This window comes from Bufo bufo, chromosome 5 (assembly GCF_905171765.1).
Source record: "Bufo bufo chromosome 5, aBufBuf1.1, whole genome shotgun sequence".
Classification (NCBI taxonomy): domain Eukaryota; kingdom Metazoa; phylum Chordata; class Amphibia; order Anura; family Bufonidae; genus Bufo; species Bufo bufo.
Genome location: NC_053393.1, coordinates 561400708 through 561544886, shown reverse-complemented (window position 1 = coordinate 561544886; position 144179 = coordinate 561400708). Strand labels below are relative to the sequence as shown.

Below are 144179 nucleotides of genomic sequence, written 5' to 3'. Positions count from 1 at the left end.
TATAACCTGGGCATCTCCTGTATATAATTATATATGTACAGCTGGTATAAGTTGTACATCTTAATATACCAGAAGATGTATAACTTCTTCCAGGCCAGCTGATATATAATGATATACAGAAGTTTCCATGGCCTGGGCCTAGTGGGCTGGCTGGCTCAGGCTGAATGCTGCTGAATCGACGTGGCAGTGGGCCAGTGGCTCAAGCCTAAACACTGGAGGCTGGCTGGGCTCACTGTGGGCGGCGCGCTCTGGCTGGGTGGTTTGAGGTGGCTGAGACGCTGACTGACTGAGCGTGAGTGCTGCCGCTGTGACTGGCTGGCAGAGAGAGCAAGTCGAGGGCGATGGGGGTGAGTCGCTGTGTAGTATAGAGTCTACTGTGGGCACTGGGCAGTGGCAGACTAGTAGTGTGGCACCCGCGGTGAGGTCCCATCCCGCGCTCCTCTGTTCCCGACTTCCCGTCCGCACAAACCAGAATTGGCCCCGGTGCAGCAGGCCCTGCCTTCTGCCAATTGGTACTTAAAGTGACCATGCCTGAGCAGACCCGCCATCCCGTCACTCAAAAAAAAAAAAAAGGGTTTCTTCTGGCTGTCCGTCCTGGCCTTGAGCCGAACGGAGGACCAGGAGTCTAAAAACCAGACTGTCCTTCCTAAAACTGGACGTCTGGCCACCCGATTCGCATCCCAGGACGGATGCTGCTGTTTGCTCTCCGGTATGAGAACGGAATGCATTCTGGAGCGCTCCGTTCTGTTCAGTTACGTTTGTCCCCATTGACAATGAATGGGGACAAGACGGAAGCATTTCTCTCCGGTATTGAGATCCTATGACAGAACTCAATACCGGAAAATATTAACGCTAGTGTGAAAGTAGCCTTTAACCCAGTCATAAGGGAGGTAACCATTGAAAAATGGGTGTCCTCCTGGTGGCTGCTTCCCATGCCTGACCCCTTGGAGATAGTCATGATCTTAATTTCTTGTAGATAAGTAGTGCCCTGTTTTCTTTGGACTATTAGATGCCCAGAGGCTCAGCCTCTACCTCTTTGCTTTTCAGACATTTAGCTCAGACGTGAACCTGTGTTTGAGGTTATTCGTAGACTTTAGATTTTGGTGCTGCCATTCCTCAAAGCATAGGATCATATTTCACCCAGCACTAATGACCAAACTCTAGTGACCTAACAGCAGACCACCTCCTAAGTTTTACAGCAAGCCACGGAGGCTCCTATTGCTATCTCTTCCTTTACTGTTCCACCAATAGCAGCAAAGAAAATTTACATAATGAACATGGTAACCATAGTAACACAATGTCCCTCCCCAGACAGCCCCTATAATAGGCAGCTCTTCCTCTGGGTCTTCCTCTTTCTTTGCTGCTGCCACCAGATAAGTGCTGCAATTTTTACCTTAGGATCTCTATTATTTCAGATCATTTATTGCCTTTGATTTAGAATATATATATGTTTATCTATCGGTTTTATCCCATATTTGCTTTTTGCTAAAACACCTGCATTCTACTACTGTATATCTCCTGTTTTTGCTGGTTTTCTTCCCCTTGTTATCCCCTGGGGGTGTTATTTTACTGTGTGGTACCCTTTTCGTGGGGGTCCCCCCCCCCCCCCCCCCCCCGCCTTCAGCTCATATTGTTATCCGCTACATATTCCCCCTTTTTACCGGCGTTTGGCGCTTCTTTCCTGGCGTCTTTAGCTCAGGTCTCCTTTCCCTGACGGCCGGATCTTCTTTCTCCACTTTCCCGGGCTTGCGCGTAGTCTCGCGAGATCCCGGCGGCCATCTTGGTTCGCGCCTATCGCGGGATCTCGGCCTGCATTTCAGTTCCGCCTTCCTGCGCTCAGGTACGGTCGCATTGCCCTGCTCCTGCTCCCGCTCCTACCGCATCGCGCCTGGGTGATTAACCCTTGCGACGTCGCTCTAGGTACAGGTAGTTAGCTCCCTAATTTGGCCCTATTATTTTCTTATCCCTGGCTGAATCGATATTCATACCACTATGTCAGCAGCCGATTTACCCTCCTCCCAGGCCTGCCCAAGGCCTGCAGATGAGATGGAGGTAGAGAGGGATAACCCTCATACATTAACCCTACAGCAGTCGGTCTCCAGTGCCATAATGACTGCTATGGACTCCATGTCCACTATGCTGGCTGCAACCATTTCTCAGGCCCTTGCTGCACACCCTCCTAGAGAGGCCTTGCAGACTACCCATGTTATAAATACGCCATCTGATGCCATTATAGCTCCTGTTTCACAGGATAATAGAACTGGTGTGCGTACTGCCACCCATGAGAGCGTGCAACATTCACGCAAGAGAGCCTTACCGCGCCAGGCAGAAAAGGCGCGTACGTGGAAATGTGCCAGAGCACAACCAGGTACCGATTCAGATTCTGATCTGGGCTCAGATTTAGAGGCGTTTGAGGATCATGATTATCCCTCTGATGAGGAGACCCCGGATCCAACTCCCACTACCAGGGGCCCCGTCCCCTCTACTTCCCTAGTAAGCTCAGTCCCTTCAGCGGTTGATCTGACGTCTGCTTTGGTAGACCCTGTGGGCGAACTTATGTTCGATCCGGACACTCTCCACCACCCCCGGTCAGCGGAATGGCTCCCGTCCGATCATGTGGCTAAATATTTGGAATCTCGGGTTCGCCACCCGCTAAGTAAAGAAGCGCGTAACAAACTACGTGCCGAGTGCCCTAGACCCGTGGTCCCTAATAAGGTCTGTGATACCCCTGTGGTCGACCCTAAAATGACCCAATTTTTGGCGAAATCAGGCTGGAACCCCCGTAGAGGGTTAGACTCCGCCTTGAGGAGCTGCCAGGACAAACTCCTGGATGTATTTGGGCCCCTTACTAAACTACTAGAATTGGCTGAAACTGCCAGAGCGGATGGCTCGCGTATAGATCCCGAAGAGCTTCGTGGCTGGGCTCAAAGAGCGATTTGTGTCGCGGGCAACGCCAACACATCCTTATGTATTGAACGGCGTAAGGCCATTCTTTTTAAATTAGACCCCAAACTAGCTAACCTTGCCCTTACGGAGGCGGGTAAGGAGGCACAAGGACTGCTGTTCGGCGACTCCTTTATTAAGGATCTTGGCCGATTTGTAGGCGCATTTACGGCATTAGATAAGGCCCAGTCCTCAATGCGCAGAGTATTTCAGGGACGGGTCTCCAGCAGGGCCGGCAGTACCAGGGGCCGTCTGTCCGGCCGTTCCAATTTCCAAGCCCGAGGCATGGGCAGAGGCTCCTATCACCAGAGACCTCCTTTCCAGGATCATAGAGGCTCCTCATCCTTCTTCCCGGCCAGAGGCGGCAACTGGCGCTCCAGGTCCTTCCGTGGAAACCCCAACTCCAGGAGACCTTTTGGTAAGTCTTCCCCCTGTGGGGGATTTTTCGGATCATTGTATCGGAGGCAGACTCCGTCATTTTTCCCGTGCCTGGTCAGTCATCACTTCCGACCCATGGATTCTATCCACAGTCATGGGCTTTCACATCGAGCTCATAGACTCGCCTTACCGCCTACCTCCTCCCCCCCTGTTTGTTCATTCAAGACCAGATTGCTCCCAGGTAGACCTGGAGCTACTATCACTCTCCCACAAGTGTGCGATAGAAAGGGCGCCTCCTTCTCACAGGAGGGTCCTCAGCAATATCTTTCTGGTCCAGAAGAAAGGGGGTCAGATGCGCCCGGTTATCAACCTACGCTCTCTGAATTCCATAGTGCGCTATCGCCACTTCAAGATGGAGGGGATTCACCTCCTCAGAGACTTGCTTATGCCGGGGGATTGGATGGTGAAACTGGACCTGAAGGATGCTTACCTGACGGTACCGATTGCCCCCCAATCCAGGGACCTTCTATGTTTTCAGTGGGGAGAAGAGATTTGGCGGTTCACCTGCCTCCCTTTCGGCCTGTCGTCGGCTCCTTGGTGCTTCACCAAGCTGATGCGTCCGGCCATGTCGTGGCTTCGCAGTCGGGGTGTACGTCTGATCGTCTATCTGGACGACATTCTTATCATGCACCATTCCAAATCAACCTTGCTGATACATCTAGGCTGGACGTCAGATCTGCTGTCACGCCTCGGTTTTCTCCTCAATTTGGAGAAATCTTGCCTGACCCCTCTGCAGAGGATGGAATTTCTGGGCTTCACGGTGGATTCAGTGTCCGAATCCCGCAGTCTCCCGACATCCAAACTGCGATCAATTCGGAAAGAACTGAGACACGCCCTGTCTACCCCTCAGTTGACCCTACGGCATCTGGCCCGCATCATTGGCCTGCTCGCCTCTTCCATCCAGGCGGTGTTTCCTGCTCCACTGCATTATCGAGCCCTGCAACGGCTGAAGATTGCACACCTCCGCACAGGTGCGGCGTTTGCAGATTTAGTTACCTTGGACTCAGAAGCCAGGGAGGAGCTTCAGTGGTGGATCGACAACTTAGAGGCATGGAATGGCAAGGCGATCTTCGGCCTTCAACCAGAGTTTACGATAGAATCGGATGCGAGTCTGCAGGGCTGGGGTGCCCACTGCAACGGGGTCTCCACGGGCGGCCACTGGACGACGGACGAAACACGCCTTCACATCAACGCGCTGGAACTGCTGGCCGGATCATTTGCCATTCGGAGTTTCACCAATGGGATGGCTCATGCCTGCGTCCTCCTACGTATGGACAACGTGTCTGCGGTTCGTTACGTCAACCGTCTGGGTGGTACCCAGTCGGCAACTCTGGCTCGGCTTGCGAAGGAGTTTTGGTCATATTGCCTTTCCAGGGACATTGTGGTCCAAGCGGAATACCTACCCGGCCTCCACAATACTCGGGCGGACCGGAGCTCCCGTTGCTTTACGGACGGCAGCGATTGGCAGCTGGCCCCGAACATATTTTCCGCGATATCGGACGTCTGGGGTCCCTTCTCGGTGGACCTGTTTGCTTCACGACTCAACGCACAGCTTCCTCGATTCTTCAGCTGGCGCCCGGATCCGGGAGCAGAGGCAGTGGACGCATTCCTGCAGGATTGGTCGAGCTCCCTTCTATATGCTTTTCCTCCTTTTGCGATGATTCTGAGGATGCTGCTTCAGGTGCGTCGCCAGAGGGCCGAACTGATGGTGGTGATTCCCTTCTGGGGGACTCAGAGTTGGTTTCCAGCTCTACTGGAGCTTCTTGTAGACATACCTTTTCTTCTCCCAGACCACGTAGATCTTCTTCGCGATCCCAGAGGATTGAGCCACCCGCTTCTGCTGGAAGGATCCCTACCGTTGCTGGCGTGCCGAGTCTCAGGATACCTGGAGAAGTCGAGGGCGTTTCGGAGGCAACTAGACGCCTCCTGGACAATGCATGGGCTCCCGGCACTAGAAAATCTTACCGGGCAGCTTGGGGATCTTGGTCTAGTTGGTGCCTTGAACGGAACCTTGATCCCATTTCGGCACCTGTGAGTCATTTGTTACAATTTCTTACCTCCTTGTTTGAGGCTGGTAAAGCTTATAGAACGATCAACCTCTTTCGGTCTGCGATCTCCTCTACTCATCAGGGCTTCGACGGTAGACCTGCGGGCCAGCACCCTTTGGTTTCCCGCTTACTTCGCGGCTCGCGTCTTGCTCGTCCTCCTCGTCCTCGATTTGTGACCACTTGGGATGTTTCGTTGGTTTTGTCATTTTTGTCGGCTTGGCCCAGCAATCCGGACCTCTCCTTGAGACAACTATCTGCCAAGTTACTTGTACTTTTCTGCCTTATTTCCTGTAAACGGGTGTCGGATGTTCGAGCTCTGGATCATGACGCTAGATCCTTCACTCCGGAGGGTGTATCCTTCAATATTTCTAGACGTACCAAAACACACATTAGAGAGGTGTCATATCCCAGTTTCCCGTCCTCTCCGGCTCTTTGTCCGGTGGCTTGCTTGTGAGAATACGAATCCCGAACAAGGGCTTACCGCTCTCCCTTGGTCCCGCAGCTTTTCCTTTCTATTCGCCATCCTTTCGGACCGGTCTCCAGTCCGACTTTGGCTCGTTGGATTAAGTGGGTTATGTCCCTTGCGGGTATCGATACTGCTATATTTACGGCGCATTCGACGAGAGGTGCATCTGCCACCGCTTTGGCGATTTCTGGTGCGCGTATGGAAGACATCTTACGTCTGGCAGACTGGTCTAGTGTCACGACGTTCAGGGAGTATTATTTTCGTCCTCCTCCTCATTTGTTTGCTTCTGTGATTTCTCAGCTTTGAACTAGCAATAGGAGCCTCCGTGGCTTGCTGTAAAACTTATTGATTTTCCTAGTCTACGACGTAAAAGTCATAGTTTTATTAAAGACACGGAGGCGAGTATTGCCCACCCTGATCGATGGCCCGCCCAACTGTAAATTATTTATTTATGATTATTTGTATATTTATTGATGTATTGTTCGGAGGAGGTTATTTTTATGATGTTTATTTATTTATATATTTGTTTATATATTTATTGTATTTATGGCATTTGTCTTCTCTATTGAAGTTTATTAGATGGCATTACGGTTCATTTCCGGTTATCGACTGTCTGACTTGATTTGTTCCAGAATGATATTCACTCTGGCCATATTCTTTATTTTATTTCAGGGTGAGAGTTCACTGACTTCCAGGATCTGCGTCCTTCTAATTTCCTGCTAAAGTGTTAGCCACGTTGGCTTCGATTGAATGGTTCGGTGGGAGCTGTGTCGTTTCGCTTCCAGTTTCCGGTTCTAGTTGACGGTTCCAGTTGATGTCCAGTTACGGTGCCAGGTTCAAAGAAAGAGGAAGACCCAGAGGAAGAGCTGCCTATTATAGGGGCTGTCTGGGGAGGGACATTGTGTTACTATGGTTACCATGTTCATTATGTAAATTTTCTTTGCTGCTATTGGTGGAACAGTAAAGGAAGAGATAGCAATACTCGCCTCCGTGTCTTTAATAAAACTATGACTTTTACGTCGTAGACTAGGAAAATCAATAAGTTATCCAAGCCTGATAAAAAAACTTCTCTGAATCTGTCCATCATGGGAGATGGTGTCTCAGTCTTAACTTTGTTCTTGACGAACCCATAAACTTTCATTAACACCACAAGCTCATCCATGCTCTTGGTATCTTAAGATGACTTTGACTTGTCTGCATTGGGGAAGGGTGATAGTCTAGAGAGCATAAATTTGAGGGAGCTAGTCTTCAATTTGTTTTGGTCTGAAATCTCACAATCTGAGTCTTTGGTGGAGGGATGGAGAATAGCCGAGCCTGGGGTGGTCATCCCATGGACTTCTGCTGAAATTATAACCCAGACTCTTAAAATGCTGCCCAAATACATCTTCGACAAAGATCCCTTCAGACAAGGAACCAGTGAAATACTAGTAAACTCAGGTTTTGACTTTCAGTTTTATGATAACTCTCTGGATGATCTCCCCCAAAGTTGTCTTCTTTCAAGTGGGTTCCCCTGGTATATTGTGAAGAGCTGGTCCCCAATCGGCTTTATTCCATGCATACATGCGGCCTGTTAGTGTCTGCTCTTACAAAGGTGTCGGTAATTTTTACTTATAGGATTGTTCTATGGAAGCACACCCTAAGTCAGACATTTACATACTGGGATTACAAAAAAATAAAAACTTGAAAAATAATGTTCCAGTGCTCAAGAACGTCACCTTGTTCCACCTTACAGTAGAGATGATTTGAGATTCACGTCTAAAGGAGGATCAGAATTGTTAGTCTATCTCTGTCGGGCAGTTCCGGCATGAAATTAATTCTGGGATTCCCAACCATCAAATGCAAGAATCCTACTCTACTAGCACGGCCCCGGATTCTTCCACAAACTACTGTGAACTTTTGCCATTGACTTTCCATTTTTTTCAAATTTTTAATAAATAATTGATGGGTCTGAATAACACGATGGCTGCTACCAGATGAAAATCTCCACTTTCTGAGGAATCTTTCAGATTTATCTATAAAATATCACAAACAATTAAAAAAATCCTATTTCAAAATTCTGTAAAAAAAAAAGTTGCAAAATAAAAGCTCTGCCGTCTTTTCGCCCCCAGCCTAACAACTGTTCCACCGGTGCTACGACTTATGAAATAGAGAATGTTCATCCCACGGGGCCCTCTGAGAGTGCCGTGCCTCCACCGTCTTCCCCACGATTATGTCTCCACGTTAGTAACTTGTGTGTGCCGAACAATTAAGAATTGATATGCGGAATAAGAAAAGAAAACCTCCTCCCGTGTGAATAGGCCCCAGCACCGAAACATTGTCTGCGAGCTGCGCTCGTTCTGGGAGGTGAGGTTGTTATATCAATCTAGATCCTATAATAGTGTAGTTTAGTGTCTGGGCCTGGACTCTGGTGGAGATATTGTACTGCGATGAATGAGACGGAGGCGGCAGGCTGAGCCTCTACGCTAGGCCCTCCCGTTGTCTATTCAGGCCAGACCTAATCGGCTTCTGCATATCTCTGCGCCAAAGCCTCTCTCTCAGTAGTGGATTTTTTCTGGGTTTTGTTACTGTTCTTAAAAAGCTCAGCTGGCTGCTGGGCCTGAAAAGAATCAAATTATTAAAGATTTTGTGGAAAATCCACTGAGAAAAGGCCATGTAATAATGATAGCATTGTCCGCCGGCGAGCCTTCCCAGCGGCCGGTGGGTGAAATGATCAACATGTGCTTTGTCCTATTAACCCTTTCTATTGAGACAAAATAATATTTAGCTTTCCACTAAATCGCTTCTTATGTCCCTAATCCTCCGGCTCCTCTCGCTGTCTCCATCCTGCCGTTCTGCCAAAGAGGCTTCTATCTCCTGGAAAGCAGCAACCTCACCACTGCAGTGTACGGACACTGACCACTGCCACTCACTGCAGACTACTGCCCCTCACCACTGCAGTGTACTGACCACTGCCACTCACTGCAGACTACTGCCCCTCACCACTGCAGTGTATAGACACTGACCACTGCCACTCGCTGCAGAATACTGCCCCTCACCACTGCAGTGTATAGACACTGACCACTGCCACTCACTGCAGACTACTGCCCCTCACCACTGCAGTGTACAGACACTGACCACTGCCACTCACTGCAGACTGCTGCCCCTCACCACTGCAGTGTACAGACACTGCCACTCACTGCAGACTACTGCCCCTCACCACTGCAGTGTACAGACACTGACCACTGCCACTCACTGCAGACTACTGCCCCTCACCACTGCAGTGTATAGACACTGACCACTGCCACTGACTGCAGACTACTGCCCCTCACCACTGCAGTGTACAGACACTGCCACTCACTGCAGACTACTGCCCCTCACCACTGCAGTGTACAGACACTGACCACTGCCACTCACTGCAGACTGCTGCCCCTCACCACTGCAGTGTATAGACACTGACCACTGCCACTGACTGCAGACTACTGCCCCTCACCACTGCAGTGTACAGACACTGCCACTCACTGCAGACTACTGCCCCTCACCACTGCAGTGTACAGACACTGACCACTGCCACTCACTGCAGACTACTGCCCCTCACCACTGCAGTGTATAGACACTGACCACTGCCACTCACTGCAGAATACTGCCCCTCACCACTGCAGTGTACAGACACTGACCACTGCCACTCACTGCAGACTACTGCCCCTCACCACTGCAGTGTATAGACACTGACCACTGCCACTCACTGCAGAATACTGCCCCTCACCACTGCAGTGTATAGACACTGACCACTGCCACTCACTGCAGAATACTGCCCCTCACCACTGCAGTGTATAGACACTGACCACTGCCACTCACTGCAGACTACTGCCCCTCACCACTGCAGTGTATAGACACTGACCACTGCCACTCACTGCAGAATACTGCCCCTCACCACTGCAGTGTATAGACACTGACCACTGCCACTCACTGCAGAATACTGCCCCTCACCACTGCAGTGTATAGACACTGACCACTGCCAGTGGAATATGTCAGTGATATATAGTGATGAGAATGTCTGTACAGCGCTGTGGAATATGTCAGTGATATATCAGTGATGAGAATGTCTGTACAGCGCTGTGGAATATGTCAGTGATATATAAGTGATGAGAATGTCTGTACAGCGCTGTGGAATATGTCAGTGATATATAAGTGATGAGAATGTCTGTACAGCGCTGTGGAATATGTCAGTGATATATAAGTGATGAGAATGTCTGTACAGTGCTGTGGAATATGTCAGTGATATATAAGTGATGAGAATGTCTGTACAGCGCTGTGGAATATGTCAGTGATATATAAGGGATGGGAATGTCTGTACAGCGCTGTGGAATATGTCAGTGATATATAAGGGATGAGAATGTCTGTACAGCGCTGTGGAATATGTCTGTGATATATAAGGGATGAGAATGTCTGTACAGCGCTGTGGAATATGTCTGTGATATATAAGGGATGAGAATGTCTGTACAGCGCTGTGGAATATGTCTGTGATATATAAGTGATGAGAATGTCTGTACAGCGCTGTGGAATATGTCAGTGATATATAAGTGATGAGAATGTCTGTACAGCGCTGTGGAATATGTCAGTGATATATAAGGGATGAGAATGTCTGTACAGCGCTGTGGAATATGTCAGTGATATATAAGGGATGAGAATGTCTGTACAGCGCTGTGGAATATGTCAGTGATATATAAGGGATGAGAATGTCTGTACAGCGCTGTGGAATATGTCAGTGATATATAAGTGATGAGAATGTCTGTACAGCGCTGTGGAATATGTCAGTGATATATAAGGGATGAGAATGTCTGTACAGCGCTGTGGAATATGTCAGTGATATATAAGTGATGGGAATGTCTGTACAGCGCTGTGGAATATGTCAGTGATATATAAGTGATGAGAATGTCTGTACAGCGCTGTGGAATATGTCAGTGATATATAAGGGATGAGAATGTCTGTACAGCGCTGTGGAATATGTCAGTGATATATAAGTGATGGGAATGTCTGTACAGCGCTGTGGAATATGTCAGTGATATATAAGTGATGAGAATGTCTGTACAGCGCTGTGGAATATGTCAGTGATATATAAGTGATGATAATGTCTGTACAGCGCTGTGGAATATGTCAGTGATATATCAGTGATGAGAATGTCTGTACAGCGCTGTGGAATATGTCAGTGATATATAAGTGATGAGAATGTCTGTACAGCGCTGTGGAATATGTCAGTGATATATAAGTGATGAGAATGTCTGTACAGCGCTGTGTAATATGTCAGTGATATATAAGTGATGAGAATGTCTGTACAGCGCTGTGGAATATGTCAGTGATATATAAGTGATGAGAATGTCTGTACATCGCTGTGGAATATGTCAGTGATATATAAGTGATGAGAATGTCTGTACAGCGCTGTGGAATATGTCAGTGATATATAAGTGATGAGAATGTCTGTACAGCGCTGTGGAATATGTCAGTGATATATAAGTGATGAGAATGTCTGTACAGCGCTGTGGAATATGTCAGTGATATATAAGTGATGAGAATGTCTGTACAGCGCTGTGGAATATGTCAGTGATATATAAGTGATGAGAATGTCTGTACAGCGCTGTGGAATATGTCAGTGATATATAAGGGATGAGAATGTCTGTACAGCGCTGTGGAATATGTCAGTGATATATAAGTGATGAGAATGTCTGTACAGCGCTGTGGAATATGTCAGTGATATATAAGGGATGAGAATGTCTGTACAGCGCTGTGGAATATGTCAGTGATATATAAGTGATGAGAATGTCTGTACAGCGCTGTGGAATATGTCAGTGATATATAAGTGATGAGAATGTCTGTACAGCGCTGTGGAATATGTCAGTGATATATAAGGGATGAGAATGTCTGTACAGCGCTGTGGAATATGTCAGTGATATATAAGGGATGAGAATGTCTGTACAGCGCTGTGGAATATGTCAGTGATATATAAGTGAAGAAAATAAATAAACTGCCCTTGATTATTGACCACTACCTCTTACCACTCACCACTGCCCTTCACTACTGACCACTACTCCACCATACTTACTACTGTAATTTATATACACTGATCAGCCCCTCAGTACTAACCACTGCAGTGTATGGACACTGACCACTGGCCTCACCACTGACTGCTGCCCCTTAGTACTTCTGCTGACACTGCCCTTCATCACTGATCACTGCAATGTATGGATATTGACTACTGCTCCTCACCACTGCCCCTTACCACAACCAAAGGATATCGCCCCATAAGATTGTCACAATAGAGTGGCCAAATAGGACGTCACCCCAAATATCATCCAAATGGAATTTCTCTCATGAAAGCTGCCACACAGAATTTCCTCCAAGAGAGCTGCTGGAACAATCATTGGGGCGTGGAACGCTGTGTCAACCAGCCGGTTTGACTTTGGGTTAAACGTAAGGGTATTATACTGCCAGTCCCCTGGTATTCACCCTTTAACCCGGGATCTGGACTTCACTGCAAGGGAACTACCAGGCCGCTACCTTCTGATGTAGTCCTAGTGTAGTTGACACTTGACCTATGGGGGTCAGAGACGGTGGTGTGGCATACTAAGGGTTCAGGCAAAACTCGTAGTCAGTAACAGGCCAAGGTCAGGGCAGGCAAAGTTTGTGGGAATCTGTGAAAGAAGTCTGAGGCAGAGGAGGGTCAGAATCAGGATTCAGGTGAGTAGACGGGCAGACAAACGGAATACAACACCTTTGCAGGGACTAGCACACTAGATGCACCTATTGCTCAGGCACCCTCCCACAAGTGAAGGTGCTAGTCATAGGATGGAGAAGAATTAGGCTGTGGGCTAGCTGGTCCTTTTAAAGCCAGGAAGCATGCATGTGCTCAATGGGCAGGTAGAGCAGGCTGTAGCTTGCAGCAGAGGACAGCCGGCCCGCTGCAGGTGAGGCAGAAGAAGGGAAGCAGATCCGGGCTGCTGGACAATATAAGGAGGGTGAATGAAGCGGTGCTCCTTTTGAGGCATTAGGGCTCCTTTTTCAAGTCTCAGAAAAAGTAGCAGAGCTCTAAGTGACAACAGCGACCCACGCTGAAGGATCACGAGTGGCTGTTTTTAACATCTTGATAAAGAGCTTCAAGTTGTGTTCCTGCACTGGAAAGATATCCTATCAGACCACTCTGGTCTAATCATCCCTGCCCTCATCTAGAAGGCTCTGAAGAAGCCATGACACTTGTAAGGTGGAGATAACTCCTGTTACAATCAGTCTTGTGTTTATGAAGTAAGTTCTTCCAAGCCTAGGTATGGAGATAGAAGGGGACAGAGTGACCTCGACTCCAGTGAGAGCCACCTCTTAAGGTCGGTGAGAAGAACCAGTTGTGATACACCAACCGAATGGAAGGGGCTACCTGCACTCAGAGCACCTAGCCCCTGAAGGGCACTGTGGCCAACATGGATGCTGAGTGGACAAACGAAAAGCCACCGTCCGCTGAGTGTGTTGTGCTGAGTAGGGATGAGCGAATCGATTTCAGGGGAAACATCCGAAGTCGATTCGCATAAAACTTTGTTCTAATACTGTACGGAGCAAGAGCCGAAGTTATTACTTCGCGAAGTCTCGCACGACTTCACGTAATAACTTCATAAATTAATTTGTACTGTAAAAAAACATTTCCCGAACTCGGGTTCGGCTCGGCTCCTGCTCCGTACAGTATTAGAACTAGGTTTTATGCGAATCGGCTTCGGATGTTTTATCCGAAGCCGAGTCATCCCTAGTGCTGAGCATTGTGCCCTCACTTCTGCCTGAGATATCTTTAACCGCTGCGCATTGTGAAGTAAGCCGAGCCGTCCCTGTCTGTAGTCCCCTCCAGACATTTAACCATTTCCTGAATTTCTCAGTTTTTTCCCCTTATTTTTGACTTCTTTTTATTTATCCTACTGCTGCATTTTTTTCATTTGGGATTTTATTATTTTTGTCTCCTCTTTATTCTCGCTCCTCGTGCGTTGCAGGATTTGCTGCCTTCATACTTGTTCTCGTTTTATCGACTCATTATATTCATAGATTAATTGGTAAATGAGGAATATTTTGGGGGATTTTTATTCATGTGAATTATTGTATTAAATCATAGTAATTAAAAAATCCTGAACATGTCCAGATGTGTCGTATCCACAGTGGGGTTAAGTAGTATGTTTAGTGAAGCTCACCACCCCTGGAATACATTATCTGTGTGGTCTATTACTATTTCTCATCATCTTTTAACCCCTTCGTGACCAGCCTGTTTTGGGCCTCAGTGACCAAGCAATTTTATTTTTTCATTGTCACTTATGTTTTTATTTTCCCGTCTATGTAGCCGTATGAGAGCTTTTTTTTTTTTTTTCTTTTGCAGGGCAAGTTGTAGTTTTGGGGTTCACATAACTTACTGATTAACTTTTATTTACTCTTTTTGGGGGGAGATGGGAAAAAACAGCAATACCACCAATTAGTTTTTACGTTATAAATTTTTCGGCGTTCCATTTTTTGGCATAAATAACATGATACCTTTGCTCTCTTGGTCACTGCGATTACAGTGATACCAAATTTATGTAGATTTTTATGTTTTGCTACTTTTGCACAATAAAAAAATAATAATAATTTGCATTGCAGCATCCCAAAACCCATGCATTTTTTTTTCTTTCTAAGGAACTGTGTGAGGGCTTGATTTTTGTGGGATGACATAGTTTTCCTTAATATCATTTTGGGGTACATAACACTTTGTAACACTTTTTATAAAAAATTTCTGGTGGCGAATAAGCAAAATAACAGAAATTCTGGCATTGTTTTTATTTTTTTTATGGTGTTCACCGTATGGGATAAATTATATGGTAATTGTGCAGTGTGGGTCCTGATCCGTAGAGTGGATTTTATTTTGCCAATTTTTTCCATTGAAAAGCCTTTTTTTCAATGGAAAAAAGTTGTATTTTTTTTTACTTCTTTTTAAACGATTCACTAGTCCCACAAGGGGACTTTAACAGGCAATTGTTTGATCACTTCTGTAATGCATTGTACTGTCAGTGCTATACTGACTGACAGATACTAACACAACCAAGGTCACTATTGGTTTATATGGTACATAAATTGGGGAACCAGAAATCCAGTATAAATAAACAATAGAGCGGTGGCCCTATCAATAATACTTAACTTTTAATAATATATAAAAAAAATTGTCCAAAAGATAAATGATAAAAAATAAATAAAAATTGTGCAATTTTGCCAGTGCGTAAGGTAGAAACAAGGAACGGTCTTACCGCTTTGCAGGTTAACGGTGTCAGAGGGTCCCCAACCTGAGAGCCTAGTGTCTTGGCCTGAGCTGCTCTTTAACGCCCAGGTAGCAGGGCACGCGCTCCTCTGAGCCCTCCCTCAGATGTGACTAGGGCTCCCTGCTGTACCCTAAAATGGAGTCGTTTCCAGGCTGAGGATAAACGGGATGCGCAGCCAGAGATTCCCAATAAAGTATGATTGTTTCTATAATACATTGTACTGCATATGTAGTACACTGCATTATACTGTCTGTGCTATACTGACAGTCACCAGCAGGCTGCAAGAAATACACTACAGGCAGACATAGACCCTGGTGGCAAGTGAAAGGCAGCTCCAAATGTTTTTTTTTTTTCCACCTGGACCTTGGGGGCCCTTTATGGCATCAGAGCCTGGGCCCACCGGATCATGTGGTATTGTGGTGTGCCAGTGTGATGCTAACTGGATTCTCCACTGGACATGTGAACCTAGTCTTACAGGATTTACAGCTAAGGGGACAGCTATTCGTTGGTTTCTGGAAAGTTATGCTAAAGGTCCGACCAATATGGCGGCTGCTCCGAGGGTCACAACAGAACAGAAACTGAATGGCAATATAAGTAAGAAATGAGGAAATTCTTATCTTCTGATAAAGGTGTGAGATCAGTTCAGATATTGGGGGTCCGCACGTGTCACTGTGGCAGTAAAATATATCCATCAGGCCAGCCAGGTGGCCATTTTTCACACTATATATTATATATATTGCGCTTATTCTATATTTCATTCTGTGTAATGTAATTCCCCACAATCTTTAGATCCGGAACTTCGAAACACGTTTTTTACAATTTTTCTCCTAAATTTTGAGGTATGTTTTTAGCATTTTCATAGATTTTAATAGTTTTTCCTTGTGTTTTTATACGATTTAAGTATTTTGAGCGGCAGGTCCTGGGATGGCGGTGACGCGGCTAGTCACGCTGATTCTTCAGTCTTGTTTGTCTTTCCCATTAATGGAGTCCGGGGTAAGCGTGTTTTGCTATATGTTTTCCCTGAATTGCTGGATCAGTTTTGTTTTGGCCTCATTTATCCGCTCGCCCCCCAGGTCTCCGCTCTACAGGTATCTGGTGAAAGGGAAAATAATCCCTTTATGTTACAACAATCTTGTCTGCTTACCGCACATCCCAACACTGGTTTCCCATACATTTCCTTTTAATATGTGCAAAGCCTTTTTTAATGAATCGTCCAAATACTGAGAGATTGCCGACTTATCTCGGTGGTGTACCTATAGTGCAAACAATGGCCGACTCCTAGGTGCGGAACTGCCATTCATGGCCTTCTCTTCACAAAAAAAATCAAAAACAAACACAAAAACATCAAGTTTGTTTTCAGGAATCTCTGCCAGAAGTTCTACTATAGGACGGAATAATATTCTTTATGGACGGTGAAGGCAAATCCCATCCTACAAGAAAGTCCCGTCTGGTTCATCGCTCGTAGCCTCATACAGAGGAAAATTTGAGAATTTTGGAATCCAGTATATATATTATGATGAATGAATTTGTTTTACTTGATCCTTTTCAATCATTTTGTCTTTTGGTTATTTTGCTGGAGTTAATGGCACAAAGAGAACATAAAGAAGTGAACTGGTGTAAATACCATGGAAATGTCTCGACTGTTCATGGCAGGACTGGAGGACATGTAGATCTGGGCATGGGCTGACCTGCAGTGAATATCTCATATCTAGTGGTCACAGAGTTTTAATAGAATTTTGCATATAATTTATTTTATTTTATTATTTAATGTGAAAAAGGATTTGTTTAAATTTTTTTAGCATTTCAGTCATCGCAGGTTTAAAGATAGAAGGAACAGAGCAAAAGACACAGAAGAAATCTTCCATAAAAGAAGGGCCCCCTTGGATTTAGTCTCAGTGGTGCCCCCTTGGTCAGAAGCAACCTCCACCAGGTTATTTCTCAGGGAGACCTTCTCCTCGCCTGCGCAGTGTTTGGGGTCCTACACCCTCCCGATGGGACTGAGCTCTGGGCTGTGTTATAAAAATTTTGTAGGAAAGTAGCCAGGACCAGACGATGCAGTAAGTACCAGAAAGTAGCCAGACGATGCAGTAACATCATGGTCAGACGATACAATAAAATCATGGTCAGACGATGCAGTAACGTCATGGTCCATAGGGCATGTGCTCCCTCTGGCTCTTAAAGGGCCAGCCCATGAACTCTAATTACACAGGGTCCCAGCTTATGGATTCAGTCTGGACCTTCATGCCTCCCAATGGCTGGCCACCTTCAAGTACTTAAGGCACCTTCCCCTGTGGGAAGGTGCCTGAGCAGTAGGTTCCTAGTCTACTAGTACCCTGCTAAGTTGTGCCTGTCTAACAACTTCTGCCCATTTTCTATGACCCTCAGATGCCTGACCTGTGCCTGATCTCCATATTGAGTTTTTATGCCAGGGAGAACTGCCAGGAAAATGCACATAGGATTAGCCCAAAGTCAAATCTTTTGGTTGACACAGTGGTTCTACATGCATTGCCATAACAAGTAGACAGTGATGCTGCCACATGGAAGGAGAGGGGGAGAGTGCTATTGCCAGTGGGGGAGAGGTGGGAAGAGAGAGAATGATGCTGTCAGTGAGGTAGGGAAGCAATGCTGGTGCCAGAGGGGAAAGTGGGAAGGGGGACAATGCTGCTACCAATGTGAAATGGGCAAAGTGCTGCTGCCAGTGATGAAATGGGCAGAGAAAGAATGCTGCTGTCAGTGGGAGAGGAGTGGGAAGAGAGAGAATGCTGCTGCCACTCAGAAATAAGTGGGAAGAGAGTGAATGCCATTGTCAGTGGGAGAGGAGTGGGAAGGGGATGAATGCTGCTACGAGTAGAGAATTTGATTAATATTTCAGCAGCCTCTACTGTAAATAGACCACAGTCCTGACCATCACCATAGAGGGTATATCGCTGTATTCTGCTGCAGAACTTCTATGACAGATGTTCTGGTACTATCACTCCCAGCATATCCCGGCCAGTAGTAGACAGTATCTCGAGAGCCACAGACAGCAGAATATTATAGTCATCATTTCCAAGCCTAAGAACTATGGGTTAATTTATTAAGACCGGCGTTTTAGGTCCCTTGTGCTTGAGGTGGATCCGATGACCTCTACATTACTTTGCCGTATCCACCGCCGGTCAAAATGTAAGACAGCTTTCTTGCTGGCTTAAACTTAGACCATTTTCTACACCTAAAACAGGCAAAGAACATGATAAATGAGAAGGGCCTTCCGGCCCGTTTCCTTCCCTGCCCCCTTTTTTAAACCTGGCTTGAGGGGGGGGGGGGGGGGGGAGTTGCAGATTGAGCTGCAATCAGTTACAGATACGGTGTATACGCCAGGAAAACTGGCGTATATCACTTACTAAATGACCACCTATATTCCTTGCCAATATATGAAGGAGGGTTAATTTAGGGAATTAAGATAGGGGTCTGATCAGGGATTTAAATTACTTTAGCGTCTGTTCTTGGATCTGGAGATAGGTGTAGTAGCGAGGGGCTGTAAAACACTGCAGGAGAACTCATCATGGTGGTCTGGGGCAGATGGAGAAGAAAAGGAAATGTGAACATCTACAATGAAAAGAGATGTCATTGGAAGTAACTACAGTCGTGGCCAAAAGTTTTGAGAATTACATAAATATTGGAAAAGTTGCTGCTTAAGTTTTTATAATAGCAATTTGCATATACTCCAGAATGTTATGAAGAGTGATCAGATGAATTGCATAGTCCTTCTTTGCCATGAAAATTAACTTAATCTCAAAAAAACCTTTCCACTGCATTTCATTGCTGTCATTAAAGGACCTGCTGAGATCATTTCAGTAATCGTCTTGTTAACTCAGGTGAGAATGTTGACGAGCACAAGGCTGGAGATCATTATGTCAGGCTGATTGGGTTAAAATGGCAGACTTGACATGTTAAAAGGAGGGTGATGCTTGAAATCATTGTTCTTCCATTGTTAACCATGGTGACCTGCAAAGAAACGCGTGCAGCCATCATTGCGTTGCATAAAAATGGCTTCACAGGCAAGGATATTGTGGCTACTAAGATTGCACCTCAATCAACAATTTATAGGATCATCAAGAACTTCAAGGAAAGAGGTTCAATTCTTGTTAAGAAGGCTTCAGGGTGTCCAAGAAAGTCCAGCAAGCGCCAGGATCGTCTCCAAAAGAGGATTCAGCTGCGGGATCGGAGTGCCACCAGTGCAGAGCTTGCTCAGAAATGGCAGCAGGCAGGTGTGAGCGCATCTGCACGCACAGTGAGGTCAAGACTTCTGGAAGATGGCCTGGTGTCAAGAAGGGCAGCAAAGAAGCCACTTCTCTCCAAAAAAACACCAGGGACAGATTGATCTTCTGCAGAAAGTCTGGTGAATGGACTGCTGAGGACTGGGGCAAAGTCATATTCTCCGATGAAGCCTCTTTCCGATTGTTTGGGGCATCTGGAAAAAGGCTTGTCCGGAGAAGAAAAGGTGAGCGCTACCATCAGTCCTGTGTCATGCCAACAGTAAAGCCTCCTGAGACCATTCATGTGTGGGGTTGCTTCTCATCCAAGGGAGTGGGCTCACTCACAATTTTGCCCAAAAACACAGCCATGAATAAAGAATGGCACCAAAACACCCTCCAACAGCAACTTCTTCCAACAATCCAACAACAGTTTGGTGAAGAACAATGCATTTTCCAGCACGATGGAGCACCGTGCCATAAGGCAAAAGTGATAACTAAGTGGCTCGCGGACCAAAACGTTGACATTTTGGGTCCATGGCCTGGAAACTCCCCAGATCTTAATCCCATTGAGAACTTGTGGTCAATCCTCAAGAGGCGGGTGGACAAACAAAAACCCACTAATTCTGACAAACTCCAAGAAGTGATGATGAAAGAATGGGTTGTATCAGTCAGGAATTGGCCCAGAAGGTGATTGAGAGCATGCCCAGTCGAATTGCAGAGGTCCTGAAAAAGAAGGGCCAACACTGCAAATACTGACTCTGCATAAATGTCATGTAATTGTCGATAAAAGCCTTTGAAATGTATGAAGTGCGTGTAATTATATTTCACTACATCACAGAAACAACTGAAACAAAGATCTAAAAGCAGTTTAGCAGAAAACTTTGTGAAAACTAATATTTGTGTCATTCTCAAAACTTATGGCCATGACTGTACATGGGAATCTCTTATATCTAGCAATATCTTTATTGCAATAATTTACCACATTTACATAATCGTGCCCTTCGTTTTCAGGAGTGACATATACAATGCTATTTAGATAGTTCCCCCTAAACTCTTAGCTCTGCCTATTCTGCCTCATTGCTGGCAGTTTTGTCTTCCTGACTACACCCCGATTATGTCACATATAGAGAAGTAGATTAAAGAAAAACTTGTCCACAATCTTAATTGTCATCTTAAATCTATAAATCTTTTAACACCGAAAATTCTGATGTGCTTGTGTTTGTCAGTGATGAGGTGGGCCAGGCCCAAGTCCTTCAAGGTCCAGACTGGATCCAGAAGCCGGGACCCTGTGTAATTGGGGATCCACCCCCTCCATGAACACCTGCTCCATATACAACCCTTCCAGGTACACACCCTTTAGGTACATCCCCTCTGCAGGTACACTGCTCCATGTATATTCCCTCTAAGAACACCCCCTTCATGTACATACCCTCTAAGTGCACCCTCCATGTACACCCCAATATTCTATTTAATTGGTGCATAAATAAATGCTAAATGGCAAATACTCTATGAAAAGTCCTTCCAAATATTTGAACCATTAATATTTATTATAATAGAACAATCACCATTATCTACAAAAATAAGAATATTAAGAAATAAACATTTTAGATGTCTTGCCTCCCCCCCCCGTTGCGACAGATGTTCCCACGGACAGGCTTGCATGGTATGAACGTCAGGTTGAGTAGGTGTCCTGGATTCGGGATGGATCATGAGTGACCTGAGAGGAATGTGTGCAAATAAAGCCGGCCGCAGTCTATTAAGAGCGTCTCAATTTCTCCCACCGGCCCCAGTCTCCCACTTGAATGTGCTCTCCAGCTGATGCGTCTAAATAGGTACTAATCCCTTCATGGAAAGTATGAGGTCGGTGCCACGCTGTACAAAACACACAAGGCGAATCATGGCCCAGCAGAAGACAATGGCTTCTCCATTCTAAGCAGAAACAGTATTAATCAAGCTTCCACAATGTATAGAGAGGATGGGCCGACAGACAATAATACAGGAATCTGCGGGTTAATGTAAGGCCGAGGTTTTCAGGGGATCTCAGCCCCTCCATTGTGCCGAATGAAAGAAAAGAGCATCTCACTTCTGTCCAACAAATAATCCTCCACCAATTTCTAGTGGAATAATTAACTGAGCCGCTTAATTCAGCACAGATTTCCTGATTTGACTCAGAAGGAACCTTACAAGCCGAGTAAGCCTCTTCTGTAAAGAAGCCAATTGGCAGAGCTTTGGTTTGGTCTCCAGCTTTGGGCAAGAGGAGGGAACGTTTTGTTTCAGAGAAAATCATCGGCAATAACTCCCCTTGTTCGGCAGAGGGCTGCTGGCGGGGACATAAAGACGGGGGTCCTGCAGAAGAAAGCCCCGGCAGGAGAGGAGAGCCGCGCTGCTCACCGGGCTGACCCAGATTTCAGTGTGGAGGTGAAAAAACACAAGATAAGGGAAAGATCCCCGACATGTTGGTTGTCAACTCTCCGCTGTCTGAACATACAGAAAAACTCAGCAATGCTTAAAAATACAGATCAGAAAAAGGAATAAAATAATTCTGACAATGTAGACGATGGGGAGAATAAAACACGACCATCTAGTATCTCCGACATCCTTTATCTGGGGGACTGATTGCCAGGAACTCACACAAAAGGGACTCGAGGAGGTTGGTAGGTGAGATCTTCAGACTCCTTTACAAGAGGCGATGACCGACCCAAACATTACCCTCTAGAAACGTAGATCCCGTGCTCCAACAACCAATGAGATGTATAGAACGGTGACTAAACGAGTGCCAATCGACTTACTATGTCATGGCTTGCTAGGGGCAGACACCTGTCCATGTAAATGGACCCATATCAAGGGGGTACTGTTTCCCCTTGTGGAGAGCGCCTGGTAGGCAGAAGGAGTCTTAGAGGCCATGCAATGCTCCCCTGGGAAAGGGGTATGTAAATGAGATCTCCTTACAAATCCAAGAAAGCCGTGCTTCCGAGGGCCACCAGTCGGGAGGTAGCTCTCCTCTAAGTCAATGTATTGCACAGCCGATTTAACAGGCAATTCCTTCCCGGCAATCATTGCTCTCTAGCGGAGGAGACTGCTGAGATACATGCAGCGATCTCCTCCTCAGTGTAGCGAGGAGCAATCGTTATGCCATAGCTCTTCCCGATACTGAATCATTGTTTGCCGGGAGCAGATTGTGATTAGACACCATGATCTGTCGCCTGCCCGTCAAAAGATCTCCATTATGTGAAGAAGGAGCGTTTACTCGTTCGTCGGGCAGTCGGCGGCAGTATTACACTGCAAGATGATCCCTAAAGAGCGTTACTACGAACACTCGTTAGCAATCATCTGCCGAAAAGTCAGCAGGTGTAATACACCCTTCAGTTCTGGAGCTTAGCACCAAATAACCTGACAAGGACCAGAAGATGCCGGATTCTCATCCTCTAGAACAGAAGTGGATAAAAATATATTTTCCAGTCAGTTGGTTAATCAACAAGAGTGTCTTTAGCATCGACCGGATACTTGGAGAAGCCCCTTATATTTGCTGAATCTGAATTTAAAGGGGTATTCTCATCACAGACAATGGGGGCATGTCGCCACCTCTGGGACCCGCACCTACAAGGAGAATGAAGCGGGGAGCTATTTTCGGCGGCCCCATTGAAATGAATGGAGGGCAGTTGCGCCCACCATTCATTTCCCTGCTCCGTTCTTGCTGTAGGTGCTTCCTATTACCATATCGTTACCTTTGCTATTTACTCCATGTCAGCTCTTCCATTACTATCTGCTCACAACACATCCAGTCTAGACCCTCAGATCCTGCATTGACCAGACAGTTCACGGGATAAGGGTCTTCCATTGTTTATGGATGCAGCATTAAATACATCCACAGAAACATGACCGACTACACATTGTAGACACTTCCAGAAGTCCTTAGATGTAACAAATGCATAAGTGGCCTTGTTTCTGTGGTTTTAATACTACAGCGTAAAGGGCATCTGTCAGCAGTTCTGTCCCTATGACACCGGCTGACCTGTTACATGTGCACTCGGCAGCTGAAGACGCCTGTGTTGGTCACGTGTTCACATGTGCCCGCACTGCTGAGAAAACGGATGTTTTAGTATATGGAAACGAGCCTCTAGGAACAATGGGTGCGTTGCTATTACTCTTAGAGGCTCTGCCATCTTTGAAAGCTGCCACCCCCTCTCCACTCTGATTGACAGGACCTGGAGTGGTGACGATGTCACTGCCCGGTCCTGTCAATTAAAGAGCAGAGGGCGAGGCAGAGAGAGCAAAGCCTTTAGGTGTAATGGTAATGCCCCCGTTGCTCCTAGAGGATTTTTAGCATTTATTAAAACATCATTTTTCTCAGCACTGCAGTCACACGTGAACATGGAACCAACACAGATACCGCCAGCTGCCGAGCCACATTCAACAGGTCAGCCGGTGTCATGGGGACAAATCTGCTGACAGATGCCCTATAAACTTTGAATCATTCAGATCCACGTTTCTGACTTTCCACTCTCTCCACTGTTTTTAGTTATTATCTATTATTATATCAAAATTATTCAAAACAGAACCTTGTTTAGTTAATACAAGTAAAAATAACATATTTCCTTCAAAGTTATTTATTTAGAATGAAGAATAATATTTGAGGGGATATTCCCAGAATTTATCATATAACAGCAGTCTGGATGTGTAGTCTGAAGCGCCCCCTATAGATGTATATTCTGGAGCGCCACCTATAACTGCCATATTAATGTGTAGTCTGGAGCGCCCCCTATAACAGCAGTCTGGATGTGTAGTCTGGAGCGCCACCTATAGATGTATATTCTGGAGCGCCACCTATAACTGCCATGTGGATGTGTAGTCTGGAGCGCCACCTATGACAGCAGTCTGGATGTGTAGTCTGGAGCGCCCCCTATAACAGCAGTCTGGATGTGTAGTCTGGAGCGCCCCCTATAGATGTATATTCTGGAGCGCCACCTATAACTGCCATATTAATGTGTAGTCTGGAGCGCCCCCTATAACAGCAGTCTGGATGTGTAGTCTGGAGCGCCACCTATAGATGTATATTCTGGAGCGCCACCTATAACTGCCATGTGGATGTGTAGTCTGGAGCGCCCCCTATAACTGCCATGTGGATGTGTAGTCTGGAGCGCCACCTATGACAGCAGTCTGTATGTGTAGTCTGGAGCGCCACCTATAGATGTATATTCTGGAGCGCCACCTATAACTGCCATGTGGATGTGTAGTCTGGAGCGCCCCCTATAACAGCAGTCTGAATGTGTAGTCTGGAGCGCCCCCTATAACAGTAGTATGGAGCGCCCCCTATAACAGCAGTCTGAATGTGTAGTCTGGAGCGCCCCCTATAACAGCAGTCTGAATGTGTAGTCTGGAGCGCCCCCTATAACAGTAGTATGGAGCGCCCCCTATAACTGCCATATGGATGTGCAGTCTGGAGCGCCCCCTATAACAGCAGTCTGAATGTGTAGTCTGGAGCGCCCCCTATAACAGCAGTCTGGAGCGTTCCCTATAGATGTATATTCTGGAACGCCCCCTATAACTGCCATATGGATGTGTAGTCTGAAGCGCCCTTTTTAACAGCAGTCTGGATGTATAGTCTGGAGCACCCCCTATAACAGCAGTCTGGATGTGTAGTGTGGAGCTCCCCCTATAACAGCAGTCTGGATGTGTAGTCTGGAGCGCCCCTTATAACAGCAGTCTAGATGTGTAGTCTGGAGTGCCCCATATAACCGTAGTCTGCAGTGCCCCATATAACAGCAGTCTGGAACGCCCCCTATAGATGTATATTCTGGAACGCCCCCTATAACTGCCATATGGATGTGTAATCTGGAGCGCCCCCTATAACAGTAATCTGAATGTGTAGCCTGGAGTGCCCCCCCTATACCAGCAGTCTGAATGTACAGTCTGGAGCTCCCCTATAACAGCAATCTGGATGTGTAGTCTGGAGCGCCCCCTATAACTGCCATATGGATGTGTAATCTAGAGCGCCCACTATAACAGCAGTCTGGATGTGTAGTCTTGAGCACCCCCTCTAAAAGCAGTCTAGATATGTAGTCAGGAGCGCCCCCTATGACAGCAGTCTGGATGTGCAGTCTGGAGCGCCCCCTATAAAAGCAGTCTGGATGTGCAGTCTGGAGCACCCCCTATAACAGCAGTCTGGATGTGTAGTCTGGAGTGCCCCCTATAACAGTAGTCTGGATGTATAGTCTGGAGCTCCCTTTATAACAGCAGTCTAGATGTATAGTCTGGAGCGCCCCCTATAACAGCAGTCTGGATGTGTAGTCTGGAGCTCCCTTTAAAACAGCAGTCTGGATGTATAGTCTGGAGCGCCCCCTATAACGGCAGTCTGGATGTATAGTCTGGAGCGCCCCCTATAACAGCAGTCTGGATGTGTAGTCTGTAGCACCCCCTATAACAGCAGTCTGGAGCGTCCCCTATAACAGTAGTCTGGATGTGCAGTCTGGAGCACCCCCTATAACAGCAGTCTGGAGCGTCCCCTATAACAGTAGTCTGGATGTGTAGTCTGGAGCACCCCCTATAACAGCAGTCTGGATGTGTAGTCTGGAGCGCCCCCTATAACAGCAGTCTGGATGTGTAGTCTGGAGCAACCCCTATAACAGCAGTCTAAATGTGTAGTCTGGAGCGCCCCCTATAACAGTAGTCTGGATGTATAGTCTGGAGCGCCCCCTATAACAGCAGTCTAGATGAATAGTCTGGATCACCCCCTATAACAGCAGTCTGGGTGTATTGTTCTGGAGCGCCCCCTATAACTTTAGTCTGGATGTGCAGTCTGGAGTGCCCCTATAACAGTAGTCTGGAACGCCCCCTATAACATGAGTCTGGATGTATAGTCTGGAGCGCCCCCTATAACAGCAGTCTGGATGTGCAGTCTGGAGTGCCCCTATAACAGTAGTCTGGAGCGCCCCCTATAACAGCAGTCTGGATGTATAGTCTGGAGCGCCCCCTATAACTTTAGTCTGGATGTGCAGTCTGGAGCGCCCCCTATAACAGCAGTCTGGATGTGTAGTCTGGAGCGCCCCCTATAACGGCAGTCTGGAGTGCCCCTATAACAGCAGTCTGGGGAGCCCCTTATAACTTCATTCTGGATGTGTAGTTTAGAGCACCCCCTATAACAGCAGTCTGGATGTATAGTCTGGAGCACCCCCTATAACAGCAGTCTGGATGTGCAGTCTGGAGAGCCCCCTATAACAGCAGTCTGGATGTGCAGTCTGGAGCGCCCCCTATAACAGCAGTCTGGATGTGCAGTCTGGAGTGCCCCTTATAACAGCAGTCTGGATGTGCAGTCTGGAGCGCCCCCTATAACAGCAGTCTGGATGTGCAGTCTGGAGCGCCCCTATAACAGCAGTCTGGAGAGCCCCCTATAACTTCAGTCTGGATGTGTAGTTTGGAGCACCCCCTATAACAGCAGTCTGGATGTATAGTCTGGAGCGCCCCCTATAACAGCAGTCTGGATGTGTAGTCTGGAGCGCCCCCTATAACAGCAGTCTGGATGTGCAGTCTGGAGCACCCCCTATAACAGCAGTCTGGATGTGTAGTCTGGAGAGCCCCCTATAACAGTAGTCTGGATGTATAGTCTGGAGCTCCCTTTATAACAGCAGTCTAGATGTATAGTCTGGAGCGCCCCCTATAACAGCAGTCTGGATGTGTAGTCTGGAGCTCCCTTTAAAACAGCAGTCTGGATGTATAGTCTGGAGCGCCCCCTATAACGGCAGTCTGGATGTATAGTCTGGAGCGCCCCCTATAACAGCAGTCTGGATGTGTAGTCTGTAGCACCCCCTATAACAGCAGTCTGGAGCGTCCCCTATAACAGTAGTCTGGATGTGCAGTCTGGAGCACCCCCTATAACAGCAGTCTGGAGCGTCCCCTATAACAGTAGTCTGGATGTGAGGTCTGGAGCACCCCCTATAACAGCAGTCTGGATGTGTAGTCTGGAGTGCCCCCTATAACAGCAGTCTGGATGTGTAGTCTGGAGCAACCCCTATAACAGCAGTCTAAATGTGTAGTCTGGAGCGCCTCCTATAACAGTAGTCTGGATGTATAGTCTGGAGCGCCCCCTATAACAGCAGTCTGGATGAATAGTCTGGATCACCCCCTATAACAGCAGTCTGGGTGTATTGTCTGGAGCGCCCCCTATAACTTTTGTCTGGATGTGCAGTCTGGAGCGCCCCCTATAACAGCAGTCTGGATGTGCAGTCTGGAGCGCCCCCTATAACTTCAGTCTGGATGTGTAGTCTGGAGTGCCCCTATAACAGAAGTCTGGAGCGCCCCCTATAACTTCAGTCTAAATGTGCAGTCTGGAGTGCCCCTATAACAGTAGTCTGGAGCGCCCCCTATAACTTCAGTCTGGATGTGCAGTCTGGAGCGCCCCCTATAACAGCAGTCTGGATGTGTAGTCTGGAGCGCCCCCTATAACTTCAGTCTGGATGTGTAGTCTGGAGTGCCCCTATAACAGCAGTCTGGGGAGCCCCTTATAAATTCATTCTGGATGTGTAGTTTGGAGCACCCCCTATAACAGCAGTCTGGATGTATAGTCTGGAGCACCCCCTATAACAGCAGTCTGGATGTGCAGTCTGGAGAGCCCCCTATAACAGCAGTCTGGATGTGCAGTCTGGAGCGCCCCCTATAACAGCAGTCTGGATGTGCAGTCTGGAGTGCCCCTTATAACAGCAGTCTGGATGTGCAGTCTGGAGCGCCCCCTATAACAGCAGTCTGGATGTGCAGTCTGGAGCGCCCCTATAACAGCAGTCTGGAGAGCCCCCTATAACTTCAGTCTGGATGTGTAGTTTGGAGCGCCCCCTATAACAGCAGTCTGGATGTGCAGTCTGGAGCGCCCCCTATGACAGCAGTCTGGATGTGTAGTCTGGAGCGCCCCTATAAAAGCAGTCTGGATGTGCAGTCTGGAGCGCCCCCTATAACAGCAGTCTGGATGTGCAGTCTGGAGCGCCCCCTATAACAGCAGTCTGGATGTGCAGTCTGGAGCGCCCTCTATAACAGCAGTCTGGATGTGCAGTCTGGAGCGCCCCTTATAACAGCAGTCTGGATGTGTATTCTGGAGCCCCCCCCCCCCCTATAACAGCAGTCTGGATGTGTAGTCTGGAGAGCCCCTATAACAGCAGTCTGGGGAGCCCCTTATAACTTCATTCTGGATGTGTAGTTTGGAGCGCCCCCTATAACAGCAGTCTGGATGTGCAGTCTGGAGCGCCCCCTATAACAGCAGTCTGGATGTGTAGTCTGGAGCGCCCCCTATAACAGCAGTCTGGATGTGCAGTCTGGAGCGCCCCTATAACAGCAGTCTGGATGTGCAGTCTGGAGCGCCCCTATAACAGCAGTCTGGATGTGTAGTCTGGATGTGTAGTCTGGAGCGCCCCCTATAACTTCAGTCTGGATGTGTAGTTTGGAGCACCCCCTATAACAGCAGTCTGGATGTATAGTCTGGAGCGCCCCCTATAACAGCAGTCTGGATGTGTAGTCTGGAGCGCCCCCTAAAACAGCAGTCTGGATGTGCAGTCTGGAGCACCCCCTATAACAGCAGTCTGGATGTGCAGTCTGGAGCGCCCCCTATAACAGCAGTCTGGATGTGTAGTCTGGAGCGCCCCCTAAAACAGCAGTCTGGATGTGCAGTCTGGAGCACCCCCTATAACAGCAGTCTGGATGTGCAGTCTGGAGCGCCCCCTATAACAGCAGTCTGGATGTGTAGTCTGGAGCGCCCCTATTAAAGCAGTCTGGATGTGCAGTCTGGAGCGCCCCCTATAACAGCAGTCTGGATGTGCAGTCTGGAGCGCCCCCTATAACAGCAGTCTGGATGTATAGTCTGGAGCGCCCCTTATAACAGCAGTCTGGATGTGCAGTCTGGAGTGCCCCTTATAACAGCAGTCTGGATGTGTATTCTGGAGCCCCCCTATAACAGCAGTCTGGATGTGTAGTCTGGAGAGCCCCTATAAAAGCAGTCTGGATGTGCAGTCTGGAGAGCCCCCTATAACAGCAGTCTGGATGTGTAGTCTGGAGAGCCCCTATAACAGCAGTCTGGGGAGCCCCTTATAACTTCATTCTGGATGTGTAGTTTGGAGCGCCCCCTATAACAGCAGTCTGGATGTGCAGTCTGGAGCGCCCCCTATAACAGCAGTCTGGATGTGTAGTCTGGAGCGCCCCCTATAACAGCAGTCTGGATGTGCAGTCTGGAGCGCCCCTATAACAGCAGTCTGGATGTGCAGTCTGGAGCGCCCCTATAACAGCAGTCTGGAGAGCCCCCTATAACTTCAGTCTGGATGTGTAGTTTGGAGCACCCCCTATAACAGCAGTCTGGATGTATAGTCTGGAGCGCCCCCTATAACAGCAGTCTGGATGTGTAGTCTGGAGCGCCCCCTAAAACAGCAGTCTGGATGTGCAGTCTGGAGCACCCCCTATAACAGCAGTCTGGATGTGCAGTCTGGAGCGCCCCCTATAACAGCAGTCTGGATGTGCAGTCTGGAGCGCCCCCTATAACAGCAGTCTGGATGTGTAGTCTGGAGCACCCCCTAAAACAGCAGTCTGGATGTGCAGTCTGGAGCACCCCCTATAACAGCAGTCTGGATGTGCAGTCTGGAGCGCCCCCTATAACAGCAGTCTGGATGTGTAGTCTGGAGCGCCCCTATTAAAGCAGTCTGGATGTGCAGTCTGGAGCGCCCCCTATAACAGCAGTCTGGATGTGCAGTCTGGAGCGCCCCCTATAACAGCAGTCTGGATGTATAGTCTGGAGCGCCCCTTATAACAGCAGTCTGGATGTGCAGTCTGGAGCGCCCCTTATAACAGCAGTCTGGATGTGTATTCTGGAGCCCCCCTATAACAGCAGTCTGGATGTGTAGTCTGGAGAGCCCCTATAAAAGCAGTCTGGATGTGCAGTCTGGAGAGCCCCCTATAACAGCAGTCTGGATGTGTAGTCTGGAGAGCCCCTATAACAGCAGTCTGGGGAGCCCCTTATAACTTCATTCTGGATGTGTAGTTTGGAGCGCCCCCTATAACAGCAGTCTGGATGTGCAGTCTGGAGAGCCCCCTATAACAGCAGTCTGGATGTGCAGTCTGGAGCGCCCCCTATAACAGCAGTCTGGATGTGCAGTCTGGAGCGCCCCTATAACAGCAGTCTGGATGTGCAGTCTGGAGCGCCCCTATAACAGCAGTCTGGAGAGCCCCCTATAACTTCAGTCTGGATGTGTAGTTTGGAGCACCCCCTATAACAGCAGTCTGGATGTATAGTCTGGAGCGCCCCCTAAAACAGCAGTCTGGATGTGCAGTCTGGAGCACCCCCTATAACAGCAGTCTGGATGTGCAGTCTGGAGCGCCCCCTATAACAGCAGTCTGGATGTGTAGTCTGGAGCGCCCCCTAAAACAGCAGTCTGGATGTGCAGTCTGGAGCACCCCCTATAACAGCAGTCTGGATGTGCAGTCTGGAGCGCCCCCTATAACAGCAGTCTGGATGTGTAGTCTGGAGCGCCCCTATTAAAGCAGTCTGGATGTGCAGTCTGGAGCGCCCCCTATAACAGCAGTCTGGATGTGCAGTCTGGACCGCCCCCTATAACAGCAGTCTGGATGTATAGTCTGGAGCGCCCCTTATAACAGCAGTCTGGATGTGCAGTCTGGAGAGCCCCCTATAACAGCAGTCTGGATGTGCAGTCTGGAGCGCCCGCTATAACAGCAGTCTGGATGTGCAGTCTGGAGCGCCCCCTATAACAGCAGTCTGGATGTGCAGTCTGGAGCGCCCCCTATAACAGCAGTCTGGATGTATAGTCTGGAGCGCCCATTATAACAGCAGTCTGGATGTGCAGTCTGGAGCGCCCCTTATAACAGCAGTCTGGATGTGTATTCTGGAGCCCCCCTATAACAGCAGTCTGGATGTGTAGTCTGGAGAGCCCCTATAAAAGCAGTCTGGATGTGCAGTCTGGAGAGCCCCCTATAACGGCAGTCTGGATGTGCAGTCTGGAGCGCCCCCTATAGCTTCAGTCTGGATGTGTAGTCTGGAGCACCCCCTATAACAGCAGTCTGGATGTGCAGTCTGGAGCGCCCCCTATAACTTCAGTCTGGATGTGTAGTTTGGAGCACCCCCTATAACAGCAGTCTGGATGTGCAGTCTGGAGCGCCCCCTATAACAGCAGTCTGGAGCGCCCCTATAACAGCAGTCTGGATGTGCAGTCTGGAGCGCCCCCTATAACAGCAGTCTGGATGTGCAGTCTGGAGCGCCCCTATAACAGCAGTCTGGAGAACCCCCTATAACTTCAGTCTGGAGCGCCCTTTATAACAGCAGTCTCGCCGTCCTGTGATATTGACCGTACCAGGTGTCTGGAGACTAATGGCATTGAGAAGCCCTCATGTTCTTGTCATCTTCCTCTGATCTGAAGCTGTGAGGAGTTTTCTTGAAGCTGTTCTTCATCTTCAGAGTCTGGGGGTAGATCTATCAGATGAAGCCTGACTTTAGATCTGGGATGTGCACACCTGGTCTCCAGGATCAGAGGGTGAGCAGGTGTCCCAGCCTCTCCTGTGTGCGGAGCCTTTTATTGACCTATTTCCCGTGACATTTTTAATGTCTGCGATGTTCTTCAGGTTTTTACTGCATTTGTCCAGAACATCTCAGAGGCTCGGGGATTCTCTGGACAGGTTTACCTTTAATATTTATCACCAATATGAAGGCTTCAGATTAAGAAACGTAATGCTATGTTGGTCTCTTTCACAGTATCACCCATGGTTCGCTTAGGCTACTTCCACACCAGCGTTAAAGTTTTCCGGTATTGAGTTCCGTCCTAGGGGCTCAATACCGGAAAAAAACGCATCAGTTTTGTCCCAATGCATTCTGAATGGAGAGCAGTCTGTTCACTATGCATCAGGATGTCCTCAGTTCAGTCCCTTTTATGGTATTTGGCCGGAGAAAATACAGCAGCATGCCAAAATTCTGGAACACTTTCCGGATCCAGCATTAATTTCCTTTGAAATTTATTAATGCCGGATCCGGTACCAAGTGTTCTGGAAAAACAGACCCGGTTTCCCGGTCTGCGCATGCGCAGACATTTAAATCTGTGAAAAAGATAAAAACTGGATGTTTTTTTCCCAGATGACACCGGAGAGACGGGTCCGGTATTTCAATGCATTTGTCAGACGGATCCGCATCCTGATCCGGAAACAAATGATATGCGTTTGCATACAGGTTTCCGGATCCGGCAGGCAGTTTCCGGATTCTTCTAACGCTAGTGTGAAAGTACCCTTAGATACCTTCCATTTAAGACATAAGACACAGATACTTTGAAGCTCAGATATGCCATCAATGAACAGACTGACGTAAGGTAAAGGCATCGACAACGTCTCCAGAGAGTTCTTTAAAATTAATCCATATTTAATTCTCAGTATAGAGTTAACACATCTAGCAATGTACAGGGAACACAATGGCAATAACTGTAACGCCGCCACTAATGTGCTGTCAGCAAGAACCAGGATAAGACTTTCAGGTCACAACAACAGTAGCAAAGCAATAACAACACTGTCCTGACGAGTTATCTCTGAAAATATATACTCTCACTAATATATACATTTGTTCATAAAATAAATAGTCATTAAAAAAAATCATCCAACGTAAAAAATACAAAAAAGTTGTCATCTAATTTGTACATAGCTTTGGAACATGATATTACACAATACACGTGCATCATGGAAGGAGGGCGACAGGTTTACGGTGAAACGCTGTATTCTCAGTCACAGAAGTCGAGAACAAGAAGACATTGGAACGTGGTGGAGTCAGTCTGTTGAGGTCATCATATGTTTGGATGACGAGTTGCGTTCTAATCGGTCATTGACTTGTTTCCATCTATTGACCAAGACCATCTCAATTTCATCATCCATTATCAAGAAGAACTTTTTGTCATTCATCAAGACCAACATGGAGTCTCTGAGGCTCTTCTATCAGTGAGATCTTGCTGGTCCTTGAAGAGCCGACAACTGGAGTCACTGCCTATTGCGCTCTCGGGCTAATAATCTCACTGGTCACCAATGAATTTAAGACTTTTCAATAAACTGCAACAAAAATTCTCAGAAGATGAATTAGTACAAAACTTCACATCTTGTGTTTTATCTTAAAAAAACCTATTGTCTAAGCAATTTCTTTCATAGAAAGAAAAGGATTCTATTTGTATAGTTCTGATCAGGTGAATAGCAGCATTGTAAGGGAAGAAGAACCCATTCTGCCTTCTGACCAGACATTCCCCTTGGCATCCTTCCAGCCCCTTCAGTTCTGGTCATGTTGGCTTGTCTATTCCTCGTCATTTGCTGTGAATACACATGGGTCTAAATCTCTAGCTAGAAGGACGTATTATTTGGATCATTAGTCTCGTCCATTTTCGAGACCATGAAAGAAGGAATGGAACCAGAAGCAGTATAAGAAGCGCAGGCTTGTACTGCCGGAGAGGACAAGGATCAGTCGATTAAATATAAAAAATCTGGTTCAGTAAAGAGGAAACACATGAGACTGATAAAGGTTTTTGTAGTCGTGATACAGCACACTCGATTCAATGGTCTCGTCTAATATTTCTATTCTGTAGAAGAAGAATACAATGAGAAGTAGCTGAGCTTGTTAAGTGCAGATTTCACTTTACTGTAGACACCTTTGTGACAATCAATCATCTTTCAGTTATTGCTCAGGTGACATGAGACAAGTTTTTCAGTGCTGGCGTAAGAAAACTCTAGATGGAACATTTCATTGATTGATGTGCTGTATATCATTTAGATCCAATTAATGCTATTGGTCGGAACACTTTTGGATGTGATTTAACATTTTTCTTGGTCAATGGCCACCACGGGCACTCTCTTCAAGGCTACTAGTTGCATGAAATGATCCAAGAAGTTCAATACAACATATTGAATTTTGCAAGGATGGAGGGTCATTTTCATCATAGAACAATACTGTATGAATGCCCCTTTAGAATGGCCGCCATCATAAATAATGTTGGCATGTGGTATTTCATGATTATGTCAATTGCCAGTTTTAATCAACGATTCTCTCTTGTGTCGGTTTGATGTACGTGACGATGGCATATGTGTCTACATTCAGTAGAACCTTCTGCCGATGGAAATGGAACTATCATGTTTTACTTAGGATATAAATATGGCAGTTTTGGCAGGGCATGGCTATATCATTCGACAATGCTTTATCTACATCTAGAGATTAAAACATGTTCTCTGAAGTCAGCATTATAGAAGACAGGCAGTGTTTTGTGCTACAGTAGAAACATCTGGAATGTTAAATTCATAGGCTCCATCTTTGGGGTTGAACCTTCTCTAACCGTAAAAAGTAGATAGGCGCAATATCACATCATTTTCCGCTTTGTGGTGACATGTTAGAAGGTTTGCTTTTATCAGCATTGTGAATCAACAATGAGTTTACAGATATTTCCACCTAAGTGAAAAGCTACTCTGCATGGACATCTTGGGATTTCAAAGAAGCTGTAGGACACTTGTCAAACAGTAAAAGGTCTCTGTCATATTGAAAGGACTCACTTAGTAAAGCCTGGCCAACAAAGTCTTCAGTTTATGGTTTGCAAGAGTCTTATCAATAAAGCCTTGCTTATTTACATGTGTGGACATCATAGACCCTTATGCATTCCTGACAGCTAACATAGCAACACCAGTGAAAGATGCAATGACATTTTTCTTTTCGTTTTTCAGTCCTTGTGTTGTGTCCTCGTCCACAGCATAAGAGATCACACCCATCGATCCCGTGAGAGGTGATGTTGCATATCCTGTCTCGTGTTCCAAAGGATCCAGTCTCAGGGTTGGGTTCACAAAAGTTGGGAGAGCTCTCATAGTAAATCAGATCCCTTTCAGTTGGTGGCTTGAAGAAAGTATATTTTGGTCGAAGGGTCTCAACCCAACCACGGGATTCACGATGCTTCTCCACAACCATCTCTGAAGCGCTGTCATACTTGTCCTTGAGATAATCTCCGATCATTCTAAAATCTGGCTGTGACCACCAGCATGTCTTCACCTCACAGCTTCCGGACAACCCGTGACACTTACATTTGAGATGTCTGTGGTCTGTGATGGACTATAGAAGAAGAAGGAACCAGTCAGTCATACCACAAACAATAATGCATCTCAAAATCAGAACATTTTGGGACATACAGTCAGGTCCATAAATATTGGGACATCAACACAATTCTAAAATTTTTGCCTCTATACACCACCACGATGGATTTGAAATGAAACGAACAAGATGTGCTTTACCTGCAGACTGTCAGCTTTAATTTGAGGGTATTTACGTCAAAATCAGGTGAACAGTGTAGGAATTACAGCAGTTTGCATATGTGCCTCCCACTTGTTAAGGGACCAAAAGTAATGGGACAATTGTCTTCTCAGCTGTTCCATGGCCAGGTGTGTGTTATTCCCTCATTATCCCAATTACAATGAGCAGATAAAAGGTCCAGAGGTCATTTCAAGTCTGCTATTTGCATTTGGAATCTGTTGCTGTCAACTCTCAAGATGAGATCCAAAGAGCTGTCACTATCAGTGAAGCAAGCCATCATTAGGCTGAAAAAACACAACAAACCCATCAGAGAGATAGCAAAAACATTAGGCGTGGCCAAAACAACATTCTTAAAAAGAAGGAATGCACCGGTGAGCTCATCAACACCAAAAGACCCGGAAGACCACAGAAAACAACTGTGGTGGATGACCGAAGAATTCTTTCCCTGGTGAGGAAAACGCCCTTCACCACAGTTGGTCAGATCAAGAACACTCTCCAGGAGGTAGGTGTATGTGTGTCAAAGTCAACAATCAGGAGAAGACTTCACCAGAGTGAATACAGAGGGTTCACCACAAGATGGAAACCATTGGTGAGCCTCAAAAACAGGAAGGCCAGATTAGAGTTTGCCAAATGACATCTAAAAAAGCCTTCACAGTTCTGGAACAACATCCTATGGACAGAGGAGACCAAGATCAACTTGTACCAGAGTGATGGGAAGAGAAGAGTATGGAGAAGGAAAGGAACTGCTCATGATCCTAAGCATACCACCTCATCAGTGAAGCATGGTGGTGGTAGTGTCATGGCGTGGGCATGTATGGCTTCTTCTCCTGTATTTATTGCTGATGTGACTGCTGACAAAAGCAGCAGGATGAATTCTGAAGTGTTTCGGGCAATATTATCTGCTCATATTCAGCCCAATGCTTCAGAACTCATTGGACGGCGCTTCACAGTGCAGATGGACAATGACCCAAAGCATACTGCAAAAGCAACCAAAGAGTTTTTTAAGGGAAAGAAGTAGAATGTTATGCAATGGCCAAGTCAATCACCGGACCTGAATCCGATTGAGCATTTCACTTGCTGAAGACAAAACTGAAGGGAAAATGCCCCAAGAACAAGCGGGAACTGAAGACAGTTGCAGTAGAGGCCTGACAGAGCATCACCAGGGATGAGACCCAGCGTCTGCTGATGTCTATGCGTTCCAGACTTCTGGCTGTAATTGACTGCAAAGGATTTGCAACCAAGTATTAAAAAGTGAAAGTTTGATTTATGATTATTATTCTGTCCCATTACTTTTGGTCCCTTAACAAGTGGGAGGCACATATGCAAACTGTTGTAATTCCTGCACCGTTCACCTGATTTGGATGTAAATCCCCTCACATTACAGCAGACAGTCTGCAGGTAAAGCACATCTTGTCCGTTTCATTTCTAATCCATTGTGGTGGTGTATAGTCCTAATATAGTCCTAATATTTATGGACCTGACTGTATCTATGTTTCATGTGATTACTGTTTTTGAAGGATCACTGATTTGTCTTTGTGATAGATGGTGGTACGTTGTGGGTGAAATTCTGAAAGATGTCATTGGAGACTTGAACCCCCCTCCATCTCAAATTTTCAGGGCAGTATTTCTGACAATTCTGTACAGATAAGGGTAGACCTGTGTCTTAAATTATATCAAAGGGCTCCAAGCTTATGCTCCTACACTGTGCTAAAAAACACAACAAACCACAATGTGAACCCCTTCCCCCCCCCCCTTAGAGACATGTATATACCCCCCTGTGGTACCTATACCACAGATTGAGGACCTAGGGTGTCAATCTGCTGTGGGTTATGGATTTATCTCTCCATAAAGCACAATAATTCCTGAAGAATAGTGGAAAATTGGAAGCTTATCTACGTATTAGTGCAACCACCATTCTACAGAGGTTGGACACGTTGACTTTCCCTACAGCAGAAAACTTTATTACAAATGCTGAAACCTAATCTACTTACTGTTCTTCCTGCTTCATTGTTGTGCCTGTTCATCGCTGAGCGAGCGTCTGGTCTGTTCTCTCGAGCGTCTGCAAATTCTCGAGACACCATGCTTCCGAAGTCCATGTCCTCGCTGCAGCCACCCCATTTCCAGCCTTCACCCGGGGGACCCTTGTGATGGTTGTCACATCCACAGATTGTTGCTGTTCCCTCCGCACAGGCTCTAGTGACAGCGAATGCTACTCCGGCCGAGGCAATGGCGTGAACAAAGGCTGATTCTCGTGTCGCTGGAACGGAAAGGAGGAAAATTAGATTAGAAACTGAATTGGTTCATACAGACCCCTAGATAAGCAAAGGAACATGATGGGGGATACAAAGCTGTGAGGCAGTGCCTGTATGTCAGTGTAAGTGTCGTATATGTCTGTGAGCACCTGTATGTCTGTATGTCCCTGTATATGTATGTGGGTGTCTTCATGCCTATGTGTGAGCCTGTATGAGTGTCTGTATGTCCATGTGAGTGTCTGTATGTCCCTGTGGGGGGCCTGTGTATGTATGTGGGTGTCTTCATGCCTATGTGTGAGCCTGTATGAGTGTCTGTATGTCCATGTGAGTGTCTGTATGTCCCTGTGGGGGGCCTGTGTATGTATGTGGGTGTCTTCATGCCTATGTGTGAGCCTGTATGTCTGTATGAGTGTCTGTATGTCCATGTGAGTGTCTGTATGTCCCTGTGGGGGGCCTGTGTATGTATGTGGGTGTCTTCATGCCTATGTGCGAGCCTGTATGTCTGTATGTGTGTCTGTATGTCCCTGTGAGTGTCTGTATGTCCTCTGCCTTACAAGTCATGTGCAGTTTACTAGCCAATCATGTAATAAACATGATTATGTGTCATTTGACCAGTAGCATGGACTCTTCTCCACCAGGGAGTGGAGTCCATGCAGGCACATTCTGCATAGGTAGCAAGTAAGATTCAGGGCTCTGATCTTCTCTGCAGTGATATTACTAGAATGAAACCGCCAAACCCCTCATCTCAGGTGCAAAAAGCAACATTGGTTCCTCTATGGAAGGTAGGAACATCATGTTATATTATACGTGCACAATCTACATAAGGCATTAGGTCTCCCTGCGCCTTCTGGCCACCTTGACTCTTCTGAAATGGTTCTACAACTGCATTGTCTATTGGAAAACTAATGGAGCCTTGTCCACTCCTGAGTCACATATTCATAATGTCCAGTTTAATACAACCATATAAGTGGGCTGCAATGTCTCCCATGCCTGGAGGTCCCCCGCAACTCGATTACTTCCTAATGGACATTGGATTCAAGATCTTCCATTGCCACTCATCGATACAATCCGAGTATTTAATCATCGTAAACCATGTTCTTGGGGGGGAGCATTCTCATTGCGGACAGTCACCCCCATCATTGCAGTATTTATGCCCTGATATGGAGCACTGGTCAAATCTGGGGCAAACTGTCTCATCGATGGCATCGTTAGGAGTTGAAAACGGATGTGTCTACCCTGTACGGACCTTTATGTCTCACACTTATTTTATCTGGGCTAGAAGAAGCAACAAGTCATCAGCGATGGTTCACAGCAGAGGACAGCCAGGGGTGAAGAGGTCTCCGAGGCTTTCTCTTGATCAATAGGATATCTGCCAGTGACAAGTGAAAATTGGAAGAAAAGTGTGGGGACAATAGGACTGCAGCAGGCCCACCTGAGGACTGAATGGGAGGCTGTGTGTGAGAGGTCTGATCATATGTGACAATCCCCCGTAACCCTGCCCGGCCGGTGCAGCACATGGTCCTTATTACCTGCTGGGAGAATGAATCCCCCTTTGTGCTGGCACTGTCACGCCGTATTACTGGCACAATGGCCCCAGATATTTTATATGAAATTCCCCCTCAGCGGTGATTAGCGAGGACCCACTAAGTCATAGCAACCTAGAACTATGCATTGCAAGGGCCTCGCTGTCGGCCAAAAGGGAAATCCCTATTGAAATGGTTTAATAAAACAATCTAAAGGGCGTGTGAATTGTGGGCGAGCGCTCTCACTTTTTTCTCTTTGGCTTAATCTCATGGTCTCAGAGATATTGTGCTCACGGCAGATCCCAGCGGGGAGCGGACCGGGGTCTCCCGTCAATTTCTTTTACAGAAACTTTTCCATAAGATGCTGGTGCCACAACCCCCCGCAGAAAAGAGAAACATGGACTTATCAAAAGAAGAGCCCCCCGAACACATCCTGAACGCCAACCATTCCTCTTCCGCAGTCCACAGGTCATGACCTGGATTCTGGGGTCATCTTCTCAGCTCCCGCTGAACCTTACAACTTGTCACCTTCAGACAATGAGCTTTAAGGAAAAGATGAAGCGTTGAGCCCCTGAATGACTGGTTAACTAACAGCTCACAGGGTCTGACCACAAGGAAATCATTGGCGCTGCCAAGTGACCATGCGTGTATGGTTCTATCGTTATATCATGTCTGAGAGGTAGTCACAGCCCCGCCCCCTGCTGATGACATCACTGATATAATGACATGTGATCAGACATGAGATCCACACACCTTATACTACAGGAACATCTATTCATATATTACTGTGGACAACCTGCCTGTATATCCTGTGTGAGAGGTAGTCACACCCTCACCAGCTGCTCCAGATGTCTCCCTAGATGCCTCCACGCTGACAGGTGTCACTTGCTGACTATTTATTTCTGCATGGTCACTTACACTTTCTGGCTGTGGCTCCACCAAGGCTGGATCATGGCGCTCAGATTCAGTTCCTGCAGATAATGCAGGGAAATCTTCCCCATCAGATGGATCTGCGCTGTTTTTATTGTGCTGAGCAAGTGGGCATTCGCGAAAAGTATGTCCATATTCTGCACACAGGTTACAGAGGACACATCCCGTGCAGGTCTCTTTCGTATGATCCAGTCCTCCACACATTGGGCATTTCACATGCGGGCAGGTATAGGCCATGTTTCTGCCCCCACATCTATGGCACAGTCTTGGCTGCCCAGGATAGTAGCAGATCCCCCAGTCAGATCCCAGGTAGAAGACATGAGGCAGGTGTCTGGTGACTTCATGGTTCTGCATCAACTAGACTCTTACTTTGTAGCCTCCATTCCAGATTCCTTCTTCATCATAGATCTTATCAGGTGAATCGAGTGTAGAGTCCCACTCAAGTTGGAAGGGAACACTCCAAATTGCTATATTTCATTTCATGCCATTTTATGCATTTCCTTTGTCACAGCTGCTAAATTCCTATTTCAGGCTGGTGAATGCATTACATACATCCAACACTAGAGGTCTCTGTAACACCATTTATATAGGTCAGCACACAGGAAGTTAAGGGAGATTAGGAGTCAGGAGTTAGGAGGAGAGGAGACAGACTTGGCTCTGTCCTCCTGGGCCTAGCCCAGAGAGTGAAGCTACTTCAACCTTTGTCGAAGACTAGGACTTATTGATCCATTACTGTAATAGCCCTTCCAGGGACCCTTCCGGGATTAAGAGAATAATTGCTGTATCTTGTGCAATCTTTTCAAAGAATAGAGCAGAGAGTTTGCCTGCCATGAGGGAGACCACCCTTGGGTTGCTGAATCACTAAAGAACTGAATATCGCTGAATTTCTAAGTGCAAAATAGAACTTACAGATTATCCAAACTATTATTGAAAGGCTGAGTAACCAGAGCAAGATCAGGAACCAAGTACAAGTAAGATCATCATTCCTACACAGTTGAGCTGGAACCTACAGACACCACCTCACTGAGCCTGTTATTGGGATTTACCATCTGTATTTATGACAAAGTGCTGCTATTGGATGATACTGATTGCAAGACTACAATTTACAAGTACAGTTCCTATATGGTTCAACTACTGCCTCTGTCATCAGGTTAGTCTGACAACTTCTGTCCTTGGTAAACCCATGTTGGTTGTCACCTATTATTTACAGTCACATACTCCTTTATATAGTCCTTTTAAGTGTCCTTCAAACACTTTTCCCACAACAGAAGTTAAACTAACTGGTCTATAATTACCTGTGGAGGACCTTGATCCCTTTTTGAATATGGACACCACATTTGCCTTGCGCCAATCACTTGGCACTGTACCAGTACGTAGAGAATCTTTAAAAATGATAAACAGGGGCAGAGCAATGACTGAACTGAGCTCTTTAAGCACTCTTGGGTGTAATCCATCTGGACCCGGAGCCTTGTTCACATTTACCTTATTTAACTTATCTTGGACCATATCTACAGTTAGCCAGTTGAGTATATCACTGGATATACTAACAGCCCCGACGCCACAGATATCAGATCCTTTCTCTTCTTTTGTATATGCAGAGCTAAAAAAAAATATTTAGTAACTCTGCCATTTCCTTATCTTCAGTGACTAACCCCCCCTTTACCATTATTTAGGGGACCTACCTGCTCAGACCTTGGTTTTTTACCATTTATATATTTAAAGAATCTTTGGGGATTTGTTTTTCTCTCTTTTGCCACCGGCTGTTCGTTTTGTATTTTTGAAAATTTTATCTCCTTTTTACAGATTTTTATTAAGCTCTTTATAGACTTCAAAGGCTACAGCTGACCCCTCAGATTTGTATTTTTTTTATTTGCCCTTTTTTATCATTTATTGCCATTTTTACAGTAGCTGTAAGCTATAGGGGGGGGGGGGGGGTTAATTTTAGCCGTTTATACTTGTTACCTAAAGGAATAAATTTTTTAGCACAATTCCTCAATGTGGATTTGAAGCGCTCCCATTTATCCTCTGAATTATTATGTGACAATTAGCCTTTTTGAAATTCAGTGTCTATGCTCTGCCTGACAGAGTTTGCTTCTTATAGTTTAGGGGCAATATAATTATATTGTTGTCACTATTACCTAGTATTTCTTGAACAGTAACATTGCCAACAAGCTCTGCATCATTAGAGATTACCAGATCCAACTGAGCATTGCGCCTAGTGGGGGCTTCTACAGACTGGCCCATAAAGTGGTCCTGCCCAGGTTGAGGAATCTTCTCCCCTTTGCGGTTGAGGCACAACCATGACCCCAGTCAATGTCTGGGAAGGTAAAATCTCCCATTATGACCACTGTACCCGCCTGTGCCGCCCTGTCTATTTGGTTATACAGTTGAGTTTCTATCTCCTCTGTGATGTTAGGGGTCTATAGATTACACCAAGTATTATTTTTTCAGTGTTTATATCCCTTTGTACCTCCACCCATAAGGTTTCCACATCCTCACCATCCGCACCCACAATTGCCTCTTTCACACTGTGTCAGGTTCATTAACTCCTTATCTGAAACAGGATCATAGTTTAGCCACACTATAACCCCATAGTTTAACACTTCTGTCCACTACTTGGTTGAATTAACCCCTCAGGGACCACGCTGCTGTCTCCCGCAGGGTCTATAGGTGCAGCAGCCATGATTCTCACAGCTTTACCTTGCATTACAATGCTGTGCACTTCCTCATAGTCCAGGTCCTTCCTGCTGATGGTGTCCCTTCTCTTGGCCGCCTGTTCTCTCTCCTGGTTTGAGGGACCTGTATTTTGTCCCCGGCATTAGCCCCTCTGCTCTGTGTCTCTCTCAGTTCCTGGATACAGTTATCTAAACGCTCACAGTCTCTCTCTGTAGAGTCCGTCTCTCTCTGTAGAGTCAGTCTCTCTCGGTAGAGTCAGTCTCTCTCGGTAGGGTCCGTCTCTCTCTGTAGGGTCCGTCTCTCTCTGTAGGGTCCGTCTCTCTCTGTAGGGTCCGTCTCTCTCTGTAGGGTCCGTCTCTCTCTGTAGGGTCCGTCTCTCTCTGTAGGGTCCGTCTCTCTCTGTAGGGTCCGTCTCTCTCTCTTTGTAGAGTCCTTCTCTCTGTGGAGTCCGTCTCTCTCTGTAGGGTCCGTCTCTCTCTCTTTGTAGAGTCCGTCTCTCTGTGGAGTCCGTCTCTCTCTCTCTCTGGAGATCTGCAGTCCTTTCTTCTCTATGACTTTCTCAGTGACTTTACTCCTCACAGTCACAGCCGCGTCTTCCCCCCGATCACCAGACTTATAGGGACAATCTTCCTCAGCGTCATGAGGTAGGCCCAGCTCCAGACCCGGGGCTCGTCTGGAGGCATCAGCCCAGCTCCCCTGACCTCCTCCTGGGTCTGCAGCCATGAACCCTCCCTAGTGGGAGCTCAGCAGCACACAACTCACACCTGTCTGAGAGGTAGTCACAGCCCCGCCCCCTGCTGATGACATCACTGATAATAACATGTGATCCACACACCTTACACTACAGGAACATTTATTTATTTATTACCACTGACAACCTGCCTGTATGTCATATCTGAGAGGTAGTCACAGCCCCGCCCTCTACTGGTGACATCACTGATATGACATGTGATCAGACATTAGATCACACACCTTAGAGTGCAGTATGTAGCAGACTGAATCTACATTAGTAGCAGTTTTTATTACCTGGTAAAGTAACGTTTCTGGAAATATAGGTAAAGGAGAGTTGATATCTCTGTTTCATTTTCCGTTTTTCTGATCCGTCGGAAGAACAGAAAAAAAGAGGATCCTGTAAAAAAACGGATCCTGTGCATCGTTTTGTAGACAGAAAAAATGCCCTGCATGCAGTACTTTTTTCTGTCTAAAAAAACATCTCAGGTGGAAATAGCTCAATTGGATGCCAAATGTGTGTAACAGATGCACAGGATCCCTTTTTTTTTTTTTAAAGGATCCAGTTTTTTTAAGGATCCATTTTTTTATCTTCTTCTGATGGATCAGAAGAATGGAAAATAAAATGACGCTATGAACTCTCTCTAAATCAGTTCTTTGAAGGGTCAGATGTCACACAGATCTCACAACCAGTGTCAATTTTAGATGGAAAAACCTTGACAGGACTGTTTTAGTATAAGTAATGGGATATCGGTGCAGTGATGAACCTTATAAAGGTGTAGAGGCTGTAAATGCCCAAACAAAAACAAAAATATTCCTATTGTTTTTTGTCTCCAGCACCTCTGCAGGCTAAAATATCTCCATGACAACAGACAACAAACTGACCCTGTGTAGTCTGACCCTGCAGTCGTATCTACGGTCTGTCCCCTAAGCCTTGCGCACCGCCCACATGTAAGTAGGGGGCCACAAACCTAACAAGAACTGTCCATGTCTTTTTATAAGCTCGTAAAATGATTTTATTTGCTCACTAAATCAAGTGAGCAAGCAAACAACCTACCTTCCCTGCATCTACCTGTAAACCTACCAGCCAAACTATCCAACTTTCCAAGCTATCAGTCTACTGCCTGTGCCATTAAACCAACTGACTGCCAAATAACTATAGGAGCCACCAACCTACATTCAGTACAAAAAAGCGCAAAAATAACTTAACCATGATTCTGTACCAGAAAACGAATGCGCAAACCAACAACCAACTACCCAGGCTACTAACCAAATAAACCAATCAACCTCTGACAAATGCTACCTTTCTTTTTTATAAATAAACCAGTCGGCAAATTAAGCACCAACCTATAAAGTAAGCAATCAACTAAAAAAAGCTACCAACCTTCAAGTACCATTCATATTGGATAAGGCTGTAAAAAGGATCGGCAATACATGTACTGTAACCTGTCAGATGCTCTCTCCTTATGTAATATATGTTTGGCCAGTACCTGGGCATGTTTCCATGTGAGTCAGAGGTGATCTAAAGAGGAAGGCCAGGTTATCTTCCACTAGATCAAGCCAACCAACTAACAAAAAAAAAAAACAACCAACACAGTAAACAACTAAAATAAAATCCACCTAACCAAGAAACTAACCAGCCAACCCACTAAAAATCCACAGAGCCAACCAACCAAATAACCGACTAGCCAATTAGCAGGAAAACAAGCAGCCAACCAACAAATAAAAAATGACCAACCAGCCAACCAAAAAGCAACTAACCAGGCAAGCAACCAAATAAAGAAACAATCAATAAACCAACGAGCCAAAAAAAAATCAACCAACCAACCAGGACAACCAATTAACTATCCAACAATCAAACAAAATACACCAAACTATCAACCATGGACCAGTGACCATCAATCTCATTTACCTCCAGGCCTGCTAGCAGTGGGCGATTCTCCGTAGGAGAATGGACAGGTCGTTGTCTGATGTGGCGTCACATTGGACTCATGTTTTTAATCATGTTACTTCCATAATCAGTTTTAGCCTTTGGCTCCTTATTGTATCTCATTCTACTGCTGAGAGATCTACATTTTGAGCTCTAGACAATTCCTGGGGCCCAGTTCACTTCTACTGATTAAAGTCATGCAGGTTATCCCCTTGCATGAAAGCCCTCTGCAGAGTGACTGGGTCAAGACCCATCCAAAGCCACCATGTCTCCCAATAGTAGTTCTTACGGATTATTCCCAGTCCTGATGACACCAGATATTCCACATATTAGTATACAAATCAGCAGCGAGCTGAAACAGTCCGAGAGGCAATGTAAAGGACACAACACAAAAATGTGGTTGCAGACAGAAGCAATTTTTTGGTGCTTGCTCTTGGGGACGCTCAATTAGCAGCAGTAATGAGCTTTAAATAATAATAGAATGACCAAAAAGGAAGCTGTTGAGGAATATTCTGGGGAAACAGGAGACTCATTCTTCACCACCCCGAACCCTTGTTATGCAGACTAGTGTCAGGGCCAGTAGATACTGGCAATTTGCAGAACGGACGGCCCTTTATAGAAATGCCTATTCTTGTCCTTTTGCGGGGCCAACAGAGTGCTATCCGCATCCTTTGCAGCCCCGTTGAAGTGAATGGGTCTGCACCCGAGCCGCAAAAAATGCGGCTCGGATGCGGAACCAAACCACGGTCGCGTGAATGAGCCCTTATTCTGCTTTCCTCAAAGTGTGTCCAAAAATACAGGGCGAGAACTTTGGGCCTCGGAACGGTGTGAGGTACACAGGTAGCGGTCCCAAACCCTATTTTTTAAGGGGGTGTCCAGTGGTATGAGAATAGAGAATAAAGGGAACGGGTCATGAGACAATAAAGGGAAAGTGACTTATGGTTTACATTTTTATTTTTTTAAGAATTTATGATTATTTTTTCTCTATTGTAACTTTTTGTATAAAAATAGAAAACCTAAAAGCCTAATAATAGCCTGACAATGACAGATGACACCTAGGATCCGTCACTCACTGTAGGTGATGATCACAGCTCACCTCCTCCTCTCCCTTCGTGCACAGCCACCTCTGCTCAAAGCATGCCCACTATACTCTCCCATCACCAATATGTCAACTTTTGTCCTTCCTCCAGTGACCTCTGCACAGGTTACAGAGTATGCCCACAACACACAATCTATTAGAAGTCTATAGGGGTTGGAAACAGCTCAGCTTCTCCTCTTCTCTGCACATTAAGTTCTGCACAAGTCACAGAGCATGCTTTCCCATAGAGGTCAATAGGTTATGGTTACCTCTAAGGTCACAGAGCATGATCACAACACTCTCCCATAGAAATCTGTAGGTGATGGTCCAGCTAACCTATTCCCCCTCCCTGCACAGTGACCTTGAGGCTTGAACCTTGTTTACTGATAAAAGTAGTCAGTAGGTGATGGTCACAGCTCATCTCACCCCTACACAATGACTCCTGCACAAGTCACAGACCAAACCCACAACACTCTCACATGGAAGTCAACAGGTGATGGTCACTGCTCACTTCCTCCTCCTCCTCCTCCTCCCTGCACAATGACCTTTTACAAGTCACAGAACATGCCCACTACACTCATATGGAAGTCAATAGGTGATGGACACAGCTCTCCTCCTCCTTGCACAATGTAAAAAAATATAGGTGAAACATTACTTATAATGGGGATCTATAATCACTTTGTGAGCAGTACTAACCAGCAGTCCTCACATTTCACTGGATACGGTGGTAATAGAAATGGATCATGTGACTGATAAGACTTGGATTCTCACATATATCAATAAGTGAAGGATTTCGATCATGAAACGTTGAAGTGCCTTTACCTTTATCCAGCACTGGCCCGAAGATCGCCAAGTTGTCGTTCACCGTTGTACAGTTCCACCTTCGCCCTCGGAATTGATGTTGACACTCCTGGATGCCGATTTTGACTCCTTCAGCCACACTGGGCATTATCTCCATATAATTCCGACAGAAACGCATCTGCTTGCCTACAAGACCAGGAATGGTCCCGCATGGGATGGGCTGTGTACCAAGCGATGAGTACTGCTGACTGATGGCCAAAGACCTGAAACGAAAAAAGCACAAGGTATGTAAAATGCATTAGTGACGCCATGTTTATATGCCGCTGTATGTGGTGGCAAGACATACTCAGCCTTCATACATCACAGAACCCTAGGAAGCTGAGCTATAAGGAGCTGAGGTGGTCAATGCGAAGTGTCTTTCCTTGCAGGATCAAAATAAAATGGTATCATTGACCCAAACGAGTGGCTAAAGAGTCCCTACAACTACAAGCAGCACTGCAGGACCCTGCAAACAGCTCCTCATATCTCATCTTCTCTGAATGTTGAGGTTTTTATCTTTGAGATATTGTGTGTGTTCAGGTGGTGACTTCATCTTCATTTGTTCCTTTGTGTGACCAAAGCCCCCCTAGCCTGATGTCCTACATACTGCTGCTCGTATCTGTGTAAGTAGAGAGTTCAGATGTCATGGCTGACTGGTGATGGAGCAGGGGTGTCTCAGACTGGCCTAATAGACCCTCTCTCTACAGTCACCATAACGTAAGAAAAGTGTGAACCAGACCAAAGTTACCACCTCACCGTACTGAGGAGCATGGGGTGGGCCATGGACCTTCTTCCTTGGGATAGAAGTATGGTGGCTCTGTCTCTGGTTGACCCCATTCCTTGGTGTGACATAAACCTATATGGAGGTTCCCTCTCTTTGAAGCAGATTTACGCGGGCCAGTTTAGATTCTAGTTGCCTACAAAGACCCCGTTGCCAGGTTGAGACACCAGGTGGGTTTCTATACTTCTTCCCATAAGAGTTGACCCTCAGGTGAATGTTCAGCAGCCACTCCATTACGTAACCAGATGGCGGGAAGCTGGATCTGTCGGTAGTATCGGCGGTGACGTGTCATAGTCCCCACATACCACACATTATTCATGTGATTAGAGCTGTAGACCACATCTATATTACCAGATACTTGGTGACTACCATTAACAGTCGCCACTACAGGAACCACAGAGGAGGTCACCATTCAGACACTGATCACCCGCTGTCCTGAATCTCCAGCGATCAGCTGTAACCTGGCAGTTATCCTGCAGCGCCCCCCACAGGGCTGATAGTACATGGTGTAGACTGTATTATGAAGGACAGGACGGGTCTTCCAGAGAGGTGATGAGTGAAGACTCCCGGCCCTCCCTAACCCAGAATGCCCTATAGGATATTATAAAGGCAAACTGATCCACATTATGTACAGTGACATCCACTCCTCTGCCTCTCTTCTATCGCTGTCTCACTGGATCAACCTTTACCATAGTTCTGGAATTCTATTCATGAACTAGGTAGCTCAGGATGAACACAATGCTGCCTCTGTGGCTGGGATCTCCAGGTGGTTGGGGGTCTGACTTCGGGTCCCAGGGGGGCTGTAACCTGCTTGGCTACACTGGTGCTATTGGATCTCCTGGCCTCGTTCTCAGATCTGATCCACGGAGATGACTCGCCCTCATTATACAACGTGGTGATCTCACACTGGGGAGAGAACTAATTGATTTCATTCTGCAGGCCGTGGCTTGCTGCAATAATTGGAGAAATTTCCAGCTCTCCAGACCGGTCTGACCCGACCTGAGCTCTTGCTCCCAGCTGTTTGCCTCCTCATCCCTCCCTCCTGTGTATCTCATATACAGGGAGAAGATAAGACACCTGCAGAACTGTGATGTCATCAGGGTCACATGACACAGGTGAAACTCCTGGAAATGGCAATCCCCCTAATACGAGGGGCTGGTCTACACAATGTGTGAGTGAACACGAGCATGGCACCAAACGCTCTAGGACTCACAATGAGCACGAGCATGCTCGAAGGATTCTAATCACATACCACCATTTCTGCCGTGCCTGGGCCTGAGGAGCCACACAGAACTCATACTACTGTATACATCAGGAAAGACATCCCTTTAAGAATACATGTACCATAATAACTATTTGCATTCAACAGTACACACGCATAGATGTCACTCTGTCATATATATTAGGGGATAGCGGCATCGTTCTCTCTATAGCCCATAGCTCCCCTCTCCCAGTCAGCAGGATCAGTGTAAATCTCCTCAGTCACTAATGCAGAGAATGGTAGACAAGACCAGGGGTGTGGAGGGGATGCAGCTGAAGCTTCTCTTTATGTTTGTGAGAGGGGAGGAGGGAGTGCACCAGCAGCTTCTCTGGTTACCTGAGGCTGCATGCTGTGAGCGAGGAGGAGGGAGTGCACCAGCAGCTTCTCTGGTTACCTGAGGCTGCATGCTGTGAGCGAGGAGGAGTGGGTGCACCAGCAGCTTCTCTGGTTACCTGGGCCTGCATGCTGTGAGAGGGGAGGAGTGGGTGCATCAGCAGCTTCTCTGGTTACCTGGGCCTCCATGTTGTGAGAGGGGAGGAGTGGGTGCATCAGCAGCTTCTCTGGTTACCTGAGGCTGCATGCTGTGAGAGGGGAGGAGTGGGTGCATCAGCAGCTTCTCTGTTTACCTGGGCCTGCATGCTGTGAGAGGGGAGGAGGGGGTGCATCAGCAGCTTCTCTGTTTACCTGGGCCTGCATGCTGTGAGAGGGGAGGAGGGGGTGCACCAGCAGCTTCTCTGGTTACCTGGGCCTGCATGCTGTGAGAGGGGAGGAGTGGGTGCATCAGCAGCTTCTCTGTTTACCTGGGCCTGCATGCTGTGAGAGGGGAGGAGGGGGTGCATCAGCAGCCTCTCTGTTTACCTGGGCCTGCATGCTGTGAGAGGGGGGGGGGGGGGGGTGCATCAGCAGCCTCTCTGTTTACCTGGGCCTGCATGCTGTGAGAGGGGGGGGGGGGGGAGGGGGTGCACCAGCAGCTTCTCTGGTTACCTGGGCCTGCATGCTGTGAGAGGGGGGGGGGGGGGGGGGGGGTGCACCAGCAGCTTCTCTGGTTACCTGGGCCTGCATGCTGTGAGAGGGGGGGGGGGGGGGGGGTGCATCAGCAGCTTCTCTGGTTACCTGGGCCTGCATGCTGTAAATAGGGATGGGATGAAGAGGAGGATGTAGCAACTGTTTATCTCTATGTGAGACTGCATGCTGTCGTAGGCAAGGAGAGGGGGATGCAGCTGCAGATTTTCTGTTCATCTGGGACTGTATGTGTTAGAAGGGGGATGGAGCTGCAGCTTCTCTTTCTCTGGGTTTTTAAGACTGAGGGCCTGTAAGTTTACAGCCAGCCCGTAATAATCAGCCATCAATAATCATCCATAATAATGAACAGAAGCATCTGTGATTATTATTGAAGCTGGAGGAACGTGCACAGGATGTCTGTGATTTGTAGAGGATAGAAAGATAACAGAAAAAAAGAAAGGAGGTTAGGAAGACCTTGTGACAAGGAAAATCCCACTTGTAAGGCGCCAGCGGTGATGGGACTAGGAATTACTGGAATATTAATTCTTAAAATAAAAAAAGATATAAATAAATTATAAAAAATAAAATATTGTGTTTAGATGTTAAGGACAGCAGTGATAGGGGAGGCTGCACGAAAAAAATATAGTGTTAACACAAGGTTAGACACTTGAGTAGCGGAAGATATAATTATGTGTAAAATTTGGTCTATAGTGTTGGTGACCTTCAGAACTTCTAGATACACATAAACAGCGCCAAATCCCCACAAACATAAAATTACGTACAGAAGCGCAATGAGCTCTAACGATATCCCTAAAGGGCAAGTATCCGTAAGTGATGACTTGCTTTGGTGGGGGGCTGTCAAACGGGTATAAAGGCACCTGCGACAGTGACCCCCCAAGCAAGTTCACCAGAGGAAAGGCACAAATAAGTAAAGATCAGTGTTTACAGCTTGAAGTGAACCGGACTACTCACTTCACTGGGGGGGCTGTCACATAGGTCAGTGGTCGCAAGTACCTAGGACAGTGAACCCCCCTGGCCAAGGTCGCTGGAATTCACTTGGACAAACAAATACTTTTGTAAAGGCAGTTATTACTCACTTCACTGGGGGGCTGCCAAACAGGTATAACGTATGGTACCTGAGACAGTACCCCCCTGGCCGAGTCAGCTTATCCAGGTCTCCAATTGGAAATCAGTGTCTCTAGTCTTTAAAATAGGTATCTTCAAATATTTTAATAAACAAAGCTCTACGCGTTTCGGGGTTATGCAAAACCCCTTCCTCAGGAGCAAGGTATTCACTAATACATAAAATCAAAGAAACTCACATATTAAATAGATTCCTCTCACCAATGCATCTTGTTCCCGCGCACGAGAATCGAAAAAAGGCGGGAAATTGCGTTTAAACATAACCTCCGGTCAAGTGGAACGCATCCAGGGACCGGAAATCGTGCATCTAGCGCGACTTCCGGTTCTATGAAACGCACGCCGGCTGTGTGTGGAACGCACGCCGGCTGTGTGCGGAGCGCACGCCGGCTGCGTGTAGAACGCACGCCGGCTGAGGGGAGCGTCACTTCCTGGCTCTGTGTGGAACGCATGCCGGCTGCGTGTGGAACGCACGCCGGCTCGGGGGAACGTCACTTCCTGTCTCGATGCGCTCCAACTAATGGAACGCATCGGCAGGGGGGGGAGAAGAGAGGGGAGGGAAACCTGCTATTGGCGATGTCCCTCCCTTGCTAACAGCCGCCTGCTGATGCGATCTGGGAGGAGGAAAAAGTCAGTAGATAATGACCTCCTATCGAATTCTCTCTACATTCATATATGTAGGGCCCCCTGATAAGAATTATTTCATGATTTAGGAAGAGGGATATGATATAAAATATAATAATATTAGAAGGACAAATAATTTCATAAATTTGCAAAGGAAAATTAGAATAGGATGTAAAAAATAAATATTTGTGGATCATAAGAAATCAATAATAGAAAATTGATAATAAAAAATTAAAAGACACGTGCAGCACGGGTGGTCAGCGCATGGGTGTAGAGGAATAGAGGAATAGATATTAGGGATATAAAATTTAAAATTTAAAAATCACAAAAAATACATAAAAAATCCAATGAAGATATATAAATATAAATAGTCAATAATAATAACAATGTAGTCAGGTATAAGATCTTTTCCGAATGATAGATAAAATGATATATAAGATATAAAATATGAAGTAGGGAAAGCACCTATATTCAAAATCATATATCGATTTTCTCTTCAAAAAGTGTATAAAATGCTGGTAGTGTATAGATAACTCCTAACGTCATGGGATCTTTTTTCAGGTAAATGTTTATTTTCTCAATTTGGAAATTAGTAGTTAGTGTATTCCAAGGCCTCATTGAGACCAAACGGTGCAAGTGTATTTAATTTATATATCCAAAACATCTCCTTTCTTGATAGTGTCTGATAAGATTGTGGAACCCATTCTAACGGAGTGACTTTCAGGCCCTTGGAGTCACCCTCGTGATATAATGAGAAGTGTTTAGACACACTATGTGTAGTCACTTTCCGTTTTATATTAGAGCGATGTTCATTCATACGCTCTCTCAGAGCCTGTATTGTACGACCCACATATAAGAGCTTGCAGGGACACTCTAATAGATAGATGACATAGGAGGTGTTGCAATTCATTGTTTGTTTAAGGGAAATCGGTTCTTTTGGTGGCGAGAGGATCAGTGTTTTTCCGCAATATATCATTGGACAACACTTGCACTTTCTTGAGCCGCATTTAGATGATCCTACCTCACTTATCAGACCTTTGTAGTCTGTTTGTATAGTTTTCTGAGGTAGTTTGGGACATGAAGGTGCTAATATATTTTTTAGGGTTTTTGCTCTGCGGAACGTTAGGGTAGGGGCTGATGGGATTGTTTTCTCCATAATTGGATCTTTCAAAAGAATTTTCCAGTGCTTATTAATTATTTTCCTGATCTCTGCATGGCGATTGTTAAAACTAGTGGTTAAACCTAGATTACTATATTTCTGTTGAACTTCTTTCTTTGTGACTTTCATAAGACTTTCTTTTTGGCTTTCCTTCAGGATTCTGGCTTCGGATTCCAATATTAATTTATTGGGATATCCTTTCTCCTTAAATCTTTCTTTCAGAATATCAAGCTGTTTTTTCATAGTAGCATCGTCACTACAGTTTCTGCGGATCCTTTTCATTTGGCCGTAGGGAATGTTAGTTTTCCATCTCTGGTGGTGGCAGCTTTTAAAATTGAGATAGCTGTTCGTGTCAACTTTTTTAAAATGTGTTTTTGTGGTTATGGTCTTATTAATGATTTCTATATGCAAATCCAAAAATATGGCCTCCGTATTATGATGGTCTATAGTAAACTTTAGATTCCAGTCGTTGGTATTTATTGTATCCACATACGAAACCAATTTATTTTCTCCCCCGTCCCAAATAATAATGATGTCGTCGATATAACGCTTATAAAACCGAATGTTTGGATGGGCCAAAAGTCCAATTTCCCTCTCGAATCCCCCCATGAATAAATTTGCATAGGCTGGCGCAAATTTTGTCCCCATTGCCGTGCCTTTCTTCTGTTGGTATATTGTATTTTGAAAAGAAAAAAAATTATGTTTAAGAATAAAGTCTATGGATTTTAGTATAAATGATCTTTGTGTAATTGGCATCAGGGGATCTGAGTTGAGAACTTTTTCTATTTCTCTAAGCCCTAAATTATGTGGAATGTTGCTGTAAAGTGAGCATACATCCAGTGTGGCCCACAAGAAATGATTCTCCCATTTTAGTGTTTCCAAGAAAGCGAGAAGGTGTGAGGTGTCTCGTAAATAGGACGGTAGATTTAGAACATATTTTTGTAGGATTCCATCTACATATTCTGAGAGGTTGGCGGTTAAAGACCCTATGCCCGAAATAATGGGCCTCCCTGGGGGTTCTGTAAGGGATTTGTGTATTTTTGGCAAGAAATAGAATTTTGCGGTGGAGGGATAGTTGATCCTATGCATCCTGCTGAATCCAGTCCTGATCCCCCCTCCTACAGTAGCTGCTGATTGCTTCAGTTGAGTTACATTTGGCCACCTGCCGAATAGTGATCCGTCAGCTCCTGGCTGCTCACTATTTAGCATCCGCCAGCATTGACTGGTAGAGCTGCGCTCTCTAGTGCTCTGTGAATCCTGCCGTTCAGAGCCGCTGCCAAAGTAAATAAAAGGAGAAGCCAGCAATCCAAGGGAAGTCAATCTGAGGCCCTAATGCTGCTTAATGCCCCCGGCTGCTCCTCCTCTGCACGGTTTGGCGCAGCCGGGTTTTACAGAAGAATCTCACCTGTGTCTTCTGCAGCCAAATACACCAAATATTAAACCTTCATAAGATCGAAGAAGAATCAGAGACAAAGAGAAGTAACGAAGCATCATCCTAGGAGCCTTCTACCCTAGGACCTCCCATATACCCCGGAGACAGATGCAGACTGTGGAGGAATGGTAAGCTCTGCTCACCCTGCACTTCCCGATTCATAAATACAATGTCAGGACTAAAGTGAAGACTGACAAAGACAGTGCAATTTTACAAAACTATGCAAATTACTGTGGAAAGCTCGGTGGCAACCCCTAGAGGCCTTGCAATCACCACCAGTAGTGGTCGTCACTCATGCCGGCTATTAAGATATATTAAGGGACTGAGATACAAAAATGTGCCCCATTAGAACAAAAGGGTAATCCATTAGTCCAGTCCTAGAAAGTCTCTAAAATGACCCATTACAGGGTTCTCCTCTTTGGACAGTCCCTAATTGTTGGAAAGAACTCTTTACAATAAGCTGATGACAAAGTGTCCTTCTGCTGGGACCTCCAGCGATCAGGCAGTAAGTGATCAGTTTCCCTGCAGCTCCAGCACAGGAGGAAGAGCCATTACATACTGCCCATTCATATCACTGAGATGCCTGTGTAAAACAGGACAGGTCCTTCAGAGACACTTTCCACTCCGCCTAATATTAATTCCTCTAGTTGGGTATATGGAAATGGACTCTTTTTGGAGGTGATTTAAGTTGAGCTCCCAAGTTTTCGATAAAAGCTGCCGCTGCACTGAGACTTTTACGAGGAAACTGGTGCACGGATCAGAATTCATGGCACTTTACCCTTAAAGCAATGATCACACAGACGACATAGACAGACTATAGTAGATCTTCCTTCCCTTCCTGTGGAGAGAAGAAGGGCAGTATGACCATTTGGCCTGTTCTTCTGAATTTTTACTCATATTGTGGTGCTTGTGAAGTTGAGGGGCCTGGTGCAGGTCTTCATTGTCCATGGTGGTCGCACCCTTTTATCTGGTGTCCTTAAAGTTTTAGACATACAAAGGCAGCAAAGTTCATAAGGATTCCTCGGTCTTTTGGCCCATCATCCTTTCCAAACCCATTACAGAGATTCCCTGGTCATGTTACACTTTCACAAGGGAGAATGGGGGCTACAAGATTCAGTGGGTCCATGTATGAGCACATCTACAAATCTACCTTCCAAAGATGTTCTATACTTGATAGAACAGTGTCCTGACTCTTCCTGCCATCACTTCCCTCCATGTTGGGGTCATTTATTAGATGGCTATCTGCTGCCTGGTCACATTCCATGGACAGAAGAACCAACACAAAGACAGACCTCCTGGAGGCCATATCTCCCCACACACGACGGTGTCACTGATAATAAGTGTCCATCACCCATGTACCTCAAGGTATGGCTCTCAGAAGTCTCAACAATGGCTAGCCTCTCCATTGTGTTGTCCGCTCTCCCTGTAGCTTCCCTCACAAGGGTCACCCAGGACTCTCATCTCACTCTGTTTCTATAACCTTGACCCTATCGTTTTACCTTTCTTTAAGTGCTCACCCAGCTAATGAGGCCCCGACACGAGCAGAAGACAATGTTATTCAGTAACTTGTATCCTACAACACCGGCCTCCCATGGCAGGGTCACATTTCACAGGGAGCATTCTGAAAACCGATCAGGTGGATAGGATCAAATAGACCGCATGTTATCACACCTGTAGTCATGGCCAGACACTTATCTAGGGAGGACTGGGGGATATTCAGGATCATCCTCGCCATCTTCAAGGCCCTCACCGCTCAACATTGACTACTAGTGATTATTCTGCTACGTGGCTGCTCTCTGGTGATAGAGTGGTGCTATATGGTAGCATTATAGGATCTTACAGTCTCATTGGTGAAGCTGTTCATCTAGGATAAATGGAGAGACTAGAACTATGATATAGCATTATAGAACTATATGGCCAGGGTTATATGAGGTCATACTGTAGACAAAGGCTTCACAGCAGAAATCATAATGAAGCCCATCTGCCAGTGCAGTAGAGACTCTTATTTGTACATTTTTTTATGACAAGTTTACAGTTTCCATAAATCAAATGAAGTTAACGAGGAATTTTATATGGAGCCTGTAAAAACAAGGACAACTGCTCCACGCACAACTGTAGCTGAAGTATTGGGAGGGGAGTGCGCTATGGCTCACTATGGAAGACTGTAAATTATGGCAAACGTCTGGGGAGAAAAGATTCATTAGATCCAGTAATTATCCATCAGCATTCACCTTTCTGGAGGGGATTTCTCTCTGTGAGGACTCGGCGGACGCATTCCTCCTGCTCACCTATATCATTATACATCCATCTCATCAAAGTGCTGAGCCCCAGGGCAATGTTCCTGCATGGTTCCTATGGGGAGGCTGGTCTGCCATCATCTCTACTGTCACAACATGCAGACTCTGCTTCCTTCACACAGTGCGCTCACCGAAAAGCAAAGCCGGCAGCAAGCAGGGAAGATATAGTCCATATATAGTCCCTTGGGACCATTGCACCCATAATATCACTGCAGCTGCTTTATTTGTGGTGGAGTGACATCCATACTTGTACACTCTTCCTCCATAGTAGATGGAGATATGGAAACAGCTGAGTGCGCTTACTGGGGTCTTTCTATATTTCCCCCACATTATACAGGGAAATATAGAGTGACCAGGAGACTAAAGTTATAATATATATACCGCATGAAATGCTGTGAAAAAGGCGGAAAACAAGAGTGGATTCTGTTCCCCATTCCCCCCCCCCCCCTCCCAAAAGAGAATAATGGTGAAGCCATAAATGATAGCATTAGCTTCGTATATAGTCCCATCATATGAGTATCGCATGATCCTATAGTCATTAGTTCCATATGTAGTCCTATCATAGTACCACATATCGCCATCACACCATCCAATCTAAATTTTGGCCTAGAGAAAAGTGTTCCAACGTTTTGTTCTGACACTTGACATTTAGCTCTGGGGCCTCCCATTTCTCTGCATCATTTTTGAGATGTTCTACACCTTGATTGGAGTCACCTGTGGTAAATTCCGTTAACTGGACATGATTTAAAAAGACTCAGCCCTGTCTGTATAAGATCTCATAGCTGCATATCAGAGCCAAAATAAAGCCATGAGGAGGAAAGAACTGCCTATAGAGTTCAGAGACAGGATTGTGTGGAGGCACAAATCTGAAGAAGGGGACAAAACATTTCTGCTGCACTGAAAGTTCAGAAGAGCACAGTGGTCTCCATAATTCTTACATGGAAGAACATCCAGGACTCTTCCTAGAGCTGCTGCCCCCCAAACTAAGTAATCGGGGAAACAGGTCTTGGTAAGAGAGGTGACCAAGAACCCAATGGTCAAGATCCTGTGGGCAGATGGGTAGCACGTCTGGTGCAGTCCACCCGCCAGAACTGAAAGTACGCCACCTATGACCAGACACAATTTAGTGGAAAGTGGGAAAAAAAATTCCAAATAGGATGAAATAAAAAAAAAAATACAATTCCACCACAGTTTTATAGGTTTTGTTTTTACAGCGTTTCCTATGCGGTAAAACTAACCTGTTACTTTCATTCTCCGGGTCAGTACAACTACAATGATACCACATACAGTACAGACCACCTTCTCATTCAAAGAGTTTTCTTTATTTTCATGACTATGAAGGCATCAAAACTATGAATTAACACATGTGGAATTATATACATAACAAACAAGTGTGAAACAACTGAAAATATGTCATATTCTAGGTTCTTCAAAGTAGCCACCTTTTGCTTTGATTACTGCTTTGCACACTCTTGGCATTCTCTTGATGAGCTTCAAGAGGTAGTCCCCTGAAATGGTCTTCCAACAGTCTTGAAGGAGTTCCCAGAGATGCTTAGCACTTGTTGGCCCTTTTGCCTTCACTCTGCGGTCCAGCTCACCCCAAACCATCTCGATTGGGTTCAGGACCGTTGACTGTGGAGGCCAGGTCATCTGGCGCAGCACCCCATCACTCTCCTTCATGGTCAAATAGCCCTTACTTTCAAAGTTTTCCCAATTTTTTGGCTGACTGACTGACCTTTATTTCTTAAAGTAATGATGGCCACTCGTTTTTCTTTATTTTTCTTGCCATAATACAAATTCTAACAGTCTATTCAGTAGGACTATCAGCTGTGTATCCACCTGACTTCTCCTCAACGCAACTGATGGTCCCAGCCCCATTTATAAGGCAAGAAATCCCACTTATTAAACCTGACAGGGCACACCTGTGAAGTGAAGACCATTTCAGGGGACTACCTCTTGAAGCTCATCAAGAGAATGCCAAGAGTGTGCAAAGCAGTAATCAAAGCAAAAGGTGGCTACTTTGAAGAACCTAGAATATGACATATTTTCAGTTGTTTCACACTTGTTTGTTATGTATATAATTCCACATGTGTTAATTCATAGTTTTGATGCCTTCATAGTCATGAAAATAAAGAAAACTCTTTGAATGAGAAGGTGTGTCCATACTTTTGGTCTGTACTGTATGTATAGTTTTTCTTGTGTTTTAATAGTGAAAAAGAAAAAAAAAACTTTGGGGAAAGATTTTTTTTTTCTTTTCATCACCATATTCTGACCCCCATAATTTTTTTTACAGTTTCTTGGGATAAATATTTTAATAGTATGGACATTCCATGTGGCAATACCCTTGATGTTCTTTTTTTTTTTTGGAGGAAAGGTGGATGATTTTTATATATTTAAAAAAAATCTTTAACATTTTCTTTCTTTTTACCTTTCTTTTTTACACGTTTTTAATAGTTCCCATAGGGAACTATAACAAGCAATCACTAGATTGCTCTTCTCATAGAGCCCAACGCATTGGCAGGCTCTCCATAGGAACTAATGTGCAGCAGCCTCATATCACTCAGGAGTACAGAGGCTGCCACACACCACATCTGGCTCCCCCGATCTTCGTTAGGGGGAGCCAGGAGCACGCGCTCCTAGTTTTTAACCTCCAGATGCCATGGTCACATTTGAGGGGCTTAAGTGCGCGCGATTGACGTTATTGTCGATCACATCCATTAGTCTTAGGTGCCTGCTGTTCAAAATATCAGGCACCCAGTGTCTGTGGCACCAGATGTGTTTGCGAACAGGCACCATTTATAGATTATCGACCACCGGCGTAATTTACACGAGGCGGTCGGGAAGGGTTTAAAGTAGCAAGCGTGATGAAAACTCCCAAAAGTTGCAGATGTATACGCAAGCAGAGTTAGTGCCCAAAGTTGTGCGTTTTTGACACCAATAGACTGACATAGTATACAAATTCTCCCCCATAAAGTCCAGCCGTGTAAGAATACAGCCATAAACACAATCCCAACAACATATCCATTCTATTGTCCTCACACAACTCTATGTGCCCGTAATACGGCCACGATATCATGGTCATCACAGATCATGGCTTCCGTCAAAGCTTGAACGCTGTACAGAGATCCATCTCCATAAAGCATTCGAACTGACGGGGTCATCATCTCTGAGACTTCAGTCAATAACTTCGGACTTTCATTTTTAACCTTTTTTTTTATTTTAAACTTGAAAAGACATTTTAAAACTTGAATTCAACATCCGTTTTGGACCGCTGAGCCCTGAACGGATCTCATAAACGGAAAACCAAAACGCGAGTGTGAAAGTAGCCTTCTACTGTCATGTGGTCATCATGGTACTATACAATCCAAATACAATGCTTTGTGTCCTTATTATAACGTCTGGTATTCCTGGCCCCCTCTGTGTGCACAATACCGTTGTCAGTCATCAGGGCACAATGGAATCACAAAAATGGGCTGTAAATACATATCATATAAACATATAATAATCAGAATATTAAAAATTCCCATCACAGTACCTAACAGCAACACAATACCATCATATGGCCCTCATGGAACTGTGCAATCCAGAGAAATGATCTAACTATACAATATAAAAACAGTGAACTGCTGAAAAGTCCAGTCATATTATTATATAGCCAGATAATGCTGTGAAATGGTCATTATGGCACCACACAATCCCAACGTGGTGCTATGTATCCACATGACATCAACATGAAATCATCACACTGCTAGAAATGTCCATCATATCACCCTGTAGGTCCATAATACCATCATATGGTGCCATCACAAAGCTGTGATTCTATAAGACATCTACATAATCATCACTTTCCTAGCACAGTTCTCTCACCTCTCTCCGCTCTGGCTGGCTTCCAACCCCATCTTTCCACTGATTACCAAAGTTATCTGCCAAACATAATTACTCTATATCTGTCCTTCTTCTAGACCTCCTTCTACATTACTCTCCCCTCATTCTTCTAGATATGCCCTCCTTCTGCCACAATACTTTGTGCTCCTCCTTTTAGACCTGTCCTCCTCCTACATTACTCTGTGCTCCTCCTTCTAGACCTGTCCACATGTCACATTGATTTGTGCTTCTTCTTCTTCGAGACTTGTCCTTTTTTTTCCACAATAGTCTTTGCTCCTCCTTCTAGACCTGTCCACCTGTTACATTACTCTGTGCTCCTCCTTCTAGACCTGTCCACCTGTTACATTACTCTGTGCTCCATCTTCTAGACCTGTCCACCTGTTACATTACTCTGTGATCCTCTTTCTGGACCTGTCCACCTGTTACATTGTGTTGTGCTTCTTCTTCTAGACCTGTCCACCTGTTACATTACTCTGTGCTCCTCCTTTTAGACCTGTCCTCCTCCTACATTACTCTGTGCTTCTCCTTCTAGACCTGTCCACATGTCACATTGATTTGTGCTTCTTCTTCTTCTAGACTTGTCCTTTTTTTTCCCCACAATAGTCTGTGCTCCTCTTTCTAGACCTGTCCACCTGTTACATTACTCTGTGCTCCTCCTTCTAGACCTGTCCACCTGTTACATTAATCTGTGCTCCTCCTTCTAGACCTGTCCACCTGTTACATTACCCTGTGCTCCATCTTCTAGACCTGTCCACCTGTTACATTACTCTGTGATCCTCCTTCTAGACCTGTCAACCTGTTACATTGCTCTGTGCTCCTTCTTCTAGACCTGTCCACCTGTTGCATTACTCTGTGCTCCATCTTCTAGACCTGTCCACCTGTTACATTACTCTGTGATCCTCTTTCTGGACCTGTCCACCTGTTACATTGTGTTGTGCTTCTTCTTCTAGACCTGTCCACCTGTTACATTACTCTGTGATTCTCCTTCTAGACCTGTCCACATGTCACATTGATTTGTGCTTCTTTTTCTAGACTTGTCCTTTTTTCTTCCACAATAGTCTGTGCTCCTCTTTTTAGACCTGTCCACCTGTTACATTATTCTGTGCTCCATCTTCTAGACCTGTCCTCCTCCTACATTACTCTGTGATCCTCTTTCTGGACCTGTCCACCTGTTACATTGTGTTGTGCTTCTTCTTCTAGACCTGTCCACCTGTTACATTACTCTGTGCTCCTCCTTTTAGACCTGTCCTCCTCCTACATTACTCTGTGCTTCTCCTTCTAGACCTGTCCACATGTCACATTGATTTGTGCTTCTTCTTCTTCTTCTTCTTCTAGACTTGTCCTTTTTTTCCCCACAATAGTCTGTGCTCCTCTTTCTAGACCTGTCCACCTGTTACATTACTCTGTGCTCCTCCTTCTAGACCTGTCCACCTGTTACATTACTCTGTGCTCCTCCTTCTAGACCTGTCCACCTGTTACATTACTCTGTGCTCCATCTTCTAGACCTGTCCACCTGTTACATTACTCTGTGATCCTCCTTCTAGACCTGTCAACCTGTTACATTGCTCTGTGCTCCTTCTTCTAGACCTGTCCACCTGTTGCATTACTCTGTGCTCCATCTTCTAGACCTGTCCACCTGTTACATTACTCTGTGATCCTCTTTCTGGACCTGTCCACCTGTTACATTGTGTTGTGCTTCTTCTTCTAGACCTGTCCACCTGTTACATTACTCTGTGATTCTCCTTCTAGACCTGTCCACATGTCACATTGATTTGTGCTTCTTTTTCTAGACTTGTCCTTTTTTCTTCCACAATAGTCTGTGCTCCTCTTTTTAGACCTGTCCACCTGTTACATTATTCTGTGCTCCATCTTCTAGACCTGTCCTCCTCCTACATTACTCTGTGATCCTCCTTCTAGACCTGTCCACCTGTTACATTGCTCTGTGCTCCTTCTTCTAAACCTGTCCTTCTCCTACATTTCTCTGTGATCCTCCTTCTAGACCTGTCCACCTGTTACATTACTCTGTGATCCTCCTTCTAGACCTGTCCACCTGTTACATTACTCTGTGATCCTCCTTCTAGACCTGTCCACCTGTTACATTACTCTGTGATCCTCCTTCTAGACCTGTCCACCTGTTACATTACTCTGTGATCCTACTTCTAGACCTGTCCACTTGTTACATTACTCTGTGATCCTCCTTCTAGACCTGTCCACCTGTTACATTGCTCTGTGATCCTCCTTCTAGACCTGTCCACCTGTTACATTGCTCTGTGATCCTCCTTCTAGACCTGTCCACCTGTTACATTGCTCTGTGATCCTCCTTCTAGACCTGTCCACCTGTTACATTACTTTGTGATCCTCCTACTAGACCTATCCACCTGTTACATTACTTTGTGATCCTCCTACTAGACCTGTCCACCTGTTACATTACTCTGTGATCCTCCTTCTAGACCTGTCCACCTGTTACATTACTCTGTGATCCTCCTTCTAGACCTGTCCACCTGTTACATTGCTCTGTGATCCTCCTTCTAGACCTGTCCACCTGTTACATTGCTCTGTGATCCTCCTTCTAGACCTGTTCACCTGTTACATTGCTCTGTGATCCTCCTTCTAGACCTGTCCACCTGTTACATTACTCTGTGATCCTCCTTCTAGACCTATCCACATGTGACATTGATTTGTGCTTCTTCTTCTTCTAGACTTGTCCTTTTTTTCTTTCACAATAGTCTGTGCTCCTCTTTTTAGACCTGTCCACCTGTTACTTTAGGCTACTTTCACACTTGAGTTCGGAGTGTCTGCACAGACGGATCCGCTCCTATAATGCAAACGATGGTATCCATTCAGAACGGATCCGTCTGCATTATATTTCACAAAAAAATCTAAGTGTGAAAGTTAGTCAGACAGATCCGTCCAGACTTTGCATTAAAAGTCAATGGGGGACGGATCCGTTAGAAAATTGCACCATATTCTGTCAACTTCAAACGGATCCGTCCCCATTGACTTACATTGTAAGTCTGGACGGATCCGTTTGGCTCCGCACGGCCAGGCGGACACCCGAACGCTGCAAGCTGCGTTAGGGTGTCCGCCTGCTGAGCGGAACGGAGGCCAAGCGGAGCCAGACTGAGGCATTCTGAGCGGATACGCATCCATTCAGAATGCATTGGGGCTGGACGGATGCGTTTGGGGCCACTTGTGAGACCCTTCAAACGGAGCTCACAAGCGGAACCCCGAACGCAAGTGTGAAAGTAGCCTTACTCTGTGCTCCATCTTCTAGACCTGTCCTCCTCCTACATTACTCTGTGCTCCTCTTTCTAGACCTGTCCTCCTCCTACATTACTCTGTGCTCCTCTTTCTAGACCTGTCCTCCTCCTACATTACTCTGTGCTCCTCTTTCTAGACCTGTCCTCCTCCTACATTACTCTGTGCTCCTCTTTCTAGACCTGTCCTCCTCCTACATTACTCTGTGCTCCTCTTTCTAGACCTGTCCTCCTCCTACATTACTCTGTGCTCCTCTTTCTAGACCTGTCCACTTGTTACATTACTCTGTGCTCCTCTTTTTAGACCTGTCCACCTGTTACATTACTCTGTGCTCCATCTTCTAGACCTGTCCTCCTCCTACATTACTCTGTGCTCCTCTTTTTAGACCTCTTCACCTGTTACATTACTCTGTGCTCCACCTTCTAGAACTGTCCTCCTCCTACATTACTCTGTGCTCGTCTTTTTAGACCTGTCCACCTGTTACATTACTCTGTGCTCCATCTTCTAGACCTGTCCTCCTCCTAAATTACTCTGTGCTCCTCTTTCTAGACCTGTCCTCCTCCTACATTACTCTGTGCTCCTCTTTCTAGACCTGTCCTCCTCCTACATTACTCTGTGCTCCTCTTTCTAGACCTGTCCTCCTCCTACATTACTCTGTGCTCCTCTTTCTAGACCTGTCCACCTGGTACATTGATTTGTGCTTCTTCTTCTAGACTTGTTCTTTTTTCTTCCACAATAGTCTATGCTCCTCCTTCTAGACCTGTCCTCCTCCTACATTACTTTGTGCTCCTCTTTCTAGACCTGTCCACTTGTTACATTACTCTGTGCTCCTCTTTTTAGACCTGTCCACCTGTTACATTACTCTGTGCTCCATCTTCTAGACCTGTCCTCCTCCTACATTACTCTGTGCTCCTCTTTCTAGACCTGTCCACCTGTTACATTGATTTGTGCTTCTTCTTCTAGACTTGTCCTTTTTTCTTCCACAATAGTCTATGCTCCTCCTTCTAGACCTGTCCTCCTCCTACATTACTCTGTGCTCCTCTTTCTAGACCTGTCCACTTGTTACATTACTCTGTGCTCCTCTTTTTAGACCTGTCCACCTGTTACATTACTCTGTGCTCCATCTTCTAGACCTGTCCTCCTCCTACATTACTCTGTTCTCCTCTTTCTAGACCTGTCCACTTGTTACATTACTCTGTGCTCCTCTTTTTAGACCTGTCCACCTGTTACATTACTCTGTGCTCCATCTTCTAGACCTGTCCTCCTCCTACATTACTCTGTGCTCCTCTTTTTAGACCTCTTCACCTGTTACATTACTCTGTGCTCCTCCTTCTAGACCTGTCCTCCTCCTACATTACTCTGTGCTCGTCTTTTTAGACCTGTCCACCTGTTACATTACTCTGTGCTCCATCTTCTAGACCTGTCCTCCTCCTACATTACTCTGTTCTCCTCTTTTTAGACCTGTCCACCTGTTACATTACTCTGTGCTCCATCTTCTAGACCTGTCCTCCTCCTACATTACTCTGTGCTCCTCTTTTTAGATCTCTTCACCTGTTACATTACTCTGTGCTCCTCCTTCTAGACCTGTCCTCCTCCTACATTACTTTGTGCTCCTCTTTTTAGACCTGTCCACCTGTTACATTACTCTGTGCTCCATCTTCTAGACCTGTCCTCCTCCTACAATGCTACTACACAATAATACATATCCAAATCATAGTTCATCATGTAATAATAGAGTCCTCCATAGTACTATATATCCACATCATATTATCATCATGTAGTAATAGAGTCCCTCCATAGTAATAGATATTTACATGATATGGGCATGCTGTAGAAATAGACACTCATAGTGAGATATAACAAAAATTCACTTACCAAAATTTTCATTTCCTGTGGTCCGTAGACAGCACATATGGGTTAATGCCCCCCTAGGTACAACCAGACAGAGACAGATTAATATGCAGTAATGATCAATCAATCAATTAACCAATCACCATGGACCCTATAAAGCTGAGCAGACAGAAGGAGCCAGTGTATTTTATGCAGCAATATTACATTTATATAAGGGAGGGAAAGTTTCGCTGCCTATGGACTCCAGGAAAGTAAGTACATTTTTGTTTTCTTGATCATCTTACAGCAGCACAAGCACAAATGGGATTTGTAAAGAAGTGTTTAAGTTGGTGGAAAGAAGATGCCATTTCAAGAACTCTTTGCCAAATTAGAGCTCTTTGCAGTCAAACATGTTTAGCCAGTAATGTTTTGTGAAAGGTGAAGCTGTTGACCATATGACAACATTGCAAATTTGTTCTCATGGCATATGCCCCAGTTCAGTCCAGGAGGTGGTAGTGGAGCAGGTGTAGTACACTCTTATATGAAGAGAAGACTGAGGAGGCTGGTAGCACATATCAATAGATCCTCTTGATCCACCGACCTACTGGCATTACTTGCTCTCTTTTATTGGGCCCCTGATGTTGAAGTGACAGGGCCTCAGATTTTCTGATGGTATTTGTCTATTGGAAGTATGTTAAGACAGCTCTTCTGACATAAAGGGATGGCAATTCCTCCTTCTCCTGAACCTGTGGATCTGGAGACAAAAACAGAGAAATCTCCAGGGTACTGTTCTTAGTTGATGGGACATTAGGGAGGAAACCAGGCATGGTCTTTAAAATAATCAAATAATCTCCTAGATCTCTGAAATATGGTACCTTGTATGCCCAAGACTGTAGCTTCCTAGTACACCTTGCAAAGGGGATGGCAACTAGGAAGAAAGTTTAAGAGTCTTCCAATGGCTCACACTGATGTTTAGTCAGTGCAGCTGGCACTATGGACAAGCCCCAAGAAGAAGGTGCAGGACACTGAAATGCTGGATTGAAATTCTTTAAGGCTCTAAGGGAAATCCTGACAAGATGATGGTTAGAAGCTTTGCAACTGTGCATTGCTGCCGGTTAAATGCACCTGGAGTGCTATATTTCAAGCCTTTTTATTCCACTCTGCAAAAAAATGAAATATGGAGGTGGGAGAGCTTGTTGAAAGAGAATTTTGAGAACAGAAGAAATAAAAAATTTCCCAAATCCTATTATGTATCTTTACTCCTTTTGGCCTTCTGGCAGCTAACAAAGCTTTAACAACCTGAGTGGAGAATCCTAGGTTTAACAGGTTGTCCTGGTCAGCATCCAGACTGTGAGATGGAACTTTTGCGGCTGAAGAAGAAGAAGAGTCCCCTTCTGGGAGAGAAGGTCCAGAATTTCTGACAGTGATCAATACCTGACCACAGGAGCAACAACCGGGCCCTGCAAGGCCTGAATGGGAGAATGGCTATGACTTTTGCCTGTTCTTTCCGACTCCTGAGCACTCTAGGCACTAATAGAAGCAGTGGGAATACATCAGCTTCTCCTCCAACTGTCGATACAACATACAATATGATACAATACACTGTATTGCTCCTGAGGGAAATTTCTGTATCACAGAGCGATACTGAGAATAATGGTTGCCTTTTCATTCTTCTCTAACATCATGGCATCCAGAGTTGTTTTACCCGTATTTCTTAACAATCTGAGAGAATATTGTAGAGTTGAAGCTCCACTCTCCTGGATGAAGCTCCCTGTGCCATTGCTTGTTAATGTAAACCTTTGGTAAATAATTTGACTGAACCAGACTTTCCATTGTGCATGTAAGGCTGAAAGTGAGCTAAGGCCAGTCTGATATCCCTCAGGTTGGAGGATAACTCCCTTTTCTTGTGCCACATTTTCTGGATACACAGTCTGTCTACATGTGTACCCCATAACTAGGCGTAGGCATCTGTAGTAAATACTTTCTTAAGAGAATTGCCACATAGCAGAGGCTGGAGTTTTAGCCATCACTTCAGCTATTGGCAAGTCGATGAACACACCGAAAAATCCTTGTCTAGGCTCTTGTGACATCTGTTTCACGAAGTGTGTATATTGTCTTGGAGGGGCCGTATATGAGCTTGTTTTAAGAAGTTGAGGAACGACTGTATTCTTGTCTATGTTGAGGAAAAAGATATCTGGAGGGCTTCTTCTGAACTTGAGTGCATAGACTTTGCATTTTTAAGGACACCCAAGTGTTTGATGGAGTCTTCGACCATAGAGAAGAGGACATTTTCAGTCTGAAAAATTCCAATATACCTGCCATCAAAAATCTTAAGATTTCTGGCTAGTATTCTTTTTACAAGATGTGGATGTGTCCTGCTTGAACTTAAATTTTCTTGATCTGTCAAAAAATTGTTGCCTCTTTTCAACTTTGGATATCTTCATTTTGCCCCAAAAAGGATCCAGTGGGGGCCTCTTCTTAGTGTCTGTGGACATGACTCCATTACCATTGTTCAGAGACTCAAAAATATTCTCTACTTGAAGACCAAATAATGACCCTGGCTGAATTGGCAGATTGCAGAAATGGTTCATGGATGGTACATTGGCAGGACACTGTTTGGAAGCATTAGTGAGTCCACGAATGTAGAGGAAAATTATACAATGTTCAAAGGAGCATCAAATAGGAACGTTGATGCAGAGTTTGATAAAGGTAAGCCCTATAGGATCTCTTTTTTCTAGGCACCCCTTCTTCTGGATTTTGAGACAACTGGGGCATAGGATTATTTTAACAGTGATTATACTTTCCTATCAATGGGTTCCTTAAGGAGCGATGATTCTTCTGAGGGGAGCACTGCTTTTTTGGACTCTGTCTAATTTATAGAAAGACTTAAAGGCTATGTATACCTTCAGAGGTAATTTTTGTTTATGATTGAATTTTACTCATTTTTGGATAATTGGTCTTCATTAAAAATATTGAGTCATTCTGTCACAAAGGGTTAACTGTTTTTCTAACTGTGTGACTGGTACTTCCACTTTCACTTTGTGCCAGTCATCTAATAAACCTTATTTCTAAACTACTGAGAGGTCATAAACACTTATAAGCCACATTCTTATTAGTTAGATAAGAACTGACTATAATGAGTGTTTATAATGTCAGATGAGACCAGAGATAAGGAGCCCGTCAGCTCCCCAACTGACAGAAAAGAGATAAAATCCAGAGGCTGCTTCTAGAGCATCTCAGCCATGTACAGAAAAAAGGATTCTGTATTTTTAATGAAGACCAATTAAAAAAAAACTAAAGATTTTTAGCTCAAAATAAGTACAATACAATAATTTAAAAAAATGCCCCAGGGAGTACAAAGCCTTTAAATCAAGAGCCTGGATCACCGTTTTCTTCCCAGCTTATCCCAGTCCTGTTTCAGTTATTTTTCCAGTACTGGATAACCAGGAAACACTCTGTCCTTTAGAATAGTCTCTCCCATATATTCTGCACATTGATGTCCGTCTCTACTGTATCACTGACTTCAATAAATTGTCAAACATAATTTCACTTGTCTCCATCATGACCTAGAGAAAAATAAAAAATACACTGGCTCTTTCCATCTGCTCAGCTTTATAGGGCCCATGGTGATTAACTAATTAATTGACTGATAATTACTGTTTATTAACCTTTCACTGTCTGGTTGTACCTAAAGGACAAAACCCCATTTGTGCTTGTGCTCAAGTAGGCTGATCAAGAAATCATGTAGTAATAGAGTCCCTCCATAGCACTATATATCGACATCATATTATCATCGTGTAGTAATAGAGTCCTCAATAGTACAATATATCCACATCATATTTTCATGTAGTAATATAGTCCTCTATAGCACTATATATCCACATCATATTATCATCATGTAGTAATAGAGTCCTCTATAGCACTATATATCCACATCAAATTATCATCATGTAGTAATAGAGTCCTCCATAGTACTATATATCCACATCATATTATCATCATGTAGTAATAGAGTCCCTACATAGTACTATATATCCACATCATATTATCATCATGTAGTAATAGAGTCCCTACATAGCACTATATATCCACATCATATTATCATCATGTAGTAATAGAGTCCCTACATAGCACTATATATCCACATCAAATTATCATCATGTAGTAATAGAGTCCTCCATAGTACGATATATCGACATAATATTATCATCGTGTAGTAATAGAGTCCTCAATAGTACAATATATCCACATCATATTTTCATGTAGTAATATAGTCCTCTATAGCACTATATATCCACATCAAATTATCATCATGTAGTAATAGAGTCCTCCATAGTACTATATATCGACATCATATTATCATCGTGTAGTAATAGAGTCCTCCATAGTACTATATATCCACTTCATATTATCATTATGTACTAATAGAGTCCCTCTATAGTACTATATATCCACATCATATTATCATCATGTAGGAATAGAGTCCCTCCATAGTACTATATATCCCCATCATATCATCGTGTAGTAATAGAGTCCTCAATAGTACTATATATCCACATCATATTATCATGTAGTAATATAGTCCTCTATAGCACTATATATCCACATCATATTATCATCATGTAGTAATAGAGTCCTCTATAGCACTATATATCCACATCAAATTATCATCATGTAGTAATAGAGTCCTCCATAGTACTATATATCGACATCATATTATCATCGTGTAGTAATAGAGTCCTCCATAGTACTATATATCCACATCATATTATCATGTAGTAATATAGTCCTCTATAGCACTATATATCCACATCATATTATCATCGTGTAGTAATAGTCCTCAATAGTACTATATATCCACATCATATTATCATTATGTACTAATAGAGTCCCTCTATAGTACTATATATCCACATCATATTATCATCATGTAGGAATAGTGTCCCTACATAGTACTATATATCCACATCATATTATCATTATGTAGTAAGAGTCCCTACATAGTACTATATATCCACATCATATTATCATCATGTAGTAATAGAGTCCTCCATAGTACTATATATCCACATCATATTATCATCATGTAGGAATAGAGTCCTCCATAGTACTATATATCCACATCATATTATCATCATGTAGTAATAGAGTCCTCCATAGTACTATATATCTACATCATATTATCATCATGTAGTAATAGTCCTCCATAGTACTATATATCCACATCATATCATCATGTAGTATTAGAGTCCCTCCATAGTTCTCTATATAAACATCACATTATCATGTAGTATTAGAGTCCCTCTATAGTACTATATATCTACATCATATCATCATGTAGTATTAGAGTCCCTCCATAGTACTATATATCCACATCACATCATCATGTAGTATTAGAGTCCCTCCATAGTACTGTATATCCACATCACATTATCATGTAGTATTAGAGTCCCTCCATAGTACTATATATCCACATCATATTATTATCATGTAGTAATAGAGTCCCTCCACAGTACTGTATATCCACATCACATTATCATGTAGCATTAGAGTCCCTCCATAGTACTATATATCCACATCATATCATCATGTAGTATTAGAGTCCCTCCATAGTTCTATATATCCACATCATAATATTATCATGTAGTATTAGAGTCCCTCCATAGTTCTCTATATCCACATCACATTATCATGTAGTATTAGAGTCCCTCCATAGTATTATATATCCACATGATATCATCATGTAGTATTAGAGTCCCTCCATAGTTCTCTGTATCCACATCACATTATCATGTAGTATTAGAGTCCCTCCATAGTATTCTGTATCTACATCATATCATCATGTAGTATTAGAGTCCCTCTATAGTACTATATATCCACATCATATCATCATGTAGTATTAGAGTCCCTCCATAGTACTATATATCCACATCATATTATTATCATGTAGTATTAGAGTCCCTCTATAGTACTATATATCTACATCACATTATCATGTAGTATTAGAGTCCCTCCATAGTACTATATAACCACATCACATTATCATGTAGTATTAGAGTCCCTCCATAGTACTGTATATCCACATCATATTATTATCATGTAGTAATAGAGTCCCTCCACAGTACTGTATATCCACATCACATTATCATGTAGTATTAGAGTCCCTCCATAGTACTGTATATCCACATCATATCATCATGTAGTATTAGAGTTCCTCCATAGTACTATATATCCACATCATATCATCATGTAGTATTAGAGTCCCTCTATAGTACTCTATATCCACATCATATTATCATGTAGTATTAGAGTCCCTCCATAGTACTGTATATCCACATCATATCATCATGTAGTATTAGAGTCCCTCCATAGTACTATATATCCACATCACATTATCATGTAGTATTAGAGTCCCTCCATAGTACTATATATCCACATCATATCATCATGTAGTATTAGAGTCCCTCCATAGTTCTATATATTCACATCATATCATCATGTAGTAATAGAGTCCCTCCATAGCACTGTATATCCACATCATATTATCATGTAGTATTAGAGTCCTCCATAGTACTATATATCCACATCATATTATTATCATGTAGTATTAGAGTCCCTCCATAGTACTATATATCCACATCATATTATTATCATGTAGTATTAGAGTCCCTCCATAGTACTGTATATCCACATCACATTATTATGTAGTATTAGAGTCCCTCCATAGTACTCAATATCCACATCATATTATTATCATGTAGTATTAGAGTCCCTCCATAGTACTGTATATCCACATCACATTATCATGTAGTATTAGAGTCCCTCCATAGTACTATATATCCACATCACATTATCATGTAGTATTAGAGTCCCTCCATAGTACTGTATATCCACATCATATCATCATGTAGTATTAGAGTCCCTCCATAGTTCTATATATCCACATCATATCATCATGTAGTATTAGAGTCCCTCCATAGTTCTATATATCCACATCATATTATTATCATGTAGTTTTAGAGTCCCTCCATAGTACTATATATCCACATCACATTATCATGTAGTAATAGAGTCCCTCCATAGTTCTATATATCCACATCATATCATCATGTAGTAATAGAGTCCCTCCATAGTTCTATATATCCACATCATATCATCATGTAGTAATAAAGTCCCTCCATAGTACTATATATCCACATCATATTATCATGTAGTATTAGAGTCCCTCCACAGTACTGTATATCCACATCATATCAGCATGTAGTATTAGAGTCCCTCCATAGTACTGTATATCCACATCACATTATCATGTAGTATTAGAGTCCCTCCATTATACTATATATCCACATCACATTATCATGTAGTATTAGAGTCCCTCCATAGTACTATATATCCACATCACATTATCATGTAGTATTAGAGTCCCTCCATAGTACTCTATATCCACATCACATTATCATGTAGTATTAGAGTCCCTCCATAGTACTATATATCCACATCACATTATCATGTAGTATTAGAGTCCCTCCATAGTACTGTATATCCACATCACATTATCATGTAGTATTAGAGTCCCTCCATAGTACTATATATCCACATCACATTATCATGTAGTATTAGAGTCCCTCCATAGTACTGTATATCCACATCATTTCATCATGTAGTATTAGAGTCCCTCCATAGTACTGTATATCCACATCACATCATGTAGTATTAGAGTCCCTCCATAGTTCTATATATCCACATCATATCATCATGTAGTATTAGAGTCCCTCCATAGTACTATATATCCACATCATATCATCATGTAGTATTAGAGTCCCTCTATAGTACTCTATATCCACATCATATTATCATGTAGTATTAGAGTCCCTCCATAGTACTGTATATCCACATCATATCATCATGTAGTATTAGAGTCCCTCCATAGTACTGTATATCCACATCATATCATCATGTAGTATTAAAGTCCCTCCATAGTACTATATATCCACATCACATTATCATGTAGTATTAGAGTCCCTCCATAGTACTATATATCCACATCACATTATCATGTAGTATTAGAGTCCCTCCATAGTACTCTATATCCACATCACATTATCATGTAGTATTAGAGTCCCTCCATAGTACTCTATATCCACATCATTTCATCATGTAGTATTAGAGTCCCTCCATAGTACTCTATATCCACATCACATTATCATGTAGTATTAGAGTCCCTCCATAGTACTATATATCCACATCACATTATCATGTAGTATTAGAGTCCCTCCATAGTACTCTATATCCACATCACATTATCATGTAGTATTAGAGTCCCTCCATAGTACTATATATCCACATCACATTATCATGTAGTATTAGAGTCCCTCCATAGTACTATATATCCACATCACATTATCATGTAGTATTGGAGTCCCTCTATAGTACTCTATATCCACATCCCATTATCATGTAGTATTAGAGTCCCTCCATAGTACTATATATCCACATCCCATTATCATGTAGTATTAGAGTCCCTCCATAGTACTATATATCCACATCACATCATCATGTAGTATTAGAGTCCCTCCATAGTACTATATATCCACATCACATTATCATGTTGTATTAGAGTCCCTCCATAGTACTATATATCCACATCACATTATCATGTAGTATTAGAGTCCCTCCATAGTACTATATATCCACATCACATTATCATGTAGTATTGGAGTCCCTCTATAGTACTCTATATCCACATCCCATTATCATGTAGTATTAGAGTCCCTCCATAGTACTATATATCCACATCACATTATCATGTAGTATTAGAGTCCCTCCATAGTACTATATATCCACATCACATCATCATGTAGTATTAGAGTCCCTCCATAGTACTATATATCCACATCACATTATCATGTTGTATTAGAGTCCCTCCATAGTACTATATATCCACATCATATCATCATGTAGTAATAAAGTCCCTCCATAGTACTATATATCCACATCATATCATCATGTAGTAATAGAGTCCCTCCATAGTTCTATATATCCACATCATATCATCATGTAGTAATAAAGTCCCTCCATAGTACTATATATCCACATCATATTATCATGTAGTATTAGAGTCCCTCCACAGTACTGTATATCCACATCATATCAGCATGTAGTATTAGAGTCCCTCCATAGTACTGTATATCCACATCACATTATCATGTAGTATTAGAGTCCCTCCATTATACTATATATCCACATCACATTATCATGTAGTATTAGAGTCCCTCCATAGTACTATATATCCACATCACATTATCATGTAGTATTAGAGTCCCTCCATAGTACTCTATATCCACATCACATTATCATGTAGTATTAGAGTCCCTCCATAGTACTATATATCCACATCACATTATCATGTAGTATTAGAGTCCCTCCATAGTACTGTATATCCACATCACATTATCATGTAGTATTAGAGTCCCTCCATAGTACTATATATCCACATCACATTATCATGTAGTATTAGAGTCCCTCCATAGTACTGTATATCCACATCATTTCATCATGTAGTATTAGAGTCCCTCCATAGTACTGTATATCCACATCACATTATCATGTAGTATTAGAGTCCCTCCATAGTTCTATATATCCACATCATATCATCATGTAGTATTAGAGTCCCTCCATAGTACTATATATCCACATCACATCATCATGTAGTATTAGAGTCCCTCTATAGTACTCTATATCCACATCATATTATCATGTAGTATTAGAGTCCCTCCATAGTACTGTATATCCACATCATATCATCATGTAGTATTAAAGTCCCTCCATAGTACTATATATCCACATCACATTATCATGTAGTATTAGAGTCCCTCCATAGTACTATATATCCACATCACATTATCATGTAGTATTAGAGTCCCTCCATAGTACTCTATATCCACATCACATTATCATGTAGTATTAGAGTCCCTCCATAGTACTCTATATCCACATCACATTATCATGTAGTATTAGAGTCCCTCCATAGTACTATATATCCACATCACATTATCATGTAGTATTAGAGTCCCTCCATAGTACTATATATCCACATCACATTATCATGTAGTATTGGAGTCCCTCTATAGTACTCTATATCCACATCCCATTATCATGTAGTATTAGAGTCCCTCCATAGTACTATATATCCACATCACATTATCATGTAGTATTAGAGTCCCTCCATAGTACTATATATCCACATCACATTATCATGTAGTATTAGAGTCCCTCCATAGTACTATATATCCACATCATATCATCATGTAGTATTAGAGTCCCTCCATAGTACTATACAGTGGGGGAAATAATTATTTGACCCCTCACTGATTTTGTAAGTTTGTCCAATGACAAAGAAATGAAAAGTCTCAGAACAGTATCATTTCAATGGTAGGTTTATTGTAACAGTGGCAGATAGCACATCAAAAGGAAAATCGAAAAAATAACTTTAAATAAAAGATAGCAACTGATTTGCATTTCATTGAGTGAAATAAGTATTTGAACCCTCTAACAAAAAAAGACTTAATACTTGGTGGAAAAACCCTTGTTTGCAAGCACAGAGGTCAAACGTTTCTTGTAATTGATGACCAAGTTTGCGCACATTTTAGGAGGAATGTTGGTCCACTCCTCTTTGCAGATCATCTCTAAATCCCTAAGGTTTCGAGGCTGTCTCTGTGCAACTCTGAGCTTGAGCTCCCTCCATAGGTTTTCGATTGGATTAAGGTCCGGAGACTGACTAGGCCACTCCATGACCTTAATGTGCTTCTTCTTGAGCCACTCCTTTGTTGCCTTTGCTGTATGTTTTGGGTCATTGTCGTGCTGGAACACCCATCCACGACCCATTTTCAGTTTCCTGGCAGAGGGAAGGAGGTTGTCGCTCAGGATTTCACGATACATGGCTCCGTCCATTTTCCCGTTTATGCGAATAAGTTGTCCTGTGCCCTTAGCAGAAAAACACCCCCAAAGCAAAATGTTTCCACCCCCATGCTTGACGGTGGGGACAGTGTTTTGGGGGTCATAGGCAGCATTTTTCTTCCTCCAAACACAGCGAGTTGAGTTAATGCCAAAGAGCTCTATTTTGGTCTCATCAGACCACAGCACCTTCTCCCAGTCACTCTCTGAATCATTCAGGTGTTCATTGGCAAACTTCAGACGGCCCTGCACATGTGCCTTCCTGAGCAGGGGGACCTTGCGAGCCCTGCAGGATTTTAATCCATTGCGGTGTAATGTGTTTCCAATGGTTTTCTTGGTGACTGTGGTCCCTGCTAATTTGAGGTCATTAACTAACTCCTCCCGTGTAGTTCTAGGATGCTTTTTCACCTTTCTCAGAACCATTGACACCCCACGAAGTGAGATCTTGCGTGGAGCCCCAGAGCGAGGTCGATTGATGGTCATTTTGTGCTCCTTCCATTTTCGAACAATCGCACCAACAGTTGTCACCTTCTCTCCCAGCTTCTTGCTAATGGTTTTGTAGCCCATTCCAGCCTTGTGCAGGTCTACAATTTTGTCTCTGACATCCTTGGACAGCTCTTTGGTCTTTCCCATGTTGGAGAGTTTGGAGTCTGCTTGATTGATTGATTCTGTGGACAGGTGTCTTTTATACAGGTGACTAGTTAAGACAGGTGTCCTTAATGAGGGTGACTAATTGAGTAGAAGTGTCTAACCACTCTGTGGGAGCCAGAACTCTTAATGGTTGGTAGGGGTTCAAATACTTATTTCACTCAATGAAATGCAAATCAGTTGCTATCTTTTATTTAAAGTTATTTTTTCGATTTTCCTTTTGATGTGCTATCTGCCACTGTTACAATAAACCTACCATTGAAATGATACTGTTCTGAGACTTTTCATTTCTTTGTCATTGGACAAACTTACAAAATCAGTGAGGGGTCAAATAATTATTTCCCCCACTGTATATCCACATCATATTATCATGTAGTATTAGAGTCCCTCCACAGTACTGTATATCCACATCATATCAGCATGTAGTAATAGAGTCCCTCCATAGTACTATATATCCACATCATATCATCATGTAGTATTAGAGTCCCTCCATAGTACTCTATATCCACATCACATTATCATGTAGTATTAGAGTCCCTCCATAGTACTATATATCCACATCCCATTATCATGTAGTATTAGAGTCCCTCCATAGTACTCTATATACACATCATATCATCATGTAGTATTAGAGTCCCTCCATAGTACTCTATATCCACATCACATTATCATGTAGTATTAGTCTCTCTATAGTACTATATATCCACATCACATTATCATGTAGTATTAGAGTCCCTCCATAGTACTATATATCCACATCACATTATCATGTAGTATTAGAGTCCCTCCATAGTATTCTGTATCTACATCACATTATCATGTAGTATTAGAGTCCCTCCATAGTACTATATATCCACATCACATCATCATGTAGTATTAGAGTCCCTCCATAGTACTATATATCCACATCACATTATCATGTAGTATTAGAGTCCCTCCATAGTACTGTATATCCACATCACATCATCATGTAGTATTAGAGTCCCTCTATAGTACTCTATATCCACATCCCATTATCATGTAGTATTAGAGTCCCTCCATAGTACTCTATATCCACATCACATTATCATGTAGTATTAGTCTCTCTATAGTACTATATATCCACATCATATTATCATGTAGTATTAGAGTCCCTCCATAGTACTATATATCCACATCACATTATCATGTAGTATTAGAGTCCCTCCATAGTACTATATATCCACATCACATTATCATGTAGTATTAGAGTCCCTCTATAGTACTATATATCCACATCACATTATCATGTAGTATTAGAGTCCCTCCATAGTACTATATATCCACATCACATTATCATGTAGTATTGGAGTCCCTCTATAGTACTCTATATCCACATCACATCATCATGTAGTATTAGAGTCCCTCCATAGTACTATATATCCACATCACATCATCATGTAGTATTAGAGTCCCTCCATAGTACTATATATCCACATCACATCATCATGTAGTATTAGAGTCCCTCCATAGTACTATATATCCACATCACATCATCATGTAGTATTAGAGTCCCTCCATAGTTCTAGGCTCATCTTTGGGATGACGTTTTCTTTGTCCTAATTTTGCCTCCTTGCAGGAGCTGCTGTTATTATGGATGCACATGTCAGACAGGTCTGAGCAGGACTCCTGAGACATTTCACTTGCCGCCCGGGGCCACAGATTTGCCTCCTCACATCGACAGGATTCTTTTTTGTGTCTTAAAGAATGTGGAGTCTCTAACCTCTAGCTATTTATATGGGAGAACACAGGAGCAGCGGAGGCCATGATCTCTGAACAGGAGGACAATGATTAATGGTGTCTGATAAACGTGGTGTAAATGTGCCCGCTGCTATAAGTGAGGGCCCCGGATCAGTACTGTGCACGGGGCCACGTATAGCGGAGGTTGGAGCCCGAGTGACTGTGTGACTAAACCATAGCCCCGCGGCTGATAGAAATGGCCGCAGTCACTAAGCTCACAGCCACGAGAGGAAGAAGTCAGGATACAGAAAGAAAACGTGGCGACAGGTCGGAGCCCTCACATAAGCTTCAGTGGTCCTTATGTCTGGAGCTTCATCTCCGTATCATGAACATTTCTGCAACTTTCTAATAGACTTTGTATTTTTACAGCTTCACTGTTTCAAGATCTTTGTTTGTTATCAGCGTATGGAAACATGACGACTTGCATGTCTGAAATCCTGTGCTGACCGTTTCCTGATCACACTGCTGAGGGTCTGCTACAGTGTACAAAACTGTGATAGATAACAGATGGGACAAGTCCGTACTCGCTCACAAAATGCACCTGAACCTGAAAGTGTAAAAAAGCAAGTACCAGTCATGGAGTTGTCCTCGTCATTTTGCCATTCACTTCAGTGGCCTCAGAAATCACCTCAGTTATTTTCCTCTGCTGGAAAATTGTGAAACTGGCCACACACAATCCAATAATGACACCTGCTCTGATCTGTGTCTGGTGACGAGGTCTGCTCTGAACAATGGGAATAATTGTTTCCTGTGGAACTGCAGGTTCAGAGCTTCACCTCCCTTCTCCCAGTCCTCTCACCTCCTCATACAGCTGCACCAGTAATTACATTATCTCATCCATCCTGTATTATACTCCAGAGCTGCACTCACTATTCTGCTGGTGCAGTCCCTGTTTACATACATTACTTATCCTGTACTGATCCTGAGTTACATCCTGTATTATACTCCAGAGCTGCACTCACTATTCTGCTGGTGGAGTCACTGTGTACATACATTACTTATCCTGTACTGATCCTGAGTTACATCCTGTATTATACTCCAGAGCTGCACTCACTATTCTGCTGGTGCAGTCCCTGTTTACATACATTACTTATCCTGTACTGATCCTGAGTTACATCCTGTATTATACTCCAGAGCTGCACTCACTATTCTGCTGGTGCAGTCCCTGTTTACATACATTACTTATCCTGTACTGATCCTGAGTTACATCCTGTATTATACTCCAGAGCTGCACTCACTATTCTGCTGGTGCAGTCACTGTGCACATACATTACTTGTCCTGTACTGATCCTGAGTTACATCCTGTATTATACTCCAGAGCTGCACTCACTATTCTGCTGGTGCAGTCCCTGTTTACATACATTACTTATCCTGTACTGATCCTGAGTTACATCCTGTATTATACTCCAGAGCTGCACTCACTATTCTGCTGGTGCAGTCACTGTGTACATACATTACTTATCCTGTACTGATCCTGAGTTACATCCTGTATTATACTCCAGAGCTGCACTCACTATTCTGCTGGTGCAGTCACTGTGCACATACATTACTTATCCTGTACTGATCCTGAGTGACATCCTGTATTATACTCCAGAGCTGCACTCACTATTCTGCTGGTGGAGTCACTGTGTACATACATGACTTATCCTGTACTGATCCTGAGTTACATCCTGTATTATACTCCGGAGCTGCACTCACTATTCTGCTGGTGCAGGCACTGTGTACATACATTACTTATCCTGTACTGATCCTGAGTTACATCCTGTATTATACTCCGGAGCTGCACTCACTATTCTGCTGGTGCAGTCACTGTGTACATACATTACTTATCCTGTACTGATCCTGAGTTACATCCTGTATTATACTCCAGAGCTGCACTCACTATTCTGCTGGTGCAGTCACTGTGTACATACATTACTTATCCTGTACTGATCCTGAGTTACATCCTGTATTATACTCCAGAGCTGCACTCACTATTCTGCTGGTGCAGTCACTGTGTACATACATTACTTTTCCTGTACTGATCCTGAGTTACATCCTGTATTATACCCCAGAGCTGCACTCACTATTCTGCTGGTGCAGTCACTGTGTACATACATTACTTATCCTATACTGATCCTGAGTTACATCCTGTATTATACTCCAGAGCTGCACTCACTATTCTGCTGGTGCAGTCACTGTGTACATACATTACTTATCCTGTACTGATCCTGAGTTACATTCTGTATTATACTCCAGCGCTGCACTCACTATTCTGCTGGTGCAGTCACTGTGTACATACATTACTTATCCTATACTGATCCTGAGTTACATCCTGTATTATACTCCAGAGCTGCACTCACTATTCTGCTGGTGCAGTCACTGTGTACATACATTACTTATCCTGTACTGATCCTGAGTTACATCCTGTATTATACTCCAGAGCTGCACTCACTATTCTGCTGGTGCTGTCACTATGTACATACATTACTTATCCTGTACTGATCCTGAGTTACATTCTGCATTATACCTCAGAGCTGCACTCACTATTCTGCAGTTTGTTACAGTAAGCAGCCTGTGGACAGATGCTTTGTATCATCTTAGCTGAGCCCTTTTTATGGACAAGGTGTTGGTTCTTCCTGCATCAGATGATTACAGAATGTGGGATAATGGCACCTCCCATAGTGCAAACCACCACAGCCATCCCTGTGCAGATGCTGAACAAGCAGGGTGTTATGGTGACTGGGCTTTTTTGGTTTGTAGACAGTATTGTTTCATTTGTTGTAAGGTTCTCCACTCTTTTAGTTGTAGCCCTGTGTGAGAGCAGACATGTGAAGGTGAGTCCCCACCATTGTCTGCAGACCCTCCATAGCCAATTACAAGGCATCAGTTGAGTATCCACAGGGCTTGAACATCTGTGGAGAGTCGAGCACCCTACCTTTTGGGATGATTTCCTCCCACTCGCTGTGAATTCCTTGTGGCTTTGATCTACCGTCACCTGCAATTCCCTCAGATAATTCTGTAATTGTCGTAACTCTTAGAGGATGAAATTGATTTGTACAGGAGAAGATCTCTGAGGCTTAAGACCATCATCCATCATTCCAAGAGAACCATCTACAGAAATGCTGATCGTATTAAATGCTTATCCTGCCGCTGAGCGCTGATGTTCCCGCGCAGGGTAAACAAGTTGTTACAATGTACGATTGTCCGGATTATTTTCCTCTTCCCCGGAACATTCTATAGTAAATACAGGAGTTCACATCAAGGTCTTGTATCCTTCAGAGACAATGTGCTGCAAAGGACAAGGTGGTGGAAGCTTCCGACATGTCAACTATTACCATGATTTCTGGATGTGACTGATCTTCTCCAGTAGAAATCCCATTGTTCATTTTATTTGGAAGACAGATGAGAGATGTAATGGTGGTGTAGAAGATCTACTGAGTATCTAGAGCAGTCAATGGGGCTATCCCACAAAGTCTGCATTAGAGGGCACACCTCCAGAAACAATCAACTAATCTTGGGCAAAATCAGTGGCATGGGCAACCCTACTGTGGAACAATACCCTAAAGCAGGGCTGGCCAACCTGCAGCTCTCCAACTGTTGTAAAACTACAACTCCCTCCATGCCCTGCTGTAGGCTGATAGCTGAAGGCAGACTGGACATACTGGGAGTTGTAGTTCTGCAACAGCTGGAGAGCCACAGGTCGGCCAGCCCTGCCCTAAAGAGAAGGTACAGCAACCCTACTGTGGAACAATACCCTAAAGAGAAGGTACGGCAAGCCTACTGTGGAACAATACCCTAAAGAGAAGGTACGGCAACCCTACTGTGGAACAATACCCTAAAGCAGGGCTGGCCAACCTGCAGCTCTCCAACTGTTGTAAAACTACAACTCCCTCCATGCCCTGCTGTAGGCTGATAGCTGAAGGCAGACTGGACATACTGGGAGTTGTAGTTCTGCAACAGCTGGAGAGCCACAGGTCGGCCAGCCCTGCCCTAAAGAGAAGGTACAGCAACCCTACTGTGGAACAATACCCTAAAGAGAAGGTACGGCAAGCCTACTGTGAAACAATACCCTAAAGAGAAGGTACGGCAACCCTACTGTGGAACAATACCCTAAAGAGAAGGTACGGCAACCCTACTGTGGAACAATACCCTAAAGAGAAGGTACGGCAACCCTACTGTGGAACAATACCCTAAAGAGAAGGTACGGCAACCCTACTGTGGAACAATACCCTAAAGAGAAGGTACGGCAACCCTACTGTGAGGAGGACTATGACATAGTGGGAATAACTGAGACATGGCTGGATGATAGCTATGACAGGGCAGTTAATGTTCAGGGTTACAGTCTGTTTAGAAAGGATCGTCAAAACCGGAGAGGGGGAGGGGTTTGCCATTATGTAAAGTCCTGTCTAAAGCCCACACTCCGTGAAGATATAAGTGAGGGACATGAACATGTGGAGTCACTGTGGGTAGAGATACATGGAGCTAAAAACAATAATAAATTACTAATAGGAGTTTACTATAAACCACCTAATATACCAGAGTCCACAGAAAATCTGCTACTAAATGAGATAGACGAGGCGGCAAATCATAATGAGGTGGTTATTATGGGGGACTTTAACTACCCAGATATAGACTGGAAAACTGAGACCTGTACATCTCATAAAGGAAATAGGTTCTTGGCAATAACCAAAGACAATTAGCTCTCCCAACTGGTTCAGGACCCGACTAGAGGGACGGCCGTACTGGACTTAGTACTAACCAATAGGCCTGACAGAACAACAGACGTGCAGGTCGGGGGACACCTGGGAAATAGTGACCATAAAGTAATAACCTTCCAATTATCATTCAAAAGAGCGTTTCTACAGGGAGGAACAAAAATACCAAACTTCAAAAAAGCTAAATTTATCCAAGAGAGGCCATAGGCCTAATTAACTGGGACAAAGTCCTCAAAAATAAAAATACAGCGACAAAATGGGATATCTTTAAAAGCATCCTAAAATCTCATTGTGAGAGGTACATACCGTATGGGAATAAAGGGTTAAGGAACAAGAAAAAACCAATGTGGATAAACAGAACTGTAAAGAAAGCAATAAATGACAAAAAGAAAGCATATAAAACACTAAAACGAGGGTAGCACGGAAGCACTAGAAAACTATAAGGAAAAAAATAGAACATGTAAAAAACTAATAAAAGCGGCCAAACTAGAGACCGAGAGATTAATTGCCAAAGAGAGTAAAACTAACCCTAAAATGTTCTTTAATTATATGAATGTTAAAAAGTATAAATCTGAAGGTGTCGGCCCTTTAAAGTTGTAACGGGGTGCCGAAGGCGCACTCGGTCTCCCATCAGCCGCAGACCTGCTGCTTAGCTTCGGGAGCGAGGATCTGTGTTTGACCTCGTTCCCAGGGCGGCTTTGCTAGCTGGGAGGCTCCCTGCTCCTAGGTCTGCCTTGAGCGCCGAGCTGATCACTCGGTGCTCAAATGGTCGGTCTGTCGGTCATGTGACGCTGGCCACATCACATGACCCTCACTCCCCACTATAAATACAGGCAGCCTGCTGGCCACAGGTTGCCTGCTAATTTAGGTTCCTGGCAGTTGTTGGATACCTGTGTACTTACCTGATCCTGTTCCCTGACGATCCTTTGCCTGCTCCTCCTGTACTGCGCATCCTTCCTGGTATATTGACCTCGGCTTCCACCTGACTATTCTTTGCGGACTCCTTTGGTACTTCTCGACTCTCCTGGTATTTATGACCCCGGCTTCTCCTGACCTTCCTTTGCTTATCCCTCTGTACTGCGTTGTCCTCTTGGTTTTGACCCGGTCCGTTCACTATCCGTTATTTGTCTTGTCTGTCCTTCCCGCAAGTATCCTAAGTTAGGGACTGCTGTCCAGTTGTCCCCTGTCATCAGGACTAGTGAGGCAAGTAGGCAGGGCCAGGGGTGAGGGTGGAGCGCAGTGGTCACTATCCTCCCCCCTGTGTGTGTGTGTACGTGACCGTTACAAAAGTGTAATGAGGGGGGAGTCACAGAGAGCGACGAGGAGAAAGCAAAGCTGTTAAATATTTTTTTCTCCAACGTATTCACTGAGGAAAATAAACTGTCAGATGAAATGCAGAATGTAAAAAAAAATTCCCTATTAAAAGTGTCCTGTCTGACCCAGGAAGAAGTACAACAGCGACTTAAAAATATTAAAATAGACAAATCGCCAGGACCAGATGGCATACACCCCCGTATCCTAAGGGAATTAAGTAATGTCATAGCCAGACCCTTATTTCTGATATTTGCAGACTCTATACTGATAGGGAATGTCCCACAGGATTGGCGCATAGCAAATGTGGTGCCAATATTCAAAAAGGGTCCAAAAACAGAGCCTGGAAACTATAGGCCGGTAAGTTTAACATCTATCGTGGGTAAACTGTTTGAAGGTTTTCTGAGAGATGCTATGTTAGAGCATCTCAACGGAAATAAGCAAATAACGCCATATCTGCATGGCTTCATGAGGGATCGGTCATGTCAATCAGTTTCTATGAGGAGGTAAGTTCTAGACTTGACAGCGGCGAATCAATGGATGTCGTATATCTGGACTTCTCCAAAGCATTTGACACTGTACCACACACTGTAAGAGCAGTGAGACTATGGACTCTTTACGGTAAGAGCAGTGAGACTATGGACTCTATACTGTAAGAGCAGTGAGACTATGGACTCTATACTGTAAGAGCAGTGAAACTATGGACTCTTTACTGTAAGAGCGGTGAGACTATGGACTCTTTACTGTAAGAGCAGTGAGACTATGGACTCTTTACTGTAAGAGCAGTGAGACTATGGACTCTTTACTGTAAGAGCAGTGAGACTATGGACTCTTTACTGTAAGAGCAGTGAGACTATGGATTCTTTACTGTAAGAGCAGTGAGACTATGGACTCTATACTGTAAGAGCAGTGAAACTATGGACTCTTTACTGTAAGAGCGGTGAGACTATGGACTCTTTACTGTAAGAGCAGTGAGACTATGGACTCTTTACTGTAAGAGCAGTGAGACTATGGACTCTTTACTGTAAGAGCAGTGAGACTATGGACTCTTTACTGTAAGAGCAGTGAGACTATGGACTCTTTACTGTAAGAGCAGTGAGACTATGGACTCTTTACTGTAAGAGCAGTGAGACTATGGATTCTTTACTGTAAGAGCAGTGAGACTACGGAACTCTCTGCCTGAGGAGGTGGTGATGGTGAGTTCACTAAAAGAGTTCAGGAGGGTCCTGGATGTATTTCTGGAGTGTAATAATATTACAGGCTATAGCTACTAGAGAGGGGTCGTTGATCCAGGGAGTTATTCTGATGCCTGCTTGGAGTCGGGAAGGAATGTTTTATTCCCCTAAAGTGAGGAAAATTGGCTTCTACCTCACAGTTTTTTTTGCCTTCCTCTGGATCAACCTGCAGGATGACAGGCCGAACTCGATGGACAAATGTCTTTTTTCGGCCTTATTTACTATGTTACTGTGGAACAATACCCTAAAGAGAAGGTACAGCAACCCAACTGTGGAACAATACCCTAAAGAGAAGGTACGGCAACCCTACTGTGGAACAATACCCTAAAGAGAAGGTACGGCAACCCTACTGTGGAACAATACCCTAAAGAGAAGGTACGGCAACCCTACTGTAGAACAATACCCTAAAGAGAAGGTACGGCAACCCTACTGTGGAACAATACCCTAAAGAGAAGGTACGGCAACCCTACCATCCTAGAGCTTCCAGTAAGGGGTCAGATGTCTCGTCAGACTGCTGTTGGTACTTCTCACTGACAGTGGTGGTTTGCCCAAGCCAAACACCCACCTGTGGCTCACAGCGGCGCTATAACTGACCAGTTCATAACATTTCATGGTAGTGAGGCAACACCATGGTGGATGCTTTACATATTGAAGTGAGTGTAGAAAAATGGGAAACGCCGGGCGTTGTGTCTTGTAAAATGTTATTTATTTGTAAAAAAACATTAAAATGATAAAAATAAAATAGATACGCTTTTCAGCAGAGTACCGCCTCCTTCTTCAGGCCTCATGATTATACCTGAGGAAGGCTGCGGTGTGCTGCTGAAACGCGTAACAATGGTTTTTACCAGCGTCCGGAGTTTCCCATTTTTTTTACATTTACCTCTTTTGATTCTGTTCCGGCTCCTGATGGATGTTCCGACGGGAAGGTGCAGCGGCCTGGTCTCTCCGTGAAGGAGAACTTCTGCCATTATCCAGCGTCGGTCTCAGGGTGCACAACATTCTCCAGTGAGGAGCCTCATCTACTGAGGACTGAAATTTTATTGTTGAAGGAGTTACACTAGGGGAGCGCTCCCACGTCTCTTTCTCTTTACATATTTATTCAGAATTGACTGAATGTGATGTCATCGTATACCTCACAGTATAGGGTAAATAATGGTCTGATGTCATCGTATACCTCACAGTATAAGGTAAATAAAGGTCTGATGTCATCATATACCTCACAGTATTAGGTAAATAATGGTCTGATGTCATCGTATACCTCACAGTATTAGGTAAATAAAGGTCTGATGTCATCGTATACCTCACAGTATAAGGTAAATAATGGTCTGATGTCATCGTATACCTCACAGTATAAGGTAAATAAAGGTCTGATGTCATCGTATACCTCACAGTATAGGGTAAATAATGGTCTGATGTCATCGTATACCTCACAGTATAAGGTAAATAAAGGTCTGATGTCATCGTATACCTCACAGTATAAGGTAAATAATGGTCTGATGTCATTGTATACCTCACAGTATAAGGTAAATAAAGGTCTGATGTCATCGTATACCTCACAGTATAAGGTAAATAATGGTCTGATGTCATTGTATACCTCACAGTATTAGGTAAATAAAGGTCTGATGTCATCGTATACCTCACAGTATAAGGTAAATAAAGGTCTGATGTCATCATATACCTCACAGTATTAGGTAAATAATGGTCTGATGTCATCGTATACCTCACAGTATTAGGTAAATAAAGGTCTGATGTCATCGTATACCTCACAGTATAAGGTAAATAAAGGTCTGATGTTGTCGTATACCACACAGTATAAGGTAAATGAAGGTCTGATGTCATTGTATACCTCACAGTATAAGGTAAATAAAGGTCTGATGTCATCGTATACCACACAGTTTAAGGTAAATTTGTAATTATAAAAAAAACCAGAGCAATGAAGATAAGGAAATCTACAAGATTAGGCAGAGAGAGGCCAAGCAAGTTATAAGAACTTCTAAAGCGCAGGCAGAAGAAAAACTAGCTCAGTCTATGAAAAAAGGGGATAAGACATTCTTCAGATATATAAATGAAAAAAGGAAATTAAAACAAGGAATAACTAAATTAAAAACAAAGGACGGAAGGTATGTAGAAGAGAATAAAGGGCTAGCCGACTGCCTTAATGAATACTTCTGTTCAGTTTTTACAAAAGAAAAAGGAGAAGGACCTCCACTAGAAAGAATGACTATTAAATCGTTTGATGCATGTATCTTTACAGAGGAAGATGTTCTAAGTTTGCTGTCTAAGGTGAAGACAGATAAGTCACAGGGGCCTGATGAGATACACCCAAAATTATTAAAAGAGCTTAGTGGTGAGCTGGCAAAACCGTTAACAGATTTATTTAACCAATCATTAGTAACAGGAGTCGTCCCGGAAGATTGGAAATTGGCAAATGTCGTGCCCATTCACAAGAAAGGTAGTAGGGAGGAATCGAGCAACTATAGACCAGTGAGTCTGACATCAATAGTAGGCAAATTAATGGAAACCCTATTAAAGGATAGGATTGTGGAACATCTAAAATCCCATGGATTGCAAGATGAAAAACAACATGGGTTTACTTCAGGGAGATCATGTCAAACAAATCTTATAGATTTTTTTGACTGGGTGAATAAAATAATAGACGGTGGAGGTGCAGTAGACATCGCATATCTAGATTTTAGTAAGGCTTTTGACACTGTCCCACATAGAAGACTTATCAATAAACTGCAGTCATTGAGCATGGACTCCCATATTGTTGAGTGGATTAGGCAGTGGCTGAGTGACAGACAACAGAGGGTTGTAGTCAATGGAGAACATTCAAAACAAGGTAATGTTACCAGTGGGGTTCCACAAGGATCTGTACTGGGACCGATTTTGTTTAATATCTTCATAAGTGATATTGCAAAAGGCCTCGCTGGTAAGGTTTGTCTTTTTGCTGATGACACAAAGATATGTAACAGGGTTGATGTTCCTGGAGGGAAACGCCAAATGGAAAAGGATTTAGGAAAACTAGAAGAATGGTCAGAACTCTGGAAACTGAAATTTAATGTGGATAAGTGCAAGATAATGCACCTGGGGCGTAAAAACCCAAGGGCAGAATATAGAATATTTGACACAGTCCTGACCTCAGTATCTGAGGAAAAGGATTTAGGAGTAATTATTTCAGAAGACTTAAAGGTGGGAAGACAATGTAAAAGAGCAGCACGAAATGCCAGCAGAATGCTTGGATGTATAGGGAGAGGTATAAGCAGTAGAAAGAGTGAAGTGCTTATGCCGCTGTACAGAACACTGGTGAGACCTCACTTGGAGTATTGTGCGCAGTACTGGAGGCCATATCTCCAGAACGATATAGATACTCTAGAGAGAGTTCAGAGAAGAGCTACTAAACTAGTACATGGATTGCAGGATAAAACTTACCAGGAAAGGTTAAAGGACCTTAATATGTATAGCTTGGAAGAAAGAAGAGACAGAGGGGATATGATAGAAACTTTTAAATACATAAAGGGAATCAACTCGGTAAAGGAAGAGAGCATATTTAAAAGAAGAAAAACTACCACAAGAGGACACAGTTTTAAATTAGAGGGGCAAAGGTTTAAAAGTAATATAAGGAAGTATTACTTTACTGAGAGAGTAGTGGATGCATGGAATAGCCTTCCTGCAGAAGTGGTAGCTGCAAATACAGTGAAGGGGTTTAAGCATGCATGGGATAGGCAAAAGGCCATCCTTCATATAAGATAGGGCCAGGGGCCATCCATAGTACTCAGTATAACGGGCAGACTAGATGGGCCAAATGGTTCTTATCTGCCGACACATTCTATGTTTCTATGTTTCTACAGTATAAGGTAAATAAAGGTCTGATGTCATCGTATACCTCACAGTATAAGGTAAATGAAGGTCTGATGTCATCGTATACCTCACAGTATAAGGTAAATAATGGTCTGATGTCATCGTATACCTCACAGTATAAGGTAAATAAAGGTCTGATGTCATCGTATACCTCACAGTATAAGGTAAATAATGGTCTGATGTCATCATATACCTCACAGTATAAGGTAAATAAAGGTCTGATGTCATCGTATACCTCACAGTATAAGGTAAATAATGGTCTGATGTCGTCGTATACCTCACAGTATAAGGTAAATAAAGGTCTGATGTCATCATATACCTCACAGTATAAGGTAAATAAAGGTCTGATGTCATCGTATACCTCACAGTATAAGGTAAATAATGGTCTGATGTCGTCGTATACCTCACAGTATTAGGTAAATAAAGGTCTGATGTCATCATATACCTCACAGTATAAGATAAATAAAGGTCTGATGTCATCGTATACCACACAGTATAAGGTAAATAATGGTCTGATGTCATCGTATACCTCACAGTATAAGGTAAATGAAGGTCTGATGTCATCGTATACCTCACAGTATAAGGTAAATAATGGTCTGATGTCATCATATACCTCACAGTATAAGGTAAATAATGGTCTGATGTCATCGTATACCTCACAGTATAATGTAAATAATGGTCTGATGTCATCGTATACCTCACAGTATAAGGTAAATAAAGGTCTCATGTCATCGTATACCTCACAGTATAAGGTAAATAAAGGTCTGATGTCGTCGTATACCTCACAGTATAAGATAAATAATGTTCTGATGTCATCATATACCTCACAGTATAAGGTAAATGAAGGTCTGATGTCATCGTATACCTCACAGTATAAGGTAAATGAAGGTCTGATGTCATCGTATACCTCACAGTATAAGGTAAATAAAGGTCTGATGTCATCGTATACCTCACAGTATAAGGTAAATAAAGGTCTCATGTCGTCGTATACCTCACAGTATAAGGTAAATAATGGTCTGATGTCATCATATACCTCACAGTATAAGGTAAATGAAGGTCTGATGTCATCGTATACCTCACAGTATAAGGTAAATAAAGGTCTCATGTCATCGTATACCTCACAGTATAAGGTAAATGAAGGTCTGATGTCGTTGTATACCACACAGTATAAGACAAATAATGGTCTGATGTCATCATATACCTCACAGTATAAGGTAAATGAAGGTCTGATGTCATCGTATACCTCACAGTATAAGGTAAATAATGGTCTGATGTCATCGTATACCTCACAGTATAAGGTAAATAAAGGTCTCATGTCATCGTATACCTCACAGTATAAGGTAAATAAAGGTCTCATGTCATCGTATACCTCACAGTATAAGGTAAATAATGGTCTGATGTCATCGTATACCTCACAGCATAAGGTAAATAAAGGTCTGATGTCGTCGTATACCTCACAGTATAAGGTAAATGAAGGTCTGATGTCATCGTATACCTCACAGTATAAGGTAAATAAAGGTCTCATGTCATCGTATACCTCACAGTATAAGGTAAATAATGGTCTGATGTCATCATATACCTCACAGTATAAGGTAAATGAAGGTCTGATGTCATCGTATACCTCACAGCATAAGGTAAATAAAGGTCTGATGTCGTCGTATACCACACAGTATAAGGTAAATAATGGTCTGATGTCATCGTATACCTCACAGTATAATGTAAATAATGGTCTGATGTCATCGTATACCTCACAGTATAAGGTAAATAAAGGTCTGATGTCGTCGTATACCTCACAGTATAAGGTAAATAATGGTCTGTCATCGTATACCTCACAGTATAAGGTAAATAATGGTCTGATGTCATCGTATACCTCACAGTATAAGTAAATAAAGGTCTGATGTCATCGTATACCTCACAGTATAAGGTAAATAAAGGTCTGATGTCATCGTATACCTCACAGTATAAGATAAATAAAGGTCTGATGTCATCGTTTACCTCACAGTATAAGGTAAATGAAGGTCTGATGTCATCGTATACCTCACAGTATAAGGTAAATAAAGGTCTGATGTCATCGTATACCTCACAGTATAAGGTAAATAAAGGTCTGATGTCGTCGTATACCACACAGTATAAGGTAAATAATGGTCTGAAGTCATCATATACCTCACAGTATAAGGTAAATGAAGGTCTGATGTCATCGTATACCTCACAGTATAAGGTAAATAATGGTCTCATGTCATCGTATACCTCACAGTATAAGGTAAATAATGGTCTCATGTCATCGTATACCTCACAGTATAAGGTAAATAATGGTCTGATGTCATCGTATACCTCACAGTATTAGGTAAATAATGGTCTGATGTCGTCGTATACCACACAGTATAAGGTAAATAATGGTCTGATGTCATCGTATACCTCACAGTATAAGGTAAATGAAGGTCTGATGTCATCATATACCTCACAGTATAAGGTAAATAATGGTCTGATGTCATCGTATACCTCACAGTATAAGGTAAATAATGGTCTGATGTCATCGTATACCTCACAGTATAAGGTAAATAATGGTCTGATGTCATCGTATACCTCACAGTATAAGGTAAATAATGGTCTGATGTCATCGTATACCACACATTATAAGGTAAATGAAGGTCTGATGTCATCGTATACCTCACAGTATAAGGTAAATAATGGTCTGATGTCATCATATACCTCACAGTATAGGGTAAATAATGGTCTGATGTCGTCGTATACCTCACAGTATAAGGTAAATGAAGGTCTGATGTCATCGTATACCTCACAGTATAAGGTAAATAAAGGTCTGATGTCATCGTATACCTCACAGTATAAGGTAAATAAAGGTCTGATGTCATCATATATCGCCGAGTGGAATATTTTTGGAGATTTGATATCATATATATATGTATATACAGAATACTAAATATGATGTCATAGTAAGTCTGAGTTCACCAAATAGATCAGGATGATGTCATTGAAAATCTGATATCATCAAATAGCTCGGCATGATGTCATCGTAAGTCTGACATATAGATCAGTGTGATTTCTATGCTGCCGAAAGAGAATTTTCAATGTGTCTACTTTATAAGAAGCCCTCAGTTCTGTGACCAGGACTCGTGCAAGTTGTATGTAAACAAGAATGTTCCCAGTCAATGACAGAAAGCAGAGATCTTGAAAATGGTGAGGAATTCAGACACAGAGTCTGTTGGGATATATTCACACAATATTCAGATTAATGTCTGAAATTGGGCCAAAAATCCCATCGTGAATAAACTCTGAGAGAGAGTCTGTTCTTCTCTGTGATCAGTAGCGGGGCCCGGGGAGACCACTCAGGTACGCAGCTCCCCGCTCACCATCTCATTGGCTGATGGCTCATCTCTGTGCAAGCCGCGAGGCATATACATATATACCACTCCCTGACATCACAGACACCAGAAGGAAAGCATGCACGTGCTGGACCAGGCATTCGATGGCAGAATACACAAGCCCATGGCAGCACAGAGCATTTCAGACAAGAGTTACACAGGAAAGGATCAGGATCTCCAGCAACACAAAGTATTTCAGGAGAGGAGTGTGGAGTCTCAGGATGAGAGTTACACAGTGGATGGAGCAGGGACCCCAGCAGCACAGAGGACTTCAGGAGAGGAGCGTATTGTTCCTCTGTGTCCTCCATGGTGGCACCTCACGGTCTACAACTCACTACCCACAGATGATCATAATTCTCACTATATGGCAGAACTGGAAACACAACAACAAAGGGTTAAACCTTCCATCAGCGAGACAAATCCCTTCAGGTGCAGGATCTGAGAAGGGACTACTACCCTCAGCGTGCTCTACCGGTGCCACACAGTTACTTCTTGCTCCTCTCATGGAGTCCTTCTATCTGACAGTACAAAGCAGGGGACCCCTGACAGATGACCCCCACCTCGCCCTGTGCTGGTGCAAAGCTTCTGTGGGCCGTTTGCCATCTAGGCTGTAAAAGTCACCAGGTAAGGAGGACTCTGCCACGCTGCGCCATCACCAGGCAGGCTACATCAGTCTGTGGCTGCGTGAGATGGCGCCACTACAGGAGCCGCGTTGTGCAGCCTCATCATTGAGGACTCCCATCATCATCACAGCCCGCACAGGCACTCCCAATGTCAGTGACAACAGATTAGGAAAATTCCTCTGAAACAAGGAAACATTTACCTGGTGTCAGTCTCCTGCCTCCCGCCAAACAATGCAGAATTAATACCGCTACAAATTACTAGTACAAGACGTCTGGAGGGAGGGGGTCACAGCCACACGTCATACATCACACACATTGTATGTACATCATACACTACACATCATACACTATGTACATCATACATTATACACATCATACATGACATACACTATATACATTATATACATCATACATGACATACACTATATACAGTCAGGTCCATAAATATTGGGACATCATTACAATTCTAACATTTTTGGCTCTATTCACCACCACAATGGATGTGAAATGAAACAAACAAGATGTGCTTTACCTGCAGACTGTCAGCTGTAATCTGAGGGATTTACATCCAGATCAGGTGAACGGTGCAGGAATTACAACAGTTTGTACAGTCCTGATGAAAAGTTTAAGACCACTTGAAAAATGGCAAAAAATCATATTTTACATTGTTGGATCTTAACAAGGTTCCAAGTAGAGCTTCAACATGCAACAAGAAGAAATGGGAGTGAGACAGAACATTTTTTGAGCATTCAGTTTAATGAAAATAACGATTAAACTGAAACCGGCTGTTTTTCAGCTGATCCAAAGTTTAGGACCACATGCCTTTAAAGGGCCAAATCTGTGCAAAGATGTGGATTCATTGTCATTTTCTGTCAGGTAGTCACACGTTGTGATGGCAAAGGCAAAAAAACTCTCCCTTTTTGAACGTGGTCGGGTTGTTGAACTGCATAAGCAGGGTCTCTCACAGCGCGCCATCACTGCTGAGGTGGGACGCAGTCATTTGGAATTTCTTAAATGATCCTGAGGGTTATGGAACAAATAAGTCAAGTGGAAGACCCAAAAAAATTCCATCACACTGAGCCGGAGGATCAAGACACTGGACGATCCTCGACCCAAATTAAGGCCCTTACTGGTGCTGACTGCAGCCCCATAACCATCAGACGGCATCTGAGACTGAAGGGCTTCAAAAACAAAAAACGTCTTCAAAGACCTCGTCTCCTTGAACGCCACAGAACTGCTCGTTTTTGACTTTGCAAGAGAGCACCAAACATGGGACATTCAAAGGTGGAAGAAAGTTTTATTATCTGATGAGAAAAAATGTACCCTTGAGGGTCCTGATGGTTTCCAACATTACTGGCATGACAAGCAGATCCCACCTGAGATGTTTTCTACGTGCCACAGTGGAGGGGGCGCCATAATGGTCTGGGGGGCTTTTTCCTTCAGTGGAACAATGGAGCTTCAGGGAGTGCGGCCAAAAATGGCCAACAGTTCCAGACAGTAGATGGCCTTCGTGCGCCTTCGTGCAGCCATCTTCACCACTTGGAGAAATGTTCCCACTTGATCAACAATAACGGCGGAGCTACTCATTACTGAGTTCATGTTTGGAAGTTGGATTTCTGATTTGGGGGGGTTTAGGTTTTTTTTGGAGGTGTGGTCCTAAACTTTTGATCAGCTGAAAAACAGCCTGTTTCAGTTTATTCGTTGTTTTCATTAAATTGAATGCTCAAAAAAATGTTTTGTCTCACTCCCATTTCTTCTTGTTGCATGTTGAAGCTCTACTTGGAACCTTGTTAAGATCCAGCCATGCTACATAGGATTTTTTGCCATTTTTCAAGTGGTCTTAAACTTTTGATCAGGACTGTATATGTGCCTCCCACTTTCTAAGAGACCAAAAGTAATGGGACAGAATAATAATCATACATCAAACTTTCACTTTTTAATACTTGGTTGCAAATCCTTTGCAGTCAATTACAGCCTGAAGTCTGGAACGCATAGACATCACCAGACGCTGGGTTTCATCCCTGGTGATGCTTTGCCAGGCCTCTACTGCAACTGTCTTCAGTTCCTGCTTGTTCTTGGGGCATTTTCCCTTCAGTTTTGTCTTCAGCAGGTGAAATCCATGTTCAATCGGATTCAGGTCCGGTGATTGACTTGGCCATTGCAGAACATTCCACTTCTTTTCCTTAAAAAACTCTTAGGTTGCTTTTGCAGTATGCTTTGGGTCATTGTCCATCTGCACTGTGAAGTGCCGTCCAATGAGTTCTGAAGCATTGGGCTGAATATGAGCAGATAATATTGCCTGAAACACTTCAGAATTCATCCTGCTTTTGTCAGCAGTCACATCATCAATAAATAGAAGAGTAGTTAGAAAAGCAGTTCCATTGGCAGCCATACATGCCCACGCCATGACACTACCACCACCATGCTTCACTGATGAGGTGGTATGCTTAGGATCATGAGCAGCTCCTTTTCTTCTCCATACTCTTCTCTTCCCATCTCTCTGGTACAAGTTGATCTTGGTCTCATCTGTCCATAGGATGTTGTTCCAGAACTGTGAAGGCTTTTTTAGATGTCGTTTGGCAAACTCTAATCTGGCCTTCCTGTTTTTGAGGCTCACCAATGGTTTACATCTTGTGGTGAACCCTCTGTATTCACTCTGGTGAAGTCTTCTCTTGATTGTTGACTTTGACACACATACACCTACCTCCTGGAGAGTGTTCTTGATCTGGACAACTGTTGTGAAGGGTGTTTTCTTCACCAGGGAAAGAATTCTTCGGTCATAAACCACAGTTGTTTTCCGTGGTCTTCTGGGTCTTTTGGTGTTCCTGAGCTCAACGGTGCGTTCCTTCTTTATAAGAATGTTCCAAACAGTTGTTTTGGCCAGGCCTAATGTTTTTGCTATCTCTCTGATGGGTTTGTTGTGTTTTTTTTAGCCTAATGATGGCTTGCTTCACTGATGGTGACAGCTCTTTGGATCTCATCTTGAGAGTTGACAGCAACAGATTCCAAATGCAGATAGCAGACTGGAAATGACCTCTGGACCTTTTATCTGCTCACACCGGGCCTTGGAGCAGCTGAGAAGCCAACTGTCCCATTACTTTTGGTCCCTTAACAAGTGGGAGGCACATATGCAAACTGCTGTAATTCCTGCACCGTTCACCTGATTTGGATGTAAATCCCCTCAAATTACAGCTGACAGTCTGCAGGTAAAGCACATCTTGTTTGTTTAATTTCACATCCATTGTGGTGGTGTATAGAGCCAAAAATGTTAGAATTGTGTCAGTGTCCCAATATTTATGGACCTGACTGTAATTCACACATCATACACTATATACTTCACACATCACACACATTGTATGTACATTATACACTACACATCATACACTATGTACATCATACATTATATACATCATACATCATAATATTATATTAAATGTACGTCATACACTATATACATTACATCTAATATATAAAGCTGAGTGTATGTGTGTATGTCCGCTAAAGGAATCCACACCGTCGCATTTACAATCAGGAAATTTGGCGGACAGGTACATCAGGTGTCCGGGAAGCTTTTAGACCTGGTCTCAGCTCTGTAGGACGTACCGTTCCTGAGATAATCCCCCCAAAATACATTAGCCAATAGAATCTTGGTCACATGACCCTTATAAGCCAATAGAAGCTCGCAGGCCCTTAGTCTCCACATACACACAGTTTTACACCAGGTTTCCATAACAACCCTGCCATTTTTCTTCACTGCTGTAGGTCAGCTTCAAATGGGCAGAGCTCTGTGGATGACACTGTTAAGGTAGCGGAGTGCTGTGGAGGTCACAGTTAAGGGGTAGATTGCTGTAGAGGCCACTGTTAAGGGGCGGGGTATTGTGGAAATCACTGTTAAGGAGATGGAGTACTGTGGAGGTCACTAATAAAAGGACAGTCGCTGTGGTGGTCACTGTTAAAGGGGCGAGCTGCTGTGGAGGTCACTGTTAAAGAGGCGGGTGCTGTGGAGGTCTTTGTTAGGGGGCAGGGTGTTGTGGAGGTCACATTTTAAGGGAACGGAGCTCTGTGGAGGTCACTGTTAAGGGGGCGGGTTATTTTGGAAATCACTGTTAACGAGATAGGGTACTGTGGAGGTCACAAATAACGGGTCGGCCGCTGTGGAAGTCACTATTAAAGAGACGGGGTTCTGTGAGGTCACTGTTAAGGTAGCGGGGTTCGGTGAAGTCACTGTTAAGGGAGTGGGGTTCTGTGAAGTCACTGTTAAGGGAGTGGGGTTCTGTGAAGTCACTGTTAAGGGAGTGGGGTTCTGTGAAGTCACTGTTAAGAGAGCGGGGTGATGTGAGGTCACTGTTAAGGTAGCGGGGTTCTGTGAAGTCACTGTCAAGGGAGCGGGGTTCTGTGAGGTCACTGTTAAGGTAGCGGGGTTCTGTGAGGTCACTGTTAAGGGAGCGGGGCTCTGTGAGGTCACTGTTAAGGGATCGGGGTTCTGTGAAGTCACTGTTAAGGGAGCGGGGTTCTGTGAGGTCACTGTTAAGGTAGCGGGGTTCTGTGAAGTCACTGTTAAGGGAGCGGGGTTCTGTGAGGTCAATGTTAAGGGAGCGGGGTACTGTGAGGTCACTGTTAAGGTAGCGGGGTTCTGTGAAGTCACTGTTAAGGGAGCGGGGTTCTGTGAGGTCACTGTTAAGGTAGCGGGGTTCGGTGAAGTCACTGTTAAGGGAGTGGGGTTCTGTGAAGTCACTGTTAAGGGAGTGGGGTTCTGTGAAGTCACTGTTAAGAGAGCGGGGTGATGTGAGGTCACTGTTAAGGTAGCGGGGTTCTGTGAAGTCACTGTCAAGGGAGCGGGGTTCTGTGAGGTCACTGTTAAGGTAGCGGGGTTCTGTGAGGTCACTGTTAAGGGAGCGGGGCTCTGTGAGGTCACTGTTAAGGGATCGGGGTTCTGTGAAGTCACTGTTAAGGGAGCGGGGTTCTGTGAAGTCACTGTTAAGGGAGCGGGGTTCTGTGAGGTCACTGTTAAGGTAGCGGGGTTCTGTGAAGTCACTGTTAAGGGAGCGGGGTTCTGTGAGGTCAATGTTAAGGGAGCGGGGTACTGTGAGGTCACTGTTAAGGTAGCGGGGTTCTGTGAAGTCACTGTTAAGGGAGCGGGGTACTGTGAGGTCACTGTTAAGGTAGCGGGGTACTGTGAGGTCACTGTTAAGGTAGCGGGGTTCTGTGAAGCCACTGTTAAGGGAGCGGGGTACTGTGAGGTCACTGTTAAGGGAGCGGGGTACTGTGAGGTCACTGTTAAGGTAGCGGGGTTCTGTGAAGTCACTGTTAAGGGAGCGGGGTTCTGTGAGGTCACTGTTAAGGTAGCGGGGTTCTGTGAAGTCACTGTTAAGGGAGCAGGGTTCTGTGAGGTCACTGTTAAGGGAGCGGGGTTCTGTGAAGTCACTGTTAAGGGAGCGGGGTTCTGTGAGGTCACTGTTAAGGGAGCGGGGTTCTGTGAAGACACTGTTAAGGGAGCGGGGTTCTGTGAGGTCACTGTTAAGGTAGCAGGGTACTGTGAAGTCACTGTTAAGGGAGCGGGGTTCTGTGAGGTCACTGTTAAGGGAGCGGGGTACTGTGAGGTCACTGTTAAGGTAGCGGGGTTCTGTGAAGTCACTGTTAAGGGAGCGGGGTACTGTGAGGTCACTGTTAAGGTAGCGGGGTACTGTGAGGTCACTGTTAAGGTAGCGGGGTTCTGTGAAGCCACTGTTAAGGGAGCGGGGTACTGTGAGGTCACTGTTAAGGGAGCGGGGTACTGTGAGGTCACTGTTAAGGTAGCGGGGTTCTGTGAAGTCACTGTTAAGGGAGCGGGGTACTGTGAGGTCACTGTTAAGGAAGCAGGGTTCTGTGAGGTCATTGTTAAGGTAGCGGGGTTCTGTGAAGTCACTGTTAAGGGAGCAGGGTACTGTGAGGTCACTGTTAAGGGAGCGGGGTTCTGTGAGGTCACTGTTAAGGGAGCGGGATTCTGTGAGGTCACTGTTAAGGCAGCGGGGTTCTGTGAGGTCACTGTTAAGGTAGCGGGGTTCTGTGAGGTCACTGTTAAGGGAGCGGGGTTCTGTGAGGTCACTGTTAAGGGAGCGGGGTTCTGTGAGGTCACTGTTAAGGGAGCGGGTTCTGTGAGGTCACTGTTAAGGGAGCGGGGTTCTGTGAAGTCACTGTTAAGGGAGCTGGGTACTGTGAGGTCACTGTTAAGGGAGCGGGGTTCTGTGAAGTCACTGTTAAGGTAGCGGGGTTCTGTTAAGTCACTGTTAAGGGAGCGGGGTTCTGTGAAGTCACTGTTAAGGGAGCTGGGTACTGTGAGGTTACTGTTAAGGGAGCGGGGTTCTGTGAGGTCACTGTTAAGGGAGCGGGTTCTGTGAGGTCACTGTTAAGGGAGCAGGGTTCTGTGAGGTCACTGTTAAGGGAGAGGGGTTCTGTGAGGTCACTGTTAAGGTAGCAGGGTTCTGTGAGGTCACTGTTGAGGGAACGGGGTTCTGTGAGGTCACTGTTAAGGGAGCGGGGTACAGTTAGGTCACTGTTAAGGGAACGGGGTACTGTGAGGTCACTGTTAAGGGAACGGGATTCTGTGAGGTCACTGTTAAGGGAGCGGGGTACAGTGAGGTCACTGTTAAGGGAACAGGGTACTGTGAGGTCACTGTTAAGGGAGCGGGGTTCTGTGAGGTCACTGTTAAGGCAGCGGGGTACTGTGAGGTCACTGTTAAGGGAACGGGGTTCTGTGGAGGTCACTGTTAAGGGGACAGGGTGCTGTGGAGGTCACTGTTAAGGGGCGTGGTGCTGTGGAGGTCACTGTTAAGGGGCGCGGTGCTGTGGAGGTCACTGTTAAGGGGGCGCGGTGCTGTGGAGGTCACTATTAAGGGGGCGCTTTGCTATGGAGGTCACTGTTAAGGGGACAGGGTGCTGTGGAGGTCACTGTTAAGGGGGCGCGATGCTGTGGAGGTCACTGTTAAGGGGACAGGGTGCTGTGGAGGTCACTGTTAAGGGGGCGCGTTGCTGTGGAGGTCACTGTTAAGGGGACAGGGTGCTGTGGAGGTCACTGTTAAGGGGGTGTGGTGCTGTGGAGGTCACTGTTAAGGGGACAGGGTGCTGTGGAGGTCACTGTTAAGGGGGTGCGATGCTGTGGAGGTCACTGTTAAGGGGACAGGGTGCTGTGGAGGTCACTGTTAAGGGGACAGGGTGCTGTAGAGGTCACTGTTAAGGGGACGTGGTGCTGTGGAGGTCACTGTTAAGGGGGCGTGGTGCTGTGGAGGTCACTGTTAAGGGGGCGTGATGCTGTGGAGGTCACTGTTAAGGGGACAGGGTGCTGTGGAGGTCACTGTTAAGGGGACAGGGTGCTGTGGAGGTCACTGTTAAGGGGACAGGGTGCTGTGGAGGTAACTGTTAAGGGGGTGCGATGCTGTGGAGGTCACTGTTAAGGGGACAGGGTGCTGTGGAGGTCACTGTTAAGGGGACAGGGTGCTGCAGAGGTCACTGTTAAGGGGACGTGGTGCTATGGATGTCACATTTTAAGGGGACAGGGTGCTGTGGAGGTCACTGTTAAGGGGGCGCGGTGCTGTGGAGATCACTGTTAAGGGGGCGTGGTGCTGTGGAGGTCACTGTTAAGGGGGCGTAATGCTGTGGAGGTCACTGTTAATGGGATGTGGTGCTATGGAGGTCACTGTTAAGGGGACAGGGTGCTGTGGAGGTCACTGTTAAGGGGGTGCGATGCTGTGGAGGTCACTGTTAAGGGGGCGCGGTGCTATGGAGGTCACTGTTAAGGGGACAGGGTGCTATGGAGGTCACTGTTAAGGGGACAGGGTGCTGTGGAGGTCACTGTTAAGGGTGCGATGCTGTGGAGGTCACTGTTAAGGGGACAGGGTGCTGTGGAGGTCACTGTTAAGGGGACCGGGTGCTGTGGAGGTCACTGTTAAGGGGACAGGGTGCTGTGGAGGTCACTGTTAAGGGGGTGCGATGCTGTGGAGGTCACTATTAAGGGGACAGGGTTCTATGGAGGTCACTGTTAAGGGGACAGGGTGCTGTGGAGGTCACTGTTAAGGGGGTGCGATGCTGTGGAGGTCACTGTTAAGGGGACGTGGTGCTATGGATGCCACATTTTAAGGGGACAGGGTGCTGTGGAGGTCACTGTTAAGGGGGCGCGGTGCTATGGATGTCACATTTTAAGGGGACAGGGTGCTGTGGAAATCTTATACTAAGGGAGCGTGGCGAGGTGAAACTGAAACGCCCCAGACGAAGCAGGAGCGAAACCTGGGTTGGGCTTTATCATATGTTCCAAGTGATGTTCAAGATTATGATCTTGTAAGTATAATAAAGAAGCGTGAACTATTTTACATGCGGGTCTGTGCTATGCTGATACTCTCTTTGAAGGGGTGAGAAGCATACTGTGCCAGAGGGCCACATGACGGCCATTGAAAGGGTGCATCTCACCCAGAGGAGCCTGGGTGAGCACAGAAAAGTCCCGGCAAAGCATGGAAAGGGGGTGTTGTTTGCACCAGGAGTGTGTCACCAAGGGGCCCGGCCTTGGTGGAGTAAAGGCCCTAGATATAGGTGGCCACTAAGCTAGTTGGTGGACACCAAGCTCCTTAGCTTAGCTGGCTCCAGCTAGTCCGGAGCAAGCTTTTACTGGGAACAGGCAATGTGTTAGGTGGGTGCCTGTTCCCCATGCTCCACTCCGGGATTTAAGAATATGTCCATGTCCAGGGATGCTATTTAAGTCCTCATGCACACAACCGTTTTTCGGGTCCGCATCCGAGTCACAGTTTTTGAGGCTCGGGTGCGGACCCATTCAATTCAATGGGGCCGCAAAAGATGCGGACAGCACTCCGTGTGCTGTCCGCATCCATTGCTCCGTTCCGAGGCCCCGCAAAAAAAATATAGCATTTCCTATTCTTGTCCGTTTTTCGGACAAGAATAGGCATGTCTACAATGGCCGCCCGTTCCGCAAATTGCGGAAGGCACATGGGCGGCTTCCGTTTTTTGCGGACCGCAAAAAAACGGCACGATCGTGTGCATGTAGCCTAATCCTGTTGCTGGACTTGGGTGGGGCTCTCAGTCTGAGGAAGGAGCAGGCTGTGCTAAAGCCTGTGGGAGCCGGGACCCTCTGACCCTGTGTTTTGGGGGGCTGGGTGGTAGACCCGGATCCTGCTGGAGAGGGACGATACTGTTTAGTCAGTGGCCGGACGGCTGAGGATTTCTTTGGATTTATGTTTTGGTTGCTGTTTGTGCGTGAAGACTGCCAAATAGATGCGCTGTTTGGACACTAAAGCCTTTGTCTGGAAGAAGTCTGTGAGAATGACCCCCGCATAAAAAGACGATCCCTTACAATACCCACTACCGCTCACTGGTTCAGAGACTAAGAAGCTGTGAAGGAGGAAGGATAAGGAGGAGATTGGAGGAAGCAGCATAAAAAGAGCCAGTGATTCTTTGTGTTACCCCTGAGCTTTCCTTTATTGCAGAGCGGAAGCTAACCCCTTTTTATACGTTAAGGGAGCGTGGCGCTGTGGAGGGGGAACTGTTAAAGGGGAGGAAACCATGCAGGTCAATGTTAAGCGAGCCGCTGTGCAGGGTATTTTGGGGGGTTACTTTTAAGGGGGTGAATGCTTTGGAGGTCACTGTTAGGGGGTGGACAGCTGTGGAGGTCTGTTTCAGGGGGCGGAGTACTCTGGGGGTCAATGTTAAGAGGGTGGGGTGCTGTGGAGGTCACTGTTAAGGGGATGGGCACTGCGGGATTCACAGTTGAGGTGGGGTACCATGGAGGTCAATGTTAGGGTCCATTCACACGTTTGTATAATGGGTCCACATCCGTTCAGCAATTCTGCGGAACATGGGCAGACCCCTTCATTCTCAATAGGGACAGAAAGTATGTGGTCCGCATCCGCATTTCCGGTCCGCGGCTCCCGAAAAAAATATAACATGTCCTATTCTTGTCTGCAATAGCGGACTAGAATAGGCATTTCTATAGGGGTGCCGGCCGGGTGTATTGCGGATCCGCAATACACTACGGACGTGTAAATGGACCCTTAAAGGGATTCTCCTGGAATTAGGAAAATCAATATACTTAAATATTGCCTAATTATAAATATATTCCCAAATACCTTTCATTAGTTATAATGGCTCGTTTTGTCCCGGGTGCAATCATTAGGAGAAATAAAATGGCTGCCTTCCTATCAGTACACACAGAACCTGTCCTAATCACACAGGAGGACAAGTTACTTCACAACACTGAGCTACAGAGCTGCCTCATCCTCCCCTCTGCTCATCAGGGATTATGATCCTGAATGCAACTGATAAGATCTTCAGCTGAATCTCTGTAGGAATGAAGGTCATGAGGAGACATGAAGTACAGAGAGGACGGACAGGACAGACTGTGGTAATGGAGACTGCATAGAAGAGCTGCTGCTCATTAGCCACATCCCCACCTCCTCCCTGTACTTCATGTCTCCTCATCAACTCCATTCCTACAGGGATTCAGCTAAAGATCATGTTAAACTGTATTCAGGATAATAATCCATGACAATAGGAGAGGAGGATGAGGCAGCTCTTTAGCTCAGTGCTCTGAAGTAACTTACCCTGCTGTGTGATTAGGACAGGTTTTCTGTGTGCTAATAGGACAGCAGACATTTTATTTCTCCTGCTCCCGAGACAAAACGAGCCATTGTAACAAATGAAAGGTATTTGGGAATATATTTATAATAAAGTAATATTTAAGTATTTTCATTTTCTTAATTCCTGGAGAACCCCTTTAAGTGCTGTAGTGGTCACTGTTAAAAAGGCAGGCTCTGTGCAGGTCACTGTTCAGGGGGGCAGGCATTGTGGGGCGACTGTTCAGGGGGGCGGCATTGTGGGCGACTGTTCAGGGGGCAGGCATTGTGGGGTGACTGTTCAGGGGGACGGGCATTGTGGGGTGACTGTTCAGGGGGGCGGGCATTGTGGGGCGACTGTTCAGGGGTGGGGCCACAGTGTAGGTAACTTTTCAGGGGTGGGGAACTGTGTAGCTCAGTGTAAAGGGGGCTGGGCACTGTGGAGGTCACAGTTAAGAGGGCAGCATACTTTGGAGGTCAACGTTAAGGGGGTGGGCTACTGTGGAAGTCAGTGTTAAGGGGACAGGCCGCTGTGGAGAAAACTGTTATGGGGGCGGGGGTCTGTGAATGTCACAGTTAACAGGGTGGGGCACTGTGTAGGTTGCTGTTAGTGGGGTGGCCTGGTGTAGAGGTCAAAATAAAGGGGGAGGGGTGCTGTACAGGTCACTGCTATGGGGAGGGGTGCTATAGAGGTCACTGTTATGGGGGAGGGATGCTGTAGAGGTCACTGTTATGGGGAGGGGTGCAGTAGAGGTCACTGTTATGGGGAGGGGTGCTATAGAGGTCACTGTTATGGGGAGAGGTGCTGTAGAGGTCACTGTTATGGGGAGGGGTGCAGTAGAGGTCACTGTTATGGGGGAGGGATGCTGTAGAGGTCACTGTTATGGAGAGGGGTGCTGTAGAGGTCACTGTTATGGGGGAGGGGTGCTGTAGAGGTCACTGTTATGGGGAGGGGTGCTGTAGAGGTCACTGTTATGGGGGAGCGGTGCAGTAGAGGTCACGGTTATGGGCAGGGGTGCAGTAGAGGTCACTGTTATGGGGAGGGGTGCAGTAGAGGTCACTGTTATGGGCAGGGGTGCAGTAGAGGTCACTGTTATGGGGAGGGGTGCAGTAGAGGTCACTGTTATGGGGAGGGGTGCTATAGAGGTCACTTTTATGGGGAGGGGTGCTGTAGAGGTCACTGTTATGGGGGAGCGGGGCAGTAGAGGTCACTGTTATGGGGGAGGGGTGCAGTAGAGGTCACTGTTATGGGGGAGCGGTGCAGTAGAGGTCACTGTTATGGGGGAGCGGTGAAGTAGAGGTCACTGTTATGGGGAGGGGTGCAGTAGAGGTCACTGTCATGAGGGAGGCGTGCTGTAGAGGTCCCTGTTATGGGGAGGGGTGCAGTAGAGGTCACTGTTATGGGGGAGGGGTGCTATAGAGGTCACTTTTATGGGGAGGGGTGCTGTAGAGGTCACTGTTATGGGGGAGCGGGGCAGTAGAGGTCACTGTTATGGGGGAGGGGTGCAGTAGAGGTCACTGTTATGGGGGAGCGGTGCAGTAGAGGTCACTGTTATGGGGGAGCGGTGAAGTAGAGGTCACTGTTATGGGGAGGGGTGCAGTAGAGGTCACTGTCATGAGGGAGGCGTGCTGTAGAGGTCCCTGTTATGGGGAGGGGTGCAGTAGAGGTCACTGTTATGGGGAGGGGTGCAGTAGAGGTCACTGTTATGGGGAGGGGTGCAGTAGAGGTCACTGTTATGGAAATGGGTGCTATAGAGGTCACTGTTATGGGGGAGGGATGCTGTAGAGGTCACTGTTATGGGGAGGGGTGCTGTAGAGGTCACTGTTATGGGGGAGGGGTGCTGTAGAGGTCACTGTTATGGGGAGGGGTGCTGTAGAGGTCACTGTTATGGGGGAGCGGTGCAGTAGAGGTCACGGTTATGGGCAGGGGTGCAGTAGAGGTCACTGTTATGGGGAGGGGTGCAGTAGAGGTCACTGTTATGGGCAGGGGTGCAGTAGAGGTCACTGTTATGGGGAGGGGTGCAGTAGAGGTCACTGTTATGGGGAGGGGTGCTATAGAGGTCACTTTTATGGGGAGGGGTGCTGTAGAGGTCACTGTTATGGGGGAGCGGGGCAGTAGAGGTCACTGTTATGGGGGAGGGGTGCAGTAGAGGTCACTGTTATGGGGGAGCGGTGCAGTAGAGGTCACTGTTATGGGGGAGCGGTGAAGTAGAGGTCACTGTTATGGGGAGGGGTGCAGTAGAGGTCACTGTCATGAGGGAGGCGTGCTGTAGAGGTCCCTGTTATGGGGAGGGGTGCAGTAGAGGTCACTGTTATGGGGAGGGGTGCAGTAGAGGTCACTGTTATGGGGAGGGGTGCAGTAGAGGTCACTGTCATGGGGAGGGGTGCAGTAGAGGTCACTGTTATGGGGAGGGGTGCAGTAGAGGTCACTGTTATGGGGAGGGGTGCAGTAGAGGTCACTGTTATGGGGGAGGGGTGCAGTAGAGGTCACTGTTATGGGGGAGCGGTGCAGTAGAGGTCACTGTTATGGGGGAGCGGTGAAGTAGAGGTCACTGTTATGAGGAGGGGTGCAGTAAAGGTCACTGTCATGAGGGAGGCGTGCTGTAGAGTTCCCTGTTATGGGGAGGGGTGCAGTAGAGGTCACTGTTATGGGGAGGGGTGCAGTAGAGGTCACTGTTATGGGGAGGGGTGCAGTAGAGGTCACTGTTATGGGGAGGGGTGCTATAGAGGTCACTGTTATGGGGGAGGGATGCTGTAGAGGTCACTGTTATGGGGAGGGGTGCTGTAGAGGTCACTGTTATGGGGGAGGGGTGCTGTAGAGGTCACTGTTATGGGGAGGGGTGCTGTAGAGGTCACTGTTATGGGGGAGCGGTGCAGTAGAGGTCACGGTTATGGGCAGGGGTGCAGTAGAGGTCACTGTTATGGGGAGGGGTGCAGTAGAGGTCACTGTTATGGGGAGGGGTGCAGTAGAGGTCACTGTTATGGGGAGGGGTGCTATAGAGGTCACTTTTATGGGGAGGGGTGCTGTAGAGGTCACTGTTATGGGGGAGCGGGGCAGTAGAGGTCACTGTTATGGGGGAGGGGTGCAGTAGAGGTCACTGTTATGGGGGAGCGGTGCAGTAGAGGTCACTGTTATGGGGGAGCGGTGAAGTAGAGGTCACTGTTATGGGGAGGGGTGCAGTAGAGGTCACTGTCATGAGGGAGGCGTGCTGTAGAGGTCCCTGTTATGGGGAGGGGTGCAGTAGAGGTCACTGTTATGGGGAGGGGTGCAGTAGAGGTCACTGTTATGGGGAGGGGTGCAGTAGAGGTCACTGTTATGGGGAGGGGTGCAGTAGAGGTCACTGTTATGGGGAGGGGTGCAGTAGAGGTCACTGTTATGGGGAGGGGTGCAGTAGAGGTCACTGTCATGAGGGAGGGGTGCTGTAGCGGTCACTGTTTTGGGGAGGGGTGCAGTAGAGGTCACTGTTATGAAGGAGGGGTGCAGTAGAGGTCACTGTTATGGGGAGGGGTGCAGTAGAGGTCACTGTTATGGGGGAGGAGTGCTGTAGCGGTCACTGTTATGGGGAGGGGTGCAGTAGAGGTCACTGTCATGAGGGAGGGGTGCTGTAGCGGTCACTGTTTTGGGGAGGGGTGCAGTAGAGGTCACTGTTATGAAGGATGGGTGCAGTAGAGGTCACTGTTATGAAGGAGGTGTGCAGTAGAGGTCACTATTTTGGGGAGGGGTGCAGTAGAGGTCACTGTCATGAGGGAGGCGTACTGTAGAGGTCACTGTCATGAGGGACCAGTGAAAAAATCCAGCAAACAGCCAATGTGTTGCGAAATATTCTTCTTCTTTATTTCTCATAACTCAATTGATTATTTCATATAACGCGTTTCGGCATATAGCCGTTGTCAGTGACGACAGATTAGGAAAATTCCTGGTGTCAGTCTCCTGCCTCCCGTCAAACAGAATTAATACCGCTACAAATTACTAGTACAAGACGTCTGGAGGGAGGGGGCCACAGCCACACATCATACATCACACACATTGTATGTACATCATACACTATATACATAATACACATGATACCTTATATACATCACATACTATATATGTCATACACTATATTCTTCATACTTTATATACATTATAGATCAGAATATCGTGCAAAAGTTAATTTATTTCAGTAATGTAACTTAAAATTAGAATTTTGTGAAAAGGTTGAATATTCTCGGCCCCCTCTAGTCAGCTAATTAATCCATATTCCCTGAGCAAAGGGGACCTGAGATTGTGACTTTGGGGTTCCATAAAGCTGTAAGCCGTAATCCTCCAAATTATAACAAAGGCTTGAAATATCTCGCTTTGCCTGTAATGAGTCTCATATGTTAGTGTCACCTTTTAAGTTGCATTACTGAAATAAATGAACTTTGCACCATATTCTTATTTTTCGAGTTTCACCTGTATATAATACATTATATATGTCATACTCTATATACAGTACATCATACATTATATAGAAACCTAGAATGTGTCGGCAGATAAGAACCATTAGGCCCATCCAGTCTGCCCAATATACAAAATACTATGGATAGCCCCTGGCCCTATCTTATATGAAGGATAGCCTTATGCCTATCCCATGCATGCTTAACCTCCTTCACTGTATTTGCAGCTACCACTTCTGCAGGAAGGCTATTCCATGCATCCACTACTCTCTCAGTAAAGTAATACTTCCTGATATTACTTTTAACCCTTTGCCCCTCTAATTTAACACTATGTCCTCTTGTAGCAGTTTTTCTTCTTGTAAATCTTCTCTCCTCTTTTACCTTGTTGATTCCCTTTATGTATTTAGCAGTTTCTCTCATCTCCCCTCTGTCTCGTCTTTCTTCCAAGCTCTACATGTTAAGGTCCTTTAATCTTTCCTGGTAAGTTTTATCCTGCAATCCATGGACCAGTTTAGTAGCTCTTCTCTGAACTCTCTCCAAAGTATCAGTATCCTTCTGGAGATATGGTCTCCAGTACTGCGCACAATACTCCAAGTGAGGTCTCACCAGTGCTCTGTAGAGTGGCATGAGCGCCCCCCTCTGTCTACTGGTAATGCCTCTCCCTATACACCCCAGCATTCTGCTAGCATCTCCTGCTGCTCTATGACATGGTCTGCCTACCTTTAAGTCTTCTGAAATAATGACCCCTAAACCCCTTTCCTCAGATACTGAGGTTAGGACTGTATCACTGATTGTATATTCTGCTCTTGGGTTTTTACGCCCCAGGTGCATTATCTTGCACTTATCAACATTACATTTTAGTTGCCAGATTTTTGACCATTCCTCTAGTTTTCCTAAATCCTTTTCCATTTGGTGTATCCCTCCAGGAACATCAACCCTGTTACAAATCTTTGTGTCATCAGCAAAAAGACCCACCTTATCATCGAGGCCTTCTGCAATGTCGCTGATAAAGATATTAAACAATATGGGTCCCAGAACAGATCCCTGAGGGACCCCACTGGTAACAAGACCTGATATACGTGATATACATCACATACTATATTCGTCATACCATACATTCATCACACACTATATACACCATACATTATATACACCATACACTATATACATCATACATTATATACACCATACACTATATACATCATACATTATATACACCATACATTATATACACCATAAACTATATACATAATACATTATATACTATATACATCACACACTATATACATCATACTCTCCCGGGGTTGCCGGTAAAGCACATGCTGTACGTCTGTAGGGCCCCTAGTTAAAGGTCGCCTCTGATAGGAGATGTCGGTGTCTGACAGGTTCATACATCGAAGTGACTCGCGGGAAGCCTGTAGGACAGGTCCTGCCTGACGCTCGTCTACCACATTTTTGGCATGTATATTCGTTGATATTTATGTCGAAATATTGTGACATCCTGGCCGCACCCCATCCTTCGAAAACTGTTCTTACAAAGTTTTATAGGATTCTAGGTCAATATCTTCACTTGTATCACTGTCTGGTGACGTCATAGTATAAGGTGTCATTAGGGATCATACAGAGCGGTGCGGAGGTGACCAGTGAGCGTCCCCCCCCCCCCCATTAGGATGGTGACACCTCAGTCACAGATCTAACAAGTACGTCTCAACTGCAGTGTGAACTGGAAACTATAGAGACAATGACCCTGAAGCCATAAAGGCCAGCTTAGGAGGAGCAGAACCTGAGATGAGACGTCACCATTTCTAGTCTTCATCCTCTGGAGTCTCCTGTTACATCCTCTCACTATAAACTGAGAACATAACAGCGCCATACAGTGACCAAGAAAGAGTGACGTACAGTTCCTGTATATAGTACTATTGCCATGCAGTGTCGGCTTCATACTGCTATCCAGTGACATCAGAGAACATACCACTGCCGACATCATACTGCTATCCAGTGACATCATATTACTGTGCAGGGAGAACATACCACTGCCTACGTCATACTGCTATCCAGTGACATCATATTACTGTGCAGTGAGAACATACCACTGCCTACATCATACTGCTATCCAGTGACATCATATTACTGTGCAGTGAGAACATACCACTGCCTACATCATACTGCTATCCAGTGACATCATATTCCTGTGCAGCGAGAACATACCACTGCCTACGTCATACTGCTATCCAGTGACATCATATTACTGTGCAGGGAGAACATACCACTGCCTACATCATACTGCTATCCAGTGACATCATATTACTGTGCAGGGAGAACATACCACTGCCTACGTCATACTGCTATCTAGTGACATCATATTACTGTGCAGTGAGAACATACCACTGCCTACGTCATACTGCTATCCAGTGACATCATATTACTGTGCAGCGAGAACATACCACTGCCTACATCATACTGCTATCCAGTGACATCATATTACTGTGCAGTGAGAACATACCACTGCCTACGTCATACTGCTATCCAGTGACATCATATTACTGTGCAGTGAGAACATACCACTGCCTACGTCATACTGCTATCCAGTGACATCATATTACTGTGCCACGAGAACATGCCACTGCCTACGTCATACTGCTATCTAGTGACATCAGAGAACATACCACTGCCTACGTCATACTGCTATCCAGTGACATCATATTACTGTGCAGTGAATACATACCACTGCCTACGTCATACTGCTATCTAGTGACATCATATTACTGTGCAGTGAGAACATACCACTGCCTACGTCATACTGCTATCCAGTGACATCATATTACTGTGCCACGAGAACATGCCACTGCCTACGTCATACTGCTATCTAGTGACATCAGAGAACATACCACTGCCTACGTCATACTGCTATCTAGTGACATCATATTACTGTGCAGTGAGAACATACCACTGCCTACGTCATACTGCTATCCAGTGACATCATATTACTGTGCCACGAGAACATGCCACTGCCTACGTCATACTGCTATCCAGTGACATCATATTACTGTGCAGGGAGAACATACCACTGCCTACGTCATACTGCTATCTAGTGACATCATATTACTGTGCAGTGAGAACATACCACTGCCTACGTCATACTGCTATCCAGTGACATCATATTACTGTGCAGCGAGAACATACCACTGCCTACGTCATACTGCTATCCAGTGACATCATATTACTGTGCAGTGAGAACATACCACTGCCTACGTCATACTGCTATCCAGTGACATCATATTACTGTGCAGTGAGAACATACCACTGCCTACGTCATACTGCTATCCAGTGACATCATATTACTGTGCCACGAGAACATGCCACTGCCTACGTCATACTGCTATCTAGTGACATCAGAGAACATACCACTGCCTACGTCATACTGCTATCCAGTGACATCATATTACTGTGCAGTGAATACATACCACTGCCTACGTCATACTGCTATCTAGTGACATCAGAGAACATACCACTGCCTACGTCATACTGCTATCCAGTGACATCATATTACTGTGCAGTGAGAACATACCACTGCCTACGTCATACTGCTATCCAGTGACATCATATTACTGTGCAGTGAGAACATACCACTGCCTACGTCATACTGCTATCCAGTGACATCATATTACTGTGCAGTGAATACATACCACTGCCTACGTCATACTGCTATCCAGTGACATCATATTACTGTGCAGTGAATACATACCACTGCCTACGTCATACTGCTATCTAGTGACATCAGAGAACATACCACTGCCTACGTCATACTGCTATCCAGTGACATCATATTACTGTGCAGTGAGAACATACCACTGCCTACGTCATACTGCTATCCAGTGACATCATATTACTGTGCCACGAGAACATGCCACTGCCTACGTCATACTGCTATCCAGTGACATCATATTACTGTGCAGGGAGAACATACCACTGCCTACGTCATACTGCTATCTAGTGACATCATATTACTGTGCAGTGAGAACATACCACTGCCTACGTCATACTGCTATCCAGTGACATCATATTACTGTGCAGCGAGAACATACCACTGCCTACGTCATACTGCTATCCAGTGACATCATATTACTGTGCAGGGAGAACATACCACTGCCTATATCATACTGCTATCCAGTGACATCATATTACTGTGCAGTGAGAACATACCACTGCCTACGTCATACTGCTATCCAGTGACATCATATTACTGTGCAGTGAGAACATACCACTGCCTACGTCATACTGCTATCCAGTGACATCATATTACTGTGCCACGAGAACATGCCACTGCCTACGTCATACTGCTATCTAGTGACATCAGAGAACATACCACTGCCTACGTCATACTGCTATCCAGTGACATCATATTACTGTGCAGTGAATACATACCACTGCCTACGTCATACTGCTATCTAGTGACATCAGAGAACATACCACTGCCTACGTCATACTGCTATCCAGTGACATCATATTACTGTGCAGTGAATACATACCACTGCCTACGTCATACTGCTATCTAGTGACATCATATTACTGTGCAGTGAGAACATACCACTGCCTACGTCATACTGCTATCCAGTGACATCATATTACTGTGCCACGAGAACATGCCACTGCCTACGTCATACTGCTATCTAGTGACATCAGAGAACATACCACTGCCTACGTCATACTGCTATCCAGTGACATCATATTACTGTGCAGTGAATACATACCACTGCCTACGTCATACTGCTATCTAGTGACATCATATTACTGTGCAGTGAGAACATACCACTGCCTACATCATACTGCTATCCAGTGACATCATATTACTGTGCCACGAGAACATGCCACTGCCTACGTCATACTGCTATCCAGTGACATCATATTACTGTGCAGGGAGAACATACCACTGCCTACGTCATACTGCTATCTAGTGACATCATATTACTGTGCAGTGAGAACATACCACTGCCTACGTCATACTGCTATCCAGTGACATCATATTACTGTGCAGCGAGAACATACCACTGCCTACGTCATACTGCTATCCAGTGACATCATATTACTGTGCAGGGAGAACATACCACTGCCTACATCATACTGCTATCCAGTGACATCATATTACTGTGCAGTGAGAACATACCACTGCCTACGTCATACTGCTATCCAGTGACATCATATTACTGTGCAGTGAGAACATACCACTGCCTACGTCATACTGCTATCCAGTGACATCATATTACTGTGCCACGAGAACATGCCACTGCCTACGTCATACTGCTATCTAGTGACATCAGAGAACATACCACTGCCTACGTCATACTGCTATCCAGTGACATCATATTACTGTGCAGTGAATACATACCACTGCCTACGTCATACTGCTATCTAGTGACATCAGAGAACATACCACTGCCTACGTCATACTGCTATCCAGTGACATCATATTACTGTGCAGTGAGAACATACCACTGCCTACGTCATACTGCTATCCAGTGACATCATATTACTGTGCAGTGAGAACATACCACTGCCTACGTCATACTGCTATCCAGTGACATCATATTACTGTGCAGTGAATACATACCACTGCCTACGTCATACTGCTATCCAGTGACATCATATTACTGTGCAGTGAATACATACCACTGCCTACGTCATACTGCTATCTAGTGACATCAGAGAACATACCACTGCCTACGTCATACTGCTATCCAGTGACATCATATTACTGTGCAGTGAGAACATACCACTGCCTATGTCATACTGCTATCCAGTGACATCATATTACTGTGCCACGAGAACATGCCACTGCCTACGTCATACTGCTATCCAGTGACATCATATTACTGTGCAGGGAGAACATACCACTGCCTACGTCATACTGCTATCCAGTGACATCATATTACTGTGCAGGGAGAACATACCACTGCCTACATCATACTGCTATCCAGTGACATCATATTACTGTGCAGTGAGAACATACCACTGCCTACGTCATACTGCTATCTAGTGACATCATATTACTGTGCAGTGAGAACATACCACTGCCTACATCATACTGCTATCCAGTGACATCATATTACTGTGCAGTGAGAACATACCACTGCCTACGTCATACTGCTATCTAGTGACATCATATTACTGTGCAGTGAGAACATACCACTGCCTACGTCATACTGCTATCCAGTGACATCATATTACTGTGCCACGAGAACATGCCACTGCCTACGTCATACTGCTATCCAGTGACATCATATTACTGTGCAGGGAGAACATACCACTGCCTACGTCATACTGCTATCTAGTGACATCATATTACTGTGCAGTGAGAACATACCACTGCCTACGTCATACTGCTATCCAGTGACATCATATTACTGTGCAGCGAGAACATACCACTGCCTACGTCATACTGCTATCCAGTGACATCATATTACTGTGCCACGAGAACATGCCACTGCCTACGTCATACTGCTATCCAGTGACATCATATTACTGTGCAGGGAGAACATACCACTGCCTACGTCATACTGCTATCTAGTGACATCATATTACTGTGCAGTGAGAACATACCACTGCCTACGTCATACTGCTATCCAGTGACATCATATTACTGTGAAGCGAGAACATACCACTGCCTACGTCATACTGCTATCCAGTGACATCATATTACTGTGCAGTGAGAACATACCACTGCCTACGTCATACTGCTATCCAGTGACATCATATTACTGTGCAGTGAGAACATACCACTGCCTACGTCATACTGCTATCCAGTGACATCATATTACTGTGCAGTGAGAACATACCACTGCCTACGTCATACTGCTATCCAGTGACATCATATTACTGTGCCACGAGAACATGCCACTGCCTACGTCATACTGCTATCTAGTGACATCAGAGAACATACCACTGCCTACGTCATACTGCTATCCAGTGACATCATATTACTGTGCAGTGAATACATACCACTGCCTACGTCATACTGCTATCCAGTGACATCATATTACTGTGCAGTGAATACATACCACTGCCTACGTCATACTGCTATCTAGTGACATCATATTACTGTGCAGTGAATACATACCACTGCCTACGTCATACTGCTATCCAGTGACATCATATTACTGTGCAGTGAGAACATACCACTGCCTACGTCATACTGCTATCTAGTGACATCATATTACTGTGCAGTGAATACATACCACTGCCTACGTCATACTGCTATCCAGTGACATCATATTACTGTGCAGTGAGAACATACCACTGCCTACGTCATACTGCTATCTAGTGACATCATATTACTGTGCAGTGAGAACATACCACTGCCTACGTCATACTGCTATCTAGTGACATCATATTACTGTGCAGTGAATACATACCACTGCCTACGTCATACTGCTATCCAGTGACATCATATTACTGTGCAGTGAGAACATACCACTGCCTACGTCATACTGCTATCCAGTGACATCATATTACTGTGCAGCGAGAACATACCACTGCCTACGTCATACTGCTATCTAGTGACATCATATTACTGTGCAGGGAGAACATACCACTGCCTACGTCATACTGCTATCCAGTGACATCATATTATTGTGCAGTGATAACTTAGTGTCATACAGTTACCAAATATCAGTGCCATACAGTTCTTATAAAACACTGCCATGCAGTGCCTACATATATGATCTAGTGCCCCGTGGCATAAAGATATTGTACCACTGCCATATTGTGACCAAATAGCAGTTCCCACAGGCAATAACTCTGCCATACTATGCATGTAAAATGCTGCCATAGCGTACCCACATAATACTGCCATACAGTGTCTAATTATATTATATTACCATAAAGTGAGAACATAACAGTGTCATACAGTAATACTGCCATACAGTGTTTGTAAAATGCTGTTGTACACTGCTTATATAATTTCACTATACAGTGCTTACATAATACTGCCATACAGTTCTTGTAAAATGCTGTCATACGGCGCCTACATAATACTGCCATACAGTGCCAACACAATACTACTTTACAGTGTCTACATAATACTGCCATACAGTGCCAACACAATACTACTATTGCTTCAGAGGTGTAACTAGTAATGACTGGGCCCCACAGCAAATTTTTGACTATGCCTTTCCCCCCCACCCTCCAGCAATTTCTTCGCAACCCTCACTACTGTGGCTAATGAGACGAGGCCCGGCAACTGCTCCATCTATAGTACTGTTTATGGGGCCCTGACAATAAAATCTATTAGTCCTCCTCCTGGATGGGCCCCTTCTGAGTTTGGGCACCAATGCAGCTGCTCCCCCTATAGCTACGCCCCTGCAGAGCTTACATTATACTGCCATAGAGTGCTAATGCATTACTACTATGCAGAGCTTATATCATACTGCCATACAATTCAAACCCAATACTACTATATAGTGTCTACATAATACTGCCATAGAGTGCTGACACAATCCTACTATATAGTGCCTACATAATACTGCCATAGAGTGCTGACACAATCCTACTATACAGTGCCTACATAATACTGCCATAGAGTGCTGACACAATCCTACTATATAGTGCCTACATAATACTGCCATAGAGTGCTGACACAATACTACTATATAGTGCCTACATAATACTGCCATAGAGTGCTGACACAATACTACTATATAGTGTCTACATAATACTGCCATAGAGTGCTGACACAATCCTACTATATAGTGCCTACATAATACTGCCATAGAGTGCTGACACAATACTACTATATAGTGCCTACATAATACTGCCATAGAGTGCTGACACAATCCTACTATATAGTGCCTACATAATACTGCCATAGAGTGCTGACACAATACTACTATATAGTGCCTACATAATACTGCCATAGAGTGCTGACACAATCTTATTATACAGTGCCTACACAGTGCTTTGAAAATACTGCCATACAGTGCTTACATACTACTATGTAGTGCCTAGTTAAACATTTTTAATATATGGTGCCCACATAATACTGCCCTACAGTGCGTACATAATACTATATCACACTCACACAACACTACTATACGGCACCTACACAATATTGTTATACAGAGCAAAGTTACATTATATTACAATGCACTGAAAATATACCAGCGCCATACAGTGTCCAAGTACCAGTGGTATGCTGTGTCTAAATAATACTACCGTACATGAATAATAGTGCCATATAATGCCTGCACAGCACCTCACTGCCCAAATAGTGGTGCTGTGTATAACCGCCATAAAGAAGGCTGTATGTTTGCTGCTGAGGAGCCACTGGTTGGGATGGAGCGACGGAAGCCGCCAGCAGGCTCGTCTCCTGTAGGACTAGCAGTATCATGTAAGGTAAGTTGTACTTTAGGTTGGTGGCCCCTTTAAACCTTATCTAATTACGGCTCATCGCTGCGAGCCTCTCTGATTTCTTAATCATTAGGCGCCTTTTATTTATGACCTATGGTAACTGATTAAATGAATAGCTTCCATGATCAGATCTCCCACAGGTTCTCCATGAATCCGATCCCACTAATTACCTCACGCGGCGTGATGAATGAAGCGCAATCACCGAGATCCTGTGAGAATTGAAGCCAACATGAAATTATAAATAATGGCCTATAGGACTGTGTGACCTAAATGCATAATGCACCTTCTGCACGATGAACGCTCCATCTTAATGATCTGCTTGAATCTGTCTGAAAATACCTTCTGATCAGGATGAAAGATGGAGTCAACTCTGTCCTAACATACCCTATGCTGAAATGGCCGCTCTACGGACCTGTGGGAAAGGACGGTGAGAGGCAGGGTTACCTCTGGTTGGCCGCATCCCTTTTTCCCCATGATCAGCATAGACCTGGATAGGACTCTCCAAAGCATGTCAACAAGAAGGAAGGGTAACCAGCCGAGGGCCAAAATGCCCTTCTGTGAGTAGAATTTGCTCCAAATTAGTGCCATTTTCAAGATTTCTTCCTCATGAATTTGTCTAAAAGTACATTTCCAGGGAAAGACACTATCAATGGCCAAAGAGTTACGAAACTGCTCCAAATCCAGCACTCACGACCGTATGTATTTAGTAGGAGGGAGAAAAGATCTCCATATGAAGTGATGCGTCTTTAGGACCCAGGTTCATAACTCTCCAGACCTTGGAACTTTTTGCAGCTTTTTTTGGGCATGAAAGGCAAACAATAAAAATGGGAACAGTATTGAGGCCTCTGAACTCCCCCTTCCAGCCTTTCACTTGCTCCACCTATGTCTTCTGGACACATGAGAAGACCCAGGTCTGAGATCATTGGAAATGGAAAGAATCAAGGAGACTCCTCACGATGCTTCTGTCCTTTTCCAGACTCCTCTGACCTTCTCTGGACTCCCTTGTCCCCCTCCAGACTCCTGTGTCCTCTCTAGACTTTTCTGTCTACTCAAGACTTCCTAGTCCTTTACAGATTCCTCTGTCCCCTGCAGACTCATGTTCTCCTCCAGACACCTCTATCCCTCTCCAGACTCCTCTGTTCTCTCCAGACCCCTCTGTCTCTTCCAGATTCTTGTATCCTCTCCAGACTCCTCTGTTCTTTCGAGACCTCTCTGTCCCCTTCAGACTTTTTTGTCCTCCTCAGGACTTCTGTTCCCCATCCAGACGCCTCTGTCTCCCTCAGATTCCTGTTTCCTCTCCAGACTCCTCTGTTCTCTCTAGACCCCTCTGTCCCCTGCAAACTCCTTTGTCCTTCTTTGGATTCCACTGTCCTCTCCAGACCAATCTGGAGGTAGCTTATCTCCCTTGAGAACAAAAGAACATATACACTCACCTAAAGAATTATTAGTGCCCCCATACTAATACGGTGTTGGACCCCCTTTTGCCTTCAGAACTGCCTTAATTCTACGTGGCATTGATTCAACAAGGTTCTGATAGCATTCTTTAGAAATGTTGGCCCATATTGATAGGATAGCATCTTGCAGTTGATGGAGATTTGAGGGATGCACATCCAGGGCACGAAGCTCCCGTTCCACCACATCCCAAAGATGCTCTATTGGGTTGAGATCTGGTGACTGTGGGGCCATTTTAGGACAGTGAACTCATTGTCATGTTCAAGAAACCAATGTGAAATGATTGGAGCTTTGTGACATGGTGCATTATCCTGCTGGAAGTAGCCATCAGAGGATGGATACATGTTCTCATTCTGTTTACCCCAAATTCGGACTCTACCATTTGAATGTCTCAACAGAAATCGAGACTCATCAGACCAGGCAACATTTTTCCAGTCTTCAACAGTCCAATTTTGGTGAGCTCGTGCAAATTGTAGCCTCTTTTTCCTATTTGTAGTGGAGATGAGTGGTACCCGGTGGGGTCTTCTGCTGTTGTAGCCCATCCGCCTCAAGGTTGTGCGTGTTGTGGCTTCACAAATGCTTTGCTGCAGACCTCGGTTGTAACGAGTGGCTATTTCAGCCAACGTTGCTCTTCTATCAGCTTGAATCAGTCGGCCCATTCTCCTCTGACCTCTAGCATCCACAAGGCATTTTTGCCCACAGGACGGCCGCATACTGGATGTTTTTCCCTTTTTACACCATTCTTTGTAAACCCTAGAAATGGTTGTGCGTGAAAATCCCAGTAACTGAGCAGATTGTGAAATACTCAGACCGGCCCGTCTGGCACCAACAACCATGCCACGCTCCAAATTGCTTAAATCCCCTTTCTTTCCCATTCTGACATTCAGTTTGGAGTTCAGGAGATTGTCTTGACCAGGAGCACCCCCCTAAATGCATCGAAGCAACTGCCATGTGATTGGTTGACTAGATAATTGCATTAATGAGAAATAGAACAGGTGTTCCTAATAATTCTTTAGGTGAGTGTATATTGGACATTGATTTATTTTATCTGCCCCCATTCACATTAGATGGTTATCTAATTAGACTGACATTCATCTAATGTGTATGGCTACCATAAGCAAGACGGATGGAAAGATGGAAACAGTCATTTAATAACAAAGATTTCATTGAAAAGCCTGAAGGTCCAAGCAGAAGATGTAAAGACATCAGACATGTGTCATCAGACTTGTGCAGGGGTTATCAGCATAATATTGCGTGAGGACTGGAGGGTCCCTTTAATATTAGAATTACAGGTGGTGGAGACGTCTTTTACATTTCAGCAATATCACTAGAGGTTGATTGTTCTCAGCAAACAGAAGCTACAGTCTCAAGACGCGTCCATCACCTGCTGGCGTTTCCTCAGCTAACAGCTCCTTAGAAGTGGGCTGATCTGTGAAAACAGGGGAAGCTCCATATAAAGAACATTTAATCCAGTTGTTATTTTGGTTAATGCCTTTATATCTTCAGCCTGGATGACAAGCTCTGCCGCGTTTCCAAGGTGTGCTCTGTTTTCTGCCTGTTGTATAAACATTCTCCAAGGTTTTTTTGTGTCATGACGTTTCTGTGTCTTTAAGTTTGTTCTCCGTTTGGATCTTCTTCCAGCAGCGTGACTGTCATCCCAATGTCATCAGTATGGGTTTTCCCAGGTTTTAGTAGAATTGGGAAAAAATGCTTAACCCCTGATTGGCATAACTTATAATGTAAACAGCTGGGGCTTATTCTAATGAACAGCAATACAAAAAAAAGATCTCGGGTCCAGTGGTGCTCATGTACTCTGCTCAAAGACTCATGTTTCCTCCTTGTAAACTCATGTACCCTCAGCAGTACTCATGTACCCTCCGCGAAGACTTATATACATTCCTAGAAGAATCATGTACCCTCATCATAGACTCATGTACCCTCATCATAGACTCATGTACCCTCATCATAGACTCATGTACCCTCATCATAGACTCATGTACCCTCCTCAAAGACTTATGTGCCCTCATCATAGACTCATGTACCCTCCTCAAAGACTTATATACATTCCTAGAAGAATCATGTACCCTCATCATAGACTCATGTACCCTCATCATAGACTCATGTACCCTCATCAGTACTCATGTACCCTCCGCGAAGACTTATATACATTCCTAGAAGAATCATGTACCCTCCTCAAAGACTTATGTGCCCTCATCATAGACTCATGTACCCTCATCATAGACTCATGTACCCTCATCATAGACTCATGTACCCTCATCATAGATTCATGTACCCTTATTATAGACTCATGTACCCTCCTCATAGACTCATGTACCCTCCTCATAGACTAAGGTACCCTCATCATAGATTCATGTACCCTCCTCAAAGACTTATATAAATTCCTAGAAGAATCATGTACATTTCTAGAAGACTCATGTACCCTCATCATAGAGTCATGTACCCTCATCATAGACTCATGTACCCTCATCATAAACTCATGTACCCTCATCATAGACTCTTGTACCCTTATCATAGACTCATGTACCCTCCTCATAGACTCACGTACCCTCCTCATAGACTCATGTACCCTCCTCATAGACTCACGTACCCTCCTCATAGACTCATGTACCCTCCTCATAGACTCACGTACCCTCCTCATAGACTCATGTACCCTCCTCATAGACTCATGTACCCTCCTCATAGACTCATGTACCCTCCTCATAGACTCATGTACCCTCCTCATAGACTCATGTACCCTCCTCATAGACTCATGTACCCTCCTCATAGACTCACGTACCCTCCTCATAGACTCATGTACCCTCCTCAAAGACTTATATACATTCCTAGAAGAATCATGTACATTCCTAGAAGACTCATGTACCCTCATCATAGACTCATGTACCCTCATCATAGACTCATGTACCCTCCTCAAAGACTTATATACATTCTTAGAAGACTCATGTACCCTCCTTAATGACCCATGTACAGTACCGTCCCCAAAGACACGTGTTCTCCTTGTAGACTCAAGCACTCTCTTTAAATACTCATATTCCCTTCTCAAAGACTCATCCATCCTCCTCAAAGACTTCATTATACCCTTCTTGAAGACTTATGGACTCATGTAACCTCCTAAAAGACTCATCTATCCTCTTTAAATATCCATGTACCCTCCTTAAAGAACCTTGTTACCGGTCCTAGAGACCCATTATTCCAACAGTTTTTTTGTGTTGCGATGGGGCCCTATGGTTATGTGTTACTGTCCTGGTTGACTCCCTATGCCAAGCATCTTAAAGCACATTGAGTTAGCCGTCTCTTGTTGAAGACATCTACGTTCAATGGAACATGGGAGCTGCTCAGGAACTCTTGTTAGGAAATGATGCATTACCAAACTGAGTCTATTTTAGATTGCAGTCCCCTAGATATCATGATATTTTAGGATCTTTCCACATTTACATTGGAGCCTCCATCGGCAAATCTATCAGATATAATAGCAAAGTGCAGTATGAAGTGTTATCCTTGCTGTCAAATCAGCAACTACAACAGAATCAAAATGAACCCCAATATAAGTCAATGTGGACAGTCAGTTGCCGCTGGAATCTGTCATATGACAATATAAATGTAAGCTTGATGTGAACAGAGCCTTACACAAAGACTTGTGAAACCGATAACTATTCTCATCAGAAGGTAATCATGTGCAGACAAGTTCATCCTCAATGTCACATAATTGGGACTGTGTAGCAACGCCACCATGTCGTTTTGGGATGCCATCATTCATAAATACATGATGCCATAGACTTCAATGGTTCAGGTCATGCTCCTTGCCGTCACCAGAAACAGAGAAGGCAATTTGATCATCAGATTGTCATCTGGAAAGGACACAGAGACCTTATTTTGCAGACTCGCGCCTAACTCTGACAATGTATATGTTGGCTAACATCTTGTGAGAACATCAGTTGTAGCCACTCTTCAGACATAAACCACTTATGGCCCTAGGCTGGGACAAGCCGTGATTTGAATGACTGTGAAGAGAGGGGCTTCCGAGGGTCCAGTGATGAAATCCCGGCCTTACAGCTGTCAGTGCACACAAATGACAGGGGCTTATTCCCTCAATTGCTGGATTATGTATTTGTGTGAGAACACATTACACAAAGCTGCACTTTAAGGTAAGATTTGGCAAAGCCGCCCGGAAGCCCCCGTGTAGAGCGCAGGTGAAGCCATCTTATGAAATGAATGAATTTTCAGTTATTATTATAGATTTACTGAAGGGGTTTTCAAAAGTCGCTTTGATCTTGGAACGTTTTACTCCAATTTTCTGCCCCGGGTTAATCTGCCATAGATTTATTTTCAGCCTTAAAAATTGTCTGGTGATTGTTTCTAGGCATCAAGTATTCGATGAGATCATGAGAGGTGGACAGCGGGAAAAGTGAGACAATTCCCCAGTGAACTCCTTGCCTCAAAACTGCCTGATCTTAGTAAGTACGAGGATTCTGTACAAGAAATCTCCTGCCACTGAATACTGGTCAGTCCTAATAACAAATAAATAACCATCAGTCCTCCTGATCACCCTATACTGGCCAGTCCTACTGATCACCCTATACTGGCCAGTCCTACTGATCACCCTATACTGGCCAGTCCTACTGATCACCCTATACTGCCCAGTCCTACTGATCACCCTATACTGGCCAGTCCTCCTGATCACCCTATACTGGCCAGTCCTACTGATCACCCTATACTGGCCAGTCCTACTGATCACCCTATACTGGCCAGTCCTACTGATCACCCTATACTGGCCAGTCCTACTGATCACCCTATACTGGCCAGTCCTACTGATCACCCTATACTGGCCAGTCCTACTGATCACCCTATACTGGCCAGTCCTACTGATCACCCTATACTGGCCAGTCCTACTGATCACCCTATACTGGCCAGTCCTACTGATCACCCTATACTGGCCAGTCCTACTGATCACCCTATACTGGCCAGTCCTACTGATCACCCTATACTGGCCAGTCCTGCTGATCACCCTATACTGGCCAGTCCTACTGATCACCCTATACTGGCCAGTCCTACTGATCACCCTATACTGGCCAGTCCTACTGATCACTCTATACTGGCCAGTCCTACTGATCACCTTATACTGGCCAGTCCTACTGATCACCCTATACTGGCCAGTCCTACTGATCACCCTATACTGGCCAGTCCTCCTGATCACCCTATACTGGCCAGTCCTACTGATCACCCTATACTGGCCAGTCCTGCTGATCACCCTATACTGGCCAGTCCTACTGATCACCCTATACTGGCCAGTCCTACTGATCACCCTATACTGGCCAGTCCTATTGATCACCCTATACTGGCCAGTCCTCCTGATCACCCTATACTGGCCAGTCCTACTGATCACCCTATACTGGCCAGTCCTACTGATCACCCTATACTGGCCAGTCCTACTGATCACCCTATACTGGTCAGTCCTACTGATGCCTCTATATTGTTCAGTCCTCTTCATCCCTCAAAATTGGTCAGTCCTCCAGATTCTTCCATATTGGTCAGTCCTCCTGATCCCTTTATTTTAGTCAGTCCTCCTGATTCCTCTATGTTGGTCAGTCCTCCTCATCACTCTATACTGGCCAGTGCTACTGATGCCACTGCATTGATCAGTCCTCCTGATCCCTCTATATTGTTTAGTCCTCTTCATCCCTCAATATTGGTCAGTCCTCTTGATTCTTAAACACTCACCTAAAGAATTATTAGGAACACCTGTTCTATTTCTCATTAATGCAATTATCTAGTCAACCAATCACATGGCAGTTGCTTCGATGCTTTTAGGGGTGTGGTCCTGGTCAAGACAATCTCCTGAACTCCAAACTGAATGTCAGAATGGGAAAGAAAGGGGATTTAAGCAATTTTGAGCGTGGCATGGTTGTTGGTGCCAGACGGGCCGGTCTGAGTATTTCACAATCTGCTCAGTTACTGGGATTTTCACGCACAACCATTTCTAGGGTTTACAAAGAATGGTGTGAAAAGGGAAAAACATCCAGTATGCGGCCGTCCTGTGGGCAAAAATGCCTTGTGAATGCTAGAGGTCAGAGGAGAATGGGCCGACTGATTCAAGCTGATGGAAGAGCAACGTTGACTGAAATAACCACTCGTTACAACCGAGGTCTGCAGCAAAGCATTTGTGAAGCCACAACACGCACAACCTTGAGGCGGATGGGCTACAACAGTAGAAGACCCCACCGGGGACCACTCATCTCCACTACAAATAGGAAAAAGAGGCTACAATTTGCACGAGCTCACCAAAATTGGACTGTTGAAGACTGGAAAAATGTTGCCTGGTCTGATGAGTCTCGATTTCTTTTAATATATTCAAATGGTAGAGTCGGAATTTGGCGTAAACAGAATGAGAACATGTCTCCATCCTCTGATGGCTACTTCCAGCAGGATAATGCACCTTGTCACAAAGCTCGAATCATTTCAAATTAGTTTCTTGAACATGACAATGAGTTCACTGTACTAAAATGGCCCCACAGTCACCAGATCTCAACCCAATAGAGCATCTTTGGGATGTGGTGGAACTGGAGCTTCGTGCCCTGGATGTGCATCCCTCAAATCTCCATCAACTGCAAGATGCTATCCTATCAATATGGGCCAACATTTCTAAAGAATGCTATCAGCACCTTGTGGAATCAATGCCACGTAGAATTAAGGCAGTTCTGAAGGCAAAAGGGGGTCCAACACCGTATTAGTATGGTGTTCCTAATAATTATTTAGGTGAGTGTATATTGGTCAGTCCTCTTGATTCCTCTATATTGATCAGTCCTACTGATTCCTGTATGTTGGTCAGTCCTCCTGATCACCCTACATTAGCCAGTCCTACTGACCTCTGCATTGTTCAGTCTTCCTGATCCCTCTATATTGGTTAGTCCTCTTCATCCCTCAATATTGGTCAGTCCTCTTGATTCTTATATATTGGTCAGTCCTCTTCATCCCTCAATATTGGTCAGTCCTCTTGATTCTTCTATATTGGTCAGTCCTCTTGATTCCTCTATATTGATCAGTCCTACTGATTCCTGTATGTTGGTCAGTCCTCTTGATTCTTCTATATTGGTCAGTCCTCTTGATTCTTCTATATTGGTCAGTCCTCTTGATTCCTCTATATTCGTCATTCCTCCTGATTCCTGTATGTTGGTCTCGCCTCCTGATCACCCTACATTAGCCAGTCCTACTGACCTCTGCATTGTTCAGTTTTCCTGATCCCTCTATATTGGTCAGTCCTCTTTATCCCTCAATATTGGTCAGTCCTCTTGATTCTTATATTTTGGTCAGTCCTCTTCATCCCTTAATATTGGTCAGTCCTCTTGATTCTTATATATTGGTCAGTCCTCTTGATTCCTCTATATTGATCAGTCCTACTGATTCCTGTATGTTGGTCAGTCCTCCTGATCACCCTACATTAGCCAGTCCTACTGACCCCTGCATTGTTCAGTCTTCCTGATCCCTCTATATTGGTCAGTCCTCTTGATTCTTCTATATTCGTAGTCCTCTTGATTCTTCTATATTGGTCAGTCCTCTTGATTCTTCTATATTCATAGTCCTCTTGATTCTTCTATATTGGTCAGTCCTCTTGATTCTTCTATATTCGGCAGTCCTCCTGATCCCTCTACATTGATCAGTCCTCCATTCTCCTTTATGTTGTTCAGTCCTCCTGATCCCACGATGTTGGTCAGACTTCCTCACTCCTCTATGTTGGTCAGTCCTTCTGACCCCTTTATTATATTCGCTCTCCAGGTTAGAATAAAGATGATGTTCTGGGCAGCCCTGTGCCCACCGCACATCATCAGACATGGTAATGGCAACAGAGCCAATCCTTCCCAGCCTATATTATCATTATATTGAAGATGCCCCCCACCCCCCATGATCTCTCATTATTTTTGTGACTCTCGGGGAGTAATGTCCTCTGGAAGGACAGATACTTGTGTTTGTTCCTTCTATTGGAGCTTTATTTGCATATATGCATGCCTCAGTATTTGCATATAAGAAAGTGCAGTTCATTAAACCTACTAATTATGCATTAAGCTCCACTGGTGCCCTGCTGAGAGGAGATGGGATGCTGCTGCTCATCCGCCCGGCTGGGGTATCTGGGGACCGGGGAAGAGAGAGTTTTAGAATAATATCCCTCAGTCCCTCGTCTCGTCTTTGTACAAGCACAAACTTAAAAGCTAAAGCAAAGCTTTATAATATGATTTCTTAAGGTGTAAGCTTGTCTGTAGGGATAGAAGCTTCCATGCAGCAGAAATCAGAATGTAATAGAAGAATCATCGATTAGTGTTCAAGAAGTTCTCCTGTTCTACGTATAAAGAATCTCCTGACATTCTGGAGACAACTGATACTTTATATCTAAGACCAGATAAGGGGTAGGGAGTTACAGAGGCTGAGGATTGTAGTTCACCCATTCATACTGCATATTTATATCCACAAGAAATGTATCGAGACTGATGACATCTGAGACATTCGGCCTACATAGTCATAACGCTTTAGCCAATGCTTCTTCAGAGTCCCAGCATATGATGGTTATTCTATACATTGTGGTGTGACTGCCGGACATTGTCAGATCTGTGGACACATTACGAGGCTATCCTTGCCTTTGGCACAGAAATGGAGGGCTGTTCTTATTTTAATGGCTGTAAAGCTTCATTTATGAAGTTCCGAGATGGCAGTCGGATCACCCGCCCAGTAGGTCATAAACCTCCATATTTTCCATTCACCTGGATATTTGTGGCAAGTTTCCCACACTCTCTTTGGAAGCCTCATCCAGCCCTGTACCCTCTGGTGCTTCCTCTGTTTATTGCTCAGAGAACTTCCTGTGCTATACGCAGTCTATACTGTGCTTGGAAAACACCTGGTTAATTGATTTATTGGCCGGATGGGACACATGCAAATAAATGATACGATATGGGAACCCTATTACTGAATACTTCTCACCAGCCTTGGTATTTAGGTGGTGAAAATGACTAGTGTACATAGAAGCACAGAGCATAGAAGCAAAGATTGTCAGTAATATACCTGTATACATGACATCAAGGCACAAATATAAAGAGTCATTGGCCATAGTATCGATGGCCATACACATTAGTCTAAAGTGGATCAAATCAGACGATTTCAACCAAAGTTCAGTGATATTTAGCAATGATTGATCATTTTAGCTGACCAATGGCAGACAATTATCATTTGAAAAGAAGTCAGTCATGTTTAAAATCTTTGCCCAATAGATGAAAGATCTTTCATTCAAAAAAGATTCTTGGTGAATGAAAGGAACGTTTCCAGAAATATCTTTCATCCATCAACTGGTTTTATTGAAAGTCTAAGGGAAGTTTGAACAACTGTAACAGCCAATGTGGACTACAATGTCCATGGCCGTGTCTACAAAACGAATGTTCACCTGATGATTGTTCAACCATCAACTAACCTCTGTCTATGGTGCATGACCACTTTATGGGCATGCTTTTCTCAACCTAGCCACCAACTATGACATGAGAGATGCAGAAGTCGAGAAAGATGGAAGATTGCTGAAAGAAGCATCAACATTTGTAGATGACAAAATTCATAGGTCAATATGAAAGAATACCTGAAGACCCTATCGAGAAACCTAAAAGAAGAAATTGTCTCTAAATATAAAGGTGGGAATGTGGATCTGATGGAGAAGACACAGAAGAGGGAGCTTAGATTACAGCAGTTTACTATAAAATATCCAAAATTACAACATAGAGGAACACACAGTAAAATGTAGAAGAAGTCTTCACGTTAAGGAATGTGAGAGAGTTATCCAGTTAAGTGCTGGACGACAAAAGTCGAGACAGGAAAGGTTTTGATGTCTATGACCTGTGGAGTTTGGTGAAGACCTAGGATGAAAATAAACAAGTGGATGCTAACTAAATGAGGAGGACAATTCCTTGTATTCTTAACATTTAATGAGAAGAAGCATCTCAATGGTGAAGACAATCTTGGGAAAGATGAAGGGAACAGAAACGGGACAACTGGCACAGCTCAAGATGTTCTAGAAGTCACACGGGGTCAGAAGTTAAGACACCTTTATAATAAAAATGATAATATTTCAGAACATCTATGATGATGTGTTTTTTTTTATGTCTATATGGAAGAAGTTCCAACATTCCCATCAAAGTCAAACATACGACATTAGTGTGATAACCAGACTGAAGTAAGCTACGTCTAGATTAGATAATGTATAGGAGTCAACTACAGTCTGACCCCATAATCTATTATCTATCTATCTATCTATCTATCTACTATTTATCTATCTATCCATCTCATATCCATCTATCTTCTATCTATCTATCTATCTATCTATCTATCTATCTATCTATCTATCTCATATGTATCTATTATCTATCTATTATCTATCTATCTATCTATATCTATCTATTATCTATCTATCTATCTATCTATCTATCTATCTCATATGTATCTATTATCTATCTATCTATCTATCTATTATCTATTTTTTCATCTCATATCTATCTATCTATCTATCTATCTATCTATCTATCTATATCTATCTATTATCTATCTATTATCTATCTATCTATCTATCTATCTAATATCTATCTATTATCTCTCTATCTATCTATCTATCTATCTATCTATCTATCTATCTATCTAGACAAGAAAGGAAGGTTGGGCAGCACAGCTGTATAACAGGTACAGGCGGAGTGCCAGCGGTTGTGGAGGTGATCCCCCTCCAAATAATAGGCTGAAGAAATTCCACGGCACATCCAAGGCGTAAAATAGTAGAAAAACTTTATTCACCAGAAGAAAGATCCCAGGAAGCGGATCGAAACGTTGCGGGTCTGGTGAATAAAGTTTTTCTACTATTTAACGCCTTGGATGTGCCGTGGAATTTCTTCAGCCTATCTATCTATCTATTATCTATCTATCTATCTATTATCTATCTATCTATCTTCTATCTATCTATCTATCTATCTATCTATCTATCTATCTATTATCTATCTATCTATCTATTATCTATCTATCTATCTATCTATCTATTATCTATCTATTATCTATCTATCTCATATCTATCTCATATCTATCTTCTATCTATTATCTATCTATCTATCTATCTATTATCTATCTATCTATTATCTATCTATCTATCTACTGTATCTATCTATCTATCTATCTATCTATCTATCTATCATCTATCTATTATCTATCTATCTCATATCTATCTATTACCTATCTATCTATCTATCTATCTATCTATCATCTATCTATTATCTATCTATCTATTATCTATCTATCTATCTATCTATCTCATATCTATCTTCTATCTATCATCTATCTATTATCTATCTATCTATCTATCTATCCATCTATCATCTATCTATTATCTATCTATTATCTATCTATTATCTATCTATCTATCTATTATCTATCTATCTATCTATTATCTATCTATCTATCTATCTATCTATTATCTATCTATCTATCTATTATCTATCTATCTATCTATCTATCTATCTATCTATCTCTCTATCTATCTATTATCTATCTATCTATCTATCTATCTATTATCTATCTATTATCTATCTATTATCTATTATCTATCTATCTATCTATCTATCTATTATCTATCTATTATCTATCTATCTATTATCTATCTATCTATCTATCATCTATCAAATCAAATAAGCTTTATTGTCAGGACTAAATACATTTTAGCATTGACAAAGCAAGTGGGAAATAACTGGGTAGGGTTGGGGGATGGGGACATATACAGGGTGGGGGTATAGGAGTCCATGGTATATCAGACTCCTCTCAGTCTATGGCAGGCAGTAATCTATCTATCTATCTATCTATCTATCTATCTATCTATCTATCTATCTATCTATTATCTATCTCCTATCTATCTATCTATCTATCTATCTATTATTTATCTATTATCTATCTATCTATCTATCTCATATCTATCTATCATCTATTTATCTATCTATTATCTATCTATCTATTATCTATCGATCATCTATCTATCTATTATCTATCTATTATCTATCTATCTATCTATCTATTTTCTATCTCATATCTATCTATCTATCTATCATCTATCTATCTTTCTATCTATTATCTATCTTCTATCTATTTATCTATTATCTATCTATTATCTATTATCTATCTATTATCTATTTATCTATCTATTATCTATTATCTATCTATTATCTATCTATTATCTATCTATCTATCTATCTATCTATCTATCTATTATCTATCTATTTATCTATCTATTATCTATTATCTATCTATTATCTATCTCTCTATCTATTATCTATCTATTATCTATCTATCTATCTATCTATCTATTATCTATCTATTATCTATCTATTATCTATCTATCTATTATCTATCTATCTATCTATCTATTATCTATCTATCTATTATCTATCTATTATCTATCTATCTATCTATCTATCTATTATCTATTATCTATCTATTATCTATTATCTATCTATCTATCTATCTATCTATCTATTATCTATCACATATCTATCTATCTATCTATCTATCTATTATCTATCTATTATCTATCTATCTATTATCTATCTATTATCTATCTATCTATTATCTATCTATCTATCTATCTATCTATTATCTATCTATCTATTGACCAATCAATCAATCTGTCTATTTTTTACATCTACGTATCTTCCAGTTATTCGCAGTTGATGTTGGGTTTTCGATATTTTACCCCCTCCTCTTGTATGAAGACAATAAATACAAGAGATTGAGGAATTCAATTGTGTCTTAGAAGCATTTCTACCCACAGAGCTCGTCACAATCAGCCAAGACCTTTTCTTCCTCAGTGATAAATTGTCTATCTTAAGAAAGCTTGGACAAGACATATTTGGGTTAAGGGTCTTCCTCTGAAAAGCTGTGAATAAATAATTAACACACGGATTAAAGCTCGTTCCCCGGACAATGGGCACAAAGATGATGTTCCATCATGAACTCCTCAGCACAAATCCTTCTAGGACGGTCCCCAAAGCACAGGCGGTTCTATAGTCCTGGAACATGCAGTACAATGGCCGGGGATGGAGCATTTTCTAAAATGTTAAAAAATGATCTCCCTGTATAAGTCATTTCACACTAATTACACATAAAAATGTGCTAAGAATATGAATAATTTATAAGAACACTAAATAATGAGAATATATCCATATGAATGATGTAATAGAATGAAACCCACAAACATAAAAAAATATTTAAAAATTAAAATAAAAGTTATTTAGCTTTTTTGTTCTATAGGTTTGTGATTTAGAAAAGGTAGAAATCTCAGGGCTCATGTTAGAGATCGACCTTCGTTCATGTCTTTAGAATTGTCTATTTCATTTCATTATTGACGTTAAACGACATTTTATTGTATTATTTCAATCTTTTAAATCTGATCACATTTTACTTTTTTACATCAACATTTTCAAGTTTTTAGTTTTTCATTTTTTCACACAATTTTTTTTTTTTTTTTACAAATATCCAGTTATTGATCTATTTGACTACAATCAATGCTGCAGTTTGGTCTTTTAGTCTTTTGTGTTTTTGTGGATTTTTTATTTTGTCTTTATTAATTCTTCTGTCTGACCCCATGTCCTTTCCTTCCATATTTACACTTAATTTGGAATATTACCACCTAAATTCATTGTCTGCTGCAGTTTAAGGTGTGGAAAAATCTTTACATGAGAAGAAAATAATTTTTGAATTAGAAAAACAAATGAAGAAACTAATTCACAGAATCTAGTTAGCCTCCTGTGAGTTTTATGAAAATGTGCTCCATACGGTAAACTTGCCTCATGTTTTTTTGCCTCATTAGATTTTTGAATCACTATTTCACAATTTTTGCATAGAAATGATCTGCGTCAAAGTCTGAGAGGTCCCTGACACTTGAGAAGAAGACGTGGCCGCGGGGTGAGATGACACAAGTGTATTTAATGTCACTTAACAGGAATAGCACAAACAGGAGTGACAATCATTACCGCTTTACATGGCCATGTCTCCCAGCATTTCCTGCATTTGGGGAAGGGGGACTGCAATTTTTTTTCTATTTTTTTTCTTCTTTTTGGCTACAAAAAAATCCCTTTGATAATCGTCCTTTGCACGTGTCTGAATTTGTCCATTTGCTTCTCAGCCAAAGGGGTAACAATAGATTAAAGGACAGTTAACCCTTGCAATTCAAAAATGCCTGCAATTCAAAGACAACTATTTAGTAGAGATTGCTACGACCTTGTCCCGGCCTCAGAGCCCTGCAGCACCCAGTGCCACATAGCGAGCTGCACATTCCTCTGGGATGAAACGGGTTAATGTTTTATGGCTTTGACTGCAGGCAAAGTTATGATGTATTTGCAAAATCCAGGAACGAGAAAAAAACAAAAAAAACATTGAAAATATGAGAAGCTAAGGCTGAAATAATATCTGTTTCTTCTTCGTCTTAAAGCAGCACCTTTCACCCTTTATGTTCGAGGGGAGGAGCTTCTCATTTACATGACACTGTGCCTTTAAGGTTCGCGAATAATAGCTTGTAAATGACACTTTGGTCACTGACTTCTAAAACAAACTATTTGTGAAATTCTCCAAATCTTTATTTAGGGAACAAAAAATAAAAAATGAACATTAAGAAACAAGATCAATCCCTTCAAAAAATAAAAAATAAAAATCTTTGAGAAATTTCCAAAGAATCCCAAAAATAAAATTCAATTGCCTCTTGTTGGTTATGTTCTTATTTTAATTAAAGTTTCTTGCTGAATTTGACCTATTTAACCCCTTCAGGACCCTGCCATTTTTTACCTTAAGAACCAGGCCATTTTTTTTGCAAATCTGACATGTGTAACTTTATGTGGTGATAACTTTAAAACGCTTTTACTTATCCAGGCCATTCTGAGATTGTTTTATCGTCACATATTGTAATTCATGACAGTGGTAAATTTGAGTCAAAATATTTCATTTTTATTTATGAAAAAATACCAAATTTACCAAAAATTTGGAAAAATTAGCAATTTTCAGAATTTTAATTTCTCTGCTTTTAAAACAGATAGTGATACCTCCTAAAATAGCTATTACTTTACATTTCCCATATGTCTACTTCATGTTTGGATCATTTTGTAAATTGCATTTTCTTTTTTGGGACATTAGAGGCTTAGAAGTTTAGAAGCAAATCTTAACATTTTTAAGAAAATTTCCAAAACCCACTTTTTAGGGACAAGTTCAGGTCTGAAGTCACTTTGTGAGGCCTACATAGTAGAAACCACCCAAAAATGGAACCATTTTAGAAACAACACCCCTGACGGTATTCAAAACTGATTTTACAAACTTTGTTAACCCTTTAGATGTTTTACAAGAATTAATGGAAAATGTAGATGAAATTTCAGAATTTCACTTTTTTGGCAGATTTTTCATTTGAATCCATTTTTTTTCCGCTAACAAACCAAGGGTTAACAGCCAAACAAAACTCAATATTTATTGCCCTGATTCTGTAGTTTACAGAAACAACCCATATGTGGTCGTAAACCGCTGTACGGGCACACGGCAGGGCTCAGAAGTAAAGGAACGCCATATGGTTTTTGGAAGGCAGATTTCACTGGGATAATTTTAAGCTGCCATGTTACATTTGAAGCCCCCCTGATGCACTCCTAGAGCAGAAACTCCCAAAATATGACCCCATTTTGGAAACTACGGGATAAAGTGGCAGTTTTGTTGGTACTTTTTTGGGGTACATATGATTTTTGGTTATTCTATATTACACTTTTTGTGAGGCAAGGTAACAAAAAATAGCTGTTTTGGCACAGTTTTTATTTTTAGTTTCTTACAATGTTCATCTGACAGGTTAGATCATGTGGTATTTTTATAGAACAGGTTGTTACAGACGCTACAATACCAATTTTTTTTGGTTGTTTTTTTTTCTTAGTGTCTCCATATTCTGAAAGCCATAGTTATTATTTTTTTTGGGCGACTGTCTTGTGTAGGGGCTCAATTTTTGTGGGATGAGATGACGGTTTGATTGGTTTGATTTTGGGGTGCATATGACTTTTTGATAGCTTGGTATTACACTTTTTGTAATGTAAGGTGACAAAAAATAGCTTTTTTTTTTTTTTTTTTTACGGTGTTCACCTGAGGGGTTAAGTCATGTGATATTTTAATAGTCCCGGTTGTTATGGACGCAGTGATACCTAATATGTCTATTTTTTTTATTTTTTTTTACTTTTAATACAATAAAAGCATTTTTGAAACCAAAAAAATCATATTTTAGTGTCTACATATTCTGAGAGTCATACTTTTTTTATTTTTGGCCCGATTGTTTTATTTAGGGTCTCATTTTTGAAGGGTGAGGTGACGGTTTTATTGTTACTATTTTGGGGTGCATACGCCTTTTTGATCGCTTGGTGTTGCACTTTTTGTGATGTAAGGTGACAAAAAAATGATTGTTTTAGCACAGTTTTTATTTTTATTTTTTTGTACGGCATTCAGGTCAGGGGGTGGATCATGTGATATTTTTGTAGAGCCATTTGTTACAGATGTGGAAATACCCAATATGTCTGTTTTTTTCAATTCTTTTTTTTACAATTTAATGTTTTATTTTGGGAATTAATTTTATTACTTTTTTTTATTATGAAAAACACTTTTTTTTTAAACTTTTTAAACTTTTTATTTTTGTCCCACTCTGGGACTTCAACTTCTGAGGTCTGATCCCCTCTGTAATTCATTACAATACAACCTTTGGCTGTCAGCCTAAGGGCTGGATCTCACAGGCTTCCGTAGAAGCATCGGGCTGCCTTCACTGCAACACGGGGACCCGATGGGGAAGCACAGGGCACCCGTACCCTCCGCAAACCCTCTGCTCGCCACGGTCATACAAGGGGTTAACACGCCGGCATCGGTGTATGCAGCAGGGGGCCAACTGTCAGTGACTGCCGGGTCCGTGCCGCTGATAAGGGTGGGCTCCTGCATCTGCCCGATCAGCCCGCCGTACATGTACAGCACTGGTCGTTAAGGGGTTAATTACATTTATAATTGACAATTTCCAATGAGTTTTAACCATTTAATGACTTTCTGTCTTTGTCCAGAACCATAGAAAAGACAGTTCGGACACACGAATGTCTGAATGTGCAGATTTTTCCAACACTACAAGCTCTTGGGTTTTCTCAGGTTCATTTACCCAGATTTTTTCTAAAAACGTATTTAAAATATTAAAATGGAAACAAGTCCTAAAACAAAGGAAACCTGAAAGAATAGAAACCATCTGCCTGTGTGTGAGATAGAAGGAAACGACCCACAATTAATCTTATTTTTAGTATCTCATTTATTCCTTCAAAAAATAAAAAATTTAAAAATTTTTTTCCCTGTAAAAATAGGTCAGAAAAGTTACATTTAAAAAAACTGCTTTCATAAAGAAAGTTTTTTTTTCTTTTTCTTTTTGCCCTGTAGGTGAACAGCAGGGACTTGAGAGTGCGGAGGTGACAGGGAATATTTATGTGGGTTTCGGTGGAATGTCTTCCCCTGTCAGCTCCAGGAATGCATCAATGCTTTGTAATTATAAGCTGTATAATAACTGTGAATTAAACATTGCTCATTATGGATTACAGGCCAGGTGTTCCTTCTGCCTGTCTTATCAAGAGCACATTTGCATTTTATGACCTTCTAATTGAAATGAATTCTGTCTTGCAGACATACCTGAGATGCCTGTGAGACAAGGAACCTCACCCAATGGTGACACTGAGAGCACAGCCACCCCATGTACCCTTCACCCCACCTGCAAATCCCATACAAGGGCCTCCCAGGTGAAGCAGGACTGATACTCATAGGCGATGGGCTGCAGTGCACCACCCTGGGCACACAGTGATCGGGAGGGGGTTATTAGTGGAGTATTACCCCTGGCAGGTGACTTGTGACTTGTCACACAATCTCCATGCTGCAGTGCACTGTAGCTCCCCTCTTCCTCGGCTCTTGCCCGGTCAGGCCCCATTAGCTGACTTTATAATTACAGATGAGGCTTGTGCTGCAGTGAAGATCTTCTGTCCAAACATCTCACCACATACCAGGACCCTGCGCTGCTTCCCACAGGTACATACCTGGTCAGACATATCTCCCTGCAGCTCCTCAGGCAAAGAAAGAGAAGAGGGAGCACCTGCCCTTACTGAGAGGTGCTAAGTGTATGGTATTGGCTCTGAACCCTCAAATCCCTAACCCTAAAATATAATCATCTTATTACGCCTTAGATCTTAATGGCTCTTTCTATAAAGGAAACCCTAATAGATCCCTAACAAAGGGGGGCCACAGGGCGTCCTAATAAAACCTGCACAATGTCTCATAAAGCAAGAATTCTCAGCTGGGAGCTTCAACCTATATATAAAAGCATCAAGAGCAGATCCAAGTGATCACTGAGTACAGACCAGGAGAGGAGCAGATCCCTAGTGATCACTGAGTACAGACCAGGAGAGGAGCAGATCCCTAGTGATCACTGAGTACAGACCAAGAGACCAGCAGATCCCTAGTGATCACTGAGTACAGACCAAGAGAGGAACAGATCACCAGTGATCACTGAGTACAGACCAAGAGAGGAGCAGATCCCCAGTGATCACTGAGTACAGACCAGAAGACGAGCAGATCCACAGTGATCACTGAGTACAGACCAAGAGACCAGCAGATCCCCAGTGATTACTGAGTACAGACCAAGAGACCAGCAGATCCCCAGTGATCACTGAGTACAGACCAAGAGACCAGCAGATCCCCAGTGATTACTGAGTACAGACCAAGAGACCAGCAGATCCCCAGTGATTACTGAGTACAGACCAAGAGATCAGCAGATCCCCAGTGATCACTGAGTACAGACCAAGAGACCAGCAGATCCTCAGTGGTCACTGAGTACAGACGAAGAGAGGAGCAGATCCCTAGTGATCACTGAGTACAGACCAAGAGAGGAACAGATCACCAGTGATCACTGAGTACAGACCAAGAGAAGAGAAGATCCCCAGTGATCACTGAGTACAGACCAAGAGAGGAGCAGATCCCTAGTGATCACTGAGTACAGACCAAGAGAGGAACAGATCACCAGTGATCACTGAGCACAGACCAAGAGAAGAGCAGATCCCCAGTGATCACTGAGTACAGACCAAGAGAGGAGCAGATCCCCAGTGATCACTGAGTACAGACCAAGAGACCAGCAGATCCCCAGTGATCACTGAGTACAGACCAAGAGACCAGCAGATCCCCAGTGATCACTGAGTACAGACCAAGAAACCAGCAGATCCCCAGTGATCACTGAGTACAGACCAAGAGACGAGCAGATCACCAGTGATCACTGAGTACAGACCAGGAGATGAGCAGATCCCCAGTGATCACTGAGTACAGACCAAGAAACCAGCAGTTCCCCAGTGATCACTGAGTACAGACCAAGAGACGAGCAGATCACCAGTGATCACTTAGTACAGACCAGGAGATGAGCAGATCACCAGTGATCACTGAGTACAGAACAAGAGACAAGCAGATCCCCAGTGATCACTGAGTACAGACCAGGAGATGAGCAGATCCCCAGTGATTACTGAGTACAGACCAGGAGAACGAGCAGACCCCCAGTGATCACTGAGTACAGACCAGGAGAACGAGCAGACCCCCAGTGATCACTGAATACAGACCAAGAGACCAGCAGATCCCCAGTGATCACTGAGTACAGACCAAGAGACCAGCAGATCCCCAGTGATCACTGAGTACAGACTAGGAGACGAGCAGATCCCCAGTGATCACTGAGTACATACCAAGAGACGAGCAGATCCCCAGTGATCACTGAGTACAGACCAAGAGACCAGCAGACCCTCAGTGATCACTGAGTACAGACCAGAAGACGAGCAGATCCCCAGTGATCACTGAGTACAGACCAAGAGATCAGCAGATCCCCAGTGATCACTGAGTACAGACCAAGAGATCAGCAGATCCCGAGTGATCACTGAGTACAGACCAAGAGACCAGCAGATCCTCAGTGATCACTGAGTACAGACTAGGAGACGAGCAGATCCCCAGTGATCACTGAGTACAGACCAGGAGACGAGCAGACCCCAGTGATCACTGACTACAAACATTAGAGATGAGCAGATCCCCCTGATCCACAGTGATCTCCTACAACAACCCAAACATAAGAGATGAGCAGATCCCCCTGATCCACAGTGATCTCCTACAACAACCCAAACATAAGAGATGAGCAGATCCCCCTGACCCACCAGTGATCTCCTACAACAAGCTAAACATAGGAGACCAGCAGAGGTCACCAGACGGCCACAACCGAAGGAGCTAAATATACAATGTAACAAATCATAAGAAACACTGAAAACAATATCATAATAAATACCGATACATTATATAAACACCCACATCCTTAGATCTGTGTGCACACACCCCTATACCAGGCACAGTCTAGCCTCTGCAGTGCAGGGTTCAGGCTGCCCAGTCTTGTCTTTCCTGATTTTATGTTTCTCCCTCACAGCAAAAATTAAAAAAAAAAAAAAAAAAAAGTTTTGCGAGTTTTTGTTGTTTTCTTCTGTTGACTGCAAAAGAGCAAATCCTGGACAACTCCTACCATCTCTACGTTATCTGTATGAGGCTGGGGCCCCCAAATGCTGAGCTGCCCCCCCATCACATCATAACACTCAATGATAATACTACTTATAATGCATTCAGTGGGGCACTTACCACCAGATTGGATAGGTTGTCAGAACCTGGCGAAGTCCACAGAGAAACAGCAAATATCCAAATGAGAACATTGTCCAGAAGAAAGGAAGCGAAGTTCAGATTATTCTCTGGCAAATTATATATATATATTTTTAAAAAAAACTATCCAGAAAAATATCCAGAAAGTGAGAACCCCAAAGTGTGGAGCAGACAGAGCCCGATCTTCCTCCTGTACTGGGCACTGCAGGTAGGTGGGCAGGAGTCCGACTTTTCTCCTGTACTGGGCACTGCAGTAGGTGGGCAGGAGTCAGACTCTTCTGTGCTAGGTGCTGAAGGCAGGTGAGTAGGAGCCTGGCTCTACCTTAATTTGGGTGTTGCAAGTAAGTAGGTAACAGCTTGTCCTGGGTGTAGGTGGGTAGTTACCTTGCTCACCTCTAGTACTGAGAAGGATTTGGTGTAGGAACCAGGCTCTCCTCTTGTTCTGGGTGCTGCAAGTCAGTAGGAATCTGGTTTTCCTCTTGTATTGGGCAGGTGGGCAGAAGCCTGGCTCCACCTTGTCCTGGGTACTGTAGGTTGGCAGGACCTTGGTTCTTCTCTTGTCCTGGACAGGAAGGCAGATACCTAGTTCTTCCCTTATTCTGTTTGCAGTAGGAGCCTAGCTCCTCTGGTTCTGGGTGCTGCTGATGGGCAGGAGCCTGGCTCTAATCTTGTATTGGGTGCTGCCAGTGGGCAGGAGCTTGGCTCCCCTCTGGTTCTGGGTCCTGCAGGTAGGCAGCAGCCTACCTCTCCTCTGGTCCTGGATGCTGCAGGTGGGCAGGAGTCTGGCTCTCCTAGTGTCCTGGGTGCTGCAGGTGGGCAGGAGCCTGGCTTCCCTCTTGTCCTGTGTGCTGCAGGTGGGCAGGAGCTTGGCTCTCCTCTTGTCCTGGGTGCTGCAGGTGGGCAGGAGCCTGGCTCTCCTCTTGTCCTGGGTGCTGCAGGTGGGCAGGAGCTTGGCTCTCCTAGTGTCCTGGGTGCTGCAGGTGGGCAGGAGCCTGGCTCTCCTCTTGTCCTGGGTGGTGCAGGTGGGCAGGAGCTTGGCTCTCCTAGTGTCCTGGGTGCTGCAGGCTGCACTGAGCTCACACTCTGGAGAACACACCACAAGCAAATATTAAAAAGAAGAAACTTTGGAGCAGACTCCTTCCCTGCAAGGACCCAATCAGCAGCTCTTGCCAAGGGGGAATTGTGATGACACTGCTGCTGCTCTGTCAGTCAGGGAGGAATGAGCTAATTGCCAGGAGATAGTCATGTTGGCCCACAAACCCCTCCACTGCTGCTGCTCCACTGCTGTCCTTCACAAGAGGGGCAAGAATTAAGGCACATTAAATAGACCAGGGGACCCCTGGGGTTCATGTAGCTATAACAACCTCACTCCCAGGGCAGGCAGAGGGGGGAGAATGAGCCTGCTTCTCTATTCACTGCCAGATCTGCTGCTCCTTCACTCACTGCACTTCATTTACTGCAGGAAGACCTGTCCCGGAGGTGTGAACAGCGCACAGAGGAGTATACATAGATATAGTGCATGGTATCATGAGATACAGAAAGAAATGATATAGTACAGTAGTGTACACATATACTGCAGCATAATACACATATATACAGTAATATACACACATATAGTACAGTTTTATATATTTACAGTCCAGTTCCATTATTAATAATTCCGACTCTCAATGTCAGAAGCGTGTAGGTCATAAAGGGAGTTATGTGTGCTGAACTGGCTATATAAGATGTGTAATAGGCTGTCTGCACACATATCTCTCGGTGGGTATATATAGTGTGTGATAGGCTGTCTGCACACATATTCCTCAGTGGGTAAATAAGGTGTGATAGGCTGTCTGCACACATATCCCTCGGTGGGTATATATAGTGTGTGATAGGCTTTCTGCACACATATCCCTCGGTGGGTAAATAAGGTGTGATAGGCTGTCTGCACACATATCCCTTGGTGGGTATATAAGGTGTGTGAAAGGCTGTCTGCACACATATCCCTCAGTGGGTATATATAGTGTGTGATAGGCTGTCTGCACACATATCCCTCGGTGGGTATATGAGGTGTGATAGGCTGTCTGCACACATATCCCTCGGTGGGTATACTGTATAAGGTGTGTGATAGTCTGTCTGCACACATATCCCTCAGTGGGTATATATAGTGTGTGATAGGCTGTCTGCACACATATCCCTCAGTGGGTATATAAGGTGTGTGATAGGGTGTCTGCACATATATCCCTCGGTGGGTATATAAGGTGTGATAGGCTGTCTGCACACATCCCTCGGTGGGTAAATAAGGTGTGTGATAGGCTGTCTGCACACATATCCCTCAGTGGGTATATAAGGTGTGTGATAGGCTGTCTGCACACATATCCCTCAGTGGGTATATAAGGTGTGTGATAGGCTGTCTGCACACATATCCCTCGGTGGGTATATAAGGTGTGATAGGCTGTCTGCACACATATCCCTCAGTGGGTATATAAGGTGTGTGATAGGCTGTCTGCACACATATCCCTCGGTGGGTAAATAAGGTGTGATAGGCTGTCTGCACACATATCCCTTGGTGGGTATATAAGGTGTGTGAAAGGCTGTCTGCACACATATCCCTCAGTGGGTATATATAGTGTGTGATAGGCTGTCTGCACACATATCCCTCGGTGGGTATATGAGGTGTGATAGGCTGTCTGCACACATATCCCTTGGTGGGTATACTGTATAAGGTGTGTGATAGTCTGTCTGCACACATATCCCTCAGTGGGTATATATAGTGTGTGATAGGCTGT

General features: G+C 44.2%; 1 protein-coding gene across 3 annotated transcripts; it reads right to left on the bottom strand.

Annotated features, from left to right (window-relative positions):
- Positions 1-32799: 32799 nt before the first annotated feature.
- On the bottom strand, positions 32800-142477 carry WNT3A (Wnt family member 3A). Of its 3 annotated transcripts, XM_040431695.1 has the most exons (5): positions 141391-142477; positions 66366-66418; positions 47634-47875; positions 37685-37950; positions 32800-35495 (listed from the first exon to the last, which is right to left on the bottom strand). In XM_040431695.1, exons 3-5 carry the CDS (start codon positions 47788-47790, stop codon positions 35016-35018), a joined length of 903 nt encoding a protein of 300 aa, XP_040287629.1. In that variant the 5' UTR covers positions 47791-47875; positions 66366-66418; positions 141391-142477; the 3' UTR covers positions 32800-35015. The 3 variants fall into 3 exon arrangements, with proteins under 3 accessions (XP_040287629.1, XP_040287628.1, XP_040287630.1); XM_040431694.1 differs by lacking the exon at positions 66366-66418; XM_040431696.1 differs by lacking the exons at positions 66366-66418; positions 141391-142477 and adding an exon at positions 82597-82704.
- Positions 142478-144179: the final 1702 nt, after the last annotated feature.

Coding starts and splice junctions, on each gene's coding strand:
- WNT3A (XM_040431694.1), bottom strand. CDS start 141,461: ATGTTCTCATTTGGATATTTGCTGTTTCTCTGTGGACTTCGCCAGGTT. Junction 47,876..141,390: donor ACAACCTATCCAATCTGGTG/GTAAGTGCCCCA, acceptor TTTTCGTTTCAG/GTCTTTGGCCATCAGTCAGC. Junction 35,496..37,684: donor ACAATGAAGCAGGAAGAACA/GTAAGTAGATTA, acceptor CTTCTTCTATAG/TCCATCACAGACCACAGACA.